The sequence below is a fragment of the Anomalospiza imberbis genome, chromosome 7 (genome assembly GCF_031753505.1).
Source record: "Anomalospiza imberbis isolate Cuckoo-Finch-1a 21T00152 chromosome 7, ASM3175350v1, whole genome shotgun sequence".
Taxonomy (NCBI): domain Eukaryota; kingdom Metazoa; phylum Chordata; class Aves; order Passeriformes; family Viduidae; genus Anomalospiza; species Anomalospiza imberbis.
In genome coordinates, this window is record NC_089687.1 from 36,014,168 (window position 1) to 36,136,063 (window position 121,896).

Below are 121,896 nucleotides of genomic sequence, written 5' to 3' on the forward strand. Positions count from 1 at the left end.
GAAAGGTGGATTTCCTCACAGCCCTTGGAGCTAGAGGCACCTGAACCTCTGCAGCTCCTGGCAGCAACGCCTTGCATGGCAGATCCTCCCCGTGCCTACTGCAGACACTATTGTCCAGTGGTGTCCCACCGGGGCTGCTCTAGGGCAGTTGTCACTCCCTGGTGCCCGGCAGCCCCGTGGGGCCAGCATCCGCCTTTCCGTGCGCTCCTGCCGGGCACGGCTCGCTGCCCTCCCCGGCCAGCTCCGCCTGCCCCTCGCTTCTCCACAGGGAAACCAGGAGGGCGTTCTCCTGCTGACCCGGGCAGGGGAGCCTGTCCAGGAGCGCTGGCCGTGTCACGCCGGTGAGACACGTTCCTCAGGGCACCGTGGGGACGCTCTGCAGGGAACGCAGGCCCTCGTCCGCCCTGTCCCCGCCGGGCCGCTTCGGATACACCGCGCTGGCCATCTTGAAGAACTCGTCCGCGGCGTCCAGGGCGATGAGGCGGTCCTGCCAAACAAGGGGGATTGTGGTCACTGCGGGATGTTCCAGACACGTCCCTGCACAGGGCCCTCCCTTCCACAGTCGCTCTCAGGCATTAGGCCTCATCTTTTCACAGAATCACCGGGTTGGAAGAGACCTTCAAGACCATCAAATCCAACCCAGCCCGAACAGATCAACTGAACCCTGGCACCCAGTGCCACATCCAGTCTTTTTTTAACACATCCAGGCATGGCGACTCCACCACCTCCCCAGGCAGGCCATTCCAGAACTTTATCACTCTTTCCGTGAAAAACATTTTCCTAATACCCAACCTCTATTTCCCTTGGTGCAGCTTGAGACTGTGTCCTCTGGTTCTGTCAGTGCTGCCTGGAGAAAGAGACCAACCCCACCTGAGCACAGCCACCCTTCAGGATGTTGTAGAGAGTGACAAGGCCACCTCTGAGTCTCCTTTTCTCCAGGCTGAGCACCCCCAGCTCCCTCAGCCGTTCCTCACAGGGCTTGTGTTCCAAGCCCCTCACCAGCCTTGTTGCCTCCTCTGGACGCACTCAAGCATCTCAATGTCCTTTTCTCACCTCGTGTATGGGATGCAAGAGCATCCAGTTGCAGGGAACTTGCGGAGGGGTATGGAATTCATGGTGCTGCAGCACTGGCATTTCCGAGGAAACTGAGCACCAAGCTCCAAGTGCAACATCTGAGGGGATCATCCCAGATGTATCTGAGCATCCTCTGGCTCATCTGCTCTCCTCCCCCTCATGTGAGTTCCCTGCAGATTGGATGGTGGGGGAAGGTGAGCTCGGAGTACTCACCACCACGAAGAGGTAGCGCTCGGAAAGCTCCCAGCTGGTCGGGAAGATGTTGGTCTCTTCCGAGAGCTTTAACAAGATGTCCCGGGCTTTGCTCATGTTCTGAGAGTCACTGATGATGCTGAGTTTGGTCACTGACAAGAGGGAATCTGCTTCCTTCTGGAAACCTGGGAAAGAGATGTTACAGAAACAAGTCAAACATGAGAGCAGGGTCATCCCTGAGCCCTTCAGGCTCCTGGAAGGTTCTTATTCCCCCTCCACCCTGGGCAGCTGCATCCCTACTTCCTAAAACAAACCAGCACTCCCTCAGGCAGGCTGTGGGACAGGCATAAACTTGCTGGGGGGGGGATAAATCACAAAAGTAATCACAGCAAGTTCATTGCTGGTTTTCCTGGGAAAAGGTGTGTGAACATGCACAACCCAGGGTGCTGATTCAGCTCTTCCATGCTCCTGATGCTAGCAGAGCTTTCAGGGCTGGTGGGGCTCCCTAAATCAGGTAACAGGGATAAAACCTGTGGCAGTGATGAACACCAGGCTAACTGTTCCTGTAGCACTCAGCATCAATTACAGGAAGGGTATCCAGGGGAGGAAAGGTGGAGGAGAGTGAATGCAGGGGTCTTTAAATGCAATGGCTACCATTAACTCTTTGTGTTCACCTCCAAGGGGCTGGTGGTGATGCATCTCACATGAAAACACTTATGGGGTAAATGTGGTGGGCTTATGATTAAAGCAGAGGCCTAGTTAACAGAAGATAGCAGGTTTCACATCTGGTTGCTCATTTAGCATCACTAAGGCCAAATGATCCCCGGCCTAGAGCTTCCCCAGCCTTTGCAGAACATCTCGAGCCACTGTGGATGTGAGAGGGATGTGAGAGAGCCTTTGTCAGCCTGCAGTGAGAGATGGAAGGATGCCAAGTGATCCCTCCCAAGCTTGGCCTGCACAGGCTGTGTGAGCACCTGGGTGGAGATGAGGGTTGACATCTGGTTATGAATTTATGGTGTTCCTCCCACCCAAATGCCAGAATAGCAGGTAGGGCAGGAGTGGCTGAGATACTCATCTCTGGCTCCCATTGAGGGTATCCTAGAATAGATTCACTCATCCTCCTCTCTTCAGCCACCACCCACCTCCAGAGCATGATGGAAGTCACCCAGCTGATGTGCTGGCACATCCCGAGTGTCACATGCTGTGTGCCAGGCAATTGGGAAAACCCCGTCACACCCACCAGCACCACTTGGAAACAGCAGTAGGAGGGTTCCTGTGGAGCAACTCCACTTGGTGAAAGAATATTTGAAACCCCCTTGGGAGCAAACGAGGTGAGTGGCTTAGCTCTGATCAGCTGCCATTGGCTAAAAAAACTAAATAGATGTATCTGTGTTCCCATCTGAAAGGAATATTCACTCCTTCCTGCTTATCTTGTTTAGAAAAACCCAGGGTGAACTCCCACTGCAAGGTTTCCACAAGGAAGCTTGAAATGGGTGACTGTGCATGTTATTATGGGCTTGGAAGGTGATCATGGCTCATGGGCTTTTGATGTGCCTGCAGACACGGTGTCCCTGTCCCCACCCCGCCGTGCCTGAGCCCTGGGGAGCTTCAGATACCATGTGGGACACCTGAGGGCATCGTGCAGCAACCTCCTTTTACTTCCCTCCTCTCCAGCTTGATTTTGTGGAGCTGTTCCCATCCTCAGCCATGGTGGGATCTGGCATTCAGTACCACTGGAACTACATCCCTTTGGCCTCCAGCTTACCTAAATCCTCCAAAATGTGTTTCCACCTGCTCCTCACTTCTTTCCGGGTCTGCCGTAAAGTATAAATGTCATAGTTGAGCTTCTGCCACTCCTGCAAAGCAAAGGGGTGAGAGACACTCAGACATTGGAATCTGCTGCTCTTCAAGGAATTTCAGCTCTGCAGAAGGGAGCCAGAGGTGCAGAGTTGGTGTAGGCACTGAGCTATGAGGTGGTGGCTGTGAAGGTCAATGACCAGGCTGCTGCTGCCCCTAGAAGAAATTACACTGACCAACACAGAATATTTAGCTTGACACTTGGCTCAGCATTTCTGTGTCTTCTCTGTTCAAAACAGCTTTCAGTTTCTCTGAAATTACAGAATTTAGCTCAGGTATTGCTGACAACTGCTCCTCAGTCAGACATAGAGCCCTGTTTTGCATGAACTGGAGCAGGCAGGTGTTCAGAAGTACCAGAAAACAAGAAAAACTGGTTTTTTTTAAAGATCAGGCTATCCTCTTTTGAAAGAGGTGCACATGGATGGATGAGGGCTGAAGTGGAGCCATCTGATATGATAACCCTCAGTGGCTGCCAGGTGCTGCAGTTAATGCCTCATTTCACTGCACAGCTGAAATATTGCACTGGACCTCCAGCTTTAGAGCTGGATAATGGGACACTGGGCAAGAGGGGAGGGTTTGGGGTCATTTATTAAAGTCACACCAGCACATTTAAACACACCTGCACAAGACTCATGGTGGGCTTGGCAGTGCTGGGTTAATGGCTGGACTCGATGACCTCAGATGACTTTTCCAACCTAAATGATTCCATATTCCATAAACATGCATTCCTGTGGAAATGCATGTGTTCTGCAAGAAAACCAGGAGCACTTTTCCCAGCTCTTCCCGGCCAAGTTTAACCAATGCAAAGGGTGCATTTTTAGAAGCAGCCCAACAGCAGGGTCACAACATCACCTGATAACTTCCTTCCAGTAACAACCTTAATTAATCTCATTTCTCAGTAGGGGATTACCTAGATGGGCTCCCGAAGAATAAACAGGTGTTAATCTGTGCTGTCACCCTGAGATTTTCCTACAGGCCATGCTGGGTTCAGAGCAGAGAAACAACACCCACAGAGGTTAGCCCTGTGTTAGAAATCCCACAGTTTTCTGGTACTTGGTCAAAGAGCTGGCTTGATTCCATAAAGATTTGAAGATCCCTTAGTGTTTTTTTCCCTGAATGTGGCTGACATTCCGCGACTGCACAGATTTAAAGCCAAGCCTGTTTTCCTGCTGATCAGCACTAGCTGCAGGAAGCCCTGGGAGATTACACTTTGGAAAAAGCAGCCGGTGGGGTTAAGATAGTGGTGACTCCAGGTCAGGAGAGCAGGGGAACCAGCTCTGCTACAGCCACTCACTCCCAGAAAACAAAATCCCCTTCCAGAGGCACATTTCCCTCTCTCCTGAAGTGGCACTTGAGACCAGCTTTGCTGTTTGCACAGGAGAGCACCTGGCTGCCAGCACATGGCACCAGGACAGCCCTTCACCAGAGGAATGAGGCAGGGGCAAGACTCTCCTCTCCCAGCTCAGAGCTGGGAACTGAGCTCCTCTGGGTGGAAAAGAAAAGAGGGGAGTTATTATGTTAAAGCTTTGTGGGAAGTTTATTGAAAACTTGAGAGTTTTTAGAAAGAGGCTGAAAAGCTGCATGATGCCTTGGTCCCCGCTGGCAGGGGCTCCTTGGAGACGCCTCGGCCCTCTCGTGACCCCCTGGCACAGGCAGAAAGGAGAGGGAGCCAGTCTGGGCATGCTGCTGGGGAATAGCTGCGTGTCTCTGCCCTCCCACAGAGAGAAACAAGGCCTCTAGTGCAGACAATCCCTCCAGACAGCCACTGTGATCCCAGGCGTGCTTCACGCTGTGGAATTAGGGAGCTGGGGCACTGGGAAAGATGCTCCTCTCCACAAATGTGGCCTCCTGGTACCCAGCAGCAGCTTTGAGGGCCGTGGAGATTTACCCCATGGTAGGAGCCAGACTCCTCTCTAAGCATGGAGAGCAGTGCTTAGCATGCAGGGAAGCTGCTCCTGCTTTTCTCTGGATTAACAGCAGCGTGTTTTCCCTTGTCTGTTTTTGTTTTAAGGGAATCTAGGTTATGGCTTTCTTGTACATCACGGTGTCTGAGCTGTGTTATGGAAGTGAATATGGTGAATGTTCAGTCCCAGGGGGGCTCTGACAGTATCCTGTCGATGGGGAGTTTGGGGAGTGTGCAAAGGAATCATTTTGGGATACAAAACGATGCTTAGTCGTGGTGCCTGCGTGGGACCTCTTGTTCTAGTGGGATTTATTTTGCCTGAGCGTGAAGTTGCATCTGTTTATACTTCTGTGGAGAAAGCTGGGAGGAGGATGCTCCCAGCCATGGAAAAAGACCCAGAGAAGCAGAGATTATCAGGATGAGATTGGGCTGAGCTCTCAAAGGGACTCGTGCCCTGCTCTCCATCAGTGTCAGAAACCACTGGATCTTCCCAGGCAATTCCTTCCAGCAGAGACATCTGAACTGCCACGGGCAGTGCTCTGTGTGCCTTTAACGAGACAATAAACTCAAGAGCATCTCTCCACACCCAAAATTGTTCTAAAAAGCATCTCCCTTGAGCTACCCAGCGGAGGAAGAGCAAAGCTTGCCCTGTCCGTGCGCAGGCAGGGGCGAGATCAGAGGCTTTGGGGAGGGAGGGATGCCATGGGTCAGCAAGGAGCGCTCCGAGGGGCCGGGCGGCATCGCGGGGCTGCTCGGCCGGGCAGGGCAGGCGGCGGCACACCAAACCCCTCTCCCTCGGCCTTCTCGGGAAGTCAGATGAACTGCTGGGCCAGGGAGGAGGCTTCTTGCACGCGGGACTGGGAAAGCACAGGGGGAGACTGACACCCCAATGTGGGGTGTTTCTGGGACATCCCAGCCACGCACTCAAAAGCAGTCCTTTAAGAAATGGACTTTTTTTCCAAAACCTGAGTTAACCACAGGAAACCAAAGCAGGTTGCAGTTCCCAGACCTGTTTTTTGCAGCCAGTTTTGCCCTTTAAACCTACAGAGCAGGGCACAACAGATACCAGTGGGGGCTTGAGAAAACCCTGAGTGTCTGAGTCAAGAATATCCCAGGAGCAGTAGGGAAACCCCACTGCCTCCCTTCTCTATATGCTCAGCCCTTCAAATATTTATCTGCAAAACTTCCCCAGACTCTCTAGTGTGAAACACTAAATCTGCAAATGCCAAATGACATGGAGTAAGCCAGGCTGGGACATAACTCAGAGCTCTGGGAAAAAATGTGCCAAGAGAACAGGCAACACTGTCCAGCTTCTCATCCCTGATCATATGAAAGTTTCCTAATTACTGGGGAGCTTTCTTCATGCTGCCAGAACAATCCTCTACCAAATCCATTGTCTTTATTCTCTTAGAAGCAATTGAGGTCACCGTTCTGTTCAAGAGTTATTTTAGAAATGAGGTCAAAACAGAGTTATCAGGGAAAGACTGCAGAATATCAGTGTAGGCAGGTACCAGGGATGCTCCTGCTCTGGCTCCACTGGAAGTAGCTGAACAAATATAAGACGGACATCTCAGAAGAAGCTTAAATTGGATTCAATTTAAGAGAGGCATGCAGACATTAAGAGGGTTGGGTTTGGGCTCCCCAGCCAACATCCGCAGCCCTGGATAAATCCCATCACCTCTCTGTGCCCCAGTAACAGCTGGTCACAATTCTGACCTTCTCTGTGACCTGTTTAGAAAAGAATAATCCTGTAGGAGTGCAGGAGGAGAAAGAAAAATAGGCCTTGCCAGCTTATTAATGGGCTTTTCAGGGGGATCATGCCAGCATTGCTCTGCTAGCCAGCCCCCTTGCAGGGATGCAGGCTGAGGAATTGCCTTTGCTATGGGGTTTATGATCCCACCCTTCCCTAGGTAATAAGCCAAGAGAAGAGAGAAACACTGCATTTCCAGCAAGCCATGAGAACAGGGGGATTTCCTCAGTCACCATGTAAAATGCCACCTTTAGTTTCTGTTCCCAGAGCAGTGGCACAGCTGCCCTGGCTCCTTCTCTGAAGCCAGGATTGGTGCACAGCTCCCTGCCCACGGCTGGGTAACTCCACACACCCCAGCAGAGGCTGTGGAGAAACCAGGGCCACTCCAGAGGGGACCTCATGGAGGGGACTCTGTGCACCTCACACCCACTGGCCCAGCAACAGCCCCAGTGCAGCCCTTGCTGCTCTTTTCACCACCAGACCTCAGATTTATTTTACCCTACAACAGGCTCAATGAAGCTGCAGAGCCGGAGTAGGGAAAAAAATGGTCTCATTTTTTCCCATATTTGAAATATAATCCCAGCCTTCAAAAGCTGTGATGACAGCTGTCGTCTTCAAAGGCTGCATCTGCTTGACCAGCCCCTCAGCAATGGCTTTCCTGGTTTTCTCTGTGCAAGCTAAGGATACACTGAGTTTGGGCTGGAGCTGCCAAATTTCCCAGAGCAGAGCTGCCAGCAGGGACAGGAGGAAGACACAGCTCCACATGGATCAGGAGTGGGTCCTGCCCCATAGTGGGGGCAAAGGACTGACCCCAGGGGAGGGCACCAACACTGCCAAGATGGGGCCATGCAGATCAGGAACACATGGTGGACAGCAACCTGCTCTTTGGGATCCTTCCAAAGGCCTGTGCTGGGAAATCCCCGAGATACAGGTGGGGAATGGCAAAGCACACAGTGAGTGCACTGCACACCAGAATTTCTTTGTTAAATGAAGGAGCAGAAACGCAGCAAGTTCTCCTTTCAGCCAGTTTTAACCACAGGAAGTACCTACAGTTTTGTAACACTTGTGCACTGCACAAGAAAACTGTTCCTCCATCCTCAGTCCTGCAGCATCCACAGACTCTCCCTGGGGATTTTGGGAGCAGAGCAGCCCCCCAAGCAGATGGTGGCTTTTGCAGCCCAGTGTTGTTCTGCAATCAGACTTTTTTCTCTCTCTCTGAGCTTAAGTCTCATTAGGAGGGGAGGGCACTGCAATCTGGCCTAGTTTTAAAATGCTTGCTAAAGTAAGGAGAGATTTTGGCACCAGGGGCCAAGCACAGGAATGCCGGCTTTGCTGTCCAAGCCCCTCCCTGTCCTGCCGCCCAGCAAGAGCCGCAGCTGGAAACTGCAGCAGCCCGCTGGGCTTCCCTGTGGTGCCTCAGTTTCCCAGCTGTAAGAGGGGACAGCAGAGCTGCTGCCAATCCTGGGCTGCAAAGGGCACGGGGCCACACTCAAAGCAAGCGTAAAGTGCATTGGCTTTCCTCAAAACCTTCCTTACTGTTGCCCTGATGTTGTGCTCCCAGGCTTTTTATTGATTGCACTGCATGAAGAAGCAGAGTATGTGATCCTGCCTCTGCTGTTGAGAGGAAGCCCCGTGAGTTTTGGGCTTTCTTTGTCCACTGGCAGGCACGGGCACTGCTCAGAGCTGCTAAAAACCCTACAGAGACACTGAGGGCAGGAGAAAGGGCAGGATTTAGGACAGGCAGGCACACTGGGTTTAGGACATGCAGGGGCAGGAGCATGTTCCTGCTCAGCCATAACTGATGCTCTTCCTGCCCCCTGAACAAGGGTGACACACAACACTGCTGTGCACCAGTGCAGCCCCCTAAACGGAGCTGTCCTTGTTTGCTTCAGCCACTTTGGGAGGGATGAAGCTCCCTGGCTTCTCTCAGACAAGCAACTCAAGGTAGACAGAGCAGCAGTGGGGAGGGAAGAGATCTCCAGTCCGAGCCATAAAGGTCACATGCCACCATGAAAATGTTGTTACAAAACCATCCATTGTAAACACCACGATTAAATCAAACTCACAAAAAAAAGCCTATTAAATGGGGATTCTGACCAACTGTATACAACCATTCCATTACCTCTTTTAGCTAATTACAACTTGTAATTTTGATTTCTCTGGAGTTTAAGGCTCCTTGTAAAGCTAAGCTGGCTTTTGATTTACAGAGACTATCACAGGAGAAACAGTTACACTCCTGCAGACTCTTGGATGAAGTAGGATCACGTTGAAGTTAGACATGAAGCCCCCAGGCTTTCCTGCAAACGTTCTGGAGTCATGAAAGCAATCAGAGAGGAGAAAAATGTGTCACTGTTTGCTACAGCCTTCTCCTAATCAGGCCACTGCAATCTCCTTTGTGCTGAAGTGCCTTAGCAAAGGGAATCAGGGCTGCAGAACAGCTTTTATGTAAGAGCCATGATTTTTCCCTTCCCACTAAGAGCCGTGGCAGTTCCCTGCGTCCCGAGGACTGCCGTGCATCCCACTGGGGCAGGACTGAACTTGACACGTCCCCGCAGCGCCAGCGGCCTCCGTGCGCTGCCAGGGCCGCGCAAACGTCAGCCCGGCCACGGAAAGGACAAACCAGGGAAATGTCCAACCAAAGCGGCAGCCTGGGGAGGCAGGAAATGGGGCTGGGCCCCAGAGCTCCCAGCACACCTTGGTGGGTTGTGGTGGTTGCAGGGCATCATTCCCAAGCATGTTCCAGCTGCCATGAATGCCTGGGAAACCTCCCTGGAATCTCCTGCTTCCTGATATGTGAGGAACAAATGTTTCCTAGCCACGGTAAAGCACCTTCCTCACGTTCTTCCCATTCCCTGTCACCTTCTTTTCCTTTCTGTGTCTCTTCTATTCCTCCTCTCAGTTTCCTTCCCATAGAAGTCCATTTGTCCCTGGTCTCCAGCTCAAGCCTACTTTGTGTCTTTTCCCACATCCCTGCATGTAGGCAGCCCATTACTGGCCTCCTGACTGCCTTGGTTTTTAAGTGTCAGCTGCTGTGTTCCCTCACTCCTCCACAGAAAGTACATAACCTTTGGTTTGGGCTCAGCAAAGATGTACAGAAATAGAGATTTCCAAAGGGGATGGGGAGTGAGGGGAGAAAATATTCTGGAGGCAATTTATGCTCAAAGGGATAATGCCCTGGGAGGGCACTGAAAAGATCCCAGCCAAGGAGAACACGGAGATTCTCACCATAGAGGGACATGAACCCAAGGGTACCATGGAGGTGAGAAACACACCACACCTCAGGGCAGCTCCTCCTGGATCAGCTGCTGGAGATACCCCCGAGCTTCCAGGGATGAGATGGCCACAGAGATATCCACACCAGATGTAGGATAAAATCTGGAGGGTGATGGAACAGGTAGGAGGACCTGGTGCTTACATGAGCCAAACTGGGGGACTCTGGCGTCTCCACAGCAGCTTAATTGAAAGAAGGGCATTGAGCTGCTGGTGTCAGTCCAGAGGAACCCACCAAGGTGATCACAGGGATGGAGCAGCTCTGCTGTGAGGAAAGGCTGAGAGAATTAGTATTGTTCAGCCTGGAGAAGAGAAGACAAGGTGACCTAATTGCAGCCTTCCAGTGCCTGAAGGGAATCCTATAGGAAAGATGGGGCAAAACTATTTACAAAAGCCTGGAATGACAGGACAAGGGGGAATGGCTTCAAACTGACAGAGTAGGTTCAGATGGGATATTAGGAAAAAAAAATCTTCCCTGAGAGGTTGGTGAGACCCTGGCACAGGGTGCCCAGAGCAGCTGTGGCTGCTCCATCCCTGCAAGTGTCCAAAGCCAGACTGGATGGGGCTTGGAGGAGCCTGGGATAGTGGAAGGTGTCCCTGCCCACGGCAGGGGGTGGCACTGGATGAGCTTTAAGGTCTCTTCCATCCCAAAGCATTGTGTGATTCTGTAATTCACCACACCCTGCCAAACCCGTGGGGTGACAAACCCCCGGCCCAGCCCTCACCTCTGAGTCCTTGTCCAGCTGGCTCCTGACCATGATCATGTTGTAGAGCACGCGGTCGTCGTCGGCCTCGGTGTGGGTCACGTCGTGGGGGGTGCTCCACAGGTTCTGCTCCTCATCCCGCGCCAGGGTGGCTCCGAAGGACGCGTAGGGGTTGTTGTTACTGGAGGGACACAGGGGCAGGCAGTGTCAGCACCGGGCTGGCCTCTGCTGCCTTCCCAGTGCCTACTGCTGAGCCCTCCGCTCTCCCAGAGAGGAGGGAGGGGAGCAGGGGGCATGGGGGGCACGGAGGTTTTTTCCTTAGCAAACATCCTGAGCAGGGAAGCCATGGTTCAAACCGAATCATGCGATGGCCACAGGTGCCCCCAGCCAGCAGCTCCTGCCTCAGAGCTGCAGTGATGTGCTGAGCTGTGCAACAACACACAAGGCATGGAAAGGATATTCAGCCCCATCTTATTTTGTAAATGGCAATGTCCTCAGCCTTCTAGTGAACTCCAGGCTTTATTTGCTTAGCAAAGCTGAGCATTATCTTCTGGGAAGGCTGTCCCCATGGAGGTGGGGAGCTTTCCTCTGCCCTGGGGCAGTTCTGTGTTTCACGGCTTTATGTTGCTATTGGGATGTGCAATTTTTAAACAAGGACGCTTCTGCCAAGAGGATTTTTAGCAGAGGACTTCTATAAAGTGTCTAAGCAAGATGTCCAGGTGCTTGAGCAGAACAATACAAGTGCAGAACTATTTTTGGCCTTACCATCCTCTGGCAATCCCTGCTCACTTCTTGTCAGAACAACCCACTGTTTATTTTGTTTGCTACCCAAACCCCATTCCTTTCCCAAGGAACCCATCCAGAGAAACTTCAGGTAACACTGTGGGTACCATGGCACCAAGCCATAGAAAGATGCTAAGAGGAGCTCCGGCACATAGATGAAATATTAAAAAAAAACCTAATTCCCATCAGCATTCCAGCAGGAAGGTTAATTAGACTTTCAACAAACCAAAAACCTGAGCAACAGGTAATAAGGGGAAAGATAATCTCGTATAATCGCTCATTAAAGACAAGCAAACAAAGGTAACTTGGAGGGTGTGGAAGGGCACAACCGTTTTCCAGTGGTGGAGCAGACAGGGAGGGAGCACTCAGGAGCCAGTGTGCCACCGGCAGGAGTTCACTCCCACCCTGCCTTCCACAGCTTCTTCCCACTCAGGCATTTACCCCAGTAAGTATGCTTAACATTTGAATTACTTAAAACACCAGTATTTAGCAATAACACTGCCACACCTGAGCTTTTCTAAGCCACTCCCTCCCTCACAGCTTGAAGGGCACTTCCCAGCACCTTCCCATTTCCAAATCACAGCACGGAGCATCCTGTCAGGCATGTGGCAGCGCCCAGGAGTCAGCAAATCCATACCAGCACAGAGAGCTCTGCCAACAGCTCTTCCAAGCAATATCGCAAAGGAAGAGATAGGAGGGAGAAAAGAAGCACGTGAACGGCAGTGGCTTTGCAGGTTAAGGAGTCTCCGTGGCACCAGAAGGGACAGGGAGCATTTCACACTGTGGATTTTATCCAGAAAATGGTGAGCACCAATGCTTCATCAACGGATTTCTGCTCCAGGGGGCTTTCAGTTCACATTAAATTTTAGCATTTGGAGCCCAAATATTTACTTTATTTTCATTCTGAGGGCACCATCCGAGCCAGACCCCACCTTCACACATCAAGAGAAAACCAAGCAGCCTGGATGCTTTGCAACACCAGCTCCCAAACCTAAAACTCAGCTAAAAGAGCTGAAATCTCAAGCAATTCATTCACTTTAAACAGCGCTGCAGTAAAAATAAAGCCAGCAAGCTATTGCAGGATCCCCACCATGAAATGAGACCCCACAGCCCCCCGAGACGGGGCAAGCATTAGGCTGTTATGGACAGCAATTAGGCTGTTAGATTAATTATGCTGGCACATGTGTATAAGGGCAGGTGCCTTTCCAATTGCCAGAATTTATAGAGGCTTTCCTCCTTAGGGCCAGCATTAACTGGATGGCCAGCCTGGTTCTGAAGCGAGGTGCCAGGTGAGGGACAGCCGCCACGGGCCAGCAGAAGGAGCCTCTCCGCACGTGTGCCCGGCTCCCGGGAGGTTAATGCCAATTTCCTGGCCCCGAGGCCCCATGCTTGGGATTAGCTGGTTATTTATTTAGGTAACTGCTTTACCAGCGGGAAATCAGGGCGTTTGAAGCCGCGTGTTCCCAGCTCTGCTGTGAGCTGACACCGATGCAGGACGGCCGGCAGCATGGCAGCCTCCTCCCCGAACGGGTCTGTCGCACCGACGGCGCAGGCAGGGCACGGTCCCGGCTCCTTCCGCGGCTGGGACACCCTCTGCGGTGCCAGGACGGCGGCTGGCATCGGGGAAGGAGGGAGAGCCGCCGCAAAACGCGGGTGTTTTGCCACATGCAAACCCTTTTAAGTGCTTGCACAGCTCTTCTCCACGGGTCAGGGAGAATCTGTTCGTTCAACAGCCCCAAGCTCACGCTCTGTGCACAAAGCGGATGCGACCGACAGCAGGAGAGCAGGATCTGCTCCCCAGAGATCAGCACACGCCGCTCTCCCTTAAAGCCGGCTGGGGCTGAGCATCGTCATCTCCTCCCTGGCATCCCTGAATGGAGCCAGGCTGGAGAGCTGCGGGTGTTCACCTGGAAAAGGGAAGGCTCCAGGGAGACCTTAGAGCCCTCCCAGTGCCCAAAGGGGACAGTGACTTTTTACTGGGGCAGATAGTGAGAGGACAAGGGGGAACGGTCTTAAACTAAACGAGGAGAGATTTAGATTAGGTGTTAGGAAGAAATTCTTCCCTGTGAGGGCGGTGATGCCCTGGCACAGGTTGCCCAGAGCAGCTGTGTCTGCCCCATCCCTGGAAGTGTTCCAGGCCCGGTTGGAGAGGGCTTGGAGCAACCTGGGACAGTGGAAGGTGTTCCTGCCCATGGCAGGGGGTGGAATTTAATGAGCTTTAATGCTTTAATGCCCCTTCCATCCCAGTCCATTCTGGCATTCTGTGACCCCAGCCTGAGAACAGAGCTCTGCACAACCCAGAGCTGCCAGCAGTGGGACCTGACCCCCTGCTCAGGGATGCAGGGCCCCCCCTTTTTGTTCAGTGCCTCAGCTTCTCTACTGAAATCCCACCGTGGAAAGAAGAGCGCTGGACCGTCCCTACGGCCGGGGAACAGCGAGGGGATGCCGCGGGCAGGGCTCCTGCGGCCATCGCCGGCTGCCAGGAGGAGTCCAGCCCCTGTGGCAGCCGACCAGGGCCGAAAGAGAGCGGGAAGCGGCTCCATCCCGCCGGGGACGATCCCCCCGGAGCCCCGGGCGCTCGGGCAGGGGATGGATGCCCAGCTCCAGCGGCGGCGACAGCGCGGGGAGCGGGGCAGGGGAAAGGCTCCGGGGGTTCGGGCCGGGTCTCACCTGAGCAGGGGCTCCTTCTCCGGCGCCGCCGCCTCCCCGCCGCAGCAGCCGCAGCAGCCGAGCGATCGCAGCCAGGCCCGCAGCCCCATCGGAGCCGCCGGAGAGCCGGGCAGGGCACGGCAGGGCGGGCCGGCCCCACGGCCGTCCCCTGCCCCCGCCCCGGCGGGGCCGGGCCGGGCTCCGCACCGCCCCCGCCGCCCTGCCCTGCCCCTGCCCGGTCCTGCCCTGCCCTGCCCAGCCCGGTCCTGCCCAGCCCGGTCCTGCCCTGCCCCTGCCCGGCCCTGCCCTGCCCCTGCCCGGTCCTGCCCTGCCCGGTCCTGCCCAGCCCGGTCCTGCCCTGCCCAGCCCTGCCCTGCCCCTGCCCGGTCCTGCCCTGCCCCTGCCCGGCCCTGCCCTGCCCCTGCCCGGTCCTGCCCTGCCCGGTCCTGCCCAGCCCGGTCCTGCCCTGCCCAGCCCGGTCCTGCCCGGTCCTGCCCAGCCCGGTCCTGCCCGGTCCTGCCCTGCCCTGCCCCTGCCCGGTCCTGCCCTGCCCCTGCCCGGCCCTGCCCTGCCCCTGCCCGGCCCTGCCCTGCCCGCATGGCCCCCCAGAGCAGCTCAGGGACGGGGCTGCTGCGTCCTTCTGCATCCTCCTTGAACCGCCCTCCCGCATCTTCCTCCTGCACTGTCCTGCATCATCCTCCTGCACTCCTCTGCAACCCCCTGCACCCCTCTGGACTCTCCTGGATCCTGAAGCACCCTTCCAAACCCTCCTGTACCCTCTCGTCCTCTGCAGCATCTTTCCCTGCCCTTTTGCATCCTCACGGCCCCTCCTCCATCCCACTGCATCCTCCTGCACATCCTGCATCCTCACACACCTTTCCTCACCCTGCTGCACTGTCTTGCACCCTTCTGTGCCCTCCTGCACTCTCCTCAATGCCACATTGCATTTGCAGCCTCCAGCCCTCGTGCTCCCACTGGAACAGACCATCGCTGGCCACCACAGCATGGCCAGAACCCAAAAATCCCCCTTTTCCAGCCCTCTGCACCACTACACTTCCAGGCCTGTTCCCACCTGGCTTTTGGGACACAGGACTGTGATCCTGGGAGCTGCAATGGGAAATGGGCAGGGGGGGATGGACTCATCTCTCTCCTGGTACAGGGGCTTTTGAGGAAGAATAGAAGAGCCTAAAATTTTGCTGCCTTCTCCTTTTTTTTCTCCCTTTTGTCAGGAAAATTAATCCACAAACACCAGAGGTTTATGTCCAAAATGGAGACAGAGGAGTCCTGTAGCTTTATTTGAGTTAAGGGAGAGAAGAGGCCATGGGGTATTTCCCCTGGGGTCTCTCAAATTTTTGGAGGACACAGCCTCCTTTTTATCCTAATTTCCCAGCTGCATTTCCCTCTCTCTTTCCCCATTGGCTGAGGTACTTGAGAGGTACAGACTTCCCGAAATGCCTGATACCTATAAAGTATACCCAACCCCCCCTTTTTCTTTGTGTCTCTGTTCTTTTTCTCTAAATCCAGAGATTTAGCACAGTCTTGAGTGAGTAACTGTCTGGGTCAATCAGTGGACTTCCTACGGAATTTATGGTTCCCCCATTGCTTCTTTCACCTCTCACTTTCTGGCCTTACCTACCATCAGGCCCACAGTTTGCAAAGACACCTCCTCCTCATTCCTTTCACTGTCTTACATTCTATCACATGCCTGGCTAGGACCCCAAGAAGGAAAAGGAATTAAGGTGGTCCTGGATCTTATTTAATTGCCACAAATTTGTTTGCATTTCAGAGCAGCCCGTCAGGCATCAGCCAGACCCAGAGCAATTGCTCTGAGTCTGGTTTGGCCATGCACGTCCCCAAAGTGATTTAATTTTAGTACAGCAGCTTCCTGATGCCACTGGACTTTTTGCTTGTGCCAGCAGATATAATAACATCAGTTACTACATCCTCATGCCCAGAGAGTGCATGCAAGGAAAGGTGAAATAAGATCATTTTGAGCTCACATTTCTCTCCCTCCTTTTATTCCAGAACTGCTAATTCATCTGCACCAGATCCGGCCCCTGCGTGGGAAGTGGGATATCTCAGGTTGCTCGGCCACAGATTCTCAGGTGACTTCTAAGTTTCATTTAATTCAGTGGCTCCACAACCAGATTTCCCAGCTTCCTTAATTAAAAGGTGAAACAGTGGGAGAAGGACTTGCTGCTATTGTTTCTGGAAGCCCCCAGTGCTGGGCTTTGCTTTCAGCCCATGCTCCAGCCCCAGCGCTGCTCATCAGGAAGGATTCCATCATTCCATCAGGAAGGATTTAGGGCCGGATGAGCCGAGGGGCGAGGCAGGACTGCAAAGCCAAGGGCTCTCTCCTCTGCAGGCTTCCTGCTCTACCCTTGAGCGTGTCCCTGCCTGCCTTTATTTCCCCTCCAGCCCTTTGTGTGCTGGAGCACGGCAATCCCCAGCCGCTGCCATTGCAAGGATCCGGGAATTGCACGGGCAGGGACGCACTTCCCTAAAATAGTCACTGCTGTGGGAATTCCCTTCTGCCTCCCCTCTCCAGTCTCTTGTTCATCTGGGCTTGCTTTTGACACAAACACTGATTTTTCCTGGGTTGCAAATGCCAGGGAGCAGGCAGGGATAGCCCTGAAGCCAGCTGAGGTCTTGAGGCACAGCTCTAACTCATCAACAGTGACATCTCTGGTTTGTGGATAAATCCCTTCCCTACAAGGAACTTTATCCATACCCCACTGCTATTAAGACAAGAGAATTACATTCTTCACTAATTTAAAGTCTGAGCCCTCTAGCTTTGTAAAGACCCTTGAAGAACTACCAACTATTTTCCAATCCCTTTATTCCTTGCTGTGATAATAAATCTTGCTCCTTTTCCATCAGAGAACAAATAAACAGGGGAGAGTCTCCTGAGAGCTGAAGCCTTACTGGGACCTTAAAATCAAATCAAGTTTTCCACAAGGTAGGAGAAATATCACTGACTTCTTCAGGGGATCCTGGGGATGGGGAGGTGGACCCCAGCCCTGTGGGCATCCTCCCTCTTGTGTAGTCCAGCAAAAAGCTTCTGAGTCAATTAAAGTTGAAATGAAATTTAAAACAAATTTGTAAATGAAATGCAGCAGGGTAATGGTGCTGTTGGCCTCCTCTTCCTTTAGCTCCAAGCAATCCATCCACAGGTAAACCTGTTGGTAAAAAATACCAGTGGACACAGGAGGCCTGACACGAATAGCCTTTGGCCTTTTTGTCTCCTAAAATAGATTGATTCATTTTCTCAGTTTTAATACATTTCAGAGGGAGATGCATTCCCAATGGAAGTGTATTAATCCAGGACCCTGCAATAGAATCCAAATCCACAGAGTCTGAATGTTTGGGGAACAAGTTGGGAAGACCCCAGGGCATTCTGGCATTCCTTAAAGCCTTTAGTAAGTGGGCAGGTAGGTATGATGGACAATGTCTGATTCTCTGTGCCTGCTGTTTAAACCCACATTTGGCCTAAGGCTCAGCAACCCAAATCTTGAGGAGCCCAATTTATTTCTGCTTGGTGCAGAGCCATCAGAGCTGCCCCTTGGGGAGCACAACAGGGATGGAGGAGGGAGCCAAAGGCAGCAGAATCTGGTGTGCCAAATTTGGGAGAGGTCAGAAAAGGCCTGGTGCCATTTGCAGCCTGTGCCTGGCTGGTGTTTTGTTTTCCTGCAGGTGTTTGGTGTCACCTGTAGCCCAGTTAAACAACACCTGTGCATTGCCCAGGAACTGTGGAGTTTGGAACTGGGCAGGTCACTCAGGCCTGGGAGATCACCCCCTCCTGTCTGTAGTGGTGCTCTCGGCAAAATACAGTGTCAGGCAAAATGGGGTGTCCAAACCCCAAAGAGACAGGTTGTGGAAACTCAGGGCCCTTTAGAAAACTACCTGCAGCAGTTTTATCTTGCTGCATGTACCACCCCTGCACAATTAAGCAGCAGATGGCCCAAATAAAATATTCAGGGCACAAGCCCAGGAACTCTAACCCATGCATTGATTTAGCAAACTGCTTCAAGCCAGCCTCTGTCTTCAGTCCTTGAGTAAGTTCACGGATTTCTCTTGAAGTTAGGAGTGGCTTAAAGGCTATGCTAATTAGCATGGACCCATGACTGCTGTGCAAAGTACAAACTGAAGGGACTGTGCTTCCAGCAAAGCACGGCTCCGTTAGCCTCAGCTGCATGGAATTAACATTACTCTCGTGAGGAAGGGGTAAAATCCTGCCCCGAATCAGGGCAAACTGCCTAGTTCTGAAACACCAACATTCTGAGCTCTTAAAGTGCTCCTGTTGGGGGCTCTTGCTGCATTTTCTCTTTCTGCTGGACACCAGGAGGGGACTTCAGCACAGACAGAGCTCTGTAGGTATGGGTTTGGCTGCCTGCAGCATTTGAATCCTGTTCTGCTACCTTGCAGCACCTTCTGGGCTCTACATCTGCTTCCTCAGATGTGGAGACTGCTTAAGCACTCCCAGGATCCGTGGGCGTTTTGAAATCTGTAACTACAGAGCTGTGCAAAGGCTAAGGCTCGGCTCTGCGGCTCCAGGATCTCGGTGGCACTGACCCTCTAGAAGCTGCCTCCTGCATTTCAGCAGCCCCGGCTGGGCAGGGAGCACCGGGCAGCGCTGCCGGGGCGGGCGGCACCGGGGGCGGCGCCGGCCATCCCTCGCCTTCCCCCGCCTTCCCCTCGTCCCGGCCCCGCAGCTCCGGACTGGGAGGCGCTGGGAGCGGCTGCCGCGGTAAGGAGCGGGGCTGGCCGCGGGGAGAAGGCTCCTCAGGGCGCACGGAAAGCACCGGGACAGTCCCTGCAGAAAGCGCTGCTGTTCCCTGCTGGGAGCTCCACCCTGAGCTGGTGGAGCATCTCTTCCTGCATGAAGGCAGAACAAGCCTTGATTCCCGATGCATTTGCGGATCGCTCGATAAACTCGCCGCGGGCACACCAGCGGGTGTCCTTCCCCGGGAAAGGGGGCACGGAGCCCTCCTGGCAGTGCCTGGGCTCGGTGCCGAGCCCCGGGAGCTGCCGCTGCCTCGGGCACGCACACGAGCAGGATACGAGCAGGATACGGGCGGGAGCCTTCCGGGGCGGCGCGATGGGCCGGGGCTGCGCGGGGACAGCGCCCGCGGCTGCGGGCACCGCCAGCGGCGACAGCCGTGCCCGGGGGGCTCCCCTGGCTCCCGGTGGGGGGCTCCCCTGGCTCCCGGTGGGGGGCTCCCCTGGCTCCCGGTGGGGGACTCCCCTGGCTCCCGGTGGGGGGCTCCCCTGGCTCCCGGTGGGGGGCTCCCCTAGCTCCCGGTGGGGGCTCCCCTAGCTCCCGGTGGGGGGGACTCCCCTGGCTCCCGGGGGCGGACTCCCCTGGCTCCCGGTGGGGGGCTCTCCTGGCTCCCGGTGGGGGGCTCTCCTGGCTCCCGGTGGGGGACTCCCCTGGCTCCCGGTGGGGTGCTCCCCTGGCTCCCGGTGGGGGGCTCCCCTGGCTCCCGGTGGGGGCTCCCCTAGCTCCCGGTGGGGGGCTCCCCTGGCTCCCGGTGGGGGGCTCCCCTAGCTCCCGGTGGGGGCTCCCCTAGCTCCCGGTGGGGGGGACTCCCCTGGCTCCCGGGGGCGGACTCCCCTGGCTCCCGGTGGGGGGCTCTCCTGGCTCCCGGTGGGGGGCTCTCCTGGCTCCCGGTGGGGGACTCCCCTGGCTCCCGGTGGGGGGCTCCCCTGGCTCCCGGTGGGGGCTCCCCTAGCTCCCGGTGGGGGCTCCCCTAGCTCCCGGTGGGGGGGACTCCCCTGGCTCCCGGGGGCGGACTCCCCTGGCTCCCGGTGGGGGGCTCCCCTGGCTCCCGGTGGGGGACTCCCCTGGCTCCCGGTGGGGGGCTCCCCTGGCTCCCGGTGGGGGGCTCCCCTGGCTCCCGGTGGGGGGGGCTCCCCTGGCTCCCGCTGGGGGGCTCCCCTGGCTCCCGCTGGGGGGCTCCCCTGGCTCCCGGGGGGGGCTCCCCTGGCTCCCGGGGGGGGACTCCCCTGGCTCCCGGGGGGGGACTCCCCTGGCTCCCGGTGGGGGACTCCCCTGGCTCCCGGTGGGGGACTCCCCTGGCTCCCGGTGGGGGCTCCCCTGGCTCCCGGTGGGGGGCTCCCCTGGCTCCCGGGGCTGAGCTGCGCCCAGGCCGAAGGGCCCCGCTCGCCTCCACGCGTGGTGATGCTTTCAGTGCCCTGAGAGACTTCGGGTGGCTTTATGGGCCAAAAAGCAGCAGGTAGTTGGGAAAGCGCAAGGTGGAGTTGTGATTGTGTTGCTAATACGAGAAAATTGATTTCCGTAAAAGAAAGGCAAAAAATTCCAGCCAAGAAAAACCCCCATGTTTTCCTGGTAGTTTTCCTGCTTCACTGCTCAGTGAATTATTTGAGGAAACAGCCGGGTGGGTGAGGGAAGCAATGGAGTTAAACACTCCTTATGGGGTGTGTAAAAACCTAGAAAGCTTTTCCTGTCGGACGCCGCTGCTTTGCTCCTGCGATGAGCTTAGGGCTGTGGGAGGGATTCCTGGAGAGCAGTTTCACGCTCCCTTGCTGGAACCTCACGGGCAAAGTCCTCCCCGTGGCCCCGCCGGGAACTGGCTGGAGGCTCCAGTGCCTGCGGTCCCTGGCTAGGGAGGCGGCAGGACTTTGGTGCCGTGTGACATCCCCGGCTTGCTGCCTCCTCCCAGGTGCCAGGTCAGCCGAGCATGGCCACCCAGATGTTCGAGGGCAGAGGGCATGCGGCCGTCTACCAGAAATACAGGTTTGCACCGGGCAAAGAGCTGCAGCAGACCATCCTCTCCTACCTGCGGGAAAAGGTGAGTGGGGTACAGCCAGGCTGGAGGAGAAATCCCAGGAGTATTTAATTGTGGGTGGGGAAAAATCCAAGGAGTATTTAGTTGCGGGTGGCAATGTTTACCTTGCTGGGAGTGTCACCTTGGTTGGTGCCTCAGGGAAGGATAAAGCAGCAGGGCTCATGGCCAGATGGGGGCATAGAAGAGGCTTTCTACAGGTTCTGCCATGGCAAGGCTGTTCCTGAGTGAGTGCTGGGGGAAGCAGTGGGGTAAAAGCACAGGAATGGGGTGGCTGCCCACTGAGACACACCCACTCCTCCCTGCAGAAAGCAATCCCTGCGGAGCTGGTGGTGGATGTTGGCTGTGGCTCTGGACAAGGCACCCACTTTCTTGGGGAGCACTTCAAGAAGGTGGTGGGCACAGACATCAGCGAAGCGCAGATCCAGGAGGCCAAGGACACCCCCTGCATGCCCAACATCTCTTACCTGTGAGTATCAGGACAGCAGGCTCAGCCAAAGGCAGAATTCAGGTCCTCACGTGGAGGTGGCGGTTTGTGAGTATGACTGTTGTAAGAGCCGGCCGGCACCACAGACTCCATTTGATGGAGTTCCTGGTGTGAGCAGGCATAATCCTAGACTCCCGGAAGGCGTGGTCTTGCATCCCAAACCATCCAGAAACACCCTGAGACCCCCTGAGCCGTGGCTTTTCCCCTTGCCCCGCAGCGTGTGCCCAGCAGAGGAGCTGCCGTTCCAGGACGGCTCCGTGGACGTGCTGGCCTCGTTCACGGCCGCGCACTGGTTTGACATGGAGCGGTTCATGCGGGAGGCGCAGCGCGTGCTGAGGCCGGGCGGCTGCGTGGCCATCAGCACCTACACCCCGGACATGAGCCTGCGCTACGGGGACTGCTCCCAACAGCTCACCAGAGCCTTCAGGGAGGTCAGCTGGGAAACGGGTAGCGCTCGGGCACAGAGAGGGAGCAGTGGGATTGAGGGGCTGTGGCGAGAGGAATCCTAATGCAGGGATTTAGAGACTTCCACACTGGGCCGGCTGGATCATGAAGAGAGGGACATGAGAACTGATGGGGCAGATCTGGGAGCTGGTATTGTCCAGGAGACTTTTCCTGTTGCCCTGATGACAGTGAAAAGAATGGGAAGTAGAAACTGTTGGGAAGAAGGCCTTTTTTTAGGAATCTTTCTGGACAAAGGTTGTTTTAACAATTGGATAAAAGGAGACTTTCCACTATGAGTAAGAGCTGTCTAGGGAGGACAGGAGCCTTATTTCTAGAACAGGATCCTTAAATTCTTGACATTAGCAAGATTTTGGTGTATTTTAATGCAACAAGTCTTTTAAAAAAAGGACATATATGAATGTATCAGATGCAGGCCCAAACCTGAGTTAAGTGGCATCTGAGAACTTCAAGTGATTTTTTGTTTGTTTTCAATACACTGTCTTTGCAGTGCTGGGACAAGATTTTAAAATACTCAAATAATAGAGTAAAATACGTCTTGGATGACTACAAAGAGATCTTTGAGGCCTTGCCGTTCCCAGACAAGAAGAGGTGAGCAGAACCACCTTTGATGGTGTCAGATATTTTATCCACCACCATGTCAACCTGTGGTCCATGTTCCCCTGGCTTTGAGATTTAACTTGCCAATGCTCCTTTCTTGCTCATGTCTCTTGTAGAGTCACTGATATCTATGACCCAATTCCCATGACTGTTGAGGGCGTGGTTGGTTACATGGAGTCTACCTCTTCATATCAAACCTTTAAGAAAAATGACCCTACAGCTGCAACATCCCTCCTCCAAGAGACTGAAAAGAGGTGAGAAAACTGCTTGGGAAAGCAAGCAGAATGTGGAGGACCCGTCCTGCACAGTGCGTGCAGAGGGAGGTTGTGCAGACCCCTTCAAAGCTGCAAGGGAATGTGCAGGGATGTGCTCCCTCAGTTCCCTCAGGGGTGGACACTTGTCAGGGCTTCAACAGCAGATCCTTAGATTTTAAGCCTGGATAGCAGTAGGATGTGCTTGCACTGATGAATCCATGAAACCTCTGACATGGGACTATCCTGAGTTTCTTTACCTTGCTTTTAATTGGCAAAGGGCATGAAGAATACTGGTGGTTGCATCTTCACCTGTCGAGCTTTAGTGGGTCTAGGGTCTTCAAAGAGACACGAGCAGTTGTGGGCTGCTGTAAGGTTGTTTATTGCATGAATACACCAGTCCCCAAGGCAAAGAGTTCAAGGTGTTAAAGTCCATGCAAAAGCTTCCTGGCTTAGAGTCCCAAGCAAGAGCAGCAGCTGCAAGGCTGCTTTCTGGAGTCGAGTCCCAGGTTCTGTGCAGGAACAGCAGCAGCAACAGTTGATCCCTGGCACAGAGTCCAATGTCCTGAGCAGCAGCAGGGACCACAGTCTGCTTTCTTCTTCTGTTGTGGTTCTTGATGGTTGTGGTGGTCAATGATGTTGTCTTTTACACCCCCTTACAGGGACTTTTTATTCACAAAATATCCAATCAACTAAAAACATGATTCTAAAACATTCTTTCCAAACCAATCTAAGCTTGATTCTAATGTGCAAAAGTAGTACAAAAGTAGTGTCAGTTCTCTAAAAAACTACATATATAATATTACCTATTTATGCAAATGTACTGTTTTCTTACTTAAAAGTTTATCTATCTACGTGAATAGTTCTATCTATTTACACATGTAATTTTATCTGTTTTATGTGAATAATTCTATCTATTCTAGTGGCAAGGTTCTGCTATGTTTTTATGTCTAGGGCTAAGTTGCTGAACTTTAAACTAGGCCTTAGGGCCTTTGCTAGCTAATACAGTTTCTTAAAGCACTTAAAATGTATTTCTACTTACTTAAAACCTAAAGCTTAAACTTACTTAAAACTATAACTCACACTTCTGTTTACTTAAAACTTAAACCTACACTTCTGCTTCATATCCGTGTGGTTTAATATATCTTAATTTCTCTAGAGGCTTTAATTCAATGCCTGCATTCATCTCCCTCTCCGAGTTCCTCAGAGAGACTTGCATTCCAACATTCACTGATCTGTTTCAGCCCCAGCAAGGGCCTGTGGGGAAAGGGTGCCTGCTCATTTATTCACTGTCCAGAAGAGCCCTTGTGCAGCAGCTGGAAGCATTTGCCATCCCCCCTGTGTGCTGCTGGTGGTGGGAGCTGTCTGGGCAGGGTGAGACCCTTCCTCTGCTTGTCCTTTCAGGATGCTGGAGACAATGGGAGTTTCGTCTCGTGAGACCCCGGTGGAGTTCTGGGTGAGGCATGTCTGTGTGCTGGGGTGCAAGGGATGCTGAGAGAGCAAACCCTTCTCCTGATCTGGTGCTACAAGGGAAGGTGGATTGTTTCCTAAAACCTGCTTGTAACTGCTCTGACTCCTTGGGAAGATTACTGCTGATTTTGCTGATAGAAATTTTGGTCTCCTGTGGAAAGCAGATGGGGTTTTATGCCCCTCAGGTTCCTGTCCACCTTGGTGCTGCTGTCTGCCCAGTGCTGCTCCCTCAGCACTGGAAGTGTCTCATTGTGGATTGCTGGTTTAGTAACACATGGGGAAGAGAATCACAGGAATGGCTGAGAAACTCACTGCATTTCTTACACAATTAATAATAATTAAAAGGCAAGCTGAGAAAATGTTGTCTGTGGTTCCTGTCTTACAAAGAGGCTGTGGAGCATTCACTGGTGTGGGAATAACTGTGCTACATTGAGTGTCCTGATGCCCTCAGTGCCCCTCTGCTCCCTGGGGAGGGTGGGTTTTGGGTAGGAAGGGCCATTGAGCCCTTTTCCTGCCCCAGCTAAGCGAGGAGCTGTGCACTGTCTTTGAGGGCTGCCCTGGAAAGGGGCTGTTGTCACCCACAGTGTGCCCCCATTCCCGGTGCAGGTATCAGCACCTTACCTGCCCCAGGAGTGCCTTGGCCCTAGTGAGGCCCCTCAGAACAGCTCAGGAGCCTTGATGGGATCACTGCTGAAGGGAGAGCAGCTTTGTGCCCCTATCACCCACCCACACTGCAATCTTAGGGAAGATTAGAGGCTGCATTTTTTGGGAGGGGCAAGGGGAGACATGAGGGCTCAAAGCTGGGCATACCCTGGCACAGGTCACCTTCTGTTTGCCTTCTGGATATTTCAAGTCCAGACCCACCCTCTGCAGGGAACTTTCCCTTTCCTGTAATTCCTGTCCTTGGCGAGAAAGCTTCTCTGACACCTTGGGAAGGGCTGTGCCCTTACTCTGTTCTACATCAGTGCATTATTAAGAAAGGTGAAGTGCCTCCTCTGCTCCTGGCCCCAGAGGGGGCTGAGAGGGGCTGGAGGTGCTTCTGCTGAGATCCGGGGTTCTCAGGGTCCTGGCTGAGCTGCCCTCAGCTTGCCCCGGGTGAGGGGCAAAGGCTTTGCCCCCACTTGGTCCCCCAGGAGGGTGATGGGGTCTCGGGAGGACAGCTATGGAATGGGAAGCCCACCATGGATGGGGGGCTGGTCCCTCTGTCCACGGCCAGGTGCTGGAGTGGCAATACTGGATCTGGCCCTGATCTCACTGGCTGAGGGGCTGCTCCACCTGCAGCTTGGCTTTGGGCCAGCAGCAGCTCTCAGGCCTCCCTTGCTGGGTGAGCACAAGGAGTCTCTCCTGCCCGGGCTGGCACTGGGTGGCACCACTGCTGCCATGCCGAAGGCCTGTCTGGCTGCCTGGGCCGGGGCAGCCCCAGCTCTGCTGGCAGGGCTTGTCCCTTTGAGGTGCATCCCTGCAGAAATTCCAGGGCAGGGAGGGGTTCTGCAGGAGGTGACATCCCGTGTCCCTACAGTGCTGGCACTGGGGAAAAAGTGTTTGGGTTCTTTCCTCACTTTTACATTTACAACAAGTTTAAGTCTGCTCGCTAATTACGGCTGTGTTTTAATTTAAAAGCCGTTCCCTCCCTGCAGCGGGTGCCCAGCCATGAGGTAACAGCAGGGATTGCATCACCACCATGCACGGTGGTGCAGCAGAGTGGCACCAGCCATTGCAGTGGCTGCTGCAGCTCACACGTGCTGGGAGGTGCTGAAGGGTTCCAGGGGATGCAGTGGGGCTGGGGGCACCTTGGTGACACTGCCACCCTGGGCTGGCAGGGACAGGTCCAGTGGTGGCTGATGAGCAGAGCCCACCTGATGCCCCTGTCCTGGCACCATCGGGCCGTGGGCAGGACTCCCACATGTCGTCCGGGGGTTTATTTTTAAACCTGGCTTTTTTGGGGCACACTTTCTGTTCTGTCTTCTCTACCTAGACTAGTTGGTTTAGCAGGAGTCACTTCCTCCCAGACTGGCCCACTGGGGTCAGGAGCCATCTGGGCTCATCCTTACCCACGCCAGTGCCATGGCTTGTGGCGAGCAGCTTTCCATGCTCGTGCCATGCAGGGAGCCGTGAGTCACCACGGAGCAATTGCCTCACCCGGTGCTGACGCCAGCCCTGTCCACAGTCAGGTTTCACTTTTGTTCTCTTACCTGGAAATCCCACACCTGGGATTTCTTGCTCCAAGCAAGTTTCCTTGAACCCAAGGGGCTCCATCATCACCATCTGTGCTGCTCTCCTGGCACAGCACCATCGGCAAATGGTGATTCCTCCGGTTTCAGCTTTTCTATTTTTCAGATTCTGTGCTGCTTTAGTGTGTGGGTCTGGGTTTCCTATTAGGAGATGGTGAGCTCTCTTCACAGAGCAGGGAGACAATACAATTCCTTCTCTGGCTGGGGACCAAGGACAAATGATCCAAATCTCAGGCCCAAGAGCAGAAACAATGGTGGAATGAAGAGAGAAAAACAAGCAGGATGGGACTTCATAACCTAAAGCTGTAACTGGGCAATGAACTCCAATATGCAAATGGAGCAGAACTTATAAAAGTGAGAGACCCCGTGACCAGTTGTCCATTTTGTGACCATTTTGGGTCCATCTTGGGTGCCTGACTGGCACAAGAGCCTGGCTCGGCTCTTGTGCTGCCCAAGGTGGAGCCATTGAGGAGATCCTTTTAATAAATCCCTATTTATTCTGTAACTCTGTCTGGCCTCTGTTCTAGGGCAGCCTTCTCAAGGCATCACTGGGACTGGAACGATGATTGTGGTGGGTCCCCAGTGCCCTGCAGACTCTGTTGGGCACAGTGTGATGTCCCCAGCCCATGCTGGCTTTGGGGAACTCTCCACGGCCAGGGCAGGAGCTGGCACCGGCATGGTTTGGAGGGGCTGTGGCCAATGCAGCCATCCTTTGCTGGCTGGGCTATGGTGGAGCGTGACATTGCTGGGCAAGACACACACCAAAGCCAGGATGGCAACACCCCATCCCATGAAGAAAAAGCCCTCACTGCTGCCCAGCCAGGTCTCTGGGGGCTCAGCTGTGGCTGGGGCTGGCAGAAATATCTGAGCAGGGTGCCCAGGAGAGATCCTCATCCCTCCATCCCAGCCACCATGGGTGCTAGGGGTTGCGCTCGTGGCCCAACTTTGCCCCACAGCTTTAGCTTTTCTTTGGTGCCTCTGAATTTCCTTTTGCATGTGTGAAGAGATGAAGTTTCGCTTTACTTCTCCAAACAGAAATGACACCTGGGAGAGAAAAGCCACAGCCATGGGAAACAGGAGCCAAAGCTGTCACACGAGGATGTGATGCTGCTCTGTGACCCAACGGGTGACCCGAAAGTGTCTCGGCAGGGATCGGCGGTATGGGACCGTGGTTGGTGGTGGATCACTCCTCTCTCACTGGGGCCACATTTATTTTACATCTGTTGGGATTTTCTGCTAAATGCCCTCTATTCCAGCTGAGCTGTGCCTGTTTGGATGACAGAAGCGGTCTTATTTACGCTGGTTCGGACTTGTATTTCACAGCTATATTGATCGTGAACTTCGTTGTGTTGAATAAAAATTAATATCCTGTGGGTTTCTTTAATGGGAGAGAAAGGAAAGACAGAGCCATTGTCCTGTTTACCAAAAAGGCAGACAAGGGACCCCAGCCCACATCAGGACTCAGGCTTTTAATTACTGACCTCCCCTAACCTGCTGCTGTGAGGGAGGCTGGCGTGGGAGCCTGGTCCAGTGGCCACATCCATGACTGGAAAACCTGTGCCCACCACGCTCTGGGGCTTTGCTTTAGCACCACATTTTGCTATCCTGGCTCTTCTCCAAGCTGCGTCTGCATTCAGTTTGGACAAAGTGGAACGAGCCACTGTCCAATCCCATTCTTCATCTCCACTAAGGTTTTCCAGGAAAGATCTGAGCCCTCTGGGATGCTGCTGGAGCAGGGGAAGGGCTCAAGAAGGGTTGCATGGGCCCTGTGAGTCAACAGGTGGTCCTGCTCGACCTCTTCATTAATTGAACATGAGCCAGGAAAGTGTCCTGCTGGGAAAGAAGGTGAATGGTATCCAGGGCTGCACTGGGGGGAGTGTTTCCAGAAGGCTGAGGAAGGTCATTCCTCCCCTCTCCTCAGCACTGGTGAGGCCACTCTGGAAGTGCTGGGACCAGTTTTGGGCTCCTCAGTGGGAGAGAGACATGGCAGGGACTGGAGGGAGTCCAATCAAGGTCATGGAAGATGATGGACAGGAACATCTCTGCTATGAGGAAAGGCTGAGAGAGGAGGCTCAGGGGCTCATGGCGGTGTGACAGCACAGCACAAGCTGAACCAGGGAAAGTCCATCTGAACACAAAAACAGAGACTGTGAAGTGTCTGCTCCATCCTTGGTCACTGTCCTGGGCAGCCCATGCCAGGTGATCCTGCCAGAGCAAGGGTTGCACTGGATGATGTTGAGAGGTCCCAGCCCACCTCCATGACCACATCCATGCCACTCTGCTCACCCACAGGTGTACCTTTCCACATGCTTCCACAAGAACTTTTCTCCTTTTCTTGGACTCATCAAAATCAGCCCTTTAGTTCCAAATATGAATGTTAAAAATTGGGTCCTCCTGGAGTGTTCTGTGGCCACCGAGCAAGGCCCTGCAAAGTGCATTGATGCCTTTCTTACTGTCCTTGCTTCTCAGATCCAGGCACTGCCCTAATTTTTTATATTTAATGCTTGGTGAACGCGTGAGACTAAAAGCACAGCAGTGACCACCGGAGGTTCCCTTGATGAAGGGACAGTTTGCTGAGAGGTACCATTCCAGCTGTCAGCAGAAGGATGGCAATACACCCCATTTGTGCCTCCAGGCTGAACAGGGAGGAAACCCCTGCCAGCTCCAGTGGTTTGTAGGGTGGCAGCCCTGCTCATCCTCATCTCCCTCCACAACTGTGTACCACCTGGAAAACTTCAGGTGGAAGTGCGTCTGCTTTCACCTTCTTCCTTGCTTTGGTGGTGAGCCTGGTCCCTCAGGATAACACAGCCATAAAAGCTCATGCCTGCAGCCTGGACGGTGTAGTGCCCACTCCTGGCTGCTGCTTACGTCCCCAACCCACCATGGCCTTTCCCAGAGGGAAACTGAGGCCTGAACTCCTGCTGCCACTCAGGAGGCACCAAAACGCTCCTGTCCCCCGTGAACCTGTTGTCCCCAGGTGTCCCCCACAGCTTTCAGCACAGGGTGGGGCTGGGTCATGCTGGTGTCCCCCCCACTTGCCAGGCCCAGCCCCAGCATCTCCTGGCATCCGGGGCTGAGGCGGAGCAGGCAGCAGGGCTGGAGGCAGCAGGGCAGGTAACGGAGGAGAGGGGAGATTCCCTGCACCACTTTCATTTTCTTGTTTCCAGCTGTACCAGCCTGGGTTTTCCTACGAAGATGAAAGCACCAGGCAGGAATAAAAAGCTGGAGATGGCACAGCAAGGCAGCCACAACGAGCAAGGCAAAGCAGCTCCACGTCTGAACAAGCCACCTGTAGCACCTGTCAGGCACCTCTGCATCGGAAATTTAGCGAATCCTGCTCGGAGTCCTCCAGTTCATCCTCTCTGGCATCTTGCACCACATCCTCCTCACCCCATCGTACTCTATCGCCGACTGTCAACCTTTCCTTGCCGAAATGTTGCACCTCAGCCTCACCCCACTGCTCGTGCTGGTGCTGGGGGTCAGCCTGGGGGCTGCCTTTCCCCATGACACCCTGAGTAAGGACTGCAGGCTGTCCAAGTACCAGAACATTGTACAGGAGGAGCAGCAGGCTGTGGACAAGATGAGACAAGAGTTTGTGAGTACTGTGGCAACAGGGGGTGTGGGCTGGCAGGGGGCAAGGCAGAGGGGATGCTGAATTCAAGAGCTGAGTGACAAGGTGCGTGTCTTCTGCAGCCATTTGGGGATGAGGAAGATGTTTTCCAAACGTGTTTGGGGACATGAAGGATGCGGGGCCAAATTTCATCCTGGTTTCAGAGCCCTCGAGGCTGGTCGGGGTTGTCCAATATAGCCAGAAGTCACGGTGAGAGTTTTTCAGTCTCTCTTTTGGTTTATGCCTGCAGGTGAACAACCACAAATGCAACACCAGGCTCTTCCACCGGAAATGGAATGCAGTAGACCTGCCGGTAAGTGTGAGGCGATGCTGTGAAAAGGGGGCACAACTCTCCCGTCCGCCGGTTCCACCTCCACCCGCACCCGCGGGCAGGTCTCCGAGACCCCCATCCTCCAGCCCTGCTGCTTCGGGTCCCTAACCAGGACACTCCCACCCGCAGATGTCCGACCGAGTGCTGCTGGTGGCGGCCGAGCTGAACCTCACCACTGCCATGCTGGAGCTCCCCGCTGCCCCCGGCTTTGCCGAGGTGCGCCGGCGGCCCCTGGACTTCTTCAGGCACGCCCGGGAGGACGTGCGGGGCTGCGTGAGTGCCTCCCCCGAGCCCTGCCCGGGCCGGCTCCGCGGCCGCGCCGCGGGGCCGCTCCTGACCCGGCCGCTCTCCTTGCAGGTGGATCCTTCGCACCAGCCCTCGGGCAGGCTGAGGCACTGGCTGCACAAGCTGCAGGCGGCCGTGCGAGCAGTAAGTGGGGCCGGCGGGGCTTTGCAGGCTTTTGCGGTGCCAGCGCCCGCACGGGCGGCCGAGCCCCGGCTGCAGCGCTGACCCAGCCCATCTGCCCCCGCAGGAGACCCCCGAGAGCAGGGCGTGCCTCAGGGCCACGGCCATCCTGCACGTTCTGCAGGTGCTGGACAACCTGCGCTGCGCTGCCCTCCAGGACAAGTGCTGAAGAAGGGCTGAAGTGCCCTCAGGCCCCAGCCCGCGGCACCGCCCCCAGGGACGGCCCGAGAGCCGGGGAAAAACCACTGGCTGCGCTGTTAGTGCCTGTTTAACCTGTTTAACCCTTCTCACTCACGCGAGCTGAGGAAACAATTTTTTTCTCTTTCTTTTTTTTTTTTTTTTTTACGGTCTTTTAAATTATTGGCTCGGGATAAGGCGAAGTAACGCCCTTCCCGAAAAAATGCGAATATGCGTATTTATAAGGTACCTTTGTTTTTCTGATTCTCAAAGTGTTTTTAAGGAAATTATTTTTTTACCTGCTATTTATTAAAGAGTATATTCTGCATACTTGCCTGTATGTATTATTTTCTTTTGTGCTATTTAATACGGAAACTAAATTAGTTAACTGAACTATCATAAGCAGATAAGCTGCCACCACGTGTTTTTTGTATGCTTTTCTGCAATACCACAGCACAGGTATCGCCCGTACATCCTTGCGAGGGCATTGCCCATAAGGAACCTCTTCGCCTTCAATCTGGGGGTGGGGAGAGGAAAAAAGCCTGGATGCTGGGTTTCTTGGAGAGCTTTAATAGATCCTGTCATTCGGACGTGCCCCAGGCGCTACCCGTGGGCTTACGCCCAATGCCAGGAGCAGCACCCGGGGCAGTGGAAACCTGTTGGGGAAGATGAAATAGGAAAACCTTATCAATATGATTGCCTGGCAAAAGATTTGGAAAATACAGACATTGAGATGAGAACTAGATTTGAACTAACAAACCTTGACTACTGAATAGCTAGAAAACAATAGTATAGCCAGGCTGAAAGCAATCCCCCTTTCTGATTAAACAATGCCCTTTACCTGCAGATAGGTCCAAAGGTCAAATGGAATGCTCTGTCTCACCCCCAATGTCTGGTTCATCCCACACCTGTGACCCTCCCCTGAAGTATCAGGTATCTGTGACCCCATTGGCCCAAGTCCTGCTCCAGCCCACCTTGAAGCCCCCTGATAAGGTGTGCCCGAGGGATCGGATGCTCTCTTGGACCTTCCCCTGGGACCCTCACCTGGAACCCTCGCTCCCTCTCTCTCACTCTCCCTCTCTCCCTGGGCCTGCCTCGAGTTGCGCCTGGCAACTCCAAGCAGGGCCTTTCCCCCTTTTTAATAAACCACATCTTCCAAGACCTGACTTCAGAGAGCTCTCATCCATCCAAACCGTCCTGGAGTCCCGCGCTCTCTACAGAAACCCATCCAGAGAGAAAGGCCCTTGAGCCAGCACCTCCCGAGGGCAGGGGGAACCCCGAAGGCGTGTCTGGAATTCCCCACGGGATCCGGGATCAGCTGCTCGTTGCCCCGAAGAGCCGGGCTGCAGGAACGCTTTGCTCTGTGAGCTCGGCTCCCGCAAGGCAAATGCCACCAATAGCTCCTTTGGGACCCACCTCCTCGCCCTGCTCCCGATTTCACTCCTCGCTTCTGAAGGCTTGCGAGAAGTCCCTCTCTGGGACCTACATACGGCCAGCATCTGTGGGAGGACGATGGCTCCAGAACATTTCTGTCCAAAGCCACTGTGCTGTGTTATCCAAACGACACATGGATCTGGAGGGAATAGGCTAAGGAGGGAAGAAAGGGCTCTAAGCGGCAGTTCTGTGCTGGTGTAACCGGATTTCAGTCAGCTCAGCTGCAGTTTCTGTTTGGGGAAGGGGCTCTGGGATCACTGCTGTGAATGTTCAGGTTTCAAGGGGCATTTCAGTAGCTGTCTGCCAAAATTCCCTTGTGTCAGGTCTCCGCCTCTGCCTTACCACACTTTCTGACATGGGTGCTGCTTTCATGGCTAAGTTTTGGTTCCCTTACTTAGTGGAAGCTACCAAAGGGAAGAACTTAAGTTCATGCACCTCTTTTACAGATGATTTAACAGAACTGTGAAAACTTCTGAAGTTTTTGGGCAGTCTAGTTACGATACCCAACTATTCACTCTCCATTACTAAATGCACTCTCTTACAATAATTTTTTACACATATTCCATCTGGTAGACTTGTGCTTCTATATGATTGATATTTCTATTTGATTGATGTGAAAAATAACAAATACAGTTATTGGCTTTCTCCTTTATGTATTAGCTTTTGCAAATTATTGTCGATCACAAAAATCCTGATATAGTACAATTTGCAATTACTGCTTTTGATATAGTCTAACCTGTCTATGTATGCACCATATAGCTTTTATAAATAGTGGTGTAATATATCTTAGACTGTAGCATAATAGACTGTGAAATGTTAAAATGCTTCTTCATGTAACCAACTCAGAAAATGGTGTAAAACAATTAAGTGATTTCCCACATTAGGGGCTATCTTATCTGAAAGACAAGATAACAGAAGCAGAAAGCGGAGCAACGAAACAAAAGAAGAATTTATTAACCTTCATTATCAGGGAGTGAAAATACAACAGGATGGAACACAAGAAGAAATGAAATATATTAGTTTAATCTACAAGATAGCATGAAGACAAGTCAAAGGTTAAAACCAAGCAAAAGAACATCTAAACTCAAAGAATGTTTGAATATGTATAAATTCTTATGAATACGCATGTACTCCCTGTAATGTAACAGTATCCAGAGAACACGGTTTAAGCTTTTATTAATTTATTTTTTTTATTTTGGCAAATAGCCAAGCACCCCAGCACTGGATTTTATCCCTTTCATCCCTTAATAAATGTTATATGTAACAGGTATAATTCTTGCTTCATATATATATATAATGTTAAATAGTTGTTAGGATGTACCCTTTGGCATTAGAAGCCCCCCCCTTCTCAGGCAAAACTGAGTGTGTGTTGAAACTTGATTTACAAGCAAGGGGATGTGGCTCGCCAGGAGATGGGCCTTATCTGAGGCGATATGGAGACACCAGGCGCTGATCATCATCAGGAACATCCCCCCGGGCCGATACATGTGAATACTCTGGTCCCGTAAATTTCATCAAGAGTTTCCACGACACCGGACTTTGAATTTCTCTGCCTTGTCGCCGAGAAGGAAATCTCATCAACTTATGGGACTTTGAATGAAACAGAGGACTGAATGCCGAAATGCTGGCCTCAGGCAGAATTTTCCCTATAAAAATCGCTTGTACCAGGATGGTGGTGTGGAGGCATGGAGTGAAACCTCTGCTGAGGCTGATCTCTGTGTCTCGCACCCAGCGCCGATCCCGGGCTCGGCACTGTCCTTTTCCGCGTGGCTGGCTAAGTGAGATCTCTATTGCTAAAATAAATCCTTTTTATTTTATTTTATTTTTTTTTCCCCATTTGGCTGGATCATTTTCCATTGGTAACAATAAACTTCCATAGAAGTTTTAGGTAGCCGCGTTTCTCGCAGCTGACCATTGCATGGTGCCATTCCGGACGCATTGACCGACTGCTCGGTCCGAGTCGCTGCTCTTGCAATGGGCAAGCGGTCCGCTGACCGGAGCAGCCGCCGAGGCCAACGCGGCAGCCCGGCGCAGCGCCGCTCCCGAGATCGCCCTCACCGCTGCTGCCTTTTCTCCCTCTTGCCGTGCACTCAGTGTGATTTATATTGCGGCTGAATCACCCCCCTTTCCACAGCAGCGTGGGGGCACAGGAGAATGGAGTTTCTTGGAAGCGGTCGGGATCACCATCCCTGGAGGTGTTTAAAGAACGACTCGTCCCTTAAACGAGGAACGAGGCACTCAGTGCCGCCGGTCAAAGGTGCGATCTCGGAGGTCTTTCCTAACCGTAAGCATTCTGTGACTGTGTTTACAATAGCCGATAAAATTCAGCCTGGGGACAGACAACTCCAACGCCATCCGCTCCCCTCGGGCACTGCGGCGCCCCAGTGCGGCAGCGCTGCCTGAGGGGCCCCTCAGCGGCAGCTCCAACATGGCGCCGCCCTCGCGGCGGCTAACGGCCTCCCCGCCGCCCCCGCCAAACTCTCGCGAGATCGCGGCGGGGGCACTCCCGGCCCCGCCTGGGCTCTCGCGAGATCTCCTCTGTGGGAGGAGGAGGAGGAAGAGGAGGAAGGAGGAGCCGCCGCCGCCGCTCCCCCGGGCCGGCGCCGGGGATGGTGTTGGCCGCGGCTGCCGGGCCCTGACGCCGCGCTCAGGTACGTGCGGGCTGGCCCCCTTCGCGCAGCCCCCGGCTCGGGCCGCTCCGCTCCCGCTGGCCCCACATCTGCCGACCCGCCAGGCCTCGGCTCCCGGCGGGGTCCCGCGGAGGGGCTGCCCTGGCTGCCGGGGGGGCTGCAGAATTCCCCGGCCTCTTGCTGCCTTCCTTAGAAATAAGCACAGCACCTCTCTCTTCCTCCTCTGCCTCCTCGGCAAAGCTTTACGTGCGATTTGAGGGTGCTTTCTTGCTGGGTTTCATTAGAATTTGGGGTGCAGCCGAAGCGAATAATTTCTTTTCCAGACTGGTCGTGCTCCTCTTGGGTTTCCTGGTTGTTTAGGAAAAGTTGTAAAGGTATTTAGGCATTTAATGTTCATCGAAGTTGAATTTATTTGAAATCAGCGCCTAAAAGATGGGGGTATTTTTGAGGGGACTGTTGGTCTGCAGCTTACAGGTATATATTTTTTTTTCTCTTTTGTTTAATTTATGGCTGCGTTCATTACTTTTCAGACCCCTACTCCCCCTTTTTATTGTTCTCTCTTTTTTTTTTTTAGCAGCTGTTGTTTCTTCCTTCTCCAGGGAAAAATGGAGCGTTTTGTTCTGCTTATTCTTTCTTCCTCCGGGGCGAAACCTACAGTTTGTTTCGGTTGAGCCAGCTGGATTTCGCACTTACCCTGAGCTGTACTTTTGTTTTTAAACGTACATCTTGAAGCTGACACACGCATCACTCGCCAGCGTCAGGGAGCTTGGCCTTCGTGTAGATCTCACCAGTGTTTCCTGCTGTTAGGGACTCTTGTGAAATACATTATTTCTTTTTTTAAGCTTTGTTGCTCACTTTTCTGCAAAGCCCTTCTCAACCTACAATTAAAGGTTATACCCTGGCGTTTTGCGTTTTTGCTGCCTATATGCAGTTGAATTAATTCATATGACTTAAAGAACAAGCCCTTCCCCTACCATTTTAGCTGTTGGGGGGCATGAAGGGTTTGGGTCTTGTCAGCAGTGTGTTGGTTTTAGCCAAAATATTCAAGAAGGAGGAGTTGCCTTCAACTGGGAGTAGCGTCAAAACATACGAAGCTATGACAGATTGGATGTTTTGGCTTCATAACTTTGGCATTCTGAGCACCTTTTACTGTAATTAATTTATCAGTGTGGTTATTTTCTAGAGTGGATGGCTGGCACAGCAGAAGTGTCTCTTCATTTGAGTTACTTGGCCTCTGTGTTTCGGGTATTTTAGCGTTGTGCAGCTGTGTAGGTGTTTGCACTGTTTGCAGTCTCCATCCCTTTCCTGTGCCCTGTCTCAAAGCTCACTTCCTAGTTAGAGAGCTGTTCCAGGAATCCCTCCCCTTTCTCCTTTTTTATTTCTTTTTCTCTTGGCCAGTCAAAAGGCAGCTGTGAATGTTGTCCTGTGAGATGTGCAGGAGAGTAGGGGGTATTTTCACAGCTGGTCTTTTGGAGGAGCAGTGTCAGGCAGGAAAATGGGGTTGTAAACACTGATGTAAGCCTAACCTCTCTCCAGAAAACTGAATTTCCTCTTGGCCTGATGCACTGCACCTCCCTCAGTATGCCCAGCCCAAACAAGCTCATTCCTCAGGTGCTGAGGGCCATCCCCACCTTGAACCACCTCGTTGTTACCTGTGTGCAGCACCTCTGCCTTGTTATGGTCCTTCACTCCTTATTCAACTGGTGCCTTGTGTGGCTGCCCTGGAACAGAGGCTGGACAGAGTTACAGAATAAAACAGGGATTTATTAAAAGGATCTCCTCAATGGATCCACCTTGGGCAGCACAAGAGCCCAGCCAGGGCTGCACCCAAGATGAACCAAAATGGTCACAAAATGGACAACTGTCACGGGGTCTCTCACTTTTGTAAGTTCTGCTCCATTTGCATATTGGAGTTCATTGTCCAGTTACAGCTTTAGCTTATGAAGTCCCATCCTGCTTGTTTTTCTCTCTTCAATTCACCATTGTTTATACTTTTTGGGCCTGGAGCTTGTAACAGTTGTCCTTGGACAAGCTGGAAGAGGATTGCTCTGTCTGCCTACCCTGTGAAAAGAACTTGCTAGCACTTAATATGAAGCTCAGAGTTACACACTAAAGCAGCACAGAATCTGGAAAATCCAGAAGCCAAAACTTAGGGCATCACAACCCCCCTGAGTTGTTTTCCTCCTCCCCCTGGTTTCTGGTGACTGTCCTGCCCTCTGTTGTGTTCCAGGTGGGAAGCAGCAGTAATGCTAACTCTGGCAAGCAAGCTGAAGCGGGATGATGGCGTCAGAGGCCCCCGTGCGTCCAACGCAGCGTCTGACTCCACGCGCAGGGTGTCTGTCCGGGACAAACTACTCGTTAAAGGTGAAAGAGTTTACTGAAATACGTTGGGATTTACTGCTTTTGGGTGTGTTGCCAGTGAGCAGCACTGAATTGCCTCTGAGTTTCCACAGGTATTTTTCAGACGTCTTGTAGGATGTGGCAGCAGCTCTCTGGTCACAGAGAGCAGCAGACAACTTTCCCAGGCATTGTTCTTGGAAAGGCTGTGAGAAGATCAGAGAAGAGAAAGAGAAACAATTCTTAGCTGAACTTGCTGCACCTGGCATTGTGAACATGTGGAATGTGTTATGGAGATTAGTTTACTAAAGGGTGGTTTCTTAACTAGCCAATGGTGATGGTGTTTTAATTGAAGGACCAATTAGATCCACATGTAGCAAACTAGGGTACAAAAAAGCAATGGGTTTCTTAATAAAGAAAATTATTATTAGCCCTCTGAAATACATGGAGTCTCTGTGTCAGTTATTACCTGGCTGGGGACCCGTTGTGATGACAATAGGACACTTACTGAATAATGAAAATCAAAACAAGTGTCCTCCTTACTCTGTTGAAAATTAGTCCATCATCGATTAAAACGTGATAAAAAAATGCCACATAAGTGGCACTGAATGTAGGAGAATGTCAAGAGAAATATATTTGCCTTGGTATGAAGGTGGTTTTTGAGCAAAGCCATAACTGCCTGTCACAGGAAAAAACATCCTGATAGTTACAACAGGAGTTTTGGGAGTTTTGATGGCACAGGTCAGAGGTAGCACACTTTAAAAAGATTTTAAAAAGCAGTGCAGAGAGAGATTTTTCTAGGCCTGGAGTCACTATAAGTTGAGTGTGAAGTTGTGAGTAATAAACCAGTGATGGTATTGCAGTGTGGTGTGTTTTAGGAAGGCTGCTGTAGGTTTTTACCAGCTGGTGGAAAAGAAGCCCCAAAGCTACTGCTTGGCAGTTGTGGGTGATTGGGGTAGTTAATGAGACAATAATTAAACTATTTTCTTGTTAAATCAGGGACAGCTCTTTCCTGCACTTCATTTTTTTTTTTTTTGTAGTATAGACAATATTATATTTAAAAATCCATAGATGCTTGCAGTGACTATGGATTTAAAGTCAGGTTCACTCCCTCTGGTAATAATTGAACGTTAGTGGCAAAGGAATGCGTTGTGCAGGTTGAAGTTTCTGCTGAAAATGATCAGTAGCAAATACTCTGCTGTTGGTGTGTAAGCTGCCACTTTGGGATTCCTGCCAGTCAGAGGAAATCCACGTTTCCTGTTCTTGTTTCAGAATGATTTGAGGCTGACATGGCTGTAATTGCCTGACTGATATTACCTCACTAGCAGCGCAGATGGTTTTTTCCAACTTAGGGTAAATTCCATCAGATATCTGGAGCAAGGTGTCGCTGCAAGCGCTGCTGCCTCAGTGCACTGGAAGTGCCTCAGCGGGACTGTAGGAATGTTGTATCCACAATTTTCTCCCTGTATTGTTTTAAGGACAGGAAAATTTTACATGCTTTAAATCATGATTTTGATCACTCTCACACTTCCAATTTGGAAATCCTCATTTAACTTCAGTTCTGAGGGGGAATGATTCAGGCAGGAGAAATAAGCTCTTTAACCAGGCTAAGCTACAAAGCCAAATTACTAAATATAATAATCTGAGATTTTCCCTAACCTACAGGAATGGACTTGAGGGGGAGATAGCAGTGTGAAATAAATATCCTTCATGAGAGGTGCCAGAGAAATTTTATTCTACCCTTACATCAATCATGTTTTTCAAAACCATACCCAAGTCTGAAGGGGAGGAAGAGAATGTAATCTGTAGAAAATTAGTGTTGACATTGTAATTGTACTTGCTGTGGCTGTGATAGCAAACCAGCTATCTTAAGTAAAACTAAGTATTTAAACTCAGTAAGTTGAAGCTAAACACTGAACGAGTCCCAGACTGACAAATGTTAAAAGCAGGTCAGTGCTCACATGGCTCTGACAAGCATTGAGTGCTGGATCCTGATCTGACTGTGCTTGGAAGTTGCATCCCTGCTGTGAAATGAGTGGTGTAGGTCACTTAAGGAGTCACCATCAAAGGCATTGGTGAAAATGTGCCTTAATATAAATTTGCAAGAGCACAACAAAGGTTATTGGCAGGGTTTACACTACTGCTTACTGCATGGATAATACATGTAAAGGAAAATAAAATTACAGTCCATTTAGAGTGATATATGCGGAGGCTGGAATGAAAAGAGGAAAGGGAAAAGGTAAAGGAAACTCTTGGTTGAGTCAGGAGGTTCAGAGTGGAAATCCTTCCTTTCTAAACTCCTCAGGGAGGAGTCTCAGTGCAGCTGGACCCAGTCTCAGGCTTGGACTCAACAGCTATGTCTAAAAGATTTAGCAGAACTTAATCATAAAAGTATTTGAGTGTTACATTAATTATTAATCAGCTATAAACATTCTATAGAGTAAAGATAAGATATATACTGTTTTACAGTGTGTTCGGGTCATGCACACACATACATACGATCTATATATAGAGAGAGAGAGAGAGATACACACACAAATGTGCAAAGGTAACACACACGTGTGGATGTGTATGTATGCATGGGAAGACATATCAACAAATTCCCCCCAGAATCAATGAAATAGTCCTGTTAATCCCTTTTTGGGGATTACTGGAATTTTTTTTTAGAATTACTGAAATTCAAGTGAGAATGGTACCATTTCACTCAGGCTGTACTTCAGCTAAGGAATGTTCCAAAGCCATCAGGGAATGACTGATTATTCCTACTCCCATCTCCCACCTCATCCAGGCAGCAGGAGTTCCTGGTACAGTTGAGGAATTCTTCACCACAGCTCTTGTGCAAAGGCCAGGGCCTGATAGGAATTGCTGAAATTGCAGAGCAGGCCAGAGGTTGGGAGAGAGGATGCAGCACCACAATCATGATGCTCTCCCAAAAGAGCTGTGGGAGCAGCTGAGGGTGATTTCTTGGTGAAATGGGAGCTGACAAGGAGAAGCAGATCATTCCAGTGTAACTGCTGAAAGTGAGAGGGGAAAGCAGTGGGAAAGACTTGTTGGGGGTGTTCTGCTTTAAGCTGCTTAAGTTAAATGCAGATCATTTGTTTACAAAACTTTCTAGAATTTGCTTCAACACTTTCAGATAGATCAGCTGCAGCAGCACATATGATGTGGTGAGACTGAGTGGAGGTGAACTCCTGATGCTGATGGTGTTTCCAGGTCATGTAAAGGTTGCAGGAATGAGTTTGGACGTGAGTGCAGAGCTGCCTGCTAAAGGTGTGCATGCAGCAGGGATGCTGCTGCAGCTGGACCAGCACCAGTGCTTTCATTGCTTGTTTATGGAACTGTAATTGCTGAACATAGGCTGTTGTACTGGATCCCAAAGTCAGTAGGAGCCTGGAAGAGTAGCTGCAAGCAGAAGTTGTCACTGGAGTGTGTTTTGACCAGAGTTAGAAACAGATGACAGTGGCAGAACAGGGGAAAGGCTCCATCAGGTCAGTGTCCTGGCTACAAATTAGAAAATAATCTCTCCTGCATAAAGAAGAGAAATCCTGGCCTTCAGCAGGGGAGGAGGAGGAGAGGAGACAAGGCCCAGAGTGTTTGCTAGTGGTGAAGAGGTGCCACTGTCCTCTCCCTGCTCCACAGTAAATGGGGGATCATCTAATAAATCCTGCAGACAGATGTCTGCCAGCTTTGCTAAAGATATTTTCCAGACACAGACTGTTTTTTTCTGGAGATAAATTGCAGACAGCCTTGTTTGTGCTGGTAGGGAGTGCAGTGCAGGATCTCTCAAGGATGTGTTGTTACACTGATAGCCCTGCAGCCCCTTAGTTGTGTTGTGTCCTCTGCCTGGTCAGTAGATCAATTCTGTTTTGATTGAGGTGACGACCATAACCCCAGGCACTGACAAGTGTAGGTGATGCTTGCAAACTTTTAAAGGCTTGGCATAGACCAACTGCACGCTGCCTGAAAGTAGGGAAAATAAGTGCTAATTTAGGTATGATAGCCATTTGCACTGTGGGTGTGAAGAAACATCTCACTTGGTGTTTGAAATGGTGGTGTCAGGCACTGACCTTGACTTTATTGATGGATGCATGTTAAACAGGCTTTGTTCCACTTTTGGGGAAAAGCTGCTCTTAAAAGCTGCCCTTTGTTAGTTTTTCCTTAAGTTGTTCCTTTGCTTGTATCCAGCATTGTTAGAGATTGAGATATCAGTCATGTCTCAGGACACTTGGGTTATTTTATGGATGTATTATGAATGGCAATCTCTCTTTATGGCTAGGGAAGTAATTCTGAGTCATTTGGGTACTCTCTTCCAGCTGTAGAGAGGGTCTAGTAAAGCACAGCTTTGTTCAAAATTCTGTGTGACTCATCTGTACATCTGTTTTCACTGCATCTCCATCTAGGCTCAGTTGGAGAGTAAGGCCCCAATTCCTTAAGCCTAGTACCCAAATTAAAATAGAGCAAGCAGTACAATTGCTTCAGCAGCTTTCATTTTGTTCTGTGCTGCAGAGGCAATTTTTAATGTTCTGTTCATCTCTAAGGGGAACTTAATTAAGCTGGGAGCAGGGGCCACATGACTGCTCCTCATGGCAAGCATGCAGTGCTGAACTTGAAAGGCAAATCCTTCTGAAATTTAAAAAGGGCTGAGGTCAAACCAAAGTAGTGCTTAAGATTAATACTGTGTAATGAAGTGACTGCTAAATGGAATTGAAGATAGAGAGCATCCAGGATGGCAGTAGCAGCTCATGGATCACAAATCTTGTCCCTTACACTGCATTTTTGGTAGCGCACAGAAACTTCATCATTCACTTGTATATTTCTACTACTGCTTAGTTTGATTGTGGCAACTTGAAATAACTTAATATACGTGAAAATGAGTTAACAGGGTTTATTCTTTGGTTGTGTTCAATATCTGTGGCTTTTACCACCATATTTATGTAACCAGAAAATATTTTGTGTGTGCCTCTGTTTAAGCCTGAGAGAATGGAAGCGGGAAACTGATGATGAAAGCGAGGTGAATATCCATTGTAACTAAAAATGAGGGAAACTGTTTATTTGCTTTCTTCAAACCTTGAAAAATAGTAATATCCTTCCTCACAAAAACAGGTGAGGAAAGTTGAGAGGGGAGAAAATAGTTTTGTTCCTTATACTGGTCTGTACAGTTCAGAGGAGCTAAGTAGGGAATGCTATAAAGATAGATGGATAAGAATTAGGAGGCAAACAGCATTTTCAGAATTAAGAGTATTAGAATTAGTACTTAGAAAATGGAATTTTTATTAATGTCAGAGTATTTAATCTTCATCTCTGGAAGTCTTAAAGAAGTAAATTGAAGAGGGACCTAAACAGGAGAGGGAGCTTTTTTTTGAACAAAACCAGAGAAGTAATACTGCTGTGGATGAGACTGCTCACTTTAGGAAATAATGCTTTTATTTGGTGTACTTAAAACCAAACTCCAGCTCCAAAATCAAGCATAGAGTCTGATTTTTGTGGGAGACTTAGTAAGCAAAGCACTGCTAAATTCTTCCTTGGGGAGGTGAGGGAGCAGAGCACTGGGGTTGTGGTGTGTGCATCGAACATTCATAAACCTTGTACACACAGCAGGCGTGTTCCTATTTCTGTCTGGAGAACTGTCATGGGTAGGGAGAGTTATTGTTTGTGAAATCATTTATAAATAACTCTGGTTGCTTGTGTTAGGCTTAGAAGCAGCTCAGGAACTGTACAGAAGAGAGAAAAGCTGAGACACAATTAATTTGCATTCAACTCTGGCAGTGTTTGTGTTGGGTTTAAGTTTAAGCCTTGCCTTTTTATGGTTTAAAGTAGCATTTGGAACTGTTCAAGCAAGTGTGTACTGGGTCCAGAGCAGGACTGTGCAAGCACATCTCCACTTGGGCTGCTCCTGCAGCAGATCACACCAGGCTTTGGGAACACCAGATGGACTGCTTGGAGTTTCCTGCCACTTGGGTTTTCTGGTTGTCTCCTCGTCTTAATGGTGTGAATTGAGACACAGATGCAGATTCTCCATGAAATGGCCATGAAAAGTACTCAAACTGAATTTTCTTCACTGTTTAGCTATAGTGAAAGTCATATCTTGAAAGAGGAGCTCAGGAAAACGTTTAAGTTTGTGTGGGTAATGGATTTGTAAAGAATTTTAAAAACTTTTATCAAGTTTATACAGTCTTGTATATTTGTATGTAAACACTGAGATAAGGTGTGTTGACTTAGGAGATGGAATAGAGATGATATTGTTGAGAGATTGAGCTAGAAATAAGTTTTAACAAGTTTTAAAATACGGGCTTGTGGAAAGACTAGATATTTTAGAGAATTAGAATTGTGAGAGAAGTGTTGTAGGACTACATAAGAAAAAATATAGGTGACTAGTGTTAGAAGTAATAGTATTGTGTGGTAAAAGTTAATAGGTTGAAAAATATTTATAAAGTATTGTAACTAGGAAATAGGTTAGAAAAAAGTTTGTTCTTTAATTTAGTGAAACTTTTGGAGCTCTTGGAAGTTCAGTGCACTGGAGCTCTGTTTGTCGCTTCCATGCTTTGCTAATTTACAAATCTGTTAAATAAGTTGGCAGCCTGCACAAGGGGCATTTTCTTACAGAGAATGCTCATGCCAGAGGTATTGATTTATGCAGAAAATGTGTGAGTTAAAACATCAGAATCTCAATGGAGCCTGAAAGCTCTGGTCAAAATGTTTGCTTTCTGAGCAGCAACATACAGAAATGATTCTAATGTCAACGTTGTCACTACCAGAGAGACAGAGAATTTGGAAAACCTTCAAACACTGAGCTTTGGCCTGTTAAATGTGCTTGTTAATTGGTGAATCACCAGTGTTTATTCATACGGCACAGATAATAGTAACATCTGTTGCATTACTTGGTGTTGCTTTAAACATTTAGATTATTGAAGCAGATCTTTGTCTGCTTTGTCTTGATGAAGTTGTTTCATTCTTAGTTTCAGTGGTTGGTTGCAGAGTTCATTTGAAACCTCAATTTTGGGCCATTTGCCTTTGTTTCCAGAACATTTGTGTGGGTTTATTAGCACAGCACTCCCACCTGTTTCACACCTTCAGAGAAGGAGCACAGTGCTCCCTTCTGCAGGGCGTGAGCATTTTGTTTTCATGTTTTCACGAGAAAAACCACTCATTCTTGTGCCAGGACAGAGAGAAACACAGGAGTGTGAACACATTACAGGGAATTTTCACCCTACAAAGGAACTCTGATGATTGTAAACTCTACTGAGCCTTGTAGGAGGCAGAACTGCTCAGCTCAGCCCTTGCTGGGACTGAGCATGCTCTGCCCTTAAATGCCTTCCTTTTTGGGATCAGGAAAGGGCAGGCAGGATTCATTAAGGTGAACATCACACAAGCACAGAAGGCAATAAAGGAAAGCAGTCAACACCTTAAAATAATTGAACCAGGTCCTAAACTTTGCACTGGAGTGAAGATTGATTTGTCTCCCACTGTGAAAGGCTGGTGAATTTAAAGAAAGGAGTGAGGGAATAATCTTAGGAGAAGTTTTCAGAGCTGCAGCCTTCAGGGGTTGCTTGTCACGTCTTTTTTTTATCAACCAGGAAGGGAAAATTGAAATAAAGTCCTTGATTACAGCTGAAATTACATTTTCGTGTGTATGTGTTTTATAAAGACAGTACTTTAGCAAAAGTATGGTTCCAGTGTTGTCTTTCAGTTCATGGCTTTGGTTAAATCAGCTCTGGCTGCAAGTGTGGGATTTTAAAAGAATGAAGTTGTGGATATTTTAGGTAAGTGTGAAGCACAGTGCTTCTGTTTTGGTGTTTTCTTCTCTTGGTGTAGTAGGCTGCAGATGCAGGGTGTGCCAAGCACAAAGGGAGCTGGGAGTCAAGCCTCATTCCCACTGCAGAGAAATGCCAGGTTTGGTAAGCATGGATGGCAGGAGCAGGTCTGGAGAGTTAGTGGGAGTTGTGATGAGATCAGTTTGGGTTCTGTGCCAGGAATTGTGAATGACAGTTTTCTTCAGACGTGTGTTTTTGAGAGTTGGAATTGAAATCTTGCATGTTGTCAGCCCAAATAAATGGGCTGTGTCTGTAGAGGCCTGCAGGCAAAGTTAGAAATGGAAAATAAGACCACAGGAAAAGCCAAAAATATATTCCATTTTATTTCCTAGGACTGTAGAAGTAACGGGGGAGATACCTTGGTGCATCTCTTTCATAAGAAATTGAAAGTAAGACTTCAATAAAATACACAAAAGCAGGGTTTCTCCAGGGAAAGTGACTTGGCAGGCTTAGGAATACGCTTCATTTCCTGGGGGCTGTGGAACAGAATCAGGATGCTTCCTTTCTTTTATGAATTTTAAGCTCAGGAAATAAATGAAAGGAGAATTTAATTGAATCAGTAACAGAAACTCTGCTTTGGAAATGCCAGTGCTCTGTGTGGTAGCAGCCCTGGTGCTTCAGTCTCGGCAGAGCTGAACTCCCCATCAAAGGAGGATGCATTTGCCATGTCTGTAGGGCAGATGAGCATTTTTAGTAATGAATTGAGTGGCTTAAAGAGAAATTTCAAGGTAAACTTCCACTGCAGCTTAATTATATTTTAAAGTAAAATTGGATTTACAGGGTGGTTTAAATTAGATCTGCCAATTTAGACTTGAAGAAGGGCTTTAAGCTTGCATAAATAATGGCTTTGTTTATTTGTTTTTTTCAACAGAGGTTGCAGACCTTGAAGCTAATTTACCTTGTGAGTATAACATTTAATAGTATGCATTTCAAGGGGGAAAGGAGCACTGAAGTGAACATTTTGACTGAGCTATGAATGCTGATGGTATTTGTTAACTCAGGGAAAGCTGTGCAAAGCTCCACCACACTGGCTTGAACAGATTTTCTCTATTGCTTCCTCTTAGGGGGCTGTGGAGAACTGGACTCTCATTAGTGTCCTTTGGAAGGAGTATTGATAATTTGCCTCCAGTTTTTGATTGCTGGGCAGTGGCAGCAAAACTTTCATAAAGTGCCCAGAAGGTTCATGGGACTCAGAGGTGCAATTAGTGCCTCACTCCTGTTTTTTCTTTATTCTCTCATTATCAAAACAGGAGATTCTGATTTAGAGGCAGAGCAAATAGCTCAGCTCTCAGGGAACATGAAGTCAACCTGCAGTTTTTTCACTTCCAGATATAACTTGATGTCTTAATAGTGAAAATACTCATGAAAACTAATTTTTTAAGAGAGATGCATATTCTCCAAAAAAAAAAAAAAAGGCAAGATAATATGGTTTTGGACCTGGAATCTTACTTGAGATATAAACCTTCCTTAAAGAGAATTTACACAGAGTAATTTTAGGTAAACTTTTTTTCAGTGTAGGTTCTGTTAAAGGGTAAGAAATACCAGAATATGTGGTTTCAGTTACCACAGTGTGAGTGCTTTACTAGGGTTTGTGTACAGTTCTAGGTAGGTTTTTCAGGCAAATGGGATTTATAACTATGATACTGTTTAGCTCCTTGGCTACAGAAAAGGAACAGACAGCTTGGTGGGTTAAGAAGCTAAAGACTGCATGGTACGGGGGATAAAATAACCACGGTAGACTTGTCTCCTCATGCCAGCCATCAGTGGAGAACTCATTTCTGATGTAAATTATTCTTTTGCTTCACAGGTACATGTAAAGTGAATTTTCCTGATCCAAACAAGCTCCATTACTTTCAGCTAACTGTAACCCCAGGTAATTTTTTTCAACATGTTCCTTTTTTTTTTTTTCCTGTGTGTGTTGGTGTTTAGGAAATGTAATTCCAAGAGGAATTCCAATAAAGCCTCAAGTCAAAGAAAGTCTGGCTGTGGTAGTGATTATTTCATTAAAGAGGTGGAGAAACTGGGCTGAGTTTTGACAACCACATTCCAATAAAAATGCCTTCAAAAATGAGTAGGGTTAGGAAATACTCAGATCTTGTTTACTTACTTTGATTGAGAACTTTTTTCCTCTCAGCCAGTTTCTTGATTTATTTTTGCATTTTACAGCCCTGTTAGGTTGTGTGTTCCCTCTGTACTGATTGCTTGGTTCTGCAGAGGTGTAGAGAGAGGTTACCAATGTAACACAGCTGGAAAACTTCAAACCCAGGTGTGCCTGCAGATGCTTAACAAGGAGGAGTCTCTGAGTCTTTGACTGTTCAAATATGTGAAATCAGATTTTTTATTATTAACAAAATTTGAGCATTCTGTGAAGCTCTTGCTGGCAGGCTGGTCAGTAAAAGCATTTTCATAAATTATCATTTCCATGTACTCTTCTTAATAGCCACCTGAAATTAGTGTTTTCTGTGCATTTTAGAACAGAAGGTTGTGCTTCATGGATGAATTTGCATGGAAGTTTATTTAAACTTCACATGCACTTCTTGTGTTTGAGACTGTGCAGCTGCTCAACGAGACCACTGCTGTGTGCAGTGCACTGAGTGGTTCGAGTTAGGTGTGCTGGATCAGTGTCCCCCTGCTAGCTCATTCTCCTAGGTGCCCATTTGCTGTAGATGCTTTCTGACAGCAGAATTTGGGTGTGGTGTGTCAGTCATCCTGGTGTTTGACCTGGAGAAACAGTGGTGTGCACTTATTGGAGTGCCTGGGATGTTTCTGTAATCCAGTATTTTGAAGCCAGAGCAGCACTAGGTGTCACTGTTGCTGTTCATTAGCCCAAACCAACTGGCCCTTCCTCCAGCAGAAATTTTGGGTGGTCTCTGTTAACATGTCCATTCACGTGATTCCCTTTTTTGTTGGAAAAATGAGTGAGGCTGCTGTGTCAGTGTAATTAAAAATAAATGCAAGAGCTAATCTAGAACTTCGTCCCTGTCATTCTCTGTAGGAGTTGTGCTCATGTTTACTTGGTGGGTGTTAATTCTGTTTGCACCAAATGCCCTTCACTTTACATGATGCTGCTTTATTATATTCTGGAAAGGAGTTGACTTTACAAGAGCATCACTGTGCAAATGAGTGATGTGTGAAAAAGCTGTCCTAACTTTAAGGTGTCTAAATCCCAGGAATTGTTTTGTCTGCTCTGTGCTGTGCAGCAGGATGCTGCAGGCAGAAAGCAGCTGTTGAATGCTGAGCATGGATTTTGTGCCAGTGATCTTGCCAATGAGATGATCTTAATTAACATTTTGTTACTCTAAATATAGCTGCACAGCTGAAGTCTCTGCAGTTGCAGCCTGACCCAAGTAAACATCTATTTTCAGCTGTGCATATTTCAGGTGTAGAATCTTATGATCAGCCATAGTTTAGCACTGTAAAGGCAGAGCACAGCACAGACCAAGAAAATCTTTGTAGTTTTCTGCCTCTATTCAATACTGAAGTTTTCTCTAGTATATGCTAAATCTTAGTTTTCCTTGAGGCAGCAGAATGGTTGTCACAGGAGTTTTATGGCTCAAGCAGGCTTGAGCCAACTCTTTTTGTATTGTCTGAACAGTATTGCATGAATCTTGACTTTGTTCTATGCAGTCATTTTGAATGTGGCTGCTCTTGAAAGGACAGTAAAAGAAGCTTCCTTAGGCTTTCCCAGAAAGACTAATTTGAATAAGAAAATGAACTTGACCACCAAGCAGGAATCCTTTCAAGTCCCTTGCTCAGCTCCTCTCACAAAAACCTTTCTCAGCCCATATTTAATGTCACAGAATTATCCTGACAGGAACTTTTTAATTTAAAATGATTTTGTAGAAAATCTTGATGAGGCCGGCTGCTTCATATAATTGAAGAAATTGAATCTCTGTATGCTCCAGTTTTCTGCAATGCACCATCAGTGGGTATTTAGCAGCACATGCTAGAAAATGGCTACGACTTGGATTTTTCTGCTGCAGTGGATAAGCTCCATGTTCCCAAGGCAGACACTGCTGGTTTTCTCTGCTGTCTGAAGCTTCTCTTCCCTTTTGTCATCTGAAACATTTTTTCTGCCTTTGAAAAATACCCTTGTGCCATCACTTGCCTCTGTTCTTATTTTTGCACCAGTACCATATTGGATTAAAATCGAGGAAAAATAAGGAGATGGATGCTTAGAATCCAGGCTTACTGCACTGGTATTTGGAGCACAAAATTGGAGGCTGAGGATTAAAACATGGTAATGACCTGGAGAAAAATAGAGGAGGTGACTTTAGGTAGCTTATGTGAAGGAACCCAGCAGAGTAAATGCAATTTCCCTGCAGTTCCCAGGCTGTTGGACTAGTCTGGGGTTGGTGTGGATATTTGAGTGCCACTCTAGGGGGATTAATAAAGGCCCTGTTTTCTGGTGAAATGCCCACAAATATTGGTGAGCATGGCTGATTCAGGGAGCAGCTATGCAAAGTGCATCCTTTGTGGCTTGCCCTAATTATCTTGCATTTTCTTCTAAAGAGAGGAAATAATTTGGTTAAGTGTTTTCCAGAGCACTTTCAGGCATTAAAACACCCTACAAACACAAGCTTAGATTAGTCAGGTTGCTGGTAATGAAACTTGAGACTGAAGTGGGAGGGATGCTTGCTCTGCTAATACAGCTTGAAGACATAAATTTAGGCAGTAGGAAGAAAACTGTGGCTCAGACATCCTTCCTTTTTAGCAAAAGTCCCTGTGGCCAACTTCCTAAGTTATGTGTTAAAGCTGTTCCATTTGATGTGTTTATTTATAGCTCTTTCCTCGCTGCTAACTCTGCCAGAACTTTTTTCTCACCACTTTTCCATGCCTAAAAAATTGAGAATTTCTCTCCCAGTCTGAGAACCTATTTACTTGAGATGCTGAAAGATGACTTCATTGTGAATTATCTTGTTAATGCAGTGCAAGATTTCTGGCTGGGTTCTGAGGCTCTCCAGAATTTTTAATATATATTTGAGTGACTGGTAATGAGTAGCTTTATTGTTGCTTTAGGAACACAGAGGCAGAATTGTATAAAAGAGGGGAGGAGAGATGTCTTGCTCTCCTAATTGTGTAAATATGTCCTTGCTTATTTGATAGCAGAGGCAGTGTGGTTTAGCTTACCCAGTGTGGTTTTTGATTAGTGATTGCTGACAAGGTAAAACCAAAATATAAAATGAGTTGTAATGTGAGGCAATGATGAATACTGAATTGTCTTGGAGGAAGACTTAATCTGAAAGTTCTTGAGTGTTTCTGTTGGACAGCCATTGCAGTGAGTGTTAATTAAATCTGGGGATTTTCTTTGACATAAAACACACGTGGATGCATCATCCATCAGCAGGCATTTATTTAATTTTAGCAAGGGTGGAATGTGAAGAGCTGCTGCATGCTTTGCTCCAAGTCCAGCAAATCAAGGAACTTGTGAAATTAAGCCAAGGAAAATAACTTTTATACTTGGAAATGTGATAATTCCTGACACTTGGTTAAAATGTGTTATAGTGCTAGATGGTGGATGAAGTGCAGTCAGCTGTGTTCTGTTGGATAAATGTGGTGTTAGAGCTCCTGGGGGATATTGGACCATTTTCCCAATGATTCCTTTCTGGAACAGTTTCTCACTCTGAGTGCATTGCACATTTGACAGGGCACAGTTTCGCCAAAGGGTATCAGTGTAACTCACCTCTTACTTCCTGTTCTTCACTAATGGCTTGCCTTACTGATTTTTAGCTCTGTATATTTAAAAACAAAAGAGAAATGCTTTTATCTTGCTTTTTTTCCTATGAAAGTCAGTGCATGTCCCTTTACTTTCTGGTAAAGCATAGCATGCCTGAAATTGCTTAATAAATCCAGCACACTTCAGAATGGAATCGGAGTGGGAATGGAGAACGGATTTGAAAAGCAGATCAGGAGACAGCAACCTGAAGGAGGATTTTGATGACCTAGAGTAGACAAGCTAGGTTTTTTTGTGGTTTGGAACAAGCTTGGTAATAGTAAAATTCTTCTTAGTCTTTCTGTAAACTATGGATTGTTTCACAGAACATTTCTTTGCGGTGTTGGTTTAGGAAATATAAAAAACTTGCATCATATAATGTTAGCCAGCCCTCCTGGCCTTCACTGGGGCTGGAGGGCTCAAGGTGCTTTGAGCCAGAGCATCCCTCAGATGTCTCAAACCCCCAGTGTGGGCTGGGTACCTGTGTCCTGTTCTTTTTTTTTTTTTTTTAATGAAAAACCTCAGTAATGGCAATGCCAAGTGCATTTCAGATCACTTGTATGCCTTTCAGCTTCCAAGCACAGCTATTTCAAGAGTTGCAGGCTGTCTGTCATCTCATTCTATTAGCCCTGCTTAAATGCAAGTAGATATTTTAATAGGTCATATTTGAAAATTCAGCCATTTTTCAGTACAGAGGTTGGCAGAGAGGCAGACGTGTTCCTAGCAGATACGTCACAGTAAGATAATTACAATGCAAGAGCCTGCTTGCTCCTCTTGAAGTACACTCTGAAACATGCCCTTGCACACATCGTTCCTACTACTCACCAGGATTGCCAGCACAGGTTTGGGAAGATGTGCTCAGTCCTGGAGCAGCATCTAGCAATGCTTTAGCAAGGGCAGGATTTCTCCAGCTCATTCCGAGGGTCGCTGATGTGGTGCTGCCTGCCACGTGCCAGGATTTGTGTGCTACAATGAGAAGTTCAGTGCAAGGTTCCTCTAGCTGGGTATCCCTGTTCCTGTGATCAGGATGGTGGCTTTTTCTGGGACTGTTGGCTCGCCTGACTTCAAATTTCTGCTGTAAAAATGTTGGGAGTGCAGGAGGACACGGTGCTCGCACGCTCCTTGGCTAGGTGGCAGCTGGTGGTGCAGCCAGCGGAAGTGTTTGATGATAACCCTGTGCTGTTGTTTTAGTCTTGGTGCTTTTCTCTTTTATAACTGTTTGCCTTGTTTTCCCTTTTCTAGATGAGGGCTATTACCAAGGGGGAAAGTTTCAGTTTGAAACTGAAGTTCCTGATGCCTACAATATGGTGGTGAGTATTTGTCATTAGTCTCATAGTTGCCATTTTAGATTTTCTTTGCAGGTAACAGGACCTCAGGGGGAACTTGGCATTGAGACTGAGAAAGGATCTTCTGTCTCTTAATAAAATAAGTCTCCGCAACTTTCTGGCAGAAACTCTGGGAAATGCAGATGAGTGTCCTCTGTTCTGCTCTCTCCTGTTAATTATTCATGAGACCTGCATTTAATGATTATTCTCATAAAAAGTTAGATATCTAAGAATGAAATAAGTGAACCAAAAGGAAAAAAGGTTGACAGTTGTGTAACTTTCCCCCGCGTTCTTCTGCTTTGGTGTCTTACTTTTGGTGTTGGCAGTTCGGAGTTCTTGCGGAGAGGCTGAGGAACGTGTAAGGGAGGATCCTGGAGAAGAGTTTCAGGGAAGATCTTTGGTTCCCGTTCAGCTGAGCCTAAATTCAGCATTATCTGTGTGTAGTAGTTGCAGTCACAGCTAGGGAGTGTTGGCAGTTGTGTGGGTTTGGTTGTGGGATGTTTTAAGTTCCCCTTAACTTTACCAAAGAATTTCATTCTGTGACAGAGGTCACCCTCTCTACCTTTTGTGTATTCATTTAATTCCCTTTGATTTTTGTATTCCAGTTGTTCACCCAAACAACACTGCTGCGGGAAAGTGTTTGCTGTATGTTAACAGGAGAGCTGAAGTTCAGTTTTGATCTGAGTTTTTTGATTCTCAGTTCCCATAATTAAAAAGTCTCTGTTTTGTTATGGCTCCCTGCTCAGCACTAGCAGGAAAATCTACAGCAAATGTTAATTAAATATTTTTAAATTTGAGCACCTCTTATCCAATACAAAAATAAAAAGTTTTGAAACAATGCAGGAGGTTGGGTGTTGGATTGTGGTCAGGTTATTAATGCAGTATTAATCCCAATATTGAGGGAATTCTGCTGAGGCTGTGGTTGGTTTCCTGCCAGGCAGAATGGGACTGACACAAGTCATGCCTGTTTTCAGGAGAGCTCTGCAGACCTTCCAGGGCTCTCAGCCCACAGGCAAGGCTGGGATACACACCTGCACTGGCAAAAGGAGTGGATATGTGGAATTGAGATGTAGTGGAGGAGCAGAAAATAAATAAAGAGGAACAATTTGGAAGATTTGGTATTGTGGCCTGCAGCCAAACCACTCAGTGCTTCGCTGTGTGTAGTGTTCACTTTCAGCCAGTCTGAGAAGTTCTCCAGAAACTGCTGGTGGAAGATGATGGCAAGAAATATCTCAGGGCTGCAGTGTAGTTCACCCCAGGGACTTGTATCCCCACTAGGGCCTCCTGGGGGAAATGATGCTTTTTACAGACTGTAAAGAGAAGAGCTGAAGTTGCAGGGTGGTTTAGCAGAATGCTTCGGGACTAGCTGGTGTCCAGAGAAAACATTTCAAATAACATTGATCCCACATTTCTCTTAGGAGCCACATTCCTTCTCGAGGTAAATTTCTTCACTAGTGAAGAGTTACATCTACAGGGTAGTGATCCAATTAAATACATAAATAATGCATAATTTTTTTAAAAATTACAAACTCTGTTGGTACACCTGTCCTTTGAGAGTGCTAATTTATCAAGAGCTGAAACTGCTAATTTTAAATGAGGGATCCCAGAGCAGAAGTGGCTGCTTGGAAATGGAGAAAGAAGTGAATGTGGTCACTGCTGTGCCCCCCAGCTGAGGCTGCATCTACATGTGCAGCTGGTGGTGTCTGGGGGGAAGGAGGAGTTAGAGCAAGGAAATAAATGGATTTGGGAAGCTTTGTTGTGCAGACTGTCACAGGTGCTCAGGTGAAACCTCATCCTGAGGAAATCTCTGGATTTGTTGGTTTGGGGAGGGTTCAAAGATGATTTGGAACAAGTTCCAAGGAGAAGTATTGTCTGAAGATAAATTTTATGGTGGTGCTGCAGCTGTCCTGTCTGTCTGAAAGGGAAAAAGGAGAGAGAAAAACCTTTGTCTTACTGTCAGGAGTGGGTTTTTCTAACTTTTAGCAATGAAAATCTCTTTGAAAGGATAAAGGAATTCTTTTGTTTCCACAGTACAAAAAATGAGACACCAGTTAGTTCACTGTGAGGCTTTGGGGATTTTTTAAGAAGAGATTCTACAAAGCTTTTTTTGACTCATCAGTACATTCTCTGTTTGAAGGTGCATATGGTAGAAATTTACTCTTTTATATTGATCTAATGGCATGGAATAAATTCTGTTGCTTTCCCTTGCCTGAAAACTAGACATCATCTTTCAAAACAATGAGAAAGTGTAGCTAATGCAACGCTTGTGCTGTTAGAAAACTTCTAAGGTGTTTTGGAGGTCAAAAAGTTTGAGACTGTTTTCTGTGAGCCACTTAATTTTCAAGAATGCCATGCCTTATGTCCCTTGAGTTATTGCACAGAAATGAATTGGGGGAGAGGCAAAATCTGCCTTATGAATCCCAGATTTGTTGTGGTGATGAGTGGTTTTTTTATACAACATCTCTTTTAGGTCTGGTTTTGGTATCTCAGTGTCATGCATGTCTTCTTACCTCTTCCAAGGAGTCTTAATTTCAAAAGTTTCTTAGAAAGGTAATTGGGAAGTTGGGAACAAGATGAGATAAAACACATGATGCTGCCTTGCAAATACAGCTCTTTGAGCTGTTTTGCCTCTTGATTCAAGACATCATTGGAAAAAGTGGAGGGAGATGGCTCCACATTTATAATCGGGGATCTAATTGAAGTCCTGCAAGGTGCTGGTGTGTGCTGATGGATTCCAGGACACTTCCTATCAGAAATAATCTGCCTGATTGAAAGCTGCAAGTCCTAATGGGGAGAGCAGGGAATGGAACAACGTGCTGTTGCTAAGCTACTGAAATTTTTATGTGCCACTCTTCCTTCACTTCACAAAACTAGAGCAAAGGAGACTGTACTTTAAAAATCTGCACTTCAGAACCCCACTATGACATTCAGAAGTTTGGTGATCTTGCCCGTGGCTTTTTATTTTAGTGCCTCAGATTCACTGGTGACGCATTTCTGTTCAGTTGTGAACAGGAGGGTCTGTATTTAGAATAAGTTATTTATTTATTATTAGTTATGGTTATCTTTGCATCCTCTGCTGTTTTTTAACAAATCCCTGATTTGGACAAGCCTTGGTGAAGTTTTTTGGTTTAAATTATTGCCTTAATAGTTAAGTATGAAGAAACTGAATGACTTAGAGTGTTTTGTTTTCCCTGAAGGAGTAAATTTTCTTGGCTTTCTTAAAAGTTATTTTTTTCTAAGGAAAAGCCTAATACCAAGCCTGGTTTTTATGAAGAGTTTAGAAAAACTAAAAGGGCAGAGAAGTCTGTTTGGACTCTTGTAGATAATGCATCACTGCCCTAAACATACAAACCCAGGCTGTGAATATCAAATATATTTGCCTTTTTCTGTTTTATGAGTTATAACAGGGTTTTATCTTAAAGGATAACACAGTAATTTGTTTTCTCTCCTGGCAGCCTCCAAAGGTAAAATGTTTGACAAGAATCTGGCACCCAAACATTACAGAGACAGGAGAAATCTGCCTAAGGTAGGAACAACATTCTGTTGGAGTTTTTTAACCTTGGAGGTTTCTCTGTTTGGTAAAATATTGGATGTAACTGTCATGACAGTATTTTTTTTTGGTGCTGATTCTGCATGTAACTTTTAGGAGCATAAGAATATACTCAAAGTCTCATTCTTGCTGTGCTGTAGGGACCACGGAGAGCCTGGCTTTTCAGGTTCAGACTTAGTGTTTTGTTCTACTTGTAGAACAAAAATGGGGTAAAAATGTAAACTCTAGCCTAAACAAAATGTGGTTGGGTTTTTTCTTCCCTCCCTTATAACTGAATCATCCTCAGGCCCTGAGGGAGGCTTTGAGGCTTTACCTTTTAATGCCCAAGTGTGTTAAGAGCTTGAAAATTCGTTTTATTTCAAAAAGGAAGGAAAAAAGTGTTCCTTAAACTTTGCCAGTAATTATTTGTTTGCCATTTGTTAATTACAGTATTTCATATCCACTGATCAGACACATGTGCCAGTTATAACAAAGCAGGGTTGGGGTCAGGATAAGTCAGGATATGAAACCTGAAAGCTTTACCTTGCCAGAGAGGCTTCTCTTGATGGGTGGTTTTCCTTGATAGTAAATGTTTCCTCTTCCAAATGAATCTGTGAAACTTTGCAATTTCATCCTCAACACCTGATGGTGAAATTGGCCAGAAATCAAACAGAAACAGCAGTGAGCAGCCTGCCTGTCATTTTTCAAGTTAATGGCACACAGAAGGAAAGGCAGATGAAGCAGAAGCAAAGCCCATAAGTGAAATTGAAAGGTGTTCTGAAAATCCAGCCTGCTTGTCACCATGTGTAGCAAATCAGTGCTTAAAGAGAAGCTGAATTTTTCCTCTAGATGGAGAAATCATTTTAGTGCTGTGTTGAAAGTCCTGGTGAAAATGAAGTTTTTTACTGCCCTCCTAGGCAGGTCAGGCTCATCAGCATTAAGAAACTTAAATGTTCTGAGTGCAGGTAATGGAATGAACAGGTGAGGTGTTTGAACCAGGGAGCAACAAATACCAGGCACCACACCAAAGCTGAAGCTCCCGCACAGCACAGCATCTTCTGAGGTTCATAAAATCCCAGAGTGGATGGGCTTGGAAGGGACCTTAAAGCTCCTCTTGTTCCACCCCCTGCCTTGGGCTGGGACACCTTCCACCATCCCAGGTTGCTCCAAGCCCCATCCAGCCTGGCCTGGAGCACTTCCAGGGATGGGGCAGCCACATTTTTCCATCTCTTGAAATGGTTTTAATTATAAGAGAGGAATGTGTTGTTTGGAGCATCATAATTCTAATGAAGTGGAGGCTTTCTTTCAGCATCTGCACTGAAACAGTTTGGATTGTCAGGTTCCTCAACATATCCAGCCCCGGAAATGTCTGGCATTAGATGGAAAAACTAAAATAACTTAATTGCTTTATGCCTGTCAGAGAATGCATTCTATGTATAGTATCTGCAATCAACTTACACAAGAGTCTTTGCATTAAAATAGCTTCAGTTATTTTTAAAAGCAGAAAATCATCAGTGCTTTCCCCCCACATACCTCATGCTGCGGTATGTGTCGGTTTGATAATCATCCCTGGATTAAAACATTCTAAATAGTTAAACTTGTGGTCAAGTGTAACAGTTCTGGGCAGGAAAAGTGGTGTTTTTCTGTGCTTTATGGACTGCAGTTACCCTGGGCCATATTACTAATGACAGATCCTAATAAGGTCTGGCCCATACTGGATATCTATCACCTGCACTGCACATGTGGATAGAAAAAATGGAGGTTTCTCCAGTCTGATCTTCTCCTTGCAGTAAATTGTAGTCACTTAAGCTGCAGATTGGGTCAGCTGGAGTTTCAGAAGGTTTTCCACTTAGTGGAATCATGCAGTTCCCACTTCAGGGGATGATTTTAAAAAGATCTCTTTAGGATGTGTGTATTTAAAAAGAAAAAAATTCCTCAAAGCATTCTGCCATGCAGGAGTTACAGAATGAGAAGATATTTGTTGAAATGAAAGCTGAGCTGCTGACTGGTCACATCAGGGGCTGTTTTGGTTACTGAAAGTTGAAAAGCAGAGGTTTTCAGTCTGCCCATGGGAACCCAGATTGATGTATGATTTGTAATCATAGGCTTGGAGTTCTCCCTAGATCTGGGGAAATGTTCTGTCGAGGGGCTTAATGGTCATTCCCAATCTGTAGGTGAAAGAAGGTGCTGCTCCAAAACCAATTCTGTCAGCAAATGAGGAGAAGGGACACTTCTGGGTCTTCTCTGCTTTCCTGCCAGAGTGCTCTGGGAGGTACAGCTGTCTCCTCAGTCCTGGCTGTGGTGTCCCAGCTGGAGCTGTGCCAGGAGAGCTCTGAGGCCTTGGAAAGCTGCAGGGCTGTCCATGAGGCTTCGCTCATGCTCAGGGGCTCTGTCACTGAATGTTTTTATGATTTTATTTGGTGTGTTAACTTCCCCCTTGCTTGGAATTTCCCAGGGAGGCGTGTGGAGAGGCAAATGGAAGCACTGCCACACAGTTTGATAAGGAACAGACAAAAAGCAAGCTTTTTTTGCTTTTGCTTTTGTCATATGGAGGCAAGCTGCAGCCACAAGATGTTATTTTGAACGTTGCACAAGTGATAATGGCATATTTTATCTTTTGAAAGGCACAGAAATAAGATGAGCAGCACACTTAAGGCGGAATGGGCTTGTCCAGGTTGATCATCCTATTCCTAGGATCTCTGCACTGAACAAGGATCGAATTTCCTTGGATATAAACTTACTGTGTTCATTAGATAACTACATAACCTGTATGGTCTAGCCATCTACTGTAATTTAAAAATTACTTAACACCTGTCAGCCTGGAAATTGCTAGAACCTTATAGCTTAAGACTATTTCACTTTAACCTGTCATTTCAGCAGCAGAAGCTGCTGCTGGTGGTGATTTTTGTGCTTTGCTGTGTGAGTTCTTTTAGGTGACTCCTTACAGAGGAAGGTGTGATTGTGAAATGATGCTTCAGGGAGTTTTTTAGAGTTTTTTTCATTCAGATTATTACTTTTCTGAGCAAGACTTCAGCTTATTTCTCAAATGTGCTCTGATCCCCAGTATATCTCCTTCTCATAACTGCTGAGGTTTGGATCTGAAAGGTCCAGAAATGCCTGAGCACCTCAATGGTTTCCACTTGCAAATATTCAGCAGCATCTCTGGGCTTTAATATGTACCATAATATGGTACATCTGTACTGGATGTGTGCATATAGGAAATTCTGTATTTTATATATTAATATTCATATTGAAATTATATTTTATAATATGTATTGTATATTTATTTTATTTATATCTATATATTTGTCTATATGTATTTATATCTATCTATATATATCTTTCACTCTCTCTCTATATATATCTATATATATAAATTTATTTATTTTATAAGGAAGTTTTTCCTCCAGAGCAGACAGACTAAAACTCTCTCACTTTCTTATCTTTACCTGTAGGAAGCTGAAGTCCTTTCACACAATAGAGGATGAGGATCCTCTCTTTGCCAATTAGATATCCTCCCAAGAACACCCTTTTTTGGATTGGTTTGTGCCAGTTTTGGTGAGAGATGAGTCATCCTGCAAGGCTGTCTCTTCACCAGAGATTAACATGTTCTAAAATGTATCAGGGAATAAAAAAAGGGTTCAGTGTTGAGCCTGTCACAAGCATTTCTGTCACACTTGTGCTGCTGGAGGAAAATAATTCAGGTGTTCTGACAGAGGTTGAGCTCAGATGGGGAGTTCTGTAATGACACTGTGTAGAAGGTAATTTTAGGCAGACATCCCAACTGCTGGGGTTTAAAATTCCATTACCTGGATATAAATAGTGCAAGAATTAGAACTTATCTTGCAATTGCTTTCTAATGTTTTCTGAGAAGGTTTCTCACAAAGGCAGTTGAAGCAGAAGTTGCTCTGTATAATCTGTGTGTCTTTTTTTTCCAGTTTGTTGAGAGAACACTCAATTGATGGCACTGGCTGGGCCCCAACTAGAACCTTAAAGGTACTGTTTCCTTTTGGAAAAGTCCATCAAACTAAATACATCTTTAAAAATCCTTTCCTGGCCTTGGAAAGAATCAGCTCATGTGGTTTGCTCAAGAACAGGTTTTTGAGGTGAGGTTTTTGTCTTTCAGCAAGTGTTGGTGGCAGCAGTGGAGCAGGTACAGCGCTGATTGTAGGAATGTTGGGAGTTCTGGTGTGGCTGCACACAGCCTGCTCTGATCCAAGGTTTTGGAGGTTGATGTGACTCTGAGAAGCCACACTCTGTAAGGTGTGCTGGTTTTCACCAGGCAGTAAACACAAGAGCATCCTGTGAACAGCAATCCATAACCCTGGTAATTTCCATGGGATTGATACTCCTGACAAAATCAGTGCAGAGCACTGAGCAGGGCATTTATCTTCCTGTTGCTGTTCCCAGGAATGCTGCCAGAATTGTTTCTTGCAGAGATTTAACAGCACTAGGTGGATAAAGGGTACACATCAGGTGTTTGTCTCTTTCAAAAAGCAAATTGAAAACGACCTTTATCTGATACTTGGTTTGCTCTTTGGCACTGTGAATGAGATCTGTGACTTTCTTAATCTGTAAAATGTCTCCTGAGGTGAGCATGTGATGTTGTGGAAGTAAAATGAGTGTTTTGTTTTGTGGATTTTCTTAAGCAGTTATTGTTTTTTCATCAGTTGGTGTGATTTTGTTTTGCCCTTCGTGTTTCTGTTTTTCATCTCAGGTTAAATCAAGGCACTGAGTAATTTAACTAGTTAAATTACCAGTTCTGTTCCTGTCCCTGTATTTTCATTCAGGTAAAGTTCTAAGCTTCAGTCATTAAAAAATTAGTACAAGTGGACAAGAAACCCAAAAGACAGGAGCTTTTTCTGTGGTTGTTGAAATGAAAGATTCAGCAAGAGAAAAGGAATTAGTAGCTTAACTTCAAAAAGAGAAAAATCTGATGTCCTTCTTGGATTTTTAAATTTTTGACCATTGAAGCACCACAGTTGTGAGCTCACTTTTTACAGCTTTTCATCACCACAAGGGGGACAGTGAGAATTTGCACAGAAGCACTGTGGGCAGGAATCCAGTCTTGGCCTGTTATGGACTTGAAAGTCAGTATTTAATTTGTCAGTAATATGAAGTCAGCCTGGTTTTCTGGAAGAATAGCACCCAGACCTACCCAATAAAGCACTCTGAACTGCTCCTGAAGAATTAAATTGGGAGTGGACATGTCCTTCTGCCACACAAACTGTTCCAAGGGCATGAGAAAAGCCATTCAAATAGGGAATACATGTGAGAAGCCCCATGCACAAACCATGCTGAATGCAGCTGCATGTGTGGAGCTTGTGTGCTTAACCCTTTAGAAGGCTCGAGATTTTGATTGTGTCTCATTTTTGAATCCTTGTGGTGACAGCAGAGCTATATGAAAAATCCTTCAAAATAAACTGCTGTGACCTTTACAATATTTTTTTTTAGTATCAAATGGGTAGAAACATGAAGAAACTTTCTGAAATAAAAATGAAAATCTGCTATATTGTCTGGAAAACTTACCTCATAAAATGTATTTTTAACAGTGTGGCGGATCTTTCAAGAGGGGGGAAGACCGAACTCAGTTTTGTTTCCCAGCATTTTTTTGCACTTGGTGTCATCTCACCCATGATTGAATTCTCTTTAGGTTACCAAGTGTTGAGCTTTATCTTTTTTCCCTTTGTGCTTGGGAGCATGTTTCCATGGACCACTGTGCAGAGCAGCCTGTGTGTGAGTGAAGGCACTAAAGAATGTGCTATTTCTGAATTCCTGCATTAGATGCTTTTTTGAAATCAGGTTCTGAGCAGAGTTGGGCTCTTACCCTGAAACAGGTTTAAAATATTAACCTGCCAGCCTGTCTATATATGCACTTTTAAAGTCACTTTCTTTTTATTCATAGAAGCACTCCAGAATCCCAAACCCTTGGATAATTTCTGGTAGTGGTCGGTGTCCAGGCTGTGGATTGTGTGAACTCTGCTGCAGTGCTTTCTGGCTGATCTTTGTGTTCCTTTTGTTAAACATGAGTTAGCAACAGAAGCTTATTTACCTTTCAGTCTCCATTCTGTCATGTTCTGCATCATTTTATTGCATACTTTCCTCTCTAAAGCAGATTATTCACAAAGCTGGAGACTGCTGCAGTTACTTTGGGCCCTGCTCAGACTGTCTTTTCTCCTGTTTTTAGGTGTGATGGTCAAAATGAAAGTTTGCCAGGAAGAAGGCAAATAGATGGCTTTAATTCCATTTTGTTCTCAGTTTTTTTTAATGTCACTGGAAGTACCAGCTTTTAAATACCTCATATGACTTGACACTGTTGCTGTTACTCTGCTTTGTACCCTTCAGTAATTTCAATTTCAAACTCCTCTGCTTTAGTAGCTCCTGTTAGACCTCAATATGTACCTTATTTGCCAGGATTATCACCTGCCTAGCTCACTTAGTTCTCCTTAATTTTCCTCAGCTTTGTCCTAAATGCTTGTTTTCATTTTGCTCTGAAAACATCTCAGGTGAGTGATTTTAAGAACTGAATGAGTGGATCTGTATTTTAAATGCCTGTCTGGTTCTAAAAGTCAGGCTCCTTCTGCAGTTACCTTTAACTAACTGCATCTGGAAATGGGTTCATAAATCAGTGGCTGATTGATGGACCTGAAAAATAATTAAAGCACCCTTGGGCAACTCTGTGGAGGGCTGAGCATATGAACATTAAAACCAGTGTTTAAAAATGTATGATGGATGTTCCCAGGGAATATTTGTCCTTTTTCTTCTTTTTATATCTGTGTTCTCACAGAGATCTAGCTGGTCTCAGCTAGCTGGCTTGTTTTCTGGAGGCTTTCCATGTTTGTTAGGTGTATGTGCATTTCAGTTTTTCACTGACATAGTTCCAAGTGCTGGGTTTTGTCATTTCTGTCTTATTGCTCTCAGGAGAGCCAGGAGCAGGAAACATCCAGGTAGTCTTGAACTACAGATCTGCAGACAGCTTTTCATGCCCACCTACAGGAAACCATTTTTTTCAGGAATTTCTCTCCTATAAGTCCAGATTCTAGGTTAATAAATATCTGTCTGTGCTATTAGATTACCTGATCTAAAAGGCATTAAGACTCATTTCCAGTAAACTATTGCTACTTGGAGTTGATCCTTAGGAGCCTTGCTTATTTAATTAGTGCTTTAATTCTAAATGGCAGCTCTTTGTCCTGTTTGGTTCACTGGTTCTGCCCTTGTCTTCAGGCAGTGGAATGACTTCATTTGGAATCATCCAAATGCCAAACTCATCTCTCGGAGAAATAAATCAGATGATCCTGACTTCATTTTTCCAGTTTACCTCAATGTTTCAGCATCATCCTGAGGAGTTTTGAAAGTACAGAACTTTCACCCATCATCTTAAGGAAAATAGATGGTCTGCTGTCAAAATCATCTGTAATTAGTGTAGAGAAGTGTTTGAAACAGACAATAAAGCAACTGTCACTGTCTTGAGGATGAAGGGAAAAAAGAAACCTGCATGCTTCATGTTACATTATTTCTTGTTGCTCAGGCTGTTTTTCTCAGCATTATGATAACATTGTACAGCTATTGATTTATTCAAATCCTCTTCTGGAGTTGGTCTTTTTGTGTGTCTTCCTCACCTCTAAAAATTGAATAAGCCCCAGACAAAAATTTCAGACCCAGTATTTGGAAAGAGAAGCTATAAACTGCTGAAGAAAATCTTCTGTGTAGATCTGACATTCCGTTTTTTTCTTAAAATAAGCTTCAAGAAATATTTTTCCAAGGATATATTGTGTTGTATTTTGACTTCATTATAAATTTGCTTTATCAGTTTTGTAAGATGTGATTTATTTCTTTCTCATCCATACATGCCCATGCTGGTGGAAATATACAGCTCAGTGTCTTCTAATAGCTTTTGCTTCAGAAAAGACTTGCAAAATTTTAATTTTCTGTCTTTAATGTCCTCTGGCAAAACCAAATCTTTGGTTTAGGTACAGTAGCTGCTCTTACGAGCATGTGAGTGAGGAGAGCTGAGATACCTCAGTAAGTGTAATTAAACCATGCTTGTTCTCCCCAAACTGTTGATTTCTGAATGTTCAATTAGAGCCAGCTTTAATGCACTGAGCAGACTGGTCTCCAGAGGGTGATGGCTTCAGTGGTGTAGTTCATTAAGAAGCTATCAGAGAATTCCCCAGGGAACAATTTCCACAGGATTATCCACTTGCCCTGCAGTAACCACAGGGACAAATGTCCAGGAGTCAGTGACAAAGTGAGGGATGGGAGAGGAGTGTTCTGCATGCTTGGCACTTCACAGCTGCCTTGGTCTGGGACAGGAACAGCCTGGAATGGGTCCTGTTTTCTTTCCACTCCTACATTTATGTACAAAAGAAATGGTTTTCCAGCCTTCCTCCTTGTTTTGTGTTTGCTAACTGGAGCAGTTTATGCCTTTTGAGTTACCCAAAGCCCTGTGGGGAGCTGCTGTTGTGTTTGGGTGGGAAGCACAGGCAGGGATGACAGACACATGGCAACTGAGGTGGCTTTTGTGGGTGGCTGAAGAAAGGTGGCATTCACTTTATCACCTTATTCTAGGTGGAAACAATGTTTTTCAACTTTTGCAAGATTAGAGTGGAGCAGGAGAGGAAATATAAAAAGAGATTTTATTTGGGAGGAGACAACTTAGGAGAGAAGAAGTTTTTTGCCAAGCTAAAAAGTGCCTATGTCTCTGGAAGGAAAACATTTTTTTTTGATCCCCAGCACCAGTGATTATTTGATGGGTTGGGACAAAGTGTGCTTGGTTTTTTAGGCTGCAGTGAAGAGGGGAAGCTGGGCTTCTTTTTAACAGATAGTGGAAGAAGGGAAGAGGAAAACCACCTTGAGGTGGTGAATAGGCAGACACGACAGCAGAGAGCTGCCCCAGGACTTGGCTGTGCATGGCCTGGACTAGAGCAAGCTGGACTTTACAGGGGCATTTCCAGCCCTTTTTAAAACAAACCAAAAAAATTTGCTTCAGACGTGCTTGTATAAATGACTGATGCTCCTTTTGTTCATCTGACTGGGTCAAATTGTTTATAAAGAACTGTTTAGCAATGAGCTTTGTTTTGTTCAGTCTGTTAGATTAGAAATACTTCTTGGATCTCCTAAGGGAATTTCTTTGATTGGAAGTTTGGTAGGTGCTTTTGTCTGGTTTGCTCTCTTCTTAAATTAATGTATTCAATATACTTTGCCTGTTAAAGGAAAATCTTAATGTAATCTCAATTAATTTCATACCTCAAAAACATTGAGGTAAACTGGAAAATGTTAATTTAATCTTAATTTACAGTTTCCATGTTTGCTCTCTCTCCAGAAGTGCTTGTGCTTGTCTTTCTGAACCCCTTGTCTGTGGCATGGTTTCAGTGGCATTGCTTTTGTGAAGTGGCTCTGAGAGCTGTCACTTGGCAAGATCAGTGACTGAGCTAGGACCTCCTAGAAATGCAAAGCTTTGAGACTCCCTGGCCTCAGGAGAGGCTGTTTCAAAAGCTGCATTGAGGATTTTGAGTCACTGCTCTTGAACTTCAGACACTGCTGCAGCAGCAGGTTTTTTCTCCTCGTTTGGCATGCCGTAAACAAATCTGTTGCCAGGGGTTTAGTGTAACTTTTCACTCAGATGCAGCACAAAAATAGTGCAGAATGAAAAGGGACAATTATAAAGGGGTGTTTAGAGCAGTCTGTTGATCTTCTGACTTGCTTGTGTTGACTTCCCCATGCTCCAGCCCAGGATGGCGGCAGTGCCATGGAGCAGAGTGTGCTTCTCTCATTATTCTGTGTTCCCCTCACCCACTGTGGATTTAACCAGGTGCTGCTGTGCTTGGGAGCCCCAGTTCCTGATTCCTGATCATTGCCTCCTCTGAACTAACAGAATAGATGTGAACTAAACCCATTTGCATATCCAAGACTTGCCTTGGACTCCCAAAGGCATCTGACCCACAGGTGACAGCTGATGGCAACCTCTGGGACACCACACCGGGACAGCCTGGGCAGGCTGGAGCAGGAGCCAGATAAAGCAGTTTGAGGAATGTGGCAGCCCAGGCTGCAGGTCCAGCACACAAAGCAGGTGTGGTACAAAAGCAGAGGCTCTCAGCTTTGCTCTGTGGCTGCCCCTCAGCAGTGGTACCCTTGTCCTCTGTAACTTTGATGTTAAACCCAGAGAAGTCTCAGAAAAGCAGCTTTGTAAAGGAAGCAGCTTTGTCAGGTGCAGATGTCTGATCTTACACAAGTGGGGTCTCACTAAAGTGCACCGCTGTCAAGGTGTGCACCATGAACATTTCCAGAGCCACCTGCCATGCTCCTCCCTGTGAAAATCACCTTTAAAAACTCCTGCACATGGGCTTAACTTCGTTTTCAGGCTATTTAAGCCACAAGTTCAGTAAATATTTGAAGCCAAGCTTGATGCTTTATTACACTGAAGGGGAACAGAAGTTTTTGAGTTGTTAAATCTGACAAGATCTTCAGTGGCTTGCACATCCTTTTAGTTCCTCAGGAAAACCCAAAGCAAGCATCTAGGCCAGTGCTTATCTGCATGCAGCCAACAGCTCTGCTGAAGTCAGCAGTGCAGGGTGATTATTTCTGCAGTTCAACAGTGCTGAGTTTTTCAAATACCAAATACTTGCTTCACTTTTGCTCATCTGTTCCATCCCACTTCCCTTTCGCAATATCCTAGACTTAAATCCAAGCTAGCCTCAAGCTCATTACAAAAAGCAATTGTCCTCCGGTAGTAATTTAGCATTATTTCTTATGGAGCCATGCAAGGGTGTAAAATGAATCCAGCAAATCATAAAGCTTGAATAGATGGAAACATCAAAAACGGTATTAAGACTATCACAAGTAAATTATTCAGTAATAATAGTAATGCTGTTATGCTTTTTGGTGTCTAGAGTGGCAGTGGAGATGTACAGCATTCTGACAACTTGTGCCTGTACAAAGGTTTTTGTTGGTTTTTTTTTTGTTTTTTTTTGTTTGATGTTTCCTTCTTTGTTTTTAATAGAGCTCTGTAAAACCAGCCCAAATGAGTCAAGCGCCCCAAAGCATTAAAACCAGGGTCCAGCAAATAAGAATTTGGGAACAATTGATAATACAATGGGAAAACTTGACATCAGATCACCTCTTTGAGCTGCAGCATTCAGTTGTGTGAGGTATCGGAGCTTGTATTGGACAAGAAGGAGTTTTGTCTGCTGAGAGCTCTGCTGGTGTCTGGGGAGCTTCTGGCAGAGCAGGGGGGTCAGAACTGCTCAGAGTTAGGAGAAGATGGGCTCCTGAGGATTTTGGAAGGCGCTGACTTGCTCCTGGTTTGTTCCTTCTCAGCCCTGCTGGTGCTTGAACAGCTGTGGAGAGTTTGTACCCCTGGGAATGCAGGTTTGGCATTCAGGAGTTAGAAATGGCCTGACCTCAGAGTACTCAGGTGACCTTGTACCTGTTCAGGATGGTTTTAATGCTCAGTGTTGTGGTTCTGCAGCACATTCTGCAGCTGCAGCCTGCTGTGCTATGGTGTAGGTAGAAAGCAGCTTCTGAAAATGTCATTTTTCCCTGCAACTCTGCCTCCCTGAAGGACAATGCAGCCTTAGAGGGCAGCAGTGGAATGGGATCCTGAGCTTTGGGCACAGAGGGGTTGCCCAGAGCTGCTGAGCACCCTCTGATCCGTGGATGGTGGAAAATCAAGTGGAAATTGAGACCTTCCTGCCTTTTGCTGCTCTCCATGCCCACAAATCTTTCTTTAATCTGTGACTTTGGCACATCACTGCATTGTTCTAATAATTTATCCCATGGATTAATACAGGTGTCCTTAATACCATGCTCTGCTGGCCTCTGCTGTGCCTGGTGTCTGTTCCAGCAGCTGAACAAGCACAGAAGCTTAAATAAAGTGTGAAACAATGATTTCCATCCCTTCTTTGAAATAATTGAATAATCAACTAATTAAAATTGAAACCTTCAATTTCTCCTGCTTGCCAGGGAACTGGCAGAGTTGTTCTTTGGGAGTGAGGATGACTGCTCAGCACTAGAGTCTTAAAATTTACAGATAACTGGAATTAAATGTCTGGGTCACCCCTTTTGTGCAGTTGATACGTTGGTGCTGCCACGTTGAAAAGTTGCTGTCTTTGCCACACTTGAGAAGGTGCTGAGGCTGGAAAGGCTGACGGTGCCATCCCTGCTGGGCAGATGGATGTTTTAAAAGCAGATAAACTGAGTGAGTTGTTTGTGCAAGAGCAGAGGGAAATTGGATTGTGCGAGGCTCTTGGATGCAGAGTGCTGACATCGTGTCTTGTTCATTAGGGCATAATTGGACAGAGTCCTTAAGGGATATGGATTTCTGTGGTCTACACTATCAGCACAGGGCCCAGAACAGGAAACAAGCTCAAATACACTCATTTATTGAAGTTCTTTGCTGTGCATAGGAAATTTGGTACTTTGAGGCTTTATCTTTATTGTAAATTTGCATTTTAGCTGTGGAATGACTTGAGACGTGTGCTTATGTAAGAGTAGTATTTCTCTGTACTCCTACTACAGCTCACCCTCTTTTCTCTGATACTTTGACAGTTTCAAATATTTGTTTGACCCCTCTTTAATTTTAAGAATAGATTGCTGAATTAATTTTCATTACCCAGCCTTTAAACTAAGCAGTGCAGTTTTCAGCTGACGGCATATCCTAAGGTATCACTCCTTTCCTTGAATGGAGGAGCAACAGCAATACACACAGAAAGTTGTGACCTTCTGTTTGAAATATGCACTATTTGGTTTTGGTGACTTCTAAATATCAAGTGACCATGAAATGGGAAAGCTTTTTCAACATTTTAATTTAAATTAGTAAAACATTACTCGTAATCTAGATTTTTTTTCCAATTATTTCATGGATTAATAGAAAAATAAAGTTTGTGAACACGTTCAAAACTCCTGAAATGCCTGTCTGTGTTTTTCTTTGCAGGATATTGTCTGGGGGTTAAACTCTTTATTTACTGTAAGTAATGAAATACTTTGCATGTTCCCTTTTCTTTTTCCTGCCTGGTTGAGTTTCAGCATCACCTAATGACAGCCTTGTGTGTTGCCTGTAAAAGTTTAGGTGTTTATTTCCCTTGGCTTCGGTGGGTGTTGGACAAGTATGAAATCAGATTGTGCTTTTGTTTGTGGAACTCATCCAGACTGTCTGAAATGCCAGCTTTTTGTACGTGGATTTTACTTTGGTTAGAAATATTTGGGGATATTTTGCTAACAAATTATTTGGGATCTTCCACACAGTATGAAACTCTTTCTGCTGATTTGCAGGAAATAGAAATGCATACTGCTCTGAGAAGGAATTGTGTTGGTGTTAGTCTTTTAAAAAAATCCTATTTAGGAATTAATGACTGCCCTGCAGTCTCATTCCTTGTTAGCATAAAACCTGACTTGTCACAGAATTTGGGATTTTATTCAGGCATCCCATTTCCTCTCCTTTTTTTAAAAGATTTTTTGGGAGCACGGAACCTGTAATTGCAGGTGCACCTTGAAAATGGAGGAGAGGGCAGGAAGCTGCAAGAGGCAGGCAGGATGCAACAGCTGCTTTTGCCCTAAAAGTGGAGAGAAGCTAAGTTTTTACAAAAGTTACGTTTTTTAGGGATTCCTGTCCCCAGCCATTGCTGCTGGGTGGGAAGGTCAGGAGAAAGCAAAGAGCAGTAGAAAGGTGGTGGCTACATTTGTCCTCTCCTCTGGAGGGGGCTGCCCCAACCACTCCAGGGTGTAGAAGGAAACTTGGATTTCCTGGCATCCAAAGTCTTGGTTGTTTTTTTCAACACTTCTTTGGTAAATTGATGTAAAAGTTTGGAGAGCATTTGCTTTTCCAGCAAAAGTGAATTGCATTTCACTTTTTTTCACAGTCAGTCTCCCTGTGCATGCCAAGTAAGTGGAAAGCAGCAAAATCCTCAGGGGCAGAGCTGCATAAAATAAAAATATTGGGAAGGAGCTGCAAAGAGGGGTGGTCCTGCCTAGGAGACCACAGGGATTTGTCATGGCTGGTGAAGAGCTGTGCTTCCCTCCTGGATTCCCCTCACCCCCAGCCTCTTGTCAATAATTAGGCTTTGAAAAGCTGGCACTGGGATCACACTGCTCTGGCAGATTCATTGGGGGGTTTATTGAAGAAAAAGAGTGAAAATGAGGTGGGTTGGTGTCCTGATTGGAGTGAAACTTGGGCTTTGCTGCTGAAGACGAGTTGGGGACTGCCAGGAGCCTTTCACTTTGTGGGACAGTGGTTTTTCACTCTTCACACAGACTGGGGAAAGATCTGGGCTGCAGACAGAACAGGAGCCTTGTGATTCAGTGTTATTTTTAATGATGATTCCTCTTCTCCATTGTTTGTAACCCTAGACCTTCTCTACTTGCAAAGTTAGTGTTTGAGATTAAACTGGGAGGCCTGAGGTTTGTTAGGACTAGTTCTGCTCCCTGACCCCACACGTCCTTAGTTCTCAGGATCTTTGCACTCCTTTTCCTCTAGGCTCTGTTTTTCCCAGAGCACTGAAACTTCCCTGTCAGGCTCCAGGTCACATAGCTTCTTCACAGAGAGAGTGAAGCTGCTTTTCTGTGGAGGTGGAATTAAGGAAACTCCTTCTTTATCAGCACACTGTTTGCAGAAGTTTTTTTGAAGGTTTACTTTGCCCTCTAACAAAAATCAACAGGAATTGTGCCTCCTGCAAGTTCGACTGTTCCTCCAAAATTCAGCTTTCCCATAGAAATGTATTTACTTCCAGGGAGAAGTGTTATGGGGCCCACACCAGAAGGGTTTAAATGCCCTGGTGCTGTTATCATTTACTTGCCCTGTGATTTGGTTTCCAATTGCCAGATGACTCATTTGCATTTACCTTTGGCAGAGGCAGTGATGAAATGATGAAATTGCACTGCCCTTGCTGCCCTGTTTGCTTTGTTCCATTGTCTTGTTCCTGAGGGCTTTGGGCTCCTGGTGATGCAGTGAGTGGGAGCCCCTCAATGTTCTCTCTTTCTTTTCCAGGATCTTTTGAATTTTGACGATCCTTTGAATATTGAGGCTGCAGAGCATCATTTGCGTGACAAGGTGAGTCAGTGGTTTATTTAAGGCAGGTTGTTCCTAAACAAGCACACATTCTGTACTCAACAGTTCCCAGCCAGTCCTTTTAGAGTGCTGGAGCTGCTGCTTGAGGTAGTTGAGTGACTCATTGTATCAGCAACCAGTTATTCAAACAAAAAGTGCTTTCTCTGGGAAAGCCAACTCCACACAGCAGTGTTAGTCACCATGTGCTGGGGCTGTGCAGCAAGCTGATGGTGAGTTGGTCTGGCACGGTGACATGAGTGACCTTTGCCTTAGAAGATCTGTGAAAAGATCTCCTCTGTCTCATTCCAAAGGCAGCTCTTTTACTCAGAGCTATTCCATGTTGCATGTATTTATAAAGCCAGGAGAAATCTGGGCAAGTTTGAAGAACAGGATCGGAAACTTCTGTTTTCTTTTTCTTCATCCTAATTTTCATGTGTCTCTTATGGACTGAGCAAAGCAGAACATGGCCTGGTGAACATAAATGAGATGTACTGCTTACCTCTGAGCAAAAGTGCCGATTTCTCCAAAATTCCATCATGTCATGGATGTATTCCTCAAGCACATGGAACTCACACCTAGTATGTTCAAGACATCTTGTTCTAATTAAACTCTTCCAACACTTTTGTTGAAGTTAACCTTTAAGACTGCAGAAAGTTTCCAGGTAAGCAAGTGTTGATTTGAAGAGTTCATTGAAAGTACAGTCAGGCAGTGCACCTAATTTATCTCATTTTTTCAAGAGGAAATACCAGGATTGCACGTTCATCTTTCCAGCTATTTTTTGATTAATGAGATCTTGTAGCTATTCTGGTATTCATCCATGTTTGCAGGGCTGAGATGAGAACATACAGCAAAGCTGGAAAAAATTATCTGCAAACCTCCTCTGGGAGAGAGGGGTCTTTGTGGTGTTATTTTAGCATGGAATCACAGAATGGTTTGGGTGGGAAGGAACCTTAAAGCCCATCCCGTTCCACCCCCTAGCCCTGGGTGGTTCAAATTGCTGTCCTGCACCTCAGCCTCATTGAGAGATTGGAAATCCTGGGAATCCACAGAAGGGAAAATGCTACCTGATTTTAAAGACACACCTCCCTCAAAACCAGAGGTGAGCCTCAAAAATAGGTACTGCTACACTAATTAACTAATTGCATGGGAGCTGTTTGAAGAAGTGAAGAGGAAATTGCGCTTTTTTTTTGACAGTCTTCTAAATCACAATTTTTTTGGGGAATAAACATTTTTTTTTGTTTAGTAAACTCTTAATGGTCTCATAAGTACCTGTAAAATTGATATTATGACATTTTAATTTTTTTTGAGCTTATCTGAATTTAATATATGTGTTTTATAGCACGAGGTAGGGATGGATTTTCTGTAGTGTGTTTTGTGGTAACATCAGAAAAACCCAGTGATGCCTTTGTGGAGAGAATAAATAATGGAAGGGAGAGGAAAAGCTGCACTTGCAGCCTGAGTTGTTTTTTTTGCTTCCCTCTGACAGAGAGGTCATATTTTACATAAACACTTTGTTGTGGAGTCAGACTGCTGTGGTCCCATCCTGGCTCTTAAGAAATACTTGCAATGCCCAATAGGATTACATGGGAATGCTCATTAGTTTTCTTCCCTCTGAGACTTGTTTGCATGTGTAATAGGATTATGCAGATAGTGGATATGTAATATATGCTTGCGTGTGCAGTATCTGTATGAACAGATGTGCAAATCCATCCATCCAGAAACAGCTGTGCACACAAACATCTGTGTGCAAGGGAATCCTGGGAGTGTGGGGTGTGTGACAGCCAGACCACTGCACCCAGGGCTGTCCCCTGTGCTTCTCCCAGGGGAGATGGCTCAGAATTTCACTGAGTCCCTTCAGATCTGAAATCCTGGCATTCCTTTGCTGACATTCCAGGCTGAGCCTGGCTGCTCCAGAGGGTAACAGCTAATCCCAGGCCTTGCCTGTGCTTATTGAGAACTGAGGCTGGGCTTTGGTCAGCTCCAGGTCATCACAAATGACTCCTGCCTTGCAGATGCTCGAAAAATCACATCAGAAGTAGCAAATTCTTCTTGCTAATTCTTGGGAAACAGCTGTGCTGGATTCCCAGTTTGTGTTAGATCAGGCTGGAAGGGGCAGTTGTGATCCCTTCCTCTGTAAGGCACCTCTCCATTCTTGCATTTTATCTGTGGTGTGTAACTGAGCACATACTTACAGCTTTTGGAAAAGCAGCCTTGTTCTAAGATGTAAAATGATACAAAATTCAGAGCTCAAGTTCTAGAAATTGATTGTTTTATTAACCTGTCTTACCTGTGTTAATGCAAGCTTCAGCTTCCAGCCCTCCAGACTTCCTTTAGCTCCAGGAAGGAGCTGTCAGTTACTGAACTTGTTCCTTTGCAGCTTCCTTCAGTCAGTGCGCATCAAGTCACTTCTGCAAATTATTTTTAAAAATAAATATGTTCGTTTATGCAGCTTTACTCATTCTGCAGTTCTCCCACACACGCCTTGCTAGGTGCCAGTAATTTTTTGGCTGGCTGTACAACAAATTTGGGCAACATCTATTTTCCCAAATGCTGGGCATCCCTGGTTCCCACATTGCTCTGCAGTTGGGTCACAGTCACTGGAAGATAAGCAAGCATCCTCTCCTGGTGTAGAGCTCAATAAATCAGAATAAAAAATTATTGATGTCTCTATGTAAACTAAGCAAGGAGTTGCCCAGCGTTGTCTTCTCACACTGATAGAATCTCAGCTGTTTGCTGATAGGAGTTTTCTTACTGAGTTTAAAGAAGCTCTTACTTATTAATGAGCTTGGAGCACTCTGCATTTAGCACAAAAGTCAGTCAGTAGTTATGGATAGCCAGAACCACTAATTATCAATCAATTCCATGGATTCTAAAGCAATGAGCAAGTATTTAAGTTTTAATGACTACTCACTTAAAAATGGTGTGAGCTAAAAATGGCAGGATTTGCTGGCTTTTATACAGCAGGCACACAAAGCTTGACTGATTTGCTCCGTGGCAGCCAGGTAGGCTGAATACTGAAACATTGGGGATCTTGGGAAGATCCACGCTCTGGAAGAGCTTGGCAGTGGAAAACCAAGTGAGCTTAGTGCTTCAGGACTTGGTATTCCTCATGCAGAGGTGCTGCGTCTGTGTTTTGTTAGCTGAAACCTGGGAAATACTTTCTGTATGGCCATCGGTCATGGCTGGTTTGGGAGCTGCCTCAGGACATTGTGATTTGCCAGTGTAAAACGTAAAAGCCTTTACATTCTCTAGTGGTGTTCACTTCTGCCAAAAAACATTTCAGAGCCATTTGTGCAGCACAAAGCAGAAGATTCACTGCACACTTGGTGTGGTTTAAAGTAGAAATGTTTTTTCCAAGTATTCCTTAGATTTGTTCCTCACTTAGGCCTGCTGTGTCAAGAACCCTAATGCTGTGTCCTATTTGAATTATATTTACCCTGTATTTATGCAATTCAGGCACACTTTTGTCATCCTGCAGACTAGCAATCGCTCATTTATTTTTCATCCCTGTGATCTGGAGTTGTTTCAGTAGTAGGAGAAGCTGAGTTCCATCTCCCTGTGTTGTTTTCCTGCATGATCTTTCCATCTCAGTGAAACCCATCAGTCAGCATTCAGTGCTTTGTGCTGTGTCCTTGTGAAAGACTGAGGTAGATTACACTTGGCAGGGAATTTTTCTTCTTCCTTGTGAAAATCCAGTTTATCATCTTCACCTGCAGCTCTGAAGTGCCAGAGCTGAGAAATCTAACAGGAAGAGGTGTGTGTTTGCCAAGGACCCACTTCTAACACATTTTTTACTTAATTCAGTGAGCCCTGATTTTATTTGCCTCCTCTTTGGAAAGCGGCATTTAACGCTCAATTATTTTGCATAGATTTGTGCGGAAGAGTTTGGCTCTGGATTGGCATCTGCAATTCTTTTTTTTTTAATTTTTAAATTTTAATTAAAGGTTTCTCTGGGTGATAAAAAACCAAGTTTTTATTTCAGGATTGTTTCTGTGGAGGTGGATTTATGAAGTTTATAGTGTTATGGAATCTGAAGCTGCCTCCTAAGGTTTTCTCTCAGGATTGTAAACAGCCTCAGTTCTTTAGGAAACTTGGCTTAAAATACCCAGTCCCTCCTCTCAGTTGCTTGTGGTCCTTGGAGGTTGTTCTGATGAGTCTTGTGGGGTGACTGTTTTCCTGAAGTTACTCGAGGACTGTCGTGTTGTCCTCACTAGTGAGAGCACTGCTAATTCCATTAGAAATTCCATTGGTAATTCAGAGCAGTTGCTGAGTACTGATTTCACTGAAGAATTCTTATAACATTTTGTAACTGTAGGCAGTTTTTTAGAGTCTTTAAACAGCAGACAGTTCAGAATTTTTGTAGAAGAGTCTTAATTTCTCAATCACTGCCCAGAGCAGCTGTGGCTGCCCCTGGATCCCTGGAAGTGTCCAAGGCCAGGTTGGAAAAGGCCTGGGATAGTGGAAGGTGTCCAGCCCATGGTAGGGGGTGGAATGGGATGAACTTCCAACCCAAACCAGTGTGGAATTCCATGAAACCCCTGGAAAACTGGGCAAGAACCAGCAGCACCTGACAAAGTGTCAGGGCCTGGGCCAGAGACCTCCCGAGAGCAGGTGAGCCATGGCAAGAGAAGGTTGTCAGCAAGTAGGTAATGAAAGTAAGAAACAAATACAGATTTTCTGCAGAGGATCTCCAAGCATGCCTTTGGAAACACACTGAGTTGAATTTCCCCCAGAATTACCATTGCCCAGCACAGCCTCCTCAGTTCTGGAGCCACCAGAAACCAGCAGCAGGTTGGGATTGTAAAACTTGTTTCACCACGAGTGAGTTCCTCCTTCTTGGTTTGTTCTTTTTTTTTTTTTTTTTTTGTTTTTAATCCAAGACTTTAGGTCTGGCCTGGGAATCACATCTCCAAGTGGAAAGGGATTCCTGTCCTCAGGTCTCACCTCAGGTTCTGTCAAACACCAATCTGAGAGCCTGGTGCTCTCTTCTCAGAGTTATTCCCCAGGGTGCTAAATGCAGGAGCTGGCAGATTTGGGATCTTTCATCTCTGTTGAAGGTTGGAGTAATTTTATCCTTGCACTGCTGATGCCTTTAGACAGCTAAAGAGTCCCAGAGCTTTCTGCCTCTGTGTCATTTCAGATCTGATCCTTCTAAATGCTCCTCCAGAATAATGGCACGGCCAGCTGTACTTTCATCCTCCTGGCTTTTTGTTTCTGTGCTCATACATAATAAGGGCATAATTACATTTAGATTTAAGCCTTCCTTCAAATTCCATTTTTCTGTATAGCTGAAGAAAAGCATTTGAAACTAAATAATGCCTTCAGATTTGGATTCTGTTTTATCTCTTCATTGATCATGTTGAAGTTGGCTTTCTTCTGTTAATGTAATTTCCTATCCCAGGAGATCAGTCTGTTTGAAATGCTTTTTGATACATCTGAATGAAAAGCATGCTATAAATGCCAGTGTGCCACAGGATCCTCTAAGCAGGCAAACTAACACAAAATAAATTTCAACTTGGAAGTTTGGGGAAGAAAATATTCATTATCTGTATTTCTTCCTCAGATCTTCTGGCTTAAAGTAATTTATTTAAGTGATCTTACAGTAGCTTCTTTGTTTCTCTGTTGTACCTGCTCTGTGTTTGTCATTTTTATATCAATGGCATATTTGAATATTTAGCTCCTGTGGGGATTTTTTCTGTTCAGAAGACATCAGGCCTTTTCCTTGCCACTTCCTTGCCTCCAAGCTGCTTAGATTCTGGGGTTTTTTTCCAGTTTATTTTTGACATAATTCCTTGAAGGTTACATCTGTCTGAGATTAGAAACATTATCCACTGATCTGTAGTAATTATTGGCCAGTTTGGGTGCAAAACAGCTTGTTTGGATAGCAGTCACCAAAATTGTCCAAGATTCTCTAAAATACATTTTTATATAAAACACTTAGAGAATATAAAGTATAATGAAATTTCATGGACTGTGGATGCTGCATCCTGTCACTGTGCGTTTCAGAGGAGATGTTATTTGTGGTAAAAAGCATTAGAAATAGCTCTAAACAAGCATTTTATTTTCCAGATAATTGTGGATAATCCATGAAGGATAGTGGTCCATGAAGAAGCAGAATAGTTGAAACGCTCTTCTTTCACAAAGTATTCCAAAGCACATGGGTGGCTCAAAAGTCAAATACCTCCATGACCCAAGTTGATATCACGTTTCTATCTGAATGTTTCTTTATTGGATTACAGCCAGGGAATGCAATCCAAGAGTTTTTAATGGCAAACTGCTTTCTCTAATGCCTTCCCTAAGGAATTTTTAAGAAAAAATGCTCATTTAATTCATTCACACATTATTCTTAGCCCAGTTGTCTTTGTCAGGCTTTTCACCCTTGCAAATGGTTTCCCATCACAGCCAGCTGGAATTTTTCTCCAAACATATCCCTATAAAATTCTCTATTCAAACAGTGACAGTGATACATGAAGAGTTCTGATAATTACTGTTACCATTTTTCAAGCTCAAGTGTCAGATGCTTATTGATGACTCAGGGCAGCTGGAAAATTTGCTTTAGAACAGAGAAAATACTTCAAAGACGTTTACTTGAATGTAGCCTTTTAAAGTATTTTTTTATTGTTGTGTTTGAGCTGGTGCTGGAGGAGCAATGTGCTGGGTGTACAAGGTTCTCATGAGGCATGAACAGATTGAGCTGGATTATTTTTGAGGGGTTCAAAAAACCAAAGTATCAAAGTTTGACCTCTTGAACATGGCATAAAGGAGTGGGAAATCAGCAATGAACAAAAATTTCTGGAATTTATTTCTGGCACTGTGCTGGTGGTTGGCTGGGTTAGGCCTGCATTCATTTTGACAAAGTGACAGGAGAAAAGGGGATTGGTTACAGCTGCCAAGGGAGGTGTTGTCAGGGAGTGGGGCTTTTCCGTGGACTCCAGCCCTCTGTTGGCAGACTTGAAAGGAACCTGTGTGAAAATTCAGCTTGTCACCATGTCCTGCCTGCCTTGTCACGAGTGTGAATAATTCAGTAACAAAAGCTACCAAGCTAGAATATTTTTTTTCCTGCTGTCTTGAAAGATATTAATTTCAGTAGTAGAACATTTACTGTGTAACCTCCAAATTAATTTCCATGTGAATCACAGAGTGGTGTGGTTTGGAAGGAACCCTCCAGACCATCCAGTGCCACCTCTTGCCATGTGTCACCCTCCTCTATCCCAGGATGCTCCAAGCCTTGTCCAGCCTGGCCTTGGACACTTCCAGGGATGGGGCAGCCACGTTCATTTGGGCAGATTTTGTCTTAGCACTGGGAAAAAAGAATCAGACTCTGTACAAGTTCTGCAGGAACAATTTACCAGCCCTGTGTGTTGAGAGCCCTTTAATCCAGCACCCCCCTGGGTTTCCTCATCTGGACTATCACAAGGATGGTGGTTATCACATGAGCCCTCCTGTGGTTAGGTAGAGCTCTCCACCGTGTCAGCTCCTGGTCAGGCACTCTGTGTGCTTGGATTTCAGAGATGGTATCCTGCAGGATTGGGCAATTGCTTTTACTGCATCAACAGAAACGAGTTTTAATGGTGCTGCTGGCCAGAAGAGCCTGTTGGGGTGTGTGTGCCCCAGCAGTGAAATGTGAGCTCAGGGAGCTGGGTTTCTCACATTCCTGCACCATCTAACCCTGCTGGACTATCAACATAACCCTCAACTCAAAACCAGCCCTTTTAACTCCCCCAGCCCTTCCAGGGCTCGGTGCAGAAAACAACAGCTGCTTTGGATTCTTCAGTAGTATTGAGCATATGAACCCCTGGGCTAAAATCCCTCTGGAGAAAGAAATGGGGAATTCATTTAATAGGGGAGAGAGTAAACCAGGTCTGGGTGAATTTGGAATATTCTGGTTTTTGTATTCTCTGAAAATTCACAGATGTCTGCCAGCAGAGTTTAAATAGGTAGGTAACACTGAAAGATGCAACAGGTGGCAAAAAAAAGATGATCCTTTGGTTTAAGGGTCTTACTTGCTTCACCAGGAATGAAATTTGATGTTTTACCACTGCAAATCTGGGGTTTTTTCTTGATTGGCTACAGGCAAGCCAAGCTTTTCACCTTGTCCTGATTTCCCTTATAGTGTTCAGTAGTCACTGTAAGCGATTCCATTTCAGTGTCTTCTGTTATAAACTGAAAAGCAGGTTTAAACAAAAATAGGTGGCTGTTTTATTTTCAGTATCATGAAGTGGTTAATGTTGGTTTAGCCTAGAATTTGTAGGGTTGACACTTATTTTTGTGCGAATAGAATGGGATCTGATGTCCACAAATTGCAGTGCTGGGCAACCAAACGAAATTGAAAGGATGAAGAGGTGTTGTGGTGCTTGGTACTCTGCTGATGAGAATTGGAGTGCTGTGCAGAGGGAAATGATTCACCCCGGGTAGGACAATGGAGCAGTGGGAGGCTGGGCATTCATTTGGATCATCTTCGTCCTGGATTAACAGCCTGACATTTAAATTGCATTCTGTTCCTTACCCTTTCCTTGCATGTCTCAGTCTTGCTGTGATATTCCTGCACAGACAGCCTCTCTCACCTGGTTTATCTGCGCTCTGACAGGATCTCTTTTGAAGGAATAAATACAGACCACTTTTCTCTGCTGTGCTGCCCTTTGTACTCACAGGTGCCAAAGGTTCCCATTGCCCACGTAGGCTAAAATGCACAAGGGAAGAAGCAACCAGCTTTTTAATCCTGACATTCTACTTTTTATTCTTTTAATCTGCCTGCAAAGTAAATCCTTGTTCTGGCTGTCAGCACTGAGGTTGGCCTGTGGCTTAAATCAGTGCTGGGCTGCACTCCCAGCTGAGACTGTCATCCCAGGGTTTTTCTCTGCTACATCTTGGAAACTTCAACCCTCCGGCCTTGTGATAAAGGGAGTAAAGAATGTTTGGCAAGGAGCTCAGTGCAAGACCAAGGTCTGAGTCACTGACAGTGTCACAATTGAGTGGATAAGCCTTCCCTCTCCTGGGAAGCCTCTGGCACTGCCTGACACTGACAGAAAGGCTCCACCAGGGTTTTGAAACCATTCTCCTTGTGCTGCTCAGGGGAGAGTTGCTCTTCATGGTTGGCAGAGGCTTAGGATGAGTGGCCACTCATCCATGATCTATTTGCTGTATTCTACTGGCAATCCCAGCTATAATTCCTGGGTTGAAAGGGAATTTTCTCTCATGTGGGATTAAAGTCTGTGGCCATCTTTTAAAAATAGAAGCAAAGGCTGTGTTCAGGATGGTACTGTCCTGAGCAAGGCATTATAGTACAGATAGCTGCTAAAATAGGTGAAGAAGAAAAGAAAGGTTATGCCTTAGCCTTAGAAGCAATCAATTTAATGTGATTAATGCCAGTTATTTTGAGTGGAGAGATTCAGAACTGCAGGGCACTTCAGGTTTAAAGTAAATTTTTGATTAAAGTTTCCTAGACTGTAGAAATGTAATTGCCATGGGGAAGGAGGGGAATCCCTCCATATATTATAAACTAAACAATGTGGTCTTGAACATACTGAAATACAAGATAATGGCAATTAGATGTAGAACAGAAGGACTTCTGTGGAGCTGAGAGCAAAGGAAATACTGAGTTGACGAGCCTGATGTTTTCCTCCTCCATATCCCAAGACTAAAAACTATCTTTTTAACAAAATGTTCTTGTGTTTGGTGCATCACTGTGCTGTGGACAGATGTGTCAACCCATGCCACTGCTGCTTTTAAAGCTTTTCCGTTCTCTATCCTTTCACTTCTCTGATGAAAGTTGGAGTCTGTCAGTCTGATAGTTTTGTAACAGCAGAAGAATAATTTGAAGAAATAGAAAATTATGGATAATGATGAAAGTAAGGAGCCTCTGGAAAACTTGGCAAGGCAGCTGTCAGGTTGCATGAAAAGAATCTTGTGTTTTTATGTAATGCAAGTTAAAGGACGTGATAAAACATTTCTTTGTTCTCTCTTGCTCATGGCCAGCAGAACCAAGTGAAATGATTCTGAATCACATTAGAGGGGGTGTTTGCTCTGTAGCTGTAGCTTTTCCAGCATTTCATCCTTGAGACATTTCCAGGAGGTATTTTACAGAGCCACCTCTGGGGATGGCAGTGACTCTTGCCACTGATCATGGCCCGCTGAGCTCAGCCTTTCAGCAGATTCATTCCCCCCCTGCCCCTTCACCTGCTCTGTCCTGAATCACGTTGTCCTGGAGCTTCACTGAAGTGAACCTTTAGCAGTTGCTTTGCTTTGTAGTGTTTGTTTTTGGCAGAGGAACAAGGCTTATGCAGGGATGCCATCCATCTGTCCCCCCATGCCAGCCTCCCCATCAAGCCCTGGAGCTTTTAAACACACACTTGGATTTCCATCAGATTTGACAGAGCAGCAGAATCTTCACATCCAGTTCCTGTGGCTGTCACAAAACCAGCAGCAGCAGAGCCTAGGCTGGGAGGGAGCCTCCAGGAAAGCTCCAGGTGGGCTCTGTGGGCACATCCAGCTCAGAGCAGACCCCAGGCTTTGCTCAGGCTGACGTGGTGAAAAGTGCCAGGGGAGTAGTGCTGAGAGTCTGCAGAGCTGTGAGCAGTCACAATTTGCTGTCTTTCCATGCTAAATGTGTCTTGTAAAGCCCTTTCTTGCCTGTGCTCGACATTCCCTGACTGTTGGGGCTCTAGACTCTTGCACACTAAGTGAGGCTTTATTTTGGTAAAGAGACCTCCCCACAAGCTATTCAAACACCACAGGGTGTTCATTGCTTCCTATTGATCACAAGAGCTGCATGTTTTTACTTGCAGTTATCTTTTTTCCTCTTCCCTGTTTAGCCACGTTTGAAGTAATTAGTGGGCACACTGCTGCATGTATGAATTTTTAGGGGATTTTGTGCATTTTCTTCATTTTTGTTGCTGCTGGCTCTTACTCCCAACGTTGGAGCAAGATACGCTGTTAGAGAATTGCTGAAGAAGTAATGGAGGTCAAGGCTTTGAAGTACTGCTTCTTCATTGTGAATTATTAATTCTCAAGGCATACAGAAAGAGTGACATTGTAAAATTCATTGCAAAATTGTGTACTTTGTCACACTAGCTGCTCTGCTTGCATGCATTCTGCTCTGCTTTTCGTAACATCTCCTTGGATTACCTCTTACCATTTTTAGTTGTTTTCCGTTCATCTTCAAACTGGATTTCTCATTTTCAACTCCTCCACACGATTTTGGAATGAATCCAGTTATGTGAAGTTTGGGAGGTCACAGTCTTTCCTAGTGTGAAATTACAGTGAAAAAAGGGAAGTTCCTGAGAGTTTATCGTAACAAGGCTGTGTTAGAAAACAGTTTGGGGTGACACAACTACTTCTATACCCATAGAAACTGTAAAAAAATACTGGTTTAAAACCAGGAACTTCTCAGGCTTTTGATTTCTGGTCTGGGCCAAGAATGCAGGATGCAAATGAATGTTTTCATTTCCCCCCCATTCGGTGTGGGACTTTGTCAAGAACCCTTGTTGATGGCTCTGGGAGAGCAGAAGGGCTGTTCATAGTGGTCAACACAGGGACATCAACAGAGCTGGCTCTCACTATGTTTGCTGCAAGCTGGCTTTGTCAGGACCTCATTTTTTATGTTGTTTGCATTGTAGAATGTTTGAGTTAATGTTGTTGCTTAAACTAGCACGGTCTCAGCCTTGCTGTGCTTGTTTCCTCTAGGCTGGGATCTGTCTCTGTCCTTGGTCTAGCATGAGGTTTTCCACTTAACCCTATCCCCTGGTTTAAATTGATAGCCCTGCACCAGCCCTTGACATCCTGAAACTTCTCTTCCTATTTCCAGATATTTGTGTGAACACTGTTTTTTATTTACAGCAGTACAAAACTGCAGTGATGAAAGTGTGACGGTGCTTTGAACCTTCTTCAGGTGAAATAAGAAACATAGATTTATTCCTGGTTACTGAATCAAGTATCTCTTCCCAGATTTCTTCTAGAGGGGTTATGAAACAACGAAGAATTATTTTATTTAAATGCACTCACAAGGTGTATCTGAAGAGCTGAAGTAGATCTTTACCTTTGGCTAACCTCAGCTTTCCAAGCTTTTACCACACTGGAAAAGAATGTAGTCCCAAAAGGCTTTCAAGCTTGATGTGGTTTTTTTGGAAGCTGTTTAACTTTTGTTGTGGGGTTTTCATTACTCTCTGATTACAGCTTAATGGCTTATTAAGAACAACAGTTCCATCCCAGTCCAAAAACATCTTTTCATAACAATTCTCCCTGTGAGTCATTGCATTTATTTATCTCCATCTTTATTGCAGTAAATCCTTCACTTCCTCTGCTCCCCCAACCACCCTGTTTGGTGTTTGTTGTTCTCACTGAAACCGAGGCAGCCATGGTAGAATACATCTTTGTTTTTCTGCAGCATTTCTGCATTTACGGAGCTGCACTGGGGTTTTTCTTGGATTGCCTCCCTATTTTATGTTCTGTGTCCTTTTTAAAGCCTTTGAAAGCTTTTCCCCAAGAGCACAAAGTGCATTAAATGGCATGTGCAAATGAGCAACAGCACAGCTGCTAATTGTGCTAACAGATGTAAATAGGAAAACCATTACTTGTCTAATGCTGCAAGTATTTATAGCAACCATTACCCATCTTCCATAACACTTTGATTATGGAAGGAGCCTCTCTCAGGTTGATTAAGCTTTTGCAGATGGTTTGATTTGCTGAGGTAATGTGGAAGAAATGCAGATGTTTTAAAGCCTTTGTTTTGGATGCTTCAGGCAACTAAGTGGCTTGAAAGGAAAGCTTTTGCTTTGCATCCCTTAGAAACATCCATGGCTTTTGAAAGGGAACATATGGCAGGACTGTTCACAGGGAATCTGAGCTCTTGGAGCTGTATTCCCCACATGCCTCACCCGCCCTGCCAGGTTAGTTTGAAGATCATTTGCCTCGAGTAGAGCATGACTTGCAAAAGCCTCTGGCCAGAGCCAGGCAGCTCCCGTTTCCTCTGTGCTTGTGATTCATCCATCAAGATCTGCATCCCAAGGACAGAACCTCTGTTGGGAGCGAGTGGCATCCTCACGGGTGGAAGTGTGTTTGCAGCTCAGAGGAGGTTGACCTCAGAGTAATTGGGATAATTCAGGTAATTTTCCTGCAGGGCTTTGGTGTAGCCCTTTGCCACAGTTGGCAAGGTGATCACTGCCTGGGCCAGCCTTGGAGGAGCAGAGGAGACTCCTGCCCTCAGGCACTGAGGCACCCAGCAGTCTCTGCTCCCTAATTCCCATTTTCTATGTCTTCAGAAGCCCAGGTGAAACCTTAAATGGCAATAAGAGACCTGTGGCAGTCTTGGCAAATCCCAAGTCCTTTGGCCCCAGAGGACTCTCAAGGCCTCCATCTCCATCCAGCACCCGTGGGGGTTTTGGACTCACATTGCATTTGATCCAGGGCACCATTTCCTTTGGGAAGCTGCTCTGCTCTCTTCAGCTGACTCAATTCTCTTGGTTTTCCACAAACAGGATTTAGGTGTTTTTATCTAATCCATAGCCTGTTCCTCTTCTAGGAACTTCGGAGAGTCCTTCTCTCTCTTTATCTTTCTCCAGTGGCAGACAGCAGAAAATTTGAGGAAGCATGAGGGAAACGTATCCTGCTTAGGATGTGAAATCTCAAAGCGCAAATGTGCTCAGTGTGTCAGTGAATTGCTGTGTCTCTGCAAGGCATCTTCAGCTTCTCTCTGTCCTGGTAGGCAGGTCAGTGCTTCCCACACCACTTCTGTAACCTACCTCTGTGTGCAGCTATTAAAAAAAAAAAAAAAAGTCCAAACCTTAGTGTTTCTCTTCTTCCTCACAATGCTGCTCTTTTCCAAATAGCTGCAGTGGTGTGTTCTGGCTTTGGTTGTTTATTTTTTCCCTGCAGTAAAAATATCACCTTTTTTCCCTCCCCCCCCCTTAGGACTCGGCTACTAAGAAATCTGCTAAAGCATTTCCTCATCATTTTGCAAAATGACAATTGCTTGGTGTCTAGGAGAATTTTAAAATCCGCAGTTGGGATCACATGCCGTGAAAATGGAGTGGCTTTGACTGCACCTGCTAAGCAGAGAGCTCGTGGGAGATACTTTTGTATAGGTTTTTCACCCCCATTCTTCTCTTTCTTCTGAGAACTAAAATTTAATTACAGAGCTTGGAAAGCCCTTCACATTGGGTAGAGACTGAGCTAAACAAAACAAAGAGAGGAAAATGAGAGCAAGGCAGGAACAAGAATTGTAAAAAGACACCTGATACTTGAGATTTCTGTACTACTCAAAGGTTTCATTCAGCTCCCTAAAGGGAGGGGATGTGTGGGGGTTGATGGGTGTGAATACTTACTACTTTTTGCAAGAGGGAAAAGAAAGAAAAGGTGGCTTTCAGTATAATTCATAGGGCTAATGGGTAGATCTACCTGGTTATTATTGCCTGAGCTGAGTAATGAATGCCATTTCACTGCTGCTCAGAAGTCCCCTTTCCTAATCACTCTAGAACCACAAGTCAGGTCCTAGCAGAAATTGTTTGGAATTTAACCTTGGTAATAAATGTTGGCTTGAGATAGTGTTTTGTTAAAATAGAGCTGCTTTAAAAAAAAATTGCTACTATTATGATTATTGGCACAGAAGAGGGAAGGGCAGGAGCAGTTATCTGTGATCTGCTATCTCCATTTGAATTTTACAGGACTGTGGATCTGAAGGATGTGAAGGCAGATCAGAAAGTTCATCACATATCTGGTGGCTGTAGTCACAGTGAAGGGACAGATGTGTTAAACTGCACATTTTCCTACAGGGACTTTCCAAATGGTGCAGGGTGTGAAGTACCAGAAGTGGGTATGTTAAGGGTAATAAATGAGCTAAATCTGCTTGGTTTTTTTTAAATACATATTTTTTTTATTTTATTTTTGGGTAATCCTTATACATAATTTGTTTCAAATAAATAAAAAAAGATTCCCGAGGGAGTTTCCGTCAGAACTTTTCCAGACTTCTCTAGTAGCTGTCACCAAAGTATTGTGTTTGCTTTGGATAACTGAGCAAATTACAAATGAAAGCTTAATAAAAGACAAGCAGTTAATAAGCATAACTTGGTGCAGTGTAAACTGTTGAAAAAATGAAGTTTTCTCTCCCAGAGCTGCCAAATCATGTCAAATGTCAGTTTTTGAAACAGTGCCTAGTTCTTGAGTGTGTGCTTCTACATGGTTTTTGAGAGGGTAGAATGGAATTCTCTTCTGGGCTTGAGGCTCTACAGATCCTCTCCCAAGTGCTCCTAAATACAATCACAGAACCCCAGAATGGTTTGGGTTGGAAGGGACCCTAAAGCTCATCCAGTGCCACCCCTGCCATGGGCAGGGACACCTTCCAGTGTCCCTGGGTGCTCCCAGCCCATCCAGCCTGGCCCTGGGCACTGCCAGGGATCCAGGGGCAGCCCCAGCTGCTCTGGGCACCCTGTGCCAGGGCCTCAGCATCCTCTCAGGGAAGAATTCCTTCCTTAATACCTCATCTAAACCTTCTCTCTGTCCATTTAAAATCATTGTCCCCTGTCCTGTTTATTTTATGTATGTTTATTCGTGTAAAGGTTATTTATTAAACCTCTTCGTACAAACAAAGCATCTTTGTTTAAATACAGAGGACGCTTTCTGTGGGACACGTTATGTCCTTGAAGGGATGTTAGGAATCCTTCTTTCCCTTCTCATTTCTAGCAGGATTTTGCCTCTTTATAATGCAGCATGCATCCTGCTCTGCTGATTTTTTCTGCTTGTGATTATTCAGTGTTGCACGTAAGCAGCTGTGCCCAGAGAGAAGTGCCCCCCATTAATCAGGAGCCATATGGCAGGTGAGGATGGGCTATGGCAGCTCTGGGCTGAGCCCCTCCTGTTCACACACAGCGAGTGCCCTGTGAATGCATCCCTGCCAACACCCCCAGCTCCTTCAGCCCAGGCTGCTGAGTGACAGGGTGCCTTTCTGGAGCCTTCTGCCTCCTTACTGAGCTCTTGCTTCCCTTCAGGCACTGCTGAGAGCCCATTTCCCTGTGTAATAAATCACTCAGGGACAGAGGGAAAAAGCCAGGGGTGCTCTGAGCTGTCTGCACTGCCCTGCTCTCGGATGTTGTACAGGTGTGTGTGTCCAGTGCTGATTCCCAGCCCCGTGCTCAGTTCTTGGAGCGATCCATCTTTTGGAGAAACACAGGAGTGGGAGACTCTCAATTATGCCCTTTTCTGACCAGAGATGGGGCAACTGAGAGGTGTTTTAAAAACTTGTATTCCATTTTCAGTCTCATGTGAAGGGTGAGACAATACAGATGTTATAATTCACCCCATCACAATCAGAAGCTATTTTTTAATTACAGTTACATTCTAAGTGTTTCTTGGCCTATGAGCTTTAGCCACACCACGCTGTAGATGCCTTAAAGCCAGTCATTAAAATTACCCCTCATGGGTCCTACTACAATGCATCTTTCATAATTCTATTTCTCCAAAGTATCCAGTCTTATTTGCAAGGCTACTTTTTGAAACCTGTTTTTAGTCCTATTTCTCTCTCAACAATGTCTGTCCTGTTCGATGGCATTTCTAAGTCAGCATTTCTTATCTCAAGGTTTGCATACAGATCTGTGAGCCTTCTGTCAGGCTTGGAGAATTCTCTACAAATCCATTTCCCACAGGAAACAATGTGCAAGAAGCCCTCAGTGAATTCAGTTTGCACCACAGTGATCATAACCTGCATCTCTGGATTGAAACTGCCTGGGTTTGGGAATTCATTGCAGCTGAAGATGGCATTAGCTTTTAAAATACAGCATTTTTTTTAACACGGCATAGTTGGATGAGTGTGGAAATGGGTGTGCTTGCAGCAGACTGAGAAAGTCACTACACACACTGTTGCCATTGGGAGTGCCATACTGGACCGAAATAGCTGCTCTTTCACCCCAGAAGAGCAGGCAGCCTGTTCCTAAGGAGCACTGGGATTTCTGCAGCCCTATTTGTAACAGGATATTTCTGGCCTTAAACTCCATCGAGATTCCAAGCACTTTGCCCTTTTATGGACATCTGTGATGCACTTGATCAGCTGAAAAGGGAAATCACAGAGTTTCTCATGGATCATAGGTTTTCTTTGATCCTTTTGGATTTTAACCATGGGATAACCTTTATCCTTTCACTGGTGGAAAAACTCAGCAGCAGAAAACCAAACCATCACAAGGGGGCTGATCTTAAGTGTTTGAAGCGTGGTGTTGGAGCCAGGGAAATATTGATGTGTTTCAAGCTTGACTGAGGCAAAAAGGTCATATTAGTGCCCTTTCTTGGTGTGCTGTCATGGCCAGCTCTGGGTGTCTGTGCCAAGACACTTGGGATGTGTTTGAAAGGCATCATTTTATGTGCTGGCAAACCTGGAGCGGACAGGTGGCATTGTTAGAAGCAGGACCGTGCCTTGCTGTGATCCCACAGGTCGTGGCAGTGGGATTTTGTGCCCTTCCTAGTAAAAATAGAGCCTTGGCAGAGGAGTTCGGTGCTTCTGCTCTCCAGGCAGCTCCAGTGTACCAGGACAGTGTTCAAAACCTCCTCATCTACTGCTTGCATTGTTTTTCAGTTGTTTTGTATGTGAGTACATAAATTTCCCAGGTTTTCCTGCTTTATATTCTAGCAGCACACAAAAATGGGAGCTGGAAATGCAGCAGAACGCGCTCTGGAGCACAGGCCCCTTGGTGTGTTTGGGGGGAACATACTTAATATCAGGCTGTGAGAATAACATGCCAGGAATGTGGTGTCTGCCTGGCATCCCTGCTTGCACAGGGATCACATCACGTCAGAACTCCTCTTGCAGGGCATCTCTGTGCTTTGTAAGCACAAACTCCCAGAACTCTGTGGTTTTCCCTGGATACAGAGGTTGTGGAATAGCAGGCAGTCTTTGTGCACCTAAGTTGTACTGGTGATGGCAGACTCTCCCCACTTCATTGGCCAGTGGAGCGCTCACTGTAAGGATTCGGGGCTCTTGGGGAGAGCCGTGGGCAGCTGAGCCTGCCAGCGGCAGCGTGGGGCTCCAGCAGCACGCTGCCACGTGAGCCCGTCCCTGCGGCGCCGGGCTAACGGTGCTGTGCTTCCCTCCAGGAGGACTTCCGCAATAAAGTTGAAGATTACATTAAGCGCTACGCGAGATGATGAAGGGGGATGGATGGCAGGACCACGGCTCCAGAGCTGTCCTTCACTTCAACAGCAGCCGAACCAGCCCGGGTTGCACCAGTCCTCTGTCCATGTTGTACTGAAGAAGAAAACTAACTTCATAACCTGTCCATGTTCAAAGGAGAGTTCAGCATAAATACAGCAAGAAATTGTGTCTGTTGGTTGAAAAAGTTGTCTGCTTCCTTTACAAATGTTTACTCCTCTGAACTGTACTGTATATCCTGTTGATGAGATATGCTTGAGAAGTTCAAAGAAGTCACTATTGAAATTGTAATTACACTTTCTTTTAAAACACTTGCCTAATCTGGATGGGGGGGAAGGAAAAAAAAAAACCAAAACCCAAACAACCCAAGCAGAAAAGGTGGTGTGTTTTTGGAACACTTTGAGTTGGCAATAAATGGTCTCCTGTGAACCAAATCACAAAACTGTTGCCTTTGATGAGCAGAAACAATATGAGCTTTTTCTAAGAGTCACTCAGCTGAGGCTTAGAGCGTGCCAGAGTGGAAGTGCAAAACGAGATTCTACTTCTGGTATTGAAGTTCTCGATGCTGTTTAATGTAAGTATGTTTTTGTCACAGTTTGGAATTATTACATTGTTAATTTTAGGCCCTATTTGGGCTACAGGTTTTTTGGTTTTTTTGTTTCTATTCATTGTGTGAAGCAGTTAAAAGAAATACAGGCTAATATGTAACTTAAGTACATGTTTAGTATTAGTAAAGTTATATATATAAAATATATATTATATATTTCTGTGAAAAAACTTAATGAAAGGGAGATTTTTAAAAAGAAATCGGCTTTTGGCTTTCCAGTCTGGATGTGGTGAGGGAGCATCAGATGCTGTTTGATCTGATGAAGGTAAATTTAGGCACTGTTGCCTGGAGAGCACGTAATTGCGTTCTCCAGATTCCTGCACTGGAAGGACACAGCTGGAGCCACAACACATTCCCCCCACTCGTGCACACTTTGGCTTTCTTGATTTGGGAGGATGTGATGCTGCAGTTGCCTTTTCTGTAAGGAGCTGGATGGCACTAAGAGCCCACAGAGGAGAGGCTTCAGCCCATGTGCCAGAGCTCCCCGGGCATCCTCCAGCATTGGGATCGCACAGAGGAGCTGATGGAGCCCAGCTGAGCTTTACAAACCAGGAAATAAATGTTTGTGTGCTTTCATGCAGAGCAAGCGTGTGTGCGACACTTGGGCATTGACTGTTGGGGTTCTCTTCCCCCTTCGTTCTCTCCTGCTGTTCCTCTGCTGCAGATGCTGGAGGAAATGAAAACAATCTCCCTCGAGAGCACAGCAGAGCTGAGATGCAAACTGCAAGCATGAAACTTGTGTGTTGAGTTTTCCCTGTGCCTTTTCCTTTACAGCTGCACCAGCTCCTGTAGCTGTTGCTGGAGGCCTGGGAAAGCAGGGAGGTGAGATGCAGGAGTTGGCATGCAGCAGGAGGAGAGCTTCACCTGCAGACAGTATTCACAAGGAAACACGGATCAGCTCAGTATTTTAAGCAGGCACCTGCAGTGAGAGATCTTTGCTGCCAAAACAGATGTGTCAGCAGAGGTAGGGGGTAAAACACAGAAATGGCAAGGTTGGAAATACATCTGGATTTTGCTTATGGCATTAGAAGGATTCTCTTACTCTTGAGTCAAAAACTCAAGCAGGTTGCTGTAACAAAGTAGTTCTTGCTGTAGAGGCACCCTGGTACTGTCCCATCCTTCAGGAGGAGGGGTCACAGTCCCATTTCTTGGGATGTCACCATGGATGGCTCCCCATTCATGCCAGGAAGCTGCTGCTGCGCCTGGGGCAGAGCAAAGCCAGAGTGCTGCTCAGGGGAGCCAGGGAAAGCTGGACCAGGTACCAGCCGCCCTGTGAGCACAGAGCTGCAGCCATCAAAGCCATCCCTGCCTCCCAGAACAATCCTGTCTCACCCCTTCCCTGTATGGTTGCTTGCCTGGAGGAGATGAGCAAAATAATAAAGTTTGGATACTGTTAAATACTGTACAAGAAAGTCTGAGCATTGGTTTGTGCTCATCCAGGATGTGGGCGGGGTGGGGGGGATCCTAGATCTCATCAGCTCACAGTCCAGGAAAACAAACTGAACTTTTCCTGAAGGCAAGGAGATTTAGGGGGTGGGGGGGGAGGGTTATGTATTTACATAAATATGTATTTGTTTATATTTTATGTGTATTTGTATCGGTGCAGCTAACTTACGCTTCTGCCAGAATCATAGACTGGTTTGGGTTGGAGGGGGCCTGGGCTGGGTGGGCCAGGCACAGGGCTGGGTGTCCCACAAGGTTTTGGGTTTTTCTGGGAAATGTGAGTGTCAGGAGTGAGCAACAGCTGGGTGTCCCCAAGGAACCCTTCCTGAGCCAGCAAGGCACCGAAGGGGTCTGGAGTGGAGCAGAGCTGTCGGGGTAGCGTTGGGGGTCCCCATGCCGTCCCAGGTGCTGCCCAGCCTCCCTGCACTGGAGCTGAGGGCACTGCTGGAGCCCCGACCTGCCCACCCACACCCAGGGACCTCCCCAGCGCTCATGGGGTGGGCTCAGCACTGCTGGGGGTCTCTGGCTGATATCACAGAATGAGGGCGCTGAGGGGGAGGCTTCGCCTGGTTTATTCATGTATTTATTTATTCAGGTAGGGGAAGCACCTTATTCCCATTCCTTGGTAGTAGCCCCAGGGCACCAGCGGTGCCACCCCTCCCACCGCCGCCCTCCCCGCGTTGTTCCCCACCTCAGGCAAACGCAGTCCTTGCGCCGGGGGCCGGGGGAGAAGATGCCTTTCCACGTGTGCGGGGGACCCAGAACCGGACACAGAGAGGAAGCCGAGCATGTTCAGGCGCCCCCAGACCCGCTGCCCTCACGCGTGTTGATGGCGCGCTGGCACTGCGGGGCTGGCAGGAGTTGAGCTCCCCACATGCCCCCGGGGCTCTTTTCCCTTTAGAAGTCTCCTGCTCGGCACACGACGCCGGGGAAGCGGCTGGAGAGGCGGAGCAGAGCCGGCCGGGCCGCTGCGGGGTGAGCGGCGCTCCGCGGAGCCCCCGCCGCCCGGGCAGCCCGCTCCGCCCGGCCGCCATCGCTTAAATGGCATTTATTTGGAAACGGCGGGCACACGGGCGGAGGAGGAGCGGCGGCGCTGCTGTCCCTGCCGCCGGGGCTCGCTACCCTCCGTGCTGCTCCTCCGGCAGGCTCCTCCAGGGGAGAGCCGCCCGCCGCTCCCCTGCGCCGGCCGCGCCGGCCCTACACGATGCCCTCGCTGCGTTTGCTCCTCCACACCACGAGCGCTGTCATCAGCAGGGTGACCAGCACGGGCAGCACGATGAAGGGACACAGCACGCCGTTCGGGGGGTCGTGCAGCGCCCGGCCCGACGGGGAGCAGTTCCTGAAGTATTGCTTGTGCACGGCCACGAAGAACTCGTCCACCAGCCGGTTGGGCCAGTAGCAGTCGAGCTTCTGGGCGATCAGCACCGTGCAGTTGGTGAGCTCCCCGTAGGTGCTGCAAAACACAGGGACAGCGGCTGGCACCGCGCTGGCACCGCGCTGGCACCGCCACCAGCGCCCGCCACGGCCGCGCCGCCTTCCCCCCGCGCAGCATGAAGTACTGTATCCATTATGTACAGCGCACACAAAACATGTACTACATAATTTATAATAAATATTATATAGTATCATGTATATATTATATACACCATGTCACATGTTTACATGTTTACATAATATATATTAAATATCATGTCATTAATATATCCCTCCCTGTACAATACATTACATTCTGTTACACAGGCGTGTACTTGAGGTTGTACTACAGACACGTGTGCTTACATTTTTGAGCTATTCTTTGAGTTTGCAGCTCAATATTCCTAGCCCTATAAAAATACATAGCGGGTCTTTGAAAATTTACATAACCTATAAAAACATATGGGGTTTTGAGTTCACAGCTAAAGAGTTAAAAGGGTATTATAAATTCCCACCAGGTTTTGCCACTTGGATGGCAACTTTCAAGTGCGCACTCACAGCCAAAAGCAGTTTTCATTTATGGAATTACGTGGTGGTGGTGGTGGTTTAATTTACAGAAGGAAATTAAAACAGAAATAGTATTTACAGAATACCAAGAAGCAAGTTTGGAGGTTTTTAGTTTGGTTTGCATTACTTTTTGCAGAATTTCCCTGGCTGAACTGGTGCTATTAGAACATACAGGGCAGACCCACATTTAAAGCTGGAAACCCATCCCAACTCGGCCTTCAGAGCACCATCCCCCAGCTTGTGTGAGTTTAGTCCAAAGAGGAACAAAACAAAAAAAAAAATACATTGAATCTACCTTAAAATCTCCTTTAATTTGCCTAAAACTGAGGAGGCTGCAAAGAAACCAGTTGGGCAGGCCCACCCCTCTAGGACCAGCAAATCCATATTTCCATTTTTTTTTTAAAAATACCTGGAAAAGCAGGAGCAGCCCTGAGCCAGAGCCACTGTCCCTGTGACAGGCCATCCCACCGTCCTCTGGAATGACAGCTAAACTGCCCCTGCTTTCAAGATGACAGCTAAGCCCTCCCTGCTTTAAAACTGGCCATGCATAAAAACAAAGATACCATTTCCCCCGCCATCCCAATTAGTCACGTCTAATCCTAGAGAAGCAAAGCAAAGCAAACCCCGGCTCTCCAATTAAAAACCTGCCTGGGGGAAGAAATATTTTACAAGCAGTCTCCCAGCCCCTCTCCACAACCCCAGCACAGCTCCTCAGCTGGGGTTTGAGGTTTTGGGGCAGGCTGTGCCCACACAGCCAGAGATTTAATTAACAGGGCCTGCAGCTGCTAAAAGCAGCTTCTGCTCGGCATCCCAGTGTGCAAAATTACCATTTCCCGTTCATCGGCATCCTTAGGAGATCTCGGGAGCTGCAGCATCTTCAGGAACCAGAGGGAAAGTGTTAACAGGCGAATAAAAGCTATTTTTAAAGCTGAAGGGCCATAGTGCAGCTGGCTTAGCCCTTCCCTGGCTCCAGCTGCACTTCCATGGGGATAAATCACTGCTCCCATCACTGCATGGGAAGACATGCAAGGAACCAAAGCAGCAGTGCCAGCAAATGAGAAGATGAACTGTCACTGCCCTTTCCAGCCAAATTCCAGCTCTCGGCCACCTCTGGACGGGAGGAGGGACCCGAGGAGAGGAGCTGGGCAGCCACAGCCCCACAAGCACTGGTGGGGGGACAGGGAGGTGACTGTGGGGCTGTGACTGGAGGGAGGTCCCTCCACCTCAGTGGGGTGGCTTAACACACCCGAAATCTCTCGTCCCTTTCATTTTTGCTGTTTTCATTGAAGTCCCCCTGCTCCAAATGGCATGCTCAGCAGGAGCAGGGCACTCTCACCCCAGAGGCCAGTGGGGAGTGAGTGGGAGGGTACCAGAGGGAAAATGAACTCTTTTCAGGAACAGGTCCAAGTGCAGAAGTGCCACTGAGGGCTGCTGAGCTCTTGCCAGGGGAGAGCAAGGCTGGGTGCTGTTCAGGAGCTGATTTCTGCCCTTGGCTTACACAGAGCACACCTGACCATCCCACTTCTATCCATGAACAGCTAAAAGCCAAGCTGAGCTCTCAGCTACGGCCAAGTGCTCTCATTTCTTCCACTGCATCTCACAGACCCCCAAGTGTCCCTGTGAGACTCCATCATCTCCTGTCCATCCCAAATGCACCAGTCACAGGGCACTGGGCACCTTCTCCTGCTACAGCAGGATGCCAACAGGATCCACTGGCTGGGAAGGGATAACCAGGGTTAACCGTCAGATCCAGGCTGCTCGTGCTGCCCTGTCAGCCAGGATCAGGATCCCTCTGGAGAGCAGCCGTGTTGATGCCTGGGCCTGAGTGTGCTCTTCCCTGCCACAGCAATGAGCACGTGTCCCCCTGGCTCTCCAAAACAGCATCTGCTGCTCTCTCTGCTCACCAGCAGGGCCACATTACTGGGATAGCTCCATGGCAGCCTGCTCCCACTGGGAATTCAGCCTGGGCTGGTGGTGAAATACCTCGGGGAGGGGGAGGGTTTCCTGCTCAGCTCTGCCACCCCGCAGCCCAGCCCCGGAACGCCGTGTTCCCCCCACACCCACCACGCTGAGCAGGGCAAAGCTGAGCCAAGCCCCGCAGGCTGCAAGCATGATCCTGAGGCACAGAGTTCAAACTCTTGGAGAGAGGATGCTCTGCCTAATGGGGGTAAACCAGCTTGAACTTTACCCTGTTTGTGGAAGTTCCCACAGATGGATGGAGAAGGGGGGTCACGATTTGCGCACACGGGTAACAGCAATCCCCTCTCAATAATTATTTCTCTCCTTTTAACAGCTTTGCTTCAATATTGTTTCAATAAACAGGGCAATACATATAACTACTATGCTATGTAGGAAGTAATTGGACACAGCCATACCCAGACCCCACCCCAGGAAACTGAGGAAGCTAGGGGGGTCCTTTCTGCATCTCCTGACTCAACAGGAGGGCCTCCCTAATAAACTTTGTTCCAAGCTTCCATTCCGCCTGTAGCAAGCCTGGAGTCAAGCTTTTGGCTTTCAGACAAGCCCACAGCCTGTTTGCAAGCCTCCACCTCCCAAACATCACCTCCTCCACAAAAATACTAAGCAGCCGCTCTAGGATAGCACTGGGAGGAGGGCAGGTTTTCCCAAACAATCCCACCACTGCCAGGAGACAGACACCTGGCCCTGAAAAGCTTGGCTGTGCTTTGGAATATTTTTTGCCTACCCAATGTGAACTGCAGTTACAACTGTTGTCCCCGTCACCATGGAAAAGGTTTGGATTTAAAGGATGCTGTGGATGGACTGCATGGGGATGAAGGGCTGCAGGCAGGATGGGGATGGGCCCGGCCACTGGTGGGAAGCAGCCAAAGAATGATTTAGGGTTTGATGGCATCTGAATGCTTATACTGCTATAAATCCTAAGGAATTCCTCTGGGGTTTTTTACCACTGCAGTGAAGACTGGAATTGTTCTGGCATTTATTCCTTGACAGCACTTGGATGTGGATTGTGTTGCACTAGGTCTGGGGTTCACAGGATTGACAGCTCTCTCTTTCACCGTGAGCATCCCGGTATTTCCTGTCCTCTCTCAATTCCTTGCTTCTGAGGAGCAAAAAGAGAACACCACAAGGCTTCACCTTTGCTTTGCAAATTAAAAGAAAACACTGATTTCCTCCTCTGCAGGGTGAGCCTGGAGCCAGACTAAAGGGGTATCCAGAAGGGACCTGGCAAGCTGAAGATAAATAAGTAGATAATGAGATAATAAGAGAATGGATCGATCTGCTTTCTGTAAATAATGGATAAATAACCTGAAGACAGAGTGTGAGTGTGCTGACAGCTGGGAGAGCAGCTCCATCCCTGGCTGCAGCTGTCGGAGCAGCACCATGATCCCCCTGGTGAGCTCCTTCCCGCAGGACAGGGGAAAGCACTCCATGGAGATTTTCAGGAATGCCACGGCGTGGATATATTTGGGATGAAGGTGCCTGGCTGGGCCAGAGTGACACCCGCAGCTGTGGCAGCGCTTGGCACCCTGAGCATCCCCCTGTGCACAAACCCTCCTGCAAATCCATTCCCTGGCCACGGCCCTCCAGCCAAACCCAAATATCCCCAAGTCATCAGCGCCTGCTGACGCACTCGGGGCTGGGCAGTGGCAGCCCCAGCCCCCCACAGCCCTGAAACAGCTGCCTCGAGGGAGACCACAGCTAATCCCCCTGGCTCAGCCACCACGCCAATGAAGCTGGAATCAAAATAGCCAAGCTCATCTTTGGGATAATTCATCGGGCACAGCTGAGCTCCTGGCCAAAGCAGCTCGGCCACCAGCACGGAACCGAGGAGCCCTCGACACCAAAGATCCCAAGATGCAGCTCTAGTCTGGGTTTTGAGTCCCAGGGCAGCCAAAGTGGCCAACAGCTCACACAAGTTCCCTCAGTCCACGAGAAGAACCTGTATATCAAAATCCACCCATTTTCCCTAAATAAGCAACACTAAGAAAGCCAGCAGAGCTCAAGGGGGTTGGACAAACCTTCCCGGAGAGTTGGTGCTTGTCCACATGGCCCAGCCCAACCTCACCCAACACTCCTGCTCCAGAGAGAGCCCTTGGCTGCATCAGAACAGGAGCAGCGGTGCAAGAGCTCAGCTGATGCCTCTGAGGGAGAGATGGGAGCAGTGTAAGGAGAAACCCCCTAGGTAAGATTAGACAGAGCAGTTTATGTGTTCAACTTTTTATCTTACAGGGAAAAAACTTCTTTACTTTCTTTGTTTTATTAGTTTCTTCTTCTGCTAACTCAGTTGTTTAACCTACACACCAACTACTGAACCCATCCACAGAGCAGCATGTGCTGCCTATAAATAGGACCAGTGACCCAGGATTAGAGACTCTGCTGAGACAATTCATTTATCCAGATGTTCCCATCGTGCCAGCCTCAATTGAGCAGGAAATGATGGAGCTTAGGGGCATTTCCCTGCTAAATGCTGCATCCAGGAAATCAGAGCTCCAAACACGATGCTGCTGCGCGTGGTACAGAGGCAGAGCCTCCCAACGTCCGACCTCATTTCAGACAGGTTTCAAGCATCAAAATACCTTGGTTTGGGGGAGATCTGGAGAGAACAGGCTCTAGGCAGGTGCTTTATTTCCATTTCTTTGTCTCACACCTGGTGCAAGACAAAATCCTTCCCCTAGGGCCGGAGGGGTGACCAGCCAGCTATGCCACCCCCCGGGACATAGGAACAGGTCCCACTCCTGCTGGGACATCTTCCCTTTCCCCAAAAAGGGGATGGTGATTCCCACACACATCCAGGGAGCAAGGTGTTGATCCCACCCAAACCCCATATCCTTGCAGCTGATTTGCTGCAGTAACTGAACTGTTTCTACCCAATTTTTCCACTGTCCTGAGGGCACAAGAGGATCAGAGGAATGTCATCTCTCAAATAACCCTGAGCCATGTGTTTGCACGGAGCAAAGGGACTCAGGCAATCAAATTAAACCCTGCAAGCTTATCAACACTTCCTCCAAGTGCCTCAAGGGTAACGAGTTCAGCTGAAGCTATTTAGGAGACAAACAGGACATGTGAGACAAAGAACAAGATGTTGAGGGCTGGAACATCAGCAGCCCTGGGCATTTCTGAGCACCAGATGAGGCCCTTCAAGACCAGAAACCTCCCACAGTCTTTCAGCTCTCTTTTCTTCCCCTCCATTCTGCCACGGATCAAGGGGAAGGAAAACCCAACAGTATGTTTAGAATCTCAGAATCATCCAATAATTAGGGTTGGAAAAGACCTCCAAGATCCTGGAGCCCAGCCTTTGACCAAAAGATGGATACACATACGTGTGCAGGTTTTAATTTCACCCAGAAGAAAGGACCACGAAGGCGGAAACCACAGAAATCTCACAAAACCTCTTAATTTTTGTGCAAAGCACTCACGGCACACAGCACCATCTGCTCCCTGTTTCCAGCTGACCCCCATCCCTACTGGTCTCACATGAGCTCGTTTTTGTTCCGCTGCTTCATTTTCCCAGGGAAAGGCCATGGAAAGGCACAACATGGAAAGTCAGCAGAAGGGGGAAAGAGGGGGGTCATTCCCTCAAGCCCTCACACCAACACACAGCCACCCCTGGCCAGTCTTTCAACTTCTATCAAAACCATCTCAGCAGATCTACACCGTGGTGGTACCTAAAGACTCAGCTCGGCTGACTATAAATAGCAAAGGGCTAATCCAAAGAAAGCACTGTTTGCAATAAAAAGAGAACCAAACCCAAAGGAAATTCCCCAAAAAATCCAACAAACCCCCGCAGTGCAGCACATGCCCCACATGTGTGGGGTGTCCCCCCAGGCTCCCTGCTGGGATCTGAGCAGGGATCCCTTTCCACCCTCCTCATCCCACAGAGATGCTCCGGAGCATTCCACCAGGGAAGCACGGCTGCACCTCTGCTGCTCCCAAGTCGTAAATCACAGCTGACTCCCTGACACTGATTACAAACAGGAGGCTTAGCAGGCAGCTGCCATTGCCATACCATTCCAGCCTCTCCCTCTAGTTGCTTGGAAAAATCAACACACAGCTTCTGGAAGCAGGGGCTGAGCCAGCAGCTCTGGTGGGACAGTTTGGGGTTTTCTCACGGCGAGGCTCTGAGGACAGCTCGGTGGCTTTTCACGCCGAGTTCGGGGGTTTTGAGCTGCCTGGAGAACCAGAGCGCTGAGGAAAAATGGAAAACCTCCTGGAAAATACGTCCCTCAAGCTGTGAGGCACCAGAAGCCCCCACGATGGGGATCCCAATCTGTCTCTTCACTAACCCATCAATTTCCAGCACACAGCAGAGCCATGGTCTTCTCCTACTGGAGCTCCACTGCTGTGTGGTGAAGCATGACCACCACCCTGACTTCCAAACCCTGCTTAGGATGGGCTCCTTGAAAAAACCCCTTAATCCCAGAATGGCTGAAGCTGGAGATGACCTCTGGAGATCCACTTCACCTTGTGCAAACACCCTGCTCCTGCAGCTGGCTGCTCATGACCATGTTCAGCTGGTTCTTTAGTATCTCCAAGGATGGAGATTCCACATCCTCCCTGGGAGATCTGTGCCAGTGTTTGGCCACCCTCACAGTGAGAACACATTTCCTGGTGTCCAGAGGGGACCTCCCACGCCTCAGTTTCTGCCCACGCTTTCCCACCAGGACACTCTCCTGGCTCATGTTCAACCTGGTGCCCACCAGAACCCCCAGATCCCTCTCTGGTTTCTCTCTGGGCAGCCCCAGCACATCCTGGTGCCTGCGGCTGCTCCTCCTCAGGTGCAGGACTTTGCCCTTCCCCTTGCTGAACTTGAGGAGGTTCCCAGCTTGCTGAGGTCCCCATGGATAGCAGCACAACCCTCCTGGTTTGGTGTCACTTGAGGTGTTGGGGTTACCCTCAGTCCCATCACCCACATTACTAATGGAGAGATCAAGCAGGACAGTGGTGACCCCTGGGTGCTGCAACCAGAGCTTGGCCAATGATCAACACCCCCAGGCCTGGCAGTTCCAGCAGTTCCCCACCCACCTCCCCCGGCACACACGGAGACAGTGCCAAAAACCTCACCAAAGTCTGGGCAGACAACATCCACTGCTCTCCCCTCCAAGCCTTCCATGTGTGACCAGGCTGGAGAAACCCCTTGGGGACCCAGCAGGGACAGAGCCAGGGCAGCATCAGCAGCCAAGCAGAGTGACATCAGCGTGTTCCCCCCAATGAAATAAACCCCAGCCCCGACACCCCTGCACCCCAAAATCCCAGATGGAGGAGAGGGAGGAGCAGAGGGAGCTCACTTACCCCATGGTCTCGCCCCAGTCACACCAGAGGCGCTGGCCGATGCCCTCCATGCTGTCCTGGAAGTCCTTGAGGCAGTACTGCCGGATCATCCAGCCGTAGTCGGCCTCCTGGCACGCCGTGGCCGCGATGAAGTGCTGGGCTGCAAGACAGGCCAGGTTCTGTCAGGCTCTGCTGCGGTCACACTGATGCCTCAGCTTTTAGCTTTTCTATTTTTCACATTCTGTGCTGCTTTAGCGTGCACTTCTGAGCTTCATATCAGGGGATGGTGAGCTCTCTTCACAGAGCAGGGAGACAAAACAATTCCTTCTCTGGCTGGGGACCAAGGACAAAGGATCCAAACCTCAGGCCCAAGAGCAGAAACAATGGTGGAATGAAGAGAGAAAAACAAGGAGGATGGGACTGCATGGGCTAAAGCTGTAACGGGACAATGAACTCCAATATGCAAATGGACCAGAACTTATACAAGTGAGAGACCCCGTGACCAGTTGTCCATTTTGTGACCATTTTGGGTCCATCTTGGGTGCAGCCCTGGCTGAGCTCTTGTGCTGCCCAAGGTGGATCCATTGAGGAGATCCTTTTAATAAATCCCTGCTTTATTCTTTAACTCTGCCTGGCCTCTGTTCTAGGCCAGCCTTCACAGGGCATCAACAGCCCCACCACAGCCCCTGTCCTCACACAGAGATTTCTGCTAAAGCACTGCTGACACCAGAGCAACCCCAGCTCTCCAAAACCTCCTTGTCCCAGGTCCTCACAGCCCCGGGAGCCTGCACCCTCCCAAGTGCCTGGTGCTGATAAATCAGTTATTCAAGACATGCTGGGTAACTCATAAATTAGTAAGGATGTGGATTTATTCTCTGCTGATCGCCCAAAATGCCTTTGGACTTCAAATATCCACATTTTGGGCTTAAAACACAGGTAAGGGTGTGGGGGAAGCTGGGAGACAAGAGAACCCTGCTGCTGACCCCTGAAAAATGACCTGCACAGTGCCACACTTGGGAACAAACATCCTCCTCTGATGGAGCACAGGGGCAGACACAGGGAAATCCATCAAATCCACCCCTGGCTGCACAGTGCTGACTGAATTCCTCGTGGGAACGTGTCCCTGCAACTGCTTTAAAAACAGGGACAAAAAAGGTGCTGCTTCAGTCCAATGTTGCTGGTGAGGGGAAATGGAAAGGACAGTGATGCTACAAAGGGAAGGAAAAAAAATCCTTTGAGGGAATGATTTAGTGAGTCTGGCTATAAATAATAGCTTTCCCTTGGTGCCAAAGTGCCAGCTAGTGCTTTTGCAGCTCCTGGAGTGCGCCGCAGGCAGGCACCACATACCAGATCTATTTTTTGCTACGTGTGAATAACTCTCTGCTTTATTTTTATCTGATTTTTTTAACACAACAGAATTGAGCTGCTTATTTAGTGGCCAAGGGACATCACCATGGGACACCATCCCTCTGCAGCCTCCAAAATCCTCGGAGCACTTAGTACCAACATCCTATGGCAATGCGTGGGAAGTCAGGAACTGGTGGGAATTTGGGTGGGAAGGGCCCCCAGAGCCTTGGCTGATGTTCCTGGATGGGTGCATGGCTCCCATGCTGCCTCTGACAGCAGCAGCCACTTTGGCCTGACTTGAGATAAAACCACGGGAGTTACTGAGCCAAGAGAATTTAAAGAGCATTAAACCCTCACTGTTGCAATCATAAAACTAAGTTTATCAAAATCTCCTAGCTGATACCAGCCAGGAGCACAGCCTCAGCCAGGGATGAGCCCTGCTCCCAGATGGGAGAGCTTGACATGCTGAAGCAAAGCACCAAGAGAAGAAGCAGAAGCAGAAGAGGAAGCAGAAGCAGGAGAAGAAACAGGAGAAGGAGAAGAAGAGGAAGAAGAGGAGGAAGAGGAAGAGGAGGAAGAAGAGGAAGAGGAAGAAGAAGGAAGAAGGAGGAAAGGTGCAATACTGTTACATGAGGCAAATGTAAATGATTTATGGACTGCAAATCTCAGTCCAGGCAGGCTCAAGGACGACTGATGGCCAAGAGGCTTTTCTCCCCTTCCCATCCCTTGCAATCTGGATGAGCCAAGTGAAGGAGTGACATGGCTCAGCCAGCACCAGCGTCCAAGGGAGGCTCAGGAGCCACCCCGGGGGTCACCCCTCGGTGACATCCGTGCACTGCACTGTGAAGGACATGGAAATATCACAGCCATCACCTGTCTGGACAAGCAGCTTGCAGAGAAAATGCTGCTGGGGAATGTGTCAGGTGCAGAGCAGAGCACGGAGGACAAGGGAGAGCAGGGGAGGAGAAGGGATTAAAAAGCAGAAAGATGAGCAGCCAAGGGGATTGAGGAGCACAGGAGGAAACAGAGCAGGAAGGAATGAGTGAGACATGCAAAGCACAGAGAGAAACTGAGGAAGAGGAAACCACTTGAGGAAATGCAGCAAAAACACCTCCACCTTGAGTGGAGAGAGGAGAAACAGTGAATAGACAATGGGGAGGAAGCAACCACAACCTGGCTGCAAGTAGCAGCAAGCCACAGATAGCTGGTAGCCAGCATGAAAATCAGCCCTACTATTAAAAGAAAAAAAACCAACCCAAACCGGGTGAAACCCAAACGCTGGGGAGCTTTAAGCACGTGCCAAGCACAGCAGCTCAGAAGATGCAGCTCTGGAGGTCCTTCAGAGGCAGGTGGGCACCTTGCTGTCCCCTCTGGCAGCTCCTCAGTGCTCCCCAGGAGCTCTGCCTGCCCCACCAGGACCTGCTCCCGAAGACGCCTCTCCCACACCTACACAGGAGACAGTGCCAAAAACCTCACCAAAGTCTGGGCAGACAACATCCACTGCTCCCCAGTCCCTTTGGTGGGCTCTGCAAATCCCTCTGCCCCAGGGACTGGGGAAAGCAGAGCCATCAGCCAGTGACCTTTTCCAAGGACACTGGATTTTGGACATGGTGAAGGGTCCAGCAGGGCCTGTTGTGTCAGTGCTGTGAGGATGGAGCTGGGCACGGGGAGGCAGGAAACCTCTTTTGTTTCCAGCTGACAGGAGAACTGACTTTAGCTGTAATTGCACCATTTAAGGTCAAACTGAGACGCTCCTGCCACGTTTCCACATGGTGCCCACCTCACCCCACAGATCCCTGCTGCTTCACAGATTTTTCCCCCAGCCCCACTTCAGACTTCAGGGTTTGTAACAATGGGGGGGGCGGGGGGAAAGCAGGGAGGGATTTTTGTATCTCCTGGCTCTCATTCCAGAAGGTTTTCCTTCTGCCCTCAGCCCTGCTGATGGAGATGGTGTAAGTCAGCTGCAGCGAGCTGTAAATAACTCAGCTCCAGAGCAGTCACAGCTCTGCACTCAGCAGCATCCATCGGTGAAAGCTGCAAGGAGCTGCTGAAGAAATGAGCTCCAAAACTCAGCTGGACCAAGGCTGAGCTGCCTTCCCTCTCATGGGCCCCATCACTGCCATTCCCTCAGGAACAATGGCATTGACAGCTGCAGGAATGCAGTGCTGCATCCCACTGCAGCCATACAGCACCTCCACAGCCCAGCTTGGTCTTTAGGTGCCACAGGGACAGGGGGAATCACAGAACCCTGGAGTACTTTGGGTCAGAAAGAACCTTCAAGTTTATCCAGTGCCACCCCTGCCATGGACAGGGACACCTTCCACTAGCCCAGGCTGCTCCAAGCTCCATCCAGCCTGGCCTTGGACACTTCAGGGATCCAGGGACAGCCACAGCTGCTCTGGGCACCCTGTGCCAGGGCCTGCCCACCCCGACAGGGAAGAATTCCTCCCCAGTATCCCACTAACCCTGCCCTCTGGCAGTGGGAAGCCATTCCCTCTTCTATCACGAGAATTGTTGATGAACAACCTTCCCTGCTGAGAGAGTCCCTGATTGCCTGGTAAAAGATGCAATATTAAGGACCCTTCGTTTGCCTCCTCACAGGAAACACCCGGAGAGCAGTGGCGAGGAAGTGATTGGAGGGAGGGCTTTTGCAGGCATCCCAGAGCCTCATGACTGCCCTGGGATTGATGTCCTGGAGAGTCCCAGCAAGCATCCACCAGGACTCAGCTCACCGGGGGTTAGCTCTAAAAAGCCTGTCACACATTTATTTCAGCAGAAAAACAGTGATGGTCCTGAAGCGTTACAAAAAAATCAGGAAGAGGGAAGACACCTGGACTTTCCTACACTGCATTTCTCAGAGCTGGAGCCTGGACCAAGAGCTTGGGACCACCCCTCCAGAAACAGCTTTGGGGACACCACCCCGCTGTGAGCCCACACATCTGTCGTAGTGATGGTTCACCAGCAAAAATCCCAGAGCTTTCTCTGCCAGAAACATCCTGCACTTCACATCAGTATCCCTCAGTGCTGTACTGTGTTTTTGTATCTCTGTAACAGTTCTGTCATGGTTTGCCCCTTCACACCCCCCATTTTCTCCCAGTGGCTCCACCCCGAGCTTTCCCGCCTTTCCCTCAATGCCAATCTCCCTGAAAATGCTCAGTCATTCCCATGTCCCCTCCCTGGTACCCTGTCCATCACTCGGCTCCCCATCCCACTCTCCCAGAATCTTCCACCTTGGGTGTCGAGTGAGTGGACGAAGGCCAGGGGTCCCTCCCTTGAACTTCCCCCATTGGTTTGTGTGTCTGTCTGTCCCTCCGCCTTCCACTCCCCCGAATCCCCCATTGGGTGGTGGGCATCCTTTCCCCCTGGTTACCGCCCCGGTATTTGAGCTGTTGCGAAAGCCACGAAGTCGCTTTCGGCTGTCGGACACTCTGGCCTTCGGAGCTCAGATTAAACCTGAGACTTTTTCCACCACCTTGACTGCCTCATTGCCTGCTCGGACGCCGCCTCTCCTCCATACGAGGCAGACAGCGCAGCGCTCTGCCTCAGCCGCTCCCCGACTCTCCTCGAGCAGCAGGGCAGTGTCCCCTGCTGCTGACCGTGCCTCTGCCAGGCAGGCGAAGCCAGGGGGCTTCAGGGTGGGCACGGCGGCACCTCTGCACAATCCCTTGCTCTCTGGCCTTTCCCCCCTCAGTGTTCCAGGAATTCTTGGGCTTCTCTTGCTGGGATGTGCAACCAACCCCACAGGGAGCACTGTGGAGCCTGAGAACAGATTTGGGGATTTCACACTGGCACAGCATGGGATGTTCCCATTTCCCAGGCACTTCTTCAAGTACCCGTGATGGTGCTGCGTGAATGATGAAATTGTTTGACAACACCTGCAAAGAATTCACCAGCTGGACTGTCAGGATTTCTGGGGGGAAACTGTTCAGGGCTTCCTAGCAAAGAGCACGAAATAGGCAGATACTCATCCAAAAGCTGAACCCCAAAGATGGCAGAGAATTGCCAAGTGACACTGACAGCAGGGCTGGCACTGGCACGTCTGAGAACAAACAGCCCAGTATCTTCCCCTGGGCTTCTCCCGAATTCTCAGAGCTCCCCTGTGAAATGATCAGTGCTCTGAACAAGCCCCAGATGGAAACAGGCTGTTTTCCTCTCCTCTTCAAGGTGCTGGTTCTGCTGTTTTATTCAGAACAAGTCTCGTCGTCTGGACCTGCTGCAGAATAAAACACTCGCAGGAGGGTGGGGAGAGGACATGGGGCAGGAGGCAGAAGCTGAGTGTGAAAAGCAGCCCAGTCTGCAGCCACAAAAATGGAAAAACTGGCCCTTCCAGCATCTGCAGAAACCTGGGAAGGGTCTGGTACCCTCTGTTTTAAAGAAATCCTTCCACTGGGCCTGCTTCTGGCAGCCACCAGCTCAGCAGAGGCTTCAGAGCCTGCAAACAGCCCTTGGTTTACCAGGAAAAAACGAAGCTGGTGCTCAGCTGGAAGGCTTTTTTGGGACAGAAAACTGCAGGTGTTGGGGCTGGGGACAGCAGGGGGGTCGCCCAGCACTGTGCCCTCCCCAGATGCCCCTGCTGCCAGCCTGGCTGTGCCCCTGCGAGCCTGGGCAGGGCTGTTTGTGTCCGGGATTTGCACAGGGAGCTTTCACACCTCTCCTCCCTGCCCGGCTGGCTCAGCACACGGCTGGGATCCAGCGGCAGCTCCGGGGGTGTGCAGCAGCCCAGGAACAGAGATGGAGGAAGGGGTCCGAGCCCTGCAGGGGATCGTGGGGGAGACAGAGACCTGCACGGGGGTCATCCCGTTCCCAGTCTGCTCATGGACGCTTCAGGAGCACCCTCGGGTCCCCAAAGCAGGCAGCTCCTGCCTCCCCTGCCACGGCTGTGGCACTGTCCCTTAATCTGCAGGACTCCCGTCTCCCAGGGCAGCCACTCAGGATGTGAATTAAAAGGGAATTCATGGCATTTGGGGGCTTTTACGTGCTGAAAGGGAGTGGGGATTTTCCAACACAGTGAGGATTCTGGAGGCAGAGCAGATGCTGGGAAGATGGGGGAGATCTGCCCATCTCCAAGCACTGGGAAGGCTGATGCCAGGATTTCTTGGCCAAGCTGCCAAGGCTCACGTGGGAAGCCCCCAAAGGAGGACCCCCCCCTCCCTGCCTGCCCTCTGCTCCGGGGGGCTGCAGATGGAGCAGCAGAAGGAAACCACAGAGCTCCTGCTTGAACAGGCCAGGGACGCAGGGCCAGAGCCCTGCTGGAGCTCCCCTGGGAGCTCTGCAGATGGAAAGCTCATCCCAAATTCTGCCTGTCCAACAGCTTCACTGCCACAAAGCCACAGAAGGACTCGAGGAAAGCGGGATGGGGGAGAAGCCGCTCAAGCTGAGAGGGGAAAAAAGTCTCACGGCAGGAGAAAAACTTGGAATGGAAAGAGGCAGAGTTAGGATACAGCCCAGGGTGGGAGTACATCCTGCTGGCCTCAGAGACAGTGGACACTGGATCCAGAGTCAGCAGAGAAAGTCACTCCCTGCTCAGCCAAGCTGGGGACAAGCCCCTGTTAGGGACCTGCTGTGTGGAAAACTTCCCAAGGGGCCAAAGGTTTCCACCTCTCAGGAAACGCAGCACAAGATGTGCTGGGCCCGGAGAGCCCTCTGGGGCCCACCCCACACACTTTTTCATATAAATGGGGAATGCACCCACAAGCTAAAGGCCTTTAATCTGATTTATGAACTCAGTGTAGCAAAGGGGGATTTCATCCCTGCTCCTGGAATGGTTATTCCCTTCATTTTATTACACTATGCAAAATAAAGAGAAAGCTGCTTTTTTTCCCAGCCAGCATTAATGAGGTATTTTGCATACAGCTGAACATCATCATGAAACCCAAAAGGATCTCCCAGGTTTTAAATTTGGCACAAATCCTGCTGTGCCTGCAAAGGAAGGAAGTAATTTATCCCTCAAGCTGGTACTTGGATGATTTGTAGGCGTTTACTTTTTGCTGGACTGGGGATACTTGAGTTTTTGTTGCCATTCTATAGCTACTCCAAGCATTATAAGAGGGCAAAAAATAAACTGCCTAAAAATAACTGCCAGGGAATTATTAGTTGGAAGTCGAGGTAGGAGCCAGCTGCCTGAAAGCAAAGTCTGTCTGCGGCTTTTGGGGGCTCAGAGGTACCACTGCACTGTGCCACCCCTCTTTCAAGTCCAGTATTTCATGAAGCATCTACAACATCCAATCCACCCCCAAAGGAAAGATAATTTGAATTCCAATCCATGCAAGACTCCATGTAACAGCTCCTGTAAGATGCAGAATACGGGACTGAAATGAAAATGCAAAATCAAGGTTTGTTCTTTGTAGCCCAGTGCAGGGCAGCCCTGCTTAGCTGGGTCACAAGGGGTTGACTTTTTGCCATACAGCATTGCTGTTAAATAATATTAACTACTAAATACACTGAAAGAGGCTGCTCCAAGGAACTGGATGAGGGTCTTTCCCTCATTGCCTCAGTTTCCCACTTGTCTTAGCACAAGTTATGTCTTAGCCTTGTTATCCGTCAGAGGCTGCCAAGCATATTTCCAGGAACTTCCCTTACATGTCCCTAGACTTCATTCTGCAGAGGACAGAACGATACTTTTATTTACCACCAAAATTCACTCTCTAGGTAAAATCAAATCAAAAGCAGCTGAGAAGGGAGGAAGGAGAAAGGAAATCACAAGCCAGGCATGCTAAAACCCAACTGCTGGCTGACTACACATCAGGGGAGGGAAAAATGTGCCATGAGCTGTTAGTTATGAAGATAATTATATCCTTGATGATCAGCGGGGTCTTTTGGAAAATAGTTCTTCTTGACTGAATTAATGGAGGCAAACCACAGGCTTCAGACGGGCACTGGCAATGTCTGTACAGCCCTGACTTCACCCACCCTGACTTCATCTCTGGCTGTGGTCACCATCAAATCTCTGCTCACAAGAGCAGGGTGGAAGCAAGGAGGGATCCCCAATGGATTCTGTGCACCCGAATCCAGGGGCTGAAGGGAACCAGGCACATCCCTCCTGCCTTCCCAGGGAGGATTGTAGTGTCCAACACTGCCATCCCAACACCTTAATCCAATGTTAGAGCCGGCTTCAGAGTTCTTTTTAAATCATCAACAAAGTACTGGATGCCACAGATGTCGGTTCGGTCTCAAAGCCAGGGAGAAAGGAGCAGCCACCACACTCCAGATCTCGGGAATGTGCTAAAGGCAAATGTACTCTCCTTCCACCCCCGGGATTATTTTTTCCTTCAGCTATTTCAGTTGATTGAGGCTAAAATAAGAACAGGGAAAAGTAACACCAAGGTTAAAAGTGCCTGGCATTGGTTTGGAGACAACACACTGTGATCCTGCTGGTTCAGGTTTCAACGTGTGTTAAACACAGATTTTCTGCTACATGGGACTAGCAAACATTTTATTGAATTACCTTCAAGATAAAAAAATCACTGCCTGGGCAATCTAACAGATTTCCCATGAAGAAGCACATATTGAGTAAACACAAAAATCTGTTAGGGAGAAAACCAAAATAACCTCCCTGTCACCTTGGTGCACCCATCACAGGCTGCACACAACAGCAGCTTCACTAAATCCTTTCAGCACAGAGTTTCCAGACTGAATCTGCAGCTGAGCCACGTGAGCAGCCCGGGAATCACCAGAATCATTTGTTTTCCTTTTCAACAGAGACTTCTCGAGGTGGTTTTCCTCCCTTCCAGCTGAAGAGCACACGGAGATTCTGCACCTCTCTGCAACTCCCCCCCACACAGCGCTGCTGCTTTCCCAGCCAACGTTTCCTAAAGGATACAGGGATGCGCAGGGGGGTCACCCTCGGCTGAAATTAGGGGGTTTTCACCCAGGCTGCTGCCTGCCTCCCCACTGGAGTGCTTCTCTGAGGTGTCAGGATGTGCTTTCAGATCCCCAAAAGCTCATGTTGTAGAAGCACAGAGACAAAGGACTGAAACCTTGAAGCAGCTTCATTAGAGGATTTGGTGATTAAAAGCAACCCAGCTCTGCAGGCAGCTGAATGGCAGACAGGGATGAAGATTCCTTGGTAATCACCCACCCACAGCAGGAACTGACCTGGCAAACCCCAGCCGTGGCTGTGTTTTAGAGCAGCAAAAGGCATTTAGCTGAGTGAGCTGAAACGCTGCATTTCCCCTCGAATGGGCTTTTAATGCTCCTCTCGCTCCAACCCAGTGGTGTTTTCGGTCCTTGCCTGGTGCAGGCTCTGTGCCGGGAAGGGCTCTGACCACAACCACGGATTTGGGGCCCAAACCTGCCCCAAACTTCCCCCCAAAAAGGACAGAGCCAGCCTCTGCATCCAGTCAGGGAGGCAGAACAAAGTTGCCAGAGCAGAGCAGTAACTCCCCATTCCCACCCACGGCTTTCCAAGACCTCCCTCAACTCTGCCATAACCCCAAGGTCCATCTCCAGCCCTGCGGAAAGGTGAAAGATGCCAACCCCAACTTTAGCCATTAGGAGGTCTCATTTCTTTCCATCCCGGCCATGGCATTTGTATTTGCATTACTCCCGGAGGCTGCGGCGCCAGTGTTTCACAGCTCTTAAACTCAGCATTTCAGAGTTAATAAATGCAAGCCCATTTCTCTAAGCCAAGAGGCTTCCTGACCAGATCACACAGCCTCCAGCCAGCCCACCAAACCCACCTGCCACTGGTTCCTGCAGGAAAACAACTGGCACCTATGGGAGCAGTACAAGGAATTACAGGGTGGAGGCAATTTTGTTGTCCCTATCCCCACGCTTCTCTTTTGATGCATGGGAAGCGTTTTGAGTCCTCTCCATGCCAGAGATGCTCTCAAAGGAGGAGGAATGTTTTATTTTATTGTCAGGAATTTCTAACAGGGTGCTCTGTAAATATTGAGGATTTTCTCAGAGAGGCAGCAGCCTTAAATTCGAGTTTAAACGGAGCTTTAGCTTTTGATAAAAGAGGCACTCAAACTGCAATCAGTGGCAGGCATTAGCGAGTGTGCTTTGGGCTGAGAGGAGACACAAAGCACTTTAATTCCTGTTTTCCAGGAGAGGTCACACACAGTGCCCAGAAGTTTTGTTTTGAAGAAAGCATTATTTTCTATAGACTGTGCAAACACAGCGCTGTACAGCACAGAGAGAAGATGCGGGGAATCAAGAAGATACTAATGTTTTACCGACCTTATTTGCAACTGCCTCTTACCTCTCCCAGTAATCGTTATCTACACTCAACAGAAATCCAAGCAGCCCAGCACTGCCCCTAAGCACCAAAACACAGCACAGAGCTGTGTGTGGTGCCAATCGTCACTGGCCCAGTAACAGCAGGAGCCTGCCTCGTCCCCTCCTCCCTGAGCAGCCTCTGCAGGAAGCTGCAGCCAAAACCCAGAAAAAGCCTCATGTTGCCTTAACGGAAGTGGCTATCTTGGGGTACAGCTGGATCCCTGGCCTGCCGAAAGAGACTGGGGTTTTTAGGATGGCTGATTCCCTGACGGCCATTGCTTTTTAAAGACTGCAGCCAGTGGTGAAGTTTCTTAAAGCTCAAGCTTCAAGAGAAAGGTTTTTCTTTCAGACCCTTCCTTTTTTTTTTTTTTTTTATTTCACTTTAAAACACCTGCATTGGTGCAAATCACCTTGATTTCTTGAGCACCTTGAAATCACCTTGAGCACTCAGTTGCCACTTGCAATTTCAGTGCAGCCCTGACTGTGTGCAGGGCTGTAAAAGTAGAAAGGTGTAAAAGGAGTGGGTCTTTTCGTTAAATGTACTCAGAGAATGCAGTGAAAAACTTCCACAGCACCAAGATTAGCTGCCACTGGGCACCTGGTTCACACAAGAGGCAGCATCCTGCTGCTCCCGAGCCCACTGGAGGTTCAAAGGAGCAGCCTGGAGTACTTTTAAAAGTTACAGCTCCCCAACCAAGAGAAGGGAGAGTCAGGAAAAGGAGACAGGGGCTGGGAAAAAAGAGCAGAGAGAAATCCTAGCTAGCAGGAGTTAGTGCTCCCTGCACAGCCACGAACGTGCAGCCTTTCCCTGCAATCCAGCAGGGGAATGTGCCTCGTCCAAGGGCACGGGCTGCTCCTGCCCTGCATAGCTGAGGAGTAGTAAATAGTTAATTACATGGTACAGATCAGCACATTATGTGCAGCACGGCTCACTGCGTTATTCACCAGGGCTTGGGGGAGAAAACCAGCACAGGGGAAGGAAGGGAAAGGAGGAGAAATTTGTGCTGCCTCGAGGAGCACTTTGATTTTGTGGAAGATCAGCGTTAGGATGAGGGGATGCGGTTTCCCTTCGGAGCACCTTAAATCAGCACACTTTTACACAGCACCAACATCCCTCAGAGCTTTTGCTGCGGGTACACAGGTGACAAGCACGGCACAAGTCTTTACCTGTTGCACTGAAATGCCAGGAGCAGCAAAGAAACCGCGGCACGGTGCATCCCATGGAAGCAACCACAGAACGCCAGCGTTTCCAAGCCCACCACCGCTAAACCCCAGATCATCCAACCTCAGCTCTTTGAAGGGGCACTTCTGGCTGCCTCCTCTTCCCTGCGGCTCAGGAATGGGAAGACAGACTGCAAAGGCAGTAATAAAACATTTGCAACAAAAGGCACGGACAGGAGACAGAACTCGTCTCGGTCCACCTCACCTAGCAAGCAGGGAATCCCCCTACAAAGCAGGCTGCATCCCACAGCATCACCACCTCACTGCTCCTGAGGCCAAGCGCCCTGGAGTCATTTCTCCTTTTAATTTCCCTACTGCTGTGCCGCCAGCGAAGCCAGGCTGGAGCCTCGGGCGGGCTTCGGGGAGAGCGGTGAAAGCGCGGAGGAGGCGGCCGGGGCTGCACGCCCGCGCCCAGCGCAGAGGGAATCCCGGGGAGCCTGGCCCGCCGCCCCGGCGGCCCCGGGGAAGTTGTGTCGCGGCGGCCGCACTTACCCAGGACGAAGCAGAGGAAGCGCCGCGGGAGCAGGGCCATGGCCCCGCGGCAGGAGCGGCTCCGCTCCCGGGGCCGGGCGGGCTCCGCGCCCGCGGCGCTGCGAGAGGGGCGGGCCCGGGGCGGGCGCGGCCCCGCCCGGCCCCTGCCCCGTTCTCCCGGCGGCAGCGCGGGGCGGAGGAGAGGGAAGCGCTCCCGTGGGGGCAGCGGCATGGAGATGGAGCCCCGGGTCTCCTTATCGCCCTCTCCCCCTCGCAGCCCAGAGGCGCGGCGAAGGGAGAGAAGAGTTCTGAAGGAAAGCAAGGAGCAGTCCGGCTTCCTCACGCGCTTTCCGTAACGCTGCTCCCGCCTCCAGCGAGGGGATTTCTCCTAGCTAAGACATCCTGCCTTCCCCCTTTCTGGGGCTGAACATACTCGTGGAACGCGCTTTTAAGGAGGAATGCTTTGTGGTTTCCGCTTTAGTATTTGTTGGAGTGTAACATCATTCCTGAGCTCCTACAGCTCCACCTGCAGCTCGTTGCCGAGCTGTGCCTGAGCAGCAGAGCCTGCTTGCGCTCCTCAGGCGCTCCGGATCAGGAGACGCCCGTGGGAGCAGGGCAGGACTCTGCCTGCAGCGGGGTCACTGCCCCACAAGTCGCTTCTCTCACGCTTGAGGCCAGCTCTCCCTCTCAAATGTCAATAAAAATGGAACACCAGAGTGTGCTAACTCGAGTCTTTCACATCGTGCACACTTCTGCTTTCCCAAGAGGAACAGAGTAACTCGCAGGCCAGAGAGCCAGTTCTTCCTAACTATTACCACCTGCCTAATCACAGAGCCGAGCTGCTGGTAATGAGGTGGAAGAGCAAAGCTTGGGACTGCTTCCATCTTGACAGAGCAAGAGACACCAAAGCTGAGGCCTCACCTGCAGCACTGAGACCGAGGGCACAGCACAAAGCCACGGCTGTGCCACGGGGACAGGCAGCACAAGAGGTCTAAAAACAGCACAGCATTGGCCCAACTCTTTTGAAGAACAAATTTTAACCTTTATTAACAGTAGACAAGGCTGTTCTTTCCAGCAGCAATTGCAACAGGGTCTAGAACAAAGGACAACAGAAAGACCAAAAGTTAGCTGAGCTCTGAACAGAATCACCTTCTTTTAAATGTTTTACATCCTTGCTCCTTACTATGGAATATGGGGATTATTTTTCTCCCCATTACTTAGTAACGATTTGGCCATTTCACACCTCCCTCATGATGAAAATAAAAATTATTATAAGTCATCATCTCCCACACGAAACGAGGGAAAAAATACTGTCATAGGAACAATTAGGACTGCAGAGCCCACGCACCACTGGAAAACCAAATAATCACTCCATAAGGAAAGCACAACACGTTTTGTGGCTGTTAAAACCTTACTGACTGAAAATGCTTCCAAGCCTAAGATTTTAATGTTTTGGGGATGAGTTTCTGTCCCTATCTGCAGTCCTGTCAAAGTCAGACAGGAGATTCATATGAAGGCTTTTCCTTTTTGCAGGAAACCTGGCAGTGGCACTGCTAGGAGGTACCTAAAGCAAGCAGAGCATCAAACAGAACAGGAGACTAAAGCAAGGAGGGATAGACACACCGCTGGAACTCTGGGCTGTGGTTTCAGCACCTGCAGCTTGCTGCAGCGCCACACGACCACGCAAAGGCATCGGTGTGAGAAAACAAGACAGAGTCTGATTCTGTCAGGTTTCCAGCCCAGAGCTGGCCCCAGCCACCAGACAGAAACCATCAGTGTTTGGATCCAGAAGGGAGCCAGGGCTGGGATTTCCGGATGAGAGGCCACACAAGGCCTGGCCGTTAGGTGTCAGCTGTGCACCGAACTCGTGGGACAGTGCCCTCCACACAGCTCAGCAGCAAAACAGTCCAGCTGTTGGAATCCAAAATACAGGCAATTCTCAGAGCTCTGGGCCTGTAAGCCAAAGCTTAGAATTAAACACAGGATTTGATCCGAGACCTTGGAAAAGGCTTCCAAACTTAGGTGCTAGAAGCAAGAATATGGATTTATAACTTAAAGCAGAGACACATTAAGAACAGAGAAGTTTAGAGTTTTACAATTTAAGATACAGGAAAAATACAAACAGCTACAAAGGTAAACAAGGAGTTCAGAATGCAGTACTGTAGATTTGTGTGTCATAACATGACCAACTAACAAAGCTCACACTGTAGCATGAGTCCTTAAGATGAAATAATTAAAAGTTGGGTCAAAAACATAAATATCCTTGTTGGCAGTGTTTTATTGGTCAACAAAGCCTTAAAAGTCTTCTAAGTAAAGGTCTTGTGACCTTCTGAACCATGCAGTAAAGATGTGAGCCAAACTCATCCTTTCCATCTATACAGAAGAAAACTAAACCACAATCTAAAAACTCAGAGGTCCTATCTCTAACTTGTTCAAAATTCCTTCAAAAATCCCCATATTCAGTAGTTAACCCCCAGTGCACCAAGCTTTATAGCATGCAACCTGTTTTAGAGCTCCCAGTCCTTACAAACCACTGCTCCAGGGGATCCACCCCGGTACCTCCTGCAGGGCTTGAGGCTGCATTCATCCAGTCAGGCTGCAGGGTGGGTTTACTTCCCTTAGGCTGCAATATTCACCTTTTTCAGTGCTTCTTCTGCTGACAACTCAGAATGGCAGAGGCCTTCTCCTCAATAGAACTGATGGCCAAGCCAGTCAGGACACCGTTGTTCATCCTCCTCACCTCCTGCACAGCGTCCGCAATTTCCTCTCTGGGGGAATTAAGGAAATAGCTGTGAACATCATGTTTTGTGCCACACATTTAGTGATTAGTTAGCGTGGGTATTGGCTCCATTACAGATCAGGGCTGAAAAGGAAGCCAAATATCTCACCTGCTAAACCCTGGATGCCTTTGTTGGAGTCTCTTTATTAACTTGGTAAAGCTGCTCAAGTTCAGGCCGTAAGGAGGAACAAAGACACCAGTTTTGTTCACAGAGGGACAAGTGGATGTCTTCTGCAGGAAATTTTCCCCAGGATCCCAGAAGTGCATCAAAATAAGGGAAAAAATGCATGGCTTAAGGGTTGTACAGGTAATACAACACACCTCTTTCCTACAAGTAAGTATAAAATCCTAGACCTACAGAATGGTTTGGGTTGAAAGGGACCTTAAAGCTCATCTTAGTCCTGCTACTTTAAATTAGATCCAATTGCCATTTCCCAAATGACCAGCATGTTTAGAGGGAAATCCCCAAAGACAGCCAATCTGTGTGGTTTAGGTGAGCAACACCAGCAATTACTGATTTGCCCTATACTCTCCAAGGACCAAGCTGAGCCAATACAAAACACTGTTTGTATGTAGAGGTTTCTTAGATTTATGCTGGAAAATCCAAGAGTTTCTTTCCCATCCATTACCCCAAAATCTTTCCTGTATAAAGCCACATGACATTTACATTAAAAAAACTGGTGTTACAAGATGAAAAATCTAGTGCAAATGGGGAAATTCCAAACTGTCCTAGGATTCAGAAAAACCAGCTGGGGCGTCATAGTTTGATGCAGGGGCAAAAGAATGGTGCTTTCACTCTTCTGCCACATGCCAGAAATTTATTACCATTATGTAACGTATTTTCCTATCCTGACATCATCTGCTATCTAATAAATGTTACTGACAAGAAGATTTAAAGCTTAGTCTGCCACACAAAGGAGTGCTAGTAATAATTACTTCCCTTCTGATTATCTCCAAGTAAAGAATGTGCCAGCTGTTGAGTAGGTGATTTCAGGTCAGGGCACTTGGTAGGAAATGCCGAGTATGAAAGAAGCCTTAAAGAGGCAAGAAATTCCTCCTACAAATTAAGAACAGACCTACCTCGGGCACTGAGGGTTTTGGGCCACCAACAGGAACAGAAGAAAGTTCATTCCCACTCCCCACTCTCTTCACTTCTAATAATAAATGTAAGAAAGCAAAGAGTGACTAACTGTTCTCGAGCTGACATCTTCTCCGTAGATTTTGGACAGCCTAGAGAAAACTTTAGAACTAACTAAGGGAAAGAAGAGAATCTTCTAACAGAAGATGAATGTCCTGAGAAGCACAGCAGTTCCGCTTGTGAACATCTTTTCCCTGAGTGTTTCCTGAGATTTTAAGAGGCAGAGGAAAGACAGCTCTGAAGTAACAGTACCAGTGCTGAAGGCTGGTGTGGAGAACCCCCAGGCTCTCTGCCTTCAACACCCTGGGACTTCTCACCACACCCATCACTGTGACTCCAGTCTCCAAACACTAACCATTTACATCTCACTCCGAAGAGTCCAGCATGGGAAGGAAACACAAAGAGAAGGAGGAGGAGGAGAAAAAAGGAAAGATTTCCATCTATGTGACTGGCTGGGCATTTACTAATTTGAGTTCAAGCACTGCAGGTGAAGTTTTCAAGGAAAAACATGGATGGATGAAAACAGCTGAGTACAGGCATTCACTGCTAGAGAATGAGAAAACAAATCTGAAAACCTAGCTGCCATTTTTTCCAAGTTTACTTATGCTCGGAGAAGGAACAGAGCATTCCAATAATAAACACCATTATTTGGTTTATCAGCTTAAAGCACACGCCTTTACCTCTCGAGTCAATCGAGTCTTGTTTTCCTTGTTGCTTTTTCATTTCTTTGCACATTACTGAAATATCTGTCACTGACAAATCTTCCTTAGCATCAAACCAATACTCACTTCCTTCCTCATTTTCTACACAGCCTTGGCAGTTGGGATAAAAATTCAAGTGTTAAAATTCAAACCGTGGTATGCTACACAAAAGAGTATCAAATTTCTGTGCTTTCAGCTACTTACATCTCTTGGTGCTACATTTCAAAGATGTGACATTTACTAGTTTGGAATTCAATTTAATTAGAAACTTTTAAAAATATGTAAGTAATAATACAGACCCACTATTACTTATCAATAAATTTTAATAGCTGAATATAAACATCCCATCACAGAAAGGGCAGCTGGGTTACCACGTACATGTTTTACACAGGGTTTCCTTCCTCCCCTGAGAACTTAATTCACAAATAAAGGATTATTTTTACTAGGAGCACATCACTCACCACGTTCCAGAGCCTGATCTTTAGGTTGTTCTTCCCATGTCTCAGGGGAAGCAGAGTCACCTGGCTGATCACCATCAGTCTGTGATTTGTCCTACAAACACATTTCAGTGATATCACAGCACTCCCACCTGACTATAAGCTATTTTTCAGAATATCAGCCCATGAAGCAGGTGAATTTTAAGAAGTTGTATCTGCTGATCATCCTCAAGAACCCCCAAGTTACTTTATTTTGAAAGGGCAATTAAAATTGTGAACATATGAGCTGCATTTGCAATTAGTGGCAGAGGATCCCAGGCTGAGAGCCCAGAAGACTCTGATCACATTTGCAGGCACCTAAAAGGAGAAAATACTTCTCAACATTACCATCTCCAAAAGCCAGGAGTGAAGAATTCCCTACCATATTGACAGAAATCCCCTTTTCTTGCCGTTTTGGTTCTTCAAAGTCAGCTTTCCCTTCACCTGGAAGATCACTAAAACACAGCCGAGAATTTCATACAAAATATGGGACAAGAATTTTAAGTTCTACAGCAATCTACGTATTTCCAGAAGCTCACAATAAAATTAACATTCTTAATAAATCTTGGCTTTTTTCGTTCTATCTTAATAGTTTTCTGTGTGATGTTCGGATGTATTCCTTACAATTTGAAATACCAGTGCAACTTGTACTCATTATTTACAAAACAAAACCATTGCCTTTGCTTTTTCTTGATCAACTTCACTCATGCTTAACAGGAAACTTCAAACAGTCTCTAGCAGTTGACCCAATTCAGTAAAAACTTACTGCCAAATTGGTTTTCACCTCCACTTACAGAAAGTCACTGGACAGGGCTCCTAAACGTGTTCTATCATATACCTGCCTGAAATAAGAAGTTATTTTTCTATCATTCTTCGTATCTGAATGATTACTTCAGCAAAACAGCTTCATATTATCTCTTAATATTATCATCTCTGCTGGCAGCAAAGTCTTTCTGGGTTTTTGTGCTGTGAGATTTTTTTAGGGTTTTTTTGTTGCTTAGTGCCATTATAACTGGAGACAAAGACTTTTAGTAGTGAAAGCAGGGAAACAGGAAAATGACCTGTAAATTGGTAACTTTTAATATAAAGATGGGAAAGACATTCCCTGGTTTGCATACTAGAACAGCACAGAGGAAAAATGCCCTTAAAATAAAACCATTGCACCCCACAGGGCAATGCTGGTCTTTCAGCTAAACAGCCTGAAACAACAAGATGCATCCTGAAATAAAAGAAATTACAGGTTTAACACCTGATAAACTCATTTAACTTAGTAAGTACAACAAATGAAAACTACTTACTCAGAGTAAAGACTCTTTCTGAAAAACTGTCAAAAAAAAAGAGATTAATCTATAATTATCTTAATTATAAAACAATTTCTATTAAAAACATAAAACAGTTAAGAAATTACCTTGGAGGGGATGTAAAAGGAAGAGAGTGGGGAAAACTTCAGCTCAACTGACAGTGGTGGAAGTTCATTTAAAGGTATGCCCATGTTTATTTTCCTTCTCATACTGCTGTAATTATTGTCCAGCTCATCCAAAACAAACATGAGAGATGAAAGTAACTCAGCCTTGTTCTGACATCTATTAAAATAGGATTAAGAAAGCAACATCAATTTAGACATTTCATTGATTTTACAGCTACTGGAGATGCCCAAAGATTTTACAGGGTTTAAAGATTCCTCTACATTGTAGTATATAGAACGTGAATTAACAACTGTAGTGTGCATCACTTGAGTTTTATTCCAGGAAAAAAAAGAAGGATTTTGGGACTGTGAATGCTTAAAAAAAAAAAAAAAACCACAAAAAAAACAAACAAAAACAACCAAAAAAACACAAACGAAACAAAACCCACAAAAAACCCCCAAACAATTACGGCTGGAAATAAGACTTGGGGGTCCTCTGGACAACACCACTAATTCTAAACACTCCCAGAAGCTATGGGAAGAATCTACCAGTACCATTTAGCAATACTGGCCTGACAACCAGGTACCCATTTTATTTTAAAGGACATTAAAGCACATGCCTCCCAAGATAGGTGTTTTCCTCCAAAGCCAGCTCATAAACCTTCAAGCAGTGCTGGTAGCACATCTCGTAATGGGTGGCCAGGAGCTGCAGCTCTGCTTCAGTTGCTCTCTGCAGGACGTCCTGAGAGCAGCTTGATGCAGAATTCTTCCCAGTCTGCTTGTTGGCATGTTCTGGCCTTTAAAATAATAATAACAATAACAGAATATTTATTCCAGGGCTTCAAGATTTTGTTTACGTTCGTGGTGTTTTATTTTGAAGCAAGGAGCTCGCCAGAAGCTATTTCTGATAGGATTGAAGGAAAATCCCATTTAGCCCACAGTAACGATTGTAGCATTACAGTCAGTTTTATCAGAGGTGAGAACTGCACAAGCACCATCATAATTTCTATCCAAAAAGTGAAGCCTTAAGAACAAAAAGTAACTCAGCAACACTGTGGATCTGCCAACACACTAATTGTGTTTCCACAGGCATGGAATAGTTTAGGTTGGAAAGGATCTCTGGAGGTCTGCAACTGCACAACAAGGCTGCTTTGGTCTTTGTTCAACTTCAAGGAGTCCTCAGCTCAGTCTTCTCACCTGTCCAGGCCTCTGCAGCAGAAATTGCTGCCCAAAAGCTTTTAACACCATCAGTTTTGCCAAGCCACCGACAACCTTTCAACCATGAAAAAACCTCTTCTCCAGAATCTCAAATTCCAAAACCAAGACCAAACTCCTGACCCACCTGTCGGTGCCTGTCTTCCACTCACAGACAGACAGATTATCTTTGGATTCCTGCTTTTCAAAAAAAAAGAAAAAAGCCAAAAGTTAACAGATTAACACCCAAACAGACAAGTTAAAATTAACAGAAGTTCTATCAAACTGGTCTGGTGGCCCTTCTTGTTTTGTGTCAATTACCTGCACGTGTGAGCTGTGAGCTCTGAAGGACAATCCCGTGTTGGAAGCGGCGTCCACAGAGGTTGGACGCAGCCACGCCACGGGTGGAGTTTTGCTCATCATGGTTACCTCTGTGTTCACTGCCCTGGAGCACAGATAGGCCTGGGCACTGCTGCTTCTGCTCGCTGGGAAGCCAGCTCTGGAATCAGAGCCAGCAGCGACACCAGGAACGTTCCTCAGGGCTTCACCACGCTCCAGCGTCACAGCCCTGGGGCTCTCACCAGAGGGTTTATCTGCAGCTTCCATGCCAGCAACAGGATTCTTGCTCGGGAGGATTTCAGGGACTGGGAGCTGGGTTTCAGCACCCTCTGCAGTGTTGCTGGTACCACGAGTGCTTCTGAAGTAGAAGGGCTCTGCATGTTTGCAGAGCTGGGCCTCTTCCCCGGGCAGCAGGAAAGCAGGGTCTGGCTCCACTGCCACGCTGTGGGTGGGTCTTTCGCTCTTTCTAGAATCTTCTTCCCCTGCTGTGATTTGGGGTGGCATCTTGTCACCAATCAGTGGCATGGCCTTCACCTCTCCAACCTCCCCCTGCTCCAAAAACTCACTTGAGTTGTTCTTAACCTCCTCATACTCCTCGTAAGCACTGAGATACTCCAGCTGCGAGTCTTCCCCTAAATCTGCACCCAGGCAGGAGGTCTGACTGAAGCAGCTCCTTTTGCTGCTCTTTTCCACTTCCATGGCACCAACAGGCTCTCCTCCTCAGACGGAATCACACAACTCACTGCCACCGCAACCTCTCAAAGTCACTGGTTTGGCTCTTCCTACCTTAGCAAAACTTAAGAGAAGTTCAAGATGCTCCGTCGTATTGAGAAGAATTAAAAAAATACATGAAATTAGCCATCCTATTTTCATCTACTGCATGCTACTAGAGCAGGTAGGAATTCTACAGCACATTCCTAAAAAAATCCCAAGAGCTGATTTCTGAATTGGTGGAATCCCTGTTACATCATACAGCACACAAAGTGTTCAAATAAAGGTTACTTTATATTAAGGAAGAGGCGAACTTTGAGCTCCGTGCCTCCCAAAAACTAAAAACCCCTTGGGTGTTGGACAAGGGGGAAATTAAAGCATATTCTTCTTAATTCTGGGGAAGCAAGAAGAAACTTACCAGGGACAAAACCCTATGAAAACCTGAGAATCTTTACAATCAGAAAGCTGTCAAGGAACACAAGAAGGTCATTTAGCAATAGAAAGAACCTGGACAATTCACCAGACTAAAGCAATATACCTGCTCTGAACTTGCAGCAAACCCAGTTTGGTAACAAACACCAACAAGAAGCAGAGAAAGAGGG

The 121,896-nt window shown here is 47.6% G+C and overlaps 6 protein-coding genes and 1 long non-coding RNA gene across 14 annotated transcripts; 3 read left to right on the top strand and 4 right to left on the bottom strand.

Annotated features, from left to right (window-relative positions):
* Nucleotides 1–256: 256 nt before the first annotated feature.
* On the bottom strand, nucleotides 257–14,358 carry MREG (melanoregulin). The gene is made up of 5 exons (XM_068196590.1): nucleotides 14,204–14,358; nucleotides 10,772–10,931; nucleotides 3,032–3,122; nucleotides 1,288–1,451; nucleotides 257–487 (listed from the first exon to the last, which is right to left on the bottom strand). Exons 1-5 carry the CDS (start codon nucleotides 14,290–14,292, stop codon nucleotides 356–358), a joined length of 636 nt encoding a protein of 211 aa, XP_068052691.1. The 5' UTR covers nucleotides 14,293–14,358; the 3' UTR covers nucleotides 257–355.
* A 6,474-nt stretch (nucleotides 14,359–20,832) lies between these two features.
* On the top strand, nucleotides 20,833–24,617 carry LOC137477468 (putative methyltransferase DDB_G0268948). Its single transcript, XM_068196591.1, has 6 exons — nucleotides 20,833–20,994; nucleotides 21,297–21,457; nucleotides 21,693–21,906; nucleotides 22,428–22,528; nucleotides 22,654–22,791; nucleotides 24,193–24,617. The coding sequence occupies exons 1-6, from the start codon at nucleotides 20,884–20,886 to the stop codon at nucleotides 24,281–24,283; spliced, it is 816 nt and encodes a 271-aa protein (XP_068052692.1). The 5' UTR covers nucleotides 20,833–20,883; the 3' UTR covers nucleotides 24,284–24,617.
* A 5,141-nt stretch (nucleotides 24,618–29,758) lies between these two features.
* On the top strand, nucleotides 29,759–31,064 carry LOC137477662 (interferon lambda-3-like). The gene is made up of 5 exons (XM_068196818.1): nucleotides 29,759–30,084; nucleotides 30,350–30,412; nucleotides 30,560–30,709; nucleotides 30,788–30,850; nucleotides 30,963–31,064. The coding sequence occupies exons 1-5, from the start codon at nucleotides 29,923–29,925 to the stop codon at nucleotides 31,062–31,064; spliced, it is 540 nt and encodes a 179-aa protein (XP_068052919.1). The 5' UTR covers nucleotides 29,759–29,922.
* A 3,855-nt stretch (nucleotides 31,065–34,919) lies between these two features.
* UBE2F (ubiquitin conjugating enzyme E2 F (putative)) lies at nucleotides 34,920–89,165 on the top strand. 8 transcript variants are annotated; one of them, XM_068196594.1, is made up of 10 exons: nucleotides 34,920–35,157; nucleotides 46,156–46,185; nucleotides 47,092–47,157; nucleotides 52,240–52,307; nucleotides 55,778–55,848; nucleotides 59,790–59,847; nucleotides 59,978–60,004; nucleotides 68,783–68,815; nucleotides 70,832–70,894; nucleotides 88,961–89,165. In XM_068196594.1, exons 1-10 carry the CDS (start codon nucleotides 34,935–34,937, stop codon nucleotides 89,009–89,011), a joined length of 690 nt encoding a protein of 229 aa, XP_068052695.1. In that variant the 5' UTR covers nucleotides 34,920–34,934; the 3' UTR covers nucleotides 89,012–89,165. The 8 variants fall into 8 exon arrangements, with proteins under 8 accessions (XP_068052695.1, XP_068052696.1, XP_068052694.1 ...); XM_068196598.1 differs by lacking the exon at nucleotides 59,978–60,004 and adding an exon at nucleotides 37,367–37,500 and having other exon boundaries at nucleotides 35,030–35,157; XM_068196595.1 differs by lacking the exon at nucleotides 59,978–60,004.
* Nucleotides 89,166–91,985: 2,820 nt separating this feature from the next.
* RAMP1 (receptor activity modifying protein 1) lies at nucleotides 91,986–112,707 on the bottom strand. The gene is made up of 3 exons (XM_068196603.1): nucleotides 112,573–112,707; nucleotides 100,315–100,453; nucleotides 91,986–92,518 (listed from the first exon to the last, which is right to left on the bottom strand). The coding sequence occupies exons 1-3, from the start codon at nucleotides 112,610–112,612 to the stop codon at nucleotides 92,263–92,265; spliced, it is 435 nt and encodes a 144-aa protein (XP_068052704.1). The 5' UTR covers nucleotides 112,613–112,707; the 3' UTR covers nucleotides 91,986–92,262.
* Nucleotides 112,708–116,221: 3,514 nt separating this feature from the next.
* RBM44 (RNA binding motif protein 44) lies at nucleotides 116,222–119,420 on the bottom strand. The gene is made up of 7 exons (XM_068196601.1): nucleotides 119,054–119,420; nucleotides 118,944–118,969; nucleotides 118,440–118,487; nucleotides 118,028–118,100; nucleotides 117,631–117,721; nucleotides 117,149–117,280; nucleotides 116,222–116,484 (listed from the first exon to the last, which is right to left on the bottom strand). Exons 1-7 carry the CDS (start codon nucleotides 119,192–119,194, stop codon nucleotides 116,366–116,368), a joined length of 630 nt encoding a protein of 209 aa, XP_068052702.1. The 5' UTR covers nucleotides 119,195–119,420; the 3' UTR covers nucleotides 116,222–116,365.
* A 339-nt stretch (nucleotides 119,421–119,759) lies between these two features.
* On the bottom strand, nucleotides 119,760–120,632 carry LOC137477472 (uncharacterized). The gene is made up of 3 exons (XR_011001018.1): nucleotides 120,566–120,632; nucleotides 120,393–120,442; nucleotides 119,760–119,847 (listed from the first exon to the last, which is right to left on the bottom strand). It is a non-coding gene; the product is annotated as an uncharacterized lncRNA (long non-coding RNA).
* Between the last annotated feature and the right edge of the window lie 1,264 nt (nucleotides 120,633–121,896).

Excerpts from the sequence above, each read along its gene's own strand:
- UBE2F (XM_068196593.1), top strand. The coding sequence starts at position 34,935 with ATGGCGCCGCCCTCGCGGCGGCTAACGGCCTCCCCGCCGCCCCCGCCA. Across the intron at positions 35,158-46,155 it reads GGCCCTGACGCCGCGCTCAG|AGGTTGCAGACCTTGAAGCT; the intron begins GTACGTGCGGGC and ends TTTTTTCAACAG. Across the intron at positions 55,849-59,789 it reads ACAGGAGAAATCTGCCTAAG|TTTGTTGAGAGAACACTCAA; the intron begins GTAGGAACAACA and ends TTTTTTTTCCAG.
- RAMP1 (XM_068196603.1), bottom strand. The coding sequence starts at position 112,612 with ATGGCCCTGCTCCCGCGGCGCTTCCTCTGCTTCGTCCTGG. Across the intron at positions 100,454-112,572 it reads CTTCCTCTGCTTCGTCCTGG|CCCAGCACTTCATCGCGGCC; the intron begins GTAAGTGCGGCC and ends CCTGTCTTGCAG. Across the intron at positions 92,519-100,314 it reads GACTGGGGCGAGACCATGGG|CACCTACGGGGAGCTCACCA; the intron begins GTAAGTGAGCTC and ends TGTGTTTTGCAG.
- LOC137477468 (XM_068196591.1), top strand. The coding sequence starts at position 20,884 with ATGGCCACCCAGATGTTCGAGGGCAGAGGGCATGCGGCCGTCTACCAG. Across the intron at positions 21,458-21,692 it reads ATGCCCAACATCTCTTACCT|CGTGTGCCCAGCAGAGGAGC; the intron begins GTGAGTATCAGG and ends CTTGCCCCGCAG. Across the intron at positions 21,907-22,427 it reads TCACCAGAGCCTTCAGGGAG|TGCTGGGACAAGATTTTAAA; the intron begins GTCAGCTGGGAA and ends CTGTCTTTGCAG.
- RBM44 (XM_068196601.1), bottom strand. The coding sequence starts at position 119,194 with ATGTTTGTTTTGGATGAGCTGGACAATAATTACAGCAGTATGAGAAGG. Across the intron at positions 118,970-119,053 it reads CCTTTTACATCCCCTCCAAG|TTTTTCAGAAAGAGTCTTTA; the intron begins GTAATTTCTTAA and ends TTTTTTTGACAG. Across the intron at positions 118,488-118,943 it reads AGAAAGAGTCTTTACTCTGA|GCAGGTATATGATAGAACAC; the intron begins GTAAGTAGTTTT and ends TTCTTATTTCAG.
- LOC137477662 (XM_068196818.1), top strand. The coding sequence starts at position 29,923 with ATGTTGCACCTCAGCCTCACCCCACTGCTCGTGCTGGTGCTGGGGGTC. Across the intron at positions 30,085-30,349 it reads ACAAGATGAGACAAGAGTTT|GTGAACAACCACAAATGCAA; the intron begins GTGAGTACTGTG and ends TTATGCCTGCAG. Across the intron at positions 30,710-30,787 it reads ACGTGCGGGGCTGCGTGAGT|GTGGATCCTTCGCACCAGCC; the intron begins GCCTCCCCCGAG and ends CTCTCCTTGCAG.
- MREG (XM_068196590.1), bottom strand. The coding sequence starts at position 14,292 with ATGGGGCTGCGGGCCTGGCTGCGATCGCTCGGCTGCTGCGGCTGCTGC. Across the intron at positions 3,123-10,771 it reads AGCTGGACAAGGACTCAGAG|GAGTGGCAGAAGCTCAACTA; the intron begins GTGAGGGCTGGG and ends TTTGCTTTGCAG. Across the intron at positions 1,452-3,031 it reads ACACATTTTGGAGGATTTAG|GTTTCCAGAAGGAAGCAGAT; the intron begins GTAAGCTGGAGG and ends TCTCTTTCCCAG.